The sequence below is a fragment of the Cyanistes caeruleus genome, chromosome 19, assembly GCF_971803275.1.
Source record: "Cyanistes caeruleus chromosome 19, bCyaCae1.hap1.1, whole genome shotgun sequence".
NCBI classification, from domain to species: domain Eukaryota; kingdom Metazoa; phylum Chordata; class Aves; order Passeriformes; family Paridae; genus Cyanistes; species Cyanistes caeruleus.
The window spans coordinates 2,154,771-2,265,578 of NC_141719.1; the positions used below are offsets into that span (position 1 = coordinate 2,154,771).

General features: G+C 42.7%; 3 protein-coding genes and 1 long non-coding RNA gene across 5 annotated transcripts; 3 read left to right on the plus strand and 1 right to left on the minus strand.

Moving 5' to 3' along the window:
- Positions 1-2,745: 2,745 nt before the first annotated feature.
- LOC111944626 (myosin heavy chain, skeletal muscle, adult) lies at positions 2,746-20,292 on the plus strand. Its single transcript, XM_086857377.1, has 39 exons — positions 2,746-2,762; positions 3,502-3,753; positions 3,841-3,984; positions 4,076-4,232; positions 5,883-5,910; positions 6,009-6,123; positions 6,217-6,309; positions 6,439-6,502; positions 6,599-6,697; positions 6,804-6,907; positions 7,007-7,145; positions 7,786-7,904; positions 8,003-8,152; positions 8,720-8,890; positions 9,663-9,972; positions 10,128-10,204; positions 11,069-11,156; positions 11,251-11,368; positions 11,677-11,800; positions 12,425-12,561; positions 12,664-12,919; positions 13,916-14,158; positions 14,265-14,441; positions 14,527-14,672; positions 14,760-14,850; positions 14,939-15,328; positions 15,481-15,607; positions 15,785-15,903; positions 16,362-16,558; positions 16,919-17,102; positions 17,189-17,354; positions 17,528-17,652; positions 17,784-18,092; positions 18,186-18,389; positions 18,646-18,771; positions 18,866-19,036; positions 19,124-19,228; positions 19,371-19,466; positions 20,006-20,292. The coding sequence occupies exons 2-39, from the start codon at positions 3,547-3,549 to the stop codon at positions 20,159-20,161; spliced, it is 5,832 nt and encodes a 1,943-aa protein (XP_086713503.1). The 5' UTR covers positions 2,746-2,762; positions 3,502-3,546; the 3' UTR covers positions 20,162-20,292.
- Positions 20,293-44,943: 24,651 nt separating this feature from the next.
- On the plus strand, positions 44,944-63,840 carry LOC111937210 (myosin heavy chain, skeletal muscle, adult-like). Its single transcript, XM_086857376.1, has 39 exons — positions 44,944-46,834; positions 48,371-48,610; positions 48,698-48,841; positions 48,933-49,089; positions 49,402-49,429; positions 49,528-49,642; positions 49,736-49,828; positions 50,622-50,685; positions 50,819-50,917; positions 51,015-51,118; positions 51,194-51,332; positions 51,982-52,100; positions 52,198-52,347; positions 53,042-53,212; positions 53,902-54,211; positions 54,300-54,382; positions 54,880-54,967; positions 55,061-55,178; positions 55,388-55,511; positions 55,591-55,727; positions 55,829-56,084; positions 57,055-57,297; positions 57,487-57,663; positions 57,749-57,894; positions 57,982-58,072; positions 58,163-58,552; positions 58,792-58,918; positions 59,014-59,132; positions 59,401-59,597; positions 59,930-60,113; positions 60,200-60,365; positions 60,540-60,664; positions 60,819-61,127; positions 61,826-62,029; positions 62,338-62,463; positions 62,558-62,728; positions 62,816-62,920; positions 63,060-63,155; positions 63,552-63,840. Exons 2-39 carry the CDS (start codon positions 48,407-48,409, stop codon positions 63,705-63,707), a joined length of 5,835 nt encoding a protein of 1,944 aa, XP_086713502.1. The 5' UTR covers positions 44,944-46,834; positions 48,371-48,406; the 3' UTR covers positions 63,708-63,840.
- LOC147649785 (uncharacterized) lies at positions 54,705-65,909 on the minus strand. The gene is made up of 3 exons (XR_015278042.1): positions 65,750-65,909; positions 64,792-64,921; positions 54,705-55,938 (listed from the first exon to the last, which is right to left on the minus strand). It is a non-coding gene; the product is annotated as an uncharacterized LOC147649785 (long non-coding RNA).
- An 11,395-nt stretch (positions 65,910-77,304) lies between these two features.
- On the plus strand, positions 77,305-92,829 carry LOC111937212 (myosin heavy chain, skeletal muscle, adult-like). Of its 2 annotated transcripts, XM_086857374.1 has the most exons (38): positions 77,305-77,547; positions 77,633-77,776; positions 77,868-78,024; positions 78,324-78,351; positions 78,450-78,564; positions 78,645-78,737; positions 79,843-79,906; positions 79,999-80,097; positions 80,187-80,290; positions 80,374-80,512; positions 80,762-80,880; positions 80,978-81,127; positions 82,085-82,255; positions 83,221-83,527; positions 83,612-83,697; positions 84,173-84,260; positions 84,354-84,471; positions 84,681-84,804; positions 84,884-85,020; positions 85,122-85,377; positions 85,848-86,090; positions 86,197-86,373; positions 86,459-86,604; positions 86,692-86,782; positions 86,871-87,260; positions 87,376-87,502; positions 87,747-87,865; positions 88,142-88,338; positions 89,127-89,310; positions 89,397-89,562; positions 89,736-89,860; positions 90,133-90,441; positions 90,589-90,792; positions 91,041-91,166; positions 91,261-91,431; positions 91,519-91,623; positions 91,763-91,858; positions 92,178-92,829. In XM_086857374.1, the coding sequence occupies exons 1-38, from the start codon at positions 77,344-77,346 to the stop codon at positions 92,331-92,333; spliced, it is 5,835 nt and encodes a 1,944-aa protein (XP_086713500.1). In that variant the 5' UTR covers positions 77,305-77,343; the 3' UTR covers positions 92,334-92,829. The 2 variants fall into 2 exon arrangements, with proteins under 2 accessions (XP_086713500.1, XP_086713499.1); XM_086857373.1 differs by having other exon boundaries at positions 84,173-84,471.
- Positions 92,830-110,808: the final 17,979 nt, after the last annotated feature.

The window sequence follows — 110,808 nt, forward strand, 5'->3', positions numbered from 1 at the left end:
GACAGGTGGTTTATGTCCTTCCAAAAGGAGTAGTCTGTTAAATTACAGTCAGCCTTTATATATGAAAAAACACACAGAACTTTGAGATACAGTGGATATAATTGACTGGGATTTCCAAAAACTTTCAGCAAGGTATCCCAACAAAGGCTTTATAGATGTGATGAAACCATGGGATAAGAAGTAAGTAAGTAAGTAAGTAAGAAGGATGCTTACCTTCTTACTTCTCTACTGCTCTACCAGGCAGAGATAGAATGAAAGTGAAGAGTTATGTGTGCTGTGTTCAATCTACTGATAAATCATTAAGCTGGATTGTTCAGTTGTTACACCAGTGGGAAGGAATGTCATCCAGTTAAAGAGCTGTCATGAGACTCCATCTGTAGTGCTGTATTCATCTCTGGGACCTCCCAGAAAAAAAGGAAAATACACCGGGTGGAGCAGATGCAGAGAAGAGCCACAAAAAGAGAACCAAGTCCTGGAATGCCTCTGCTATGAAGAAAGGCTTACTTAGTTGTGGCTGCTCTGCGTGGAGGTAAGAAGGCTCTGAGAAGACCATATTGCAGGTTTTCAATATATAAAGGCAGCTCATAAGAGGGAGAAAAGACTTTTTACCTAGGCCTGTGGCCACAGGACAAGGAAAAAAGTTTTAAATTTAAAAGGGTAGATTCTAGTTGGATATAAAAGTGACACTTTTTAAGAAGAGGCCAGTGAGACAGAGCAACAGACTCACCCCAGAATATGGAAATGTCCCATCAATGGAAGTGTCCAAGCTGAGATCGAGTGGGGCTTGGAGCAACCTAATCTATTCAAAGATATTCCTGCCCACAGCAGTGGTGTGGCACTAGATGATTCTTCTAAGGCTCCTTCCAGCCCAAACCATTCTGTGATTTGTCCTCTAAGTTCTGTGCCTGTGGAAGTCAGAGACTGCGCAGACTCAGGACTTCTGATGCCCCCCTGCAGTCACTGTTTTACACAGGTTGTTTCTGAGCTCCTCCTGTTCAGGGCAGAGGGTGTTTCCCTGCACGGGGAGCCCAGGGCTGAGCTCTGATTGTGAACTCCAGAAAGTTGCATGCTCCTCCTTGGAACAAGGTTTCCATGCCCGCATCAGTGCTTGATGTTGGATATCTCCTTGGATCACATTTACTGACCTTGCCCCTCTGCTCTTCACTGGGCTTTACCCACTGAATATAATCTTTTAATAATCAAAATGCCAGTGACCAGGAGAGGAACACATTCAGAACTGACAGTATTTAAAGCAGCTCAAGTGACAGTGCCCTTTTTCCTAGAACTTGACCACTCATTCTCCAGAACTACTGTCAAATTCCCCCTTTCTCAGGGTATTGCCTACAGCAATGCTGCTCCAAAACAGGCAGCACCATGTTGAGAGCTCTTGTTGGATCTGTATGAATTTGTAAGAGTGCAAGATATTTGTGATTTTGGACTGAGGATGTATCGGGTCCCAGACCAAAGCTGTGTGTGTGAATGTGGGTAGAATTGTGTTTGGGCAGAGGGGTTGTGAATTTCTTTGGAGCTGTAAGTAGTGAAGGCCTGACATGGTTGAGAGCATTGCTTGGTATACATCGACTACAGGCAAATAAATATTAGCAACATGAGCCTGAGCTCTTTAAGGCATGTTAGCACTTCATGTTTATGTCAGATGAAAGGAAGTTTCATTTATATGTATATTATTGACTGTATGTCTACTGAGGGTTGAAAGTATTTCATAGTCTAGATAACTTTTGCCTCTTAGGCTCTCTAAACCCTTATAAAATCTTTAATAAATTTTGAGAAACAGAAATAATTTTTATATTAATATTTTTCCTATTAATATTTTTATACATTTCTTCTGTATCAGCTCTGTAGCAGAAGCATCAACTTCTTTGCAACCTAAAATTACTTGCAAAAGCTGTATAATTTTCTATTTTTTTCAGGCCTGAGATATTAAGAATATTTTGTTTGTTTGAAACTATGAAGAATTTTCTGTTATATCACTTATGACTGTCTGTGACAATAGTGAACATTCCTCTAGTATGCACATTCTGAATTTTTTTTATTTCTTCAAAATACCAAGTGAGGATTTATTCACATACATATTCAATTGCTTTTATAGCTAAGGAGTCACATTTCACACTGAAGGCACAAACTGCATGACCAAACTTGAAACTGTATTTGACCTTGCTCCCTGTTGGATTCTTCTCTAGCTGATATTCCTGTCCCACAATACATCTGGTTTCCCCCTTTTTATTATAATATATAATGAATCACTGAAATAGTTTTAATAATAATTTGTCTTTTGTAGAACTGCCTTTTCTAATGATGTGAAGGCAAGCTCTAAGTTCACAGGACCACATGTAAAAGATACATTACATTATTTCCCTTTCACATTTGCAAAAGTACAGAAATGCCAAAGAATCCCATCTGGATCAAAGATTAAGTTACCTGTGAAGACCATAGAAGAAGCAATAAATCATACACCCAAGCTTTTTAAGTGCCTTGACTAGTCCAGATTCCAATATTAATAGCCCTGTCAAACTATTTATAGGAAATGTATCCACAGGAATGGTAAGATGCAAAACATTTCTAAATATATCAGGTCAAATGACAATTATGCCATTAGTTAAGTTTGCCAGGCAATATTTTGCCAAAGATGGTTTGCCAAAATATATTTTGACAGAAGGAAAAGGAAACATCCAAAGCATCTGCATACCAGAGTCTATAAAAGTCTCTTTGGAGTGCTGTGCCCCGTCTTGACAGAAAATTTCAAGGTAAGTGTTTGGCTCCTGTGAACTGCTGGGCAAAACGTATACCTTTTTATTCCATTTAACTTCCTATAAGACTTGGATATCCACTTCTGTCATGGACTGACCCTATGAGCAGTAACTTTATTGCAACTTTGAAGGCAGCATGTTTTCCTTCAACTTATATATAAGATCTGGATATCTGTGCAACACAAAATGAGTTGTTATGTTTTCAAGCAGCAGTGACTTCTGCCACCAAAATCAATAATAAAATTTAACAATTTTTAAGGAACAGGATGAAATCCAAGGGTTTAAGATTTGTGGAAGGGAGAACAGGCAATAGTAACATTTGTAATTGTCATAATACAAGATGAATTATCCATAGCAAGTAATTTTTAGAAAGCCACTGTTTGCTATCAGAAAAATAATTACTTCAGAGACTTTCAGTAGCATTAAATAAAAAAATAAAAAATCAGAGACTCTGTTATGGGAACAGCCAAATTTGCTAGAGTTCACAAAGTTGAAATAATACTGCTAAACGTCACCACATACTGTACACTTAACTGTTGTTCTACATAGTCTCTTAGCTGGATATGTAAGGATTAATTTTAGAGAGCTATATAAGTATTTTCAGCCAAGACTGGGAAGTTTAAATTCAACTTTTGACTTGTTTATACCTACTTTAATATCTGAAAAGATAGAAGTGTAAGAGATCTCCTTTCTTTCACATAAAGATGTTAATTCACTGATACAACGTATCTTATAGCCTGCAGAGGACCCTGCTGACTGTGGCGCCTGAAGAAGTGCAACGATGTCAACTCCAGACGCTGACATGGCCGCCTTTGGCGAGGCGGCTCCTTACCTTCGAAAGTCAGAGAAGGAGAGAATTGAGGCCCAGAACAAACCTTTTGATGCCAAGACCTCTGTCTTTGTGGTACATCCAAAGGAGTCCTATGTGAAAGGGAAAATCGAGAGTAAGGATGCAGGGAAGGTCACTGTCAAGACTGAAGGTGGAGAGGTGAATAAATGCAAAATTTACAAATAAAATTTAATTCCCACTCTGGGTTCTTAGCTGACATACATGCATCTCTCTATTCTGTGGCAGACCCTGACAGTGAAGGAAGATCAAATCTTCTCCATGAACCCTCCCAAGTATGACAAGATCGAGGACATGGCCATGATGACCCACCTCCACGAACCCGCCGTGCTGTACAACCTCAAAGAGCGTTACGCAGCCTGGATGATCTACGTAAGTGGCAGCAGCAGCTTCCTTTGGGCAGCCTCAGCAAGTGCTGGGCCAGGCTCAGGGGAAGCCAACGTGCTGTGTCCCTTCCTCACAGACCTACTCGGGTCTCTTCTGCGTCACTGTCAACCCCTACAAGTGGCTGCCCGTGTACAACCCCGAGGTGGTGTTGGCCTACCGAGGCAAGAAGCGCCAGGAGGCCCCTCCACACATCTTCTCCATCTCTGACAACGCCTATCAGTTCATGCTGACTGGTGAGTTACTTGGTTTTCTCTAAATCACTTGGCTGTGAATATTCAGAAAAGAGAATAAAATTCTTTTTACTGCACAATAGTTCAGTTTAATGTTGCTGTAAAGATGGATGTTCTGTCATCACTGTAAATAGATTTTTTACTGAACATCATCATTTAGATGAAGTTTATAGAAATCAGTGTCAAAATTTCATGTCCAGTGTATTTGGGATGATATGATTTAACACTGAATATACTGTCAGATTTTCCATTAAAGAAATTAGAATATACTTTAAAGTTCTGCTTTTTCTCACATGAAAGGATTGTTCTTTGAATGATTTTCTATGCAGAACTGAAAATCACTAGGATGAATTTCTGTAAATAACACTGTGTGTAAAAGGAAAGTACATTCAATGTTGGAGCCAATGCTTCATATTGTAGGTTTTCAAAAACTCTGGAAGCAGTCTCAGTCAGAAATTGCAGTGAAACCTGATGGGAAAATTGATAACTTCCTTCATCCATCTCAGAAAAAAATTCTACTTTTCCATTCATTAATATAAAGGAAAGAAATACCAAAGAAGGGTAGTGACAACTTTTCTAACATTGTCTAAATACTCAGAATTTTAGTAAAGAGCAGATTGGTCAGAAATATAGATAACAGTATAATAACAAGTATTTTAATTTGTTAAAAGAAATCTTCTTCCCTCTTTTGTCCCCAATTACTGTATTTAATTCTGTAGCACTCAGAGCATTAAGAACATTAATTGTAAGAGAATACAATGAAAACAAACAATATTAAATTGATGTTTGAGTAGTGTGTCTTATCAGGGTAGTACTCATGTAAGTTGTTATATATTTACCCTTGCTGACACCTTCTTAAGACATGCAGAAACTCTTTAAGTACAATCCTAGAGTCCTCCACTAAGAGTTAGTTCCCTAATGCTTTATAATCTTCAGATTTCATAGAGATTTTTCAGTTTTTATAGTGCAAGGATTTTGTCAGTGGAATCACAATGGGAGCATAGGTTAAAAAAGCAATCAGGCAAAATTGTGGAAAGAAAACTCAGGTCAAGGTATAGCAGAAAGAAATATCAAATCTAGTTTTGGAAGTACCAATATTTGAATATTCTAGAGCATGGCAGACTACTCTGGTAAAGGTCACTACATATTTATGATGTTATTCTAATTTTCTTTAGGCAATAATCAATTGACCAAAAACATAAAAACTATTTAGGAGGCCTACTGACTAAGAAGGAGTGGCTGTTACGATGTGATAAAGATTATGAGAAGCACATGCTCCAGTTCAATTCAACTTACTTATAGGCCATTTAATCAGCTTAATAATCATTTAATCAGTTTAATAACTCTACAAAATTGATACTTAGCTGGAATAATTTTCAGAAACAAAATGAACAGTGTGACAGGAATGGAATACCCAGAAAAAGAAGTGCATGTTTCAACATCTCAGGGTCAAGACATCAGCCTCCCAGCTGAATCTAGGAACATTAAATATTGAAAAGGAAATAGGGATGAAGATAGGCAGTATTATTAATGGAAATAGATGCCTATTGCTAGCACACCTTCTAAAAGTCACAGGAACAATTTTATCAATGATATTCATGACTAATAATAATAATAATAATAATAATCGCTTCTTTTCTGCCTTGTTCACAGATCGGGAGAACCAGTCCATCCTGATCACGTACGTACACCCCCTGCGCGGGTCCCTGCGGGGCTGCCCGGTGCCAGGGGACCTCCTGCCTGACCATGCACCCTCTGCTTCTCTCTTGGCTTGGGCAGCGGAGAATCCGGTGCTGGGAAGACTGTGAACACAAAGCGTGTCATCCAGTACTTTGCAACAATTGCAGCCAGTGGGGACAAGAAGAAGGAGGAGCAGACATCAGGCAAAATGCAGGTGAGTTAGTGGACAAATGGTGGGATTAATGCTTTCATCTGTTCCTGCCAGGATGTTTGGAAGGGATAACTAGCAGTAATTATCTCTGAGCAGGGAACGCTTGAGGATCAAATCATCAGCGCCAACCCACTGCTGGAGGCCTTTGGAAACGCCAAGACCGTGAGGAACGACAACTCCTCACGCTTTGTGAGTTCCTGATTTGCATAAAATCTCTGCCCCTCATGGCAACACACATGGTGCCTGAGCAGCTCTTCATGCAAAGGAGATGTCAGCAGAACACATCCAGCCTGATCTGCTGCTGCTTTTGCTTAACAGGGTAAATTCATCAGAATCCACTTTGGGGCCACAGGCAAACTGGCTTCTGCTGACATTGAAACTTGTAAGACATTCTCCTGGACTGCTCCCATCCCTTCCCCAATTCCCATCTCCATGTCCATTCCCACAAGAGCCTAACTCTTTCTACCTGCCTGGGCAGACCTGCTGGAGAAGTCCAGAGTCACTTTCCAGCTCAAGGCGGAAAGGAGCTACCACATCTTTTATCAGATCATGTCCAACAAGAAGCCAGAGCTAATTGGTAGGAAGGAGCATTATGGCTTTTTGGGGCTGATCACTGAGGAACTGTTCCCTCTCTCATCTGATTGGCAAAAGTAACCCGATGCCTTGCCTCTTCCTGCTTTCAGACATGCTCCTCATTACCACCAACCCTTACGATTTCCACTATGTGAGTCAAGGGGAGGTCACTGTCCCCAGCATTGATGACCAGGAGGAGCTCATGGCTACAGATGTGAGTAACACAGCAACGGGGTATCTCCTGGGCATGTCTCAAGGGTGGCATCTCTGATCTGCTAAGGACACTTTTTTGAATTCCTTATTTTGACTGCAGAGTGCCATTGACATCCTGGGTTTCAGTGCTGATGAGAAGACAGCCATCTACAAGCTGACAGGGGCTGTCATGCACTACGGGAACCTGAAGTTCAAGCAGAAGCAACGAGAGGAGCAGGCAGAGCCTGATGGCACTGAAGGTATCAGCAAATTCAGGGGCTGATTTGTGCCAAGCCCTTCTCTGCCTCCAGAGGCCATATGTTAGCTTCCAGAGGCACACTGCAATTGCCTGCATCTCCACATAAAACATTGAGAATCCAAATTTGCCCCCGGTCCCTCTAACTGCAGAGGTGCTTTCCTAGTCATAGGAAGTTCCATTATTCTATCCAATGGTGCCTCCCCAAAAACATGCTGCCTTGAAAGCAGGAACTTCAGTTTCAACACAGGATATCTCTCTCTGTCTCTTGAAAACCTTCAAGAACTAGGACACCCTAATGGGCAATTGTACTTTTGGTGAAAGAACTCCTGCAAGCTGTGCTACCCAGAAATCCGCTTCCCACAGATAGAGAATGTGCCTTGCCTTATGTCTTGCTAGAGGCTGTTGTTGTTCTTCTGGGAAATTTCAGGTTTAAGCTCTTCCTATCCAAGCCACACTTGTTCTTTCCTTCAAAGAAGACCATCAGTAGGGGCCAGAATTTGCATTCCTTCACAGGCCTTCTGTGTGAGATGAGAGAAATGTTCTTCCATTCCTAGAACATGAAGAGCAGAGTTGTTTACATCACCTGGATTCTAGAGATTGTCAATAAATGAATGCTTTTCTCTCTCTTTCCACACCTCTAGTGGCTGACAAGGCTGCCTACCTAACAGGCCTAAACTCAGCTGAATTTCTCAAGGCCTTGTGTTACCCCCGAGTCAAGGTTGGGAATGAATATGTGACCAAAGGTCAAAACGTGACACAGGTAACATCTGTCAGTTGCAAATACACAGCTGGAAGGACAACGTGGGCATTTCTCTTTGTCTCTCAGAGGTAACTGCAGTCCTGTCTCCTCTGCTCTAGGTGAACAATTCAGTGGGTGCCCTGGCAAAGGCAATGTTTGAGAAGATGTTCCTGTGGATGGTTGTTCGTATCAACCAACAGCTGGACACGAAGCAGCCCAGGCAGTACTTCATTGGTGTCCTGGACATTGCTGGCTTTGAGATCTTTGATGTAAGGAGCAAGGATTTGACAGCACAATCAAGTGATGGGCAAGGAGGGGTCATGAGGACTCAGAAGCACACAGAGGACTAAGGCTCACGCAGCTATGGGCCAAAGGGGTGGATGCTCTTGTAAGGGTATTGGTCTGGGCAAGTTCACACAGCGTTTCCTGTGCTGTGAATGCAGTGATGATGCAAGGACTTGTGTGTCAGAACACAGAAACGTCCAGATTCTTGATCTGAGGCCTGAGAAATTGTTGGGTGGGACACTGAGGAAGTTTCTACTGTCTAGGAGGTCAGAGAGCTGACACCATGGAGCTCATGGGCTTACCAAAGACTTGCAGTTGAGTAGCACAGTGAAAAAGAATTGTAACTTTTGGTTTGATTTGCAAAGTAATAATTAAAATGTCCTTCAAGAACAGTGACGGTTAGAGTAGAAGGCCTCCTAAGGAAACACATGCTGGTACAGTAGAGTTGGGATGGGTGTCTCAACTTCAAACAGCCTTAGGAGACTGGCAGGAAATGCCTGTGGGTTTTGGCACACCTTGAGAACCTGTGTACCTTTCCTTGCTTTGGGCAGTTCAACAGCTTTGAGCAGCTGTGCATCAACTTCACCAATGAGAAACTGCAACAGTTCTTCAACCACCACATGTTCGTGCTGGAGCAGGAGGAGTACAAGAAGGAGGGGATTGAATGGGAGTTCATTGACTTTGGCATGGACCTGGCTGCCTGCATTGAGCTCATTGAGAAGGTACCTTTTCCATGCAAGTATAAAATGGCTGTTGGGATTCTGTGAATATTCTGAGGGACAGTCAGCTCAGAAAGAATCCACAGCCAGACATGTAGCATCAGTTAAGGAAAATATTTTGCACTGAATTTTAGTTTAGCCTGGGAAAGAGAAATGGAGAAATGCACATGTGTGTCATCAGTCTGAATCATCAGGTCTTCAAACATAGAAAAGTAGCCTAGACTTCCACCAACAGACTTCTAAAACCAAATCTAATTTGGTCTCCTTTTCTTCCTTCTCCAAAGGCTCAAATCCAAAGTCTACAGAAAAAATTGAGAAATAAATCTCCTGTCACCTGACCTCCATAAACTATGGAGCCCCTTGTTTTCCCCATTATTTTTTTCTTTACCATTGCTCTCCCAGTTCTTCACTAATTCTCATGTGAACTGGACAGTCCTTCCTACCAGTTCCATGAAGGTAGGCTGCAGGGAGGCGAGGGACAACAGAAATAAACCCCTTGATTGGGAACAATTCCTGGTGAACCTAGGCTTTCATCCAGGCTGAGGTGCTGCCAACAGCACAACCAACCTTCGATGATCATAGCACAGGCTTCTTGTCAGTGTCATAGAATGACAGAAGGGTTTGGGTGGGAAGGGACCATAAAGAACATTTTGTTCCAATCCCTGACCATGGTGGGAGGACTCCTTCCTCTAGACCAGGCAGGTGAACGCCCCATCCATAGTAATACTGAACATTTCCATTCTAATCTTTCCTTGTTACTTGTGATTTCTCCCAGCCCATGGGCATCTTCTCCATCCTGGAAGAGGAGTGCATGTTCCCCAAGGCAACTGACACCTCTTTCAAGAACAAGCTCTATGACCAGCACCTGGGCAAGTCCAACAACTTCCAGAAGCCCAAGCCTGGCAAAGGCAAGGCTGAAGCTCACTTCTCCCTGGTGCACTACGCTGGCACAGTGGACTACAACATCACTGGCTGGCTGGAGAAGAACAAGGACCCTCTGAATGAAACTGTCATTGGGCTGTACCAGAAATCATCTGTGAAGACCCTGGCTTTACTTTTTGCTTCTTATGGTGGAGCTGATGCAGGTCAGTTTTATGAAAATTGTATTTTTAATGCGGGACAAACTTTTCTCAGAATTAAAGCAGTAAAGACTAGAAATAAAAAGTGGCTTTGCATTCTTTAGTAACCAATATACATTGTCAATATTATTAAACTTTTTTTTCTTTGTTTTTATTTTCAGACGCTGGTGGTGGTGGTGGCAAGAAGGGAGGCAAGAAGAAGGGTTCTTCTTTCCAGACTGTCTCAGCTCTTTTCAGGGTAATTAAAGTATTTGTTATCTCTTTGAAGATGGAAAGCATTTTCATTCTGAATCGGATAGGTCAGTTTCCATTTTGGATATAACTCTTTCTATCCTTTAAAATCCTTCCTTTTCCATCCTTGCAACTTACAGAATACTCCTTTTGTAATGCCATGTTCTTTTTTAAATATTCCACAAAAATATCTGAAGGATTAAGTTCACCAACTTAGATGGGAGTGACTAACTTATCAGCCAACTTCCTTAAAATCCTCTCTGCTGCATTCAGGTATATTTCCTAGATTTTTTTATGTCTCCAGTCAGATTTTCAGTACTGACTCAAAGTAAAATTTAAAGAAAATAATAGATAAAACATAAAAATCAAAAGAAATTACCTCCAGATTACAGCATTTTAAGGCAGCGACTTGATTTCTATGTGGAAAAAGAGGGAAGGCTAAATTTTCAGTTTTCCATTTCTCAAAGTTTGATACTGAATTACTATTAAAAGGGTAATTTTATATGGACTATAAACATATCCCCTCCATTTAGATACAACTTACTTAGCTGACAAATTAGATGCTAGTCATGCTTGATCAAGAGTATGTCATTTATATAAGATTCCCAACAGTATACCACAAGAATTACCAACTTAAAGGAACACTGTGAGATGATAACCCTGTATTCAAATGAGGAGGTCAAGGAAATGTAATACTAACTATTATTCTATAAAAGAATTTCAAAATCAGATTTTGGGAGCCTTCAGCTTCCAATTTTCCTTTTGGGAGTTCTGCAAGTTGTTTTAGAGAAGAATGATATGCATCTTGAAACACTGTTAAGATTCCAATGCTTACACTTAATAATGAAAACTTCATTTCATGATCTCACAGGAGAATTTGAACAAGCTGATGGCCAACTTGAGAAGCACTCACCCCCATTTTGTACGGTGCATCATCCCAAATGAAACTAAAACACCTGGTAAGGCAAACCAAGGGGAGGAAAGCTTGAGCAGCAGCAGCTCTTCTCCTGAGTGTCAAACAGCAGGGTAGTCACTAATGGTGATCTTTGTCAGGTGCCATGGAGCACGAGTTGGTGCTGCACCAGCTGCGCTGTAACGGCGTGCTGGAAGGGATCAGGATTTGCAGGAAAGGCTTCCCCAGCAGAGTCCTCTATGCTGACTTCAAACAGAGGTGAGAGCTCTGCATCTCTGACCATTCAGACCAAGGTGAAGAGCCTGATCATTATAATATACTTTGAACTTTTTATTTTAAATTAGTACTGATTAATATAGATGTTTCACCATCAGTTTATGATGATGTGGCAGTGCTGAGATCAGGATTGTTTTGTACTTAGAATTACTATTAAAAACATTTCCCATATTCTGTCCTGAGAGGATGAACTGTCTCCAGGCATGAGACTGGTTCAATGCTACAGTCTGAAAAGTTCTGGTAGTGGTTTCAACAATTGTGATTTCTTCATGTTTTGTTTCCTTTTGCAGATACAGAGTACTTAATGCCAGTGCTATCCCAGAGGGACAGTTCATGGACAACAAGAAGGCTTCAGAGAAGCTCCTTGGGTCCATTGATGTTGACCATACCCAGTACAAATTTGGTCACACCAAGGTAAAAGCAAGACCTGTGTTAAAAGTTTGTCAAAAGCAGTAAGAGTGGGCTCTGTCAGGGGCTCAGGCACAGCACAATAACATAACAGAGCTGCCAGACTAGGGGCTGCTATCAGTGACACTCAGTCAAGGCAAGTGAGGATGGTAAGCAGATTCAACCAGGAGTCCACACCATCAGTCAGTAAAGTTTGTTACAATAACAATGGTTGAAGCCATAAAACCTTCGTTTTCAAGATTTGTCAGGGTCAGATGTAGGTAGGCTAAAAAGGCAAGGCCCTAGTCATTAATTCATGGACATACCCATAGCAGTGAGACTGGTCTAACATCAGCCCAGGAATTAAGTTAATAGGTCATGGTAGAGCTCACTGGTGTCCATAACCAGGCACAGGAGTGGTTGAGGCTGTGGCTGAACTGGAAACCAGTATTTATGGCACATAGTTAAGACGAAGACTGAATGCTTAGGGCTGAGATTATGGGAAGTTCTAAGCCCTTAGACAGAGGATTTGGGAGAGGGCCCAAGGTGATACTGATCATGGCCATTACAGTATTTCAGCAATCTGAATGACTCTGTGCTTCTGTTCTGTCCTACATCACAATGACATGGTGCAACATTTCCTTTCTCAAGGTGTTCTTCAAAGCTGGCTTGCTGGGACTCCTGGAGGAGATGAGAGATGACAAGTTGGCAGAAATCATCACTCGCACACAAGCCAGGTGCAGGGGCTTCCTGATGAGAGTGGAGTATAAGAAAATGGTGGAGAGGAGGTAGATATTTCTCATATTTAGTTGATATTCATGGTACTTTACTGATGAAGTTTAAATGAATCACACCAAAGCCATGTAATAACTGCTTGAAATTCATTTCAGGGAGTCCATCTTCTGCATCCAGTACAACGTTCGTTCATTCATGAATGTCAAACACTGGCCATGGATGAAGCTGTTCTTCAAGATCAAGCCCTTGCTGAAGAGTGCAGAGTCTGAGAAGGAAATGGCCAACATGAAGGAAGAGTTTGAGAAAACCAAGGAAGAGCTTGCAAAGTCTGAGGCAAAGCGGAAGGAGTTGGAGGAGAAAATGGTGGCCTTGGTGCAGGAGAAAAATGACCTGCAGCTCCAAGTGCAGGCAGTGAGTATCACTGTTCATTTTTCCCTGGAAAAAGAGTCAGAATGTGTCTTGTCCTGCACAGACACTCACAGGAATTAGCAAGTGGTAGAAAACAGTCTAAATCACACACTGTGAGGCACTCTAATGTTGAGTCAACAGGCACTGGCAAGGGCATAGTGAGATTCCTGGCAGACCCACGTGGCACTCACCATTGTAGTTGTCTGAGGAAAGAGCCATGTAGCACCAGCCACTGTGTATTGAACAGCTGAGAACTTGAAGCTGGAAGGGAAATATCTCAACTCTCAAAGCAGTGCTGTTGTCTAACACAGTAAAGGCAAACCTGAGAAAGACCTGTTTTTCCTACTTACAGCTACACAAGAAAACCTTGATTATTTACAGAAACATGGATACTTCCCATTCAAATTCAAATAGGACAAGGGAGTTTATTAACAGCCAATGAAATGATCAGCTATTTACCACAGAAGATCCTAGACGTGGCCTGGAAAGAAGCCACAGAGGTAGCTGATAGGCCAGAAGTATATTTGCCATGCAGTCAAAAGTGCATGTATCAAAAGTGATACATTTCTTTCTCAAAAAAAGTGCTCAGAAATTGAAAAGCCTCTAAATTATAAATGTTTTAAGGCTTTGTTGAGACAGCTAAGAAGAAAAAGTGAGTAGATACAATTTCTATGAGAGTAAAAACATATTCCAAGCCCTTGCTCATGCTGAAAATAGAAATTCATTTAGAATGTCCTATTCTGCATTAGTGCTTGTGCTATGAGACATTCTCATAGAAAAGTGCCCTGGGAGACAAATTTAGGAGACACAAAAACTTTGGAATAAATATTGATTCCAAATGAATAGGTTTACTAGTAGACACCAGACAAGATAATTCTGTTCCTGGAGTTGAAGGTCAGGTTGAGCTGCTACTTATAAACCCACCTACTCTGAGATAAAAGAGGCAAAAAGCAGGAAATTCAGAATATTGGAACCCATACAATTCTGTCTCCCCACCAGGAAGCAGACAGCTTGGCTGATGCTGAGGAAAGGTGTGACCAGCTCATCAAAACCAAAATACAGCTGGAAGCCAAAATTAAGGAGGCGACTGAAAGGGCTGAAGAAGAAGAGGAAATTAATGCTGAGCTGACAGCCAAGAAGAGGAAACTGGAGGATGAATGTTCAGAACTGAAGAAAGATATTGATGACCTTGAGCTAACACTGGCCAAGGTGGAGAAGGAAAAACATGCCACAGAAAACAAGGTATGAGGTAGAACATGTCCCCTGCACTCCAGAAAATGGGTTGAGTGCTATTACAGAACTTGTATATCTATTTCCTTTATTTATATTTGTTCCCTTCTTTTTAAAGGTGAAAAACCTGACTGAGGAGATGGCAGCCCTGGATGAGACCATCGCCAAGCTGACCAAAGAGAAGAAAGCCCTCCAAGAGGCCCATCAGCAGACCCTGGATGACCTGCAGGTAGAGGAGGACAAAGTCAATACTCTGACCAAAGCCAAGACCAAGCTGGAACAGCAAGTGGATGATGTAAGCACACAGACACAGAGCAGGAACAGGACAGGTATGGAGCCTGAGCTGGCTGGTAGAGCACTGAAGGTCTTGTTGTGTTTAGCTGGAAGGGTCCCTGGAGCAAGAGAAGAAACTGCGCATGGACCTGGAGAGAGCAAAGAGGAAACTGGAAGGAGATCTGAAGCTGGCCCAGGACAGCATCATGGATTTGGAGAATGATAAGCAGCAGCTGGATGAGAAACTGAAGAAGTAAGTGTGGCTCTGGGGCTCCTGAGTACTGGGCTGGACCACATGTCTTTTTCCTTTGAGCTCTAACACGGTTCACTTGGCCCAAAGGAAAGACTTTGAAATCAGCCAGATCCAGAGCAAGATTGAGGATGAACAAGCTCTGGGCATGCAATTTCAGAAGAAAATCAAGGAGCTGCAGGCAAGTCTCTGTTCCTTCCCCTCCCTTGCTCAGGCTCAGCTCAGGCAGGAGGAGGGCATGGGTGTGAAGGGTCCCTCCTGTTCTGCAGGCGCGCATTGAGGAGCTGGAGGAGGAAATTGAGGCAGAGCGAACCTCTCGTGCTAAAGCAGAGAAGCATCGGGCTGACCTGTCCAGGGAGCTGGAGGAGATCAGCGAGCGCCTGGAGGAAGCAGGAGGGGCCACAGCAGCTCAGGTGGAGATGAACAAGAAGCGTGAGGCAGAGTTCCAGAAGATGCGGCGGGACCTGGAAGAGGCCACGCTGCAGCACGAAGCCACGGCTGCCGCCCTGCGCAAGAAGCACGCGGACAGCACCGCTGAGCTGGGGGAGCAGATTGACAACCTGCAACGTGTGAAGCAGAAGCTGGAGAAGGAGAAGAGTGAGCTGAAGATGGAGATTGATGACTTGGCCAGCAACATGGAGTCTGTCTCCAAAGCCAAGGTATGGAACTGCAGGAGAAAATGCTCACAGGGACAAAGTGGGGCACAAAAGCTGCCTCTTCCAGACACATTCCCAGAAACAAAATCCCCACTGTGACAATAAGGCAGAGTGCAGACCATCATGTCTTTTCCCTTCCTGTATTTCCTCTCTAGGCCAACCTGGAGAAGATGTGCCGCACACTGGAAGATCAGCTGAGTGAGCTTAAAACAAAAGATGAGCAGAATCAGCGCATGATCAACGACCTCAATACGCAAAGAGCTCGTCTGCAGACAGAGTCAGGTGAGATATCCTCATCCCCTAAGTTCAATGTCAGGACCTGCATGCCCTGAGCAAGAAAGAGGGTGCAAGGTGGCAGCTGGTATAAGCTCTCCAGGCCATTCCTGGTTATGTGGCTTTACCGGCAGAAGGTGTCATAAGAGGAACAGAATGCATCCTTTTTTCCCTTTCCCTTGCCAGGTGAATATTCCCGCCAGGTGGAGGAGAAAGATGCTCTGATTTCTCAGCTGTCTAGGGGCAAGCAAGGATTTACCCAACAGATTGAGGAACTCAAGAGACATCTAGAGGAAGAAATCAAGGTCTGGAAGTGCCCTAATGTCCACAGCTTCTATCACCCCCAAAAGTATCTGGAAAATCCAGTCTGACATTTGACTGCTTCAGAGTTCTATCCCCAAACAAAAGTAGGGTTGGAGGGAACAGCTCTAATGCACAATCCCCCACTCTTCAACTAGAGAGGAAGGAAGCAGGATGCTTAATGTGCTGGGAGAAGTCATCCACAGGAGATTCTTCCAGGAGATTCTGATAACCCTCTCTAAGACACCATTCAACCACAAATTTACACAAACAGCAGATTATAGTCCCCAGAGGAGCTGTCACTAATGCATTGTGATGCTCCAGAATGTGTCCATGAGGGTCTCCTCAGCTCCAAGCTCTGCATTTGCCCAATTAGACTTTCATTCCGTTTTAACTGTCAAGTTCACAGTCAAGAGACATTTCAAGATAAGTATTCAGGTTACCAAAACCAATGTCCCCACAGGCCAAGAATGCCCTGGCCCACGCCCTGCAGTCCGCTCGCCACGACTGTGACTTGCTCCGGGAACAATATGAGGAGGAGCAGGAGGCCAAGGGGGAGCTGCAGAGAGCCATGTCCAAAGCCAACAGCGAGGTGGCTCAGTGGAGAACCAAATACGAGACAGACGCCATTCAGCGCACGGAGGAGCTCGAGGAGGCCAAGTATGTGGGATGCAGGATGAAAAATGATGGGAGAAGATGGAAACTGGTCAAGGGAAATTGGCATCTCTGAGAGTGGGTTCAGACAAGAGTGAGACAAAGGCAACAATATACTGTCTTTGTTAAAAACGGGGACAGAGAGAGGGAGAAAAAAGTGTAAATTTAAAGAGAAAACAGGCTTTAGAAGTGCTAAGACAAGCATAATCCTCCACAGGTGACTGGATACAGCAAAGAATAGATCCTTTTGTATGTGTGAAAAGTGCTTGGCTCAAAACCCTCAATGTGACAAACTGCCCTCTTATGAGGTTGTAGAACTGACTCCTTTCCAAGCTCTAACGAGGCACTGTGCTTCTCACCTCCCAGGAAGAAGCTGGCCCAACGTCTGCAGGATGCAGAGGAACATGTTGAGGCTGTCAATGCCAAATGTGCCTCCCTGGAAAAGACAAAGCAGAGGCTGCAGAATGAAGTGGAGGACCTGATGATTGATGTGGAGAGATCCAATGCTGCCTGTGCTGCTCTGGATAAGAAGCAGAAGAACTTTGACAAGGTCTTTTGGCCTCCAGCACCAGCACTCCTGGCCAGAGCATGCCCCTGTGATGGCCACAGCCCGACTCACACCCCGTTTCTCTTCAGATCCTGGCAGAATGGAAGCAGAAGTATGAGGAAACACAGGCTGAGCTGGAGGCCTCGCAGAAGGAGTCGCGCTCTCTGAGCACGGAGCTGTTCAAGATGAAGAATGCCTATGAGGAGTCCTTGGACCACCTGGAAACAATGAAGCGGGAGAACAAGAACTTACAGCGTAAGTCCCTGGCCCTCTGCCCCCCTCACTGGCCTTTCTCACCATCAGCCATGACCACCATTGTTCATGAGTCTGTGCCTGCAGATCTGCAGAGGTGCCTGTCACCTTGGTGGGACAGGATCCTTCCCATTCTGCTCTGTGCCTGACCATGCCATTGATCTTTGTTCCCACAGAGGAGATTTCCGACCTCACCGAGCAGATTGCGGAGGGAGGGAAGGCGATTCATGAGCTGGAGAAAGTGAAGAAGCAGATTGAGCAGGAGAAATCTGAACTGCAAGCCTCCCTGGAGGAAGCTGAGGTACATACAAGCCTAATCAATTATGGATGTAGTTGTTTGGAGAGACAGCAGGGAAGCAATCCTACCTTTCACGTGGAAGTGTAAAAAAGATTACTTACAAAGTAAGACACTCTTCATGCTGAATTGTGCAGGCCTCCCTGGAACATGAGGAGGGGAAGATCCTGCGCCTGCAACTTGAGCTCAACCAAGTGAAGTCTGAGATTGACAGGAAGATAGCAGAGAAAGATGAAGAGATTGACCAGCTGAAGAGGAACCACCTCAGAATTGTGGACTCCATGCAGAGCACTCTAGATGCTGAGATCAGGAGCAGGAATGAAGCCCTGAGGCTGAAGAAGAAGATGGAGGGAGACCTGAATGAGATGGAGATTCAGCTGAGCCATGCAAACCGCCAGGCTGCAGAGGCACAGAAGAACCTGAGAAACACGCAGGCAGTGCTGAAGGTTTGTTCAGGAAAGCTACAGAAAGAGAAATTAGTTCTCTGAGATTTTTGCCACAGAACTGATGCCTGGTAATTTCTGTGGTCTCTCTTTCAGGACACTCAGCTGCACCTGGATGATGCTCTCAGGACACAGGATGACCTGAAGGAGCAGGTGGCCATGGTGGAGCGCAGAGCAAACCTGCTGCAGGCTGAAGTTGAGGAGCTCCGGGCAGCCCTGGAGCAGACGGAGCGCTCGAGGAAGCTGGCTGAGCAGGAGCTTCTGGATGCCACTGAACGTGCTCAGCTCCTCCACACCCAGGTCAGGCTCTGCTGGAAATTATTCCCATTCACAAATGATGACAAAGAATTAAATTGTTATTCATCTTGTAAGTGATTGCTGTGTAAACATTTGAAGAAGTGTGCTGCAATATGTCCCCTCCAGCCAGCCCTCAAGATCTGGTTTGCTACAGAAATCTCTTGCACTAAAGACTTTCCTAAACTCTACCTGCATTTTCGGGCCTTGGTATGAGGGAAATTGGCCTGACAGTAGGAATCCTGTTTTTCCTGTTGCACAGAACACCAGCTTGATTAACACCAAGAAGAAGCTGGAAACAGACATTTCCCAGATCCAGAGTGAAATGGAGGATACCATCCAGGAAGCCCGCAATGCTGAGGAGAAGGCCAAGAAGGCCATCACAGATGTGAGTTGGGCACTCCTGGCATTGCCAATGATGAATGTAGTCTCCTCCAGATATGTCCAGCCCCAAAATGGCTTTGACCCTTTGCTCTGATCAGGCGGCCATGATGGCAGAAGAGCTGAAGAAGGAGCAGGACACCAGTGCCCACCTGGAGAGGATGAAGAAGAACCTGGACCAGACAGTGAAGGACCTGCAGCACCGTCTGGAAGAGGCCGAGCAGCTGGCACTGAAGGGAGGGAAGAAACAACTTCAGAAGCTGGAGGCCAGGGTGTGTAGGGCTGGGGTTGTACCTGAGTGAGCGTGTCCTTGCAGAGACATTGTCAGGGAAGCTGCAGGGATGGGTTTGTCCTTGCAGGTGCGGGAGCTGGAAGGGGAGGTTGATGCTGAGCAGAAGCGCAGCGCTGAAGCCGTGAAGGGCGTGCGCAAGTACGAGCGGAGAGTGAAGGAACTGACCTACCAGGTAAGGGAGGAGGGCTCCTGCTCTCACACGGTTTTCTCACACTAAGGCACGTTTTACACACCCCATCCCCAAGGGGAATTGTTAACCTCACGTGATGCAGAATCAAGAATTGACTCTCTTTCCTGTTTGCCAAACACTCTAGTCTGAGGAAGACAGGAAGAATGTCCTGAGGCTGCAGGATCTGGTGGACAAGCTGCAAATGAAAGTGAAATCCTACAAGAGACAAGCTGAGGAGGCTGTAAGTATTGCTTGGAGGATGGGCAAAGGCCACATTCCATTGGGGCACAACACACATTGAACGAAGATGAATACCAGGAGAGGGCTATGAAGGAAACTCCCAAGTCACAATTGTCTTAGGAATGTTCATTAAGGGAAGTGGTGCAGCCTGTTTCACACAGGAGGCCGGAATAAACACACCCAGGGCCCACACCCACTGACTGACAAGTTCCTGAATCTCTGCTTGTGATCAGCAGCAGAAGGCTTCAGGGTCTTCCCAGGCCACTAAGTCACACTGACAATTGGGCAGAAAGAAGTTGGAGAGTAACTCCAGAAATGATAAATCAAAGGGGTGAAATTGCTCCTCACGTGTGACATAGTCCTGGTGAAGCTTGTCCCAGTAGGGTCCTGAAAAGGGGAGGATGAGGAGCTCTGTGTGAGGCTGGTGTGTGAGCACTGGTGGGACGGGGATGGAGAGTTGCAGCCCCATAAGGCTGACTTGCAGCAGGAGTGAAACCCTTGTCCTGTGCTCCTGAGCCCTGACTCCCTTTCCCCACACAGGAGGAGCTGTCCAATGTGAACCTCTCCAAGTTCCGCAAGATCCAGCACGAGCTGGAGGAAGCCGAGGAGCGGGCTGACATTGCAGAGTCACAGGTCAACAAACTCCGAGTGAAGAGCCGGGACATGCACGGCAAGAAGATAGAAGAGGAAGAGTGAGGATGTCACAAGGCAGCGAAGTGACCTGAGGGCTACACAAAATGTGAACCCTTTGTTGCTGTCTTCCAGATTTGATATTTTCAACTATCTCAGGACATAGGGAATAAAGTGTAGATTCAATTGCATTGACACCATGAGCAGTAGTTTTCATTTGTTTTTGTTTTTTTATGAGATCTGTATCACCATTAGGCTTTGGGCATAGTTTTGCTGTATAAAATCTTTGTGTAGCTTTGTGGTAGTACAGCTTTTTATCTTCTAATTTCCAAATGATTATCCCTTCTATCATATTTTGCCAATGAACAAAGAAACTTCTTACTCACATAAATAAGACTTAAAGACTCAGAGTTAAAGAGATAAATCATTTCTGCTCTTGCATGTAGTTGTCAAGCTGTTGTTAGAGTTAAGTCAGAGTGTTGTTTGACAGGAAGAACATATTTTCATTGAAATTATGTCAATTCAAGCACCAAGGACAAAGAATGATACATTGGAAATATACATTAGAATGCTTCCATGACACTTAGGAAACAGTGCTATTAAATAGCATTTAATACATTAATATTTAATACACCAGTACATTTTTATTTATAATATTTAATAAATATTATAAATAAACATTAATATTTAATACACAAGTAAATCAGTACTGTTAAATCACAAATCTGTACAGATAGGAAAACAAAATACAGTGTCACTTGTGAAGAGATTGACTTTGGGCTCACAATCCCATGTCAAGAGTGAGTTCTTCCACATGTTCTGCGTAATTGTGTGAAAATATCAGCTCATTTCTCAGCAGTGATAGTAGAAGAGAAAATAAGAAATAAGGTCAAGGAGACCAATTACACCCAGGCACTTAGGAAGAGAGGTTTCCTAAGATAACCTTGTATATGGGGAAAAGGGCAAGCTTCTGTAAGATGCACCATTTATTGGAAATGTGTATAAAATGCTTTCCCCATCTCAAGAGATAGCCATACAGGTTTGAACTCCACAGGTGGACCTAAAATCTTGGGACATATACCTCCAGAGAGGTACAAATTATACAGACAAGTCCCATTAGAGAGATCAGCTTCAGGATGGAAGCCCAAGGCAATGTTGGGGAGTGAGCAGGAAGGTGAGCACCCCAGCAGCTCTGTGCAAGTCGAGAGGAGGGGTAAACACCAGCAGGGATTTGAAGGAAACTGCCTGTCTGTTCCCCCACAGGTGAAGAGACCCTCAACAGCCCATGGGTGCAATGAGGCAGTGGCCCACTGTCCCACACTTACATCTGTCCCAGGCGTTGGTGATGTGAAGAAAGAATAGACAGCTGTGGTGTAGGGCACAAAGACATCAGCTTGGCTGTGGCCATGCCTTTTGCCTCACCATTTAGGTTGTTGATATCAGGGCAAGGCTCCATCAGCTTTATTCTCAGCTTCAGGCCCCATCAGTCTCCTGTCAGTCCCAGGGAGCTCCCGGGGCAGCAGCTGAGCAGGGTCCCTGCTCCAGGCACCCAGTGCCAGGGGATGGCAGCCTGGAGCCATCGAGGGGACCCTGCTCTGGGCCCTGCTCCACTGCAGACCAGCAACGACATCTCACTGAAACCTGGTGCTTTAAACCTGCTGAAACTGCCTGGCCCATCTCACTGAAACCTGGTGCTTTAAACCTGCTGAAACTGCCTGGCCCATCTCACTGAAACCTGGTGCTTTAAACCTGCTGAAACTGCCTGGCCCATCTCACTGAAACCTGGTGCTTTAAACCTGCTGAAACTGCCTGGCCTACCTGTTAGGAGCAAATCACAGCAGAGGGGTTAAAATCCTGCCGGCTGGGTCGGCCACTTTCATGTGTTTCACTGGGACACAACAAAGAACAGGTGGGATGGGCCAAACAACATCTGGGAATGTTTGCTGGAAGAAAAGCTGACAGAAACAGCCACTGGTCAGTGCACAGGGCCTCATCTTCACTCTGCCCAGAAAGGGAACCACAAAGGTGCTTGGGGGTGTGTGACTAATAAAAGAACAATACACGTGTCAGTGGCCCTGCCGTTTCCACTTCACACCCTGTGGAGCAGCCTGAGGAGAGCTACTGCTGGAGAAGGTTTCAGGTAGGCCTCCTTGTGGCCTTCAGTAGATGAAGGAGTCTTATAAAAAAGAGGGAGAGTGACTTCACATAGGCAGATAGTCATATGAAAAGAGGAGCAAGTTTTTAAACTAAAAGAGGAGAGATTTAGAATATATATTAGAAAGAAATTCTTCCCTGTAAGGGTAGTGAGGCCCTGGCACAAGATGCTCAGAGAAGCTGTGGCTGCACCTGGATCCCTGGAAGTGTCCAAGGCCATGTTGTGTGGGGCTTGGGGCAACCTGGGATAGTGTCCCTGCACATAGCAGGGGGTGAGAAATGGGGTGTTGGAATCCAGCAGGACTGTAGGGTCCCTTTCAACCCAAGCCAATTATGATTCTGTAATTCTATGAAACCAGAGATTTGCCTCAATAGCACTTTCTTGTTTCACACTAAGTATTAATGAGGACATACCTAGACTCCCCATGTAATCACTGCTGATTGCACCATGGCAGAATGTGCAGAAACCAGGTGAGGAAAGGCATGGGAGACACCCACCCCAAAAATGCTGTGTCTGTCCCAAAGGAGATGGTTCCATCTGTGAGTCCCTGTAAAGCTGAGGCTGCAAGGCACAAAAGTGCCCTCCAGCTCCAGTGCCCTGCAGGTACCTCCTTCCTCTTGCTGACAAGGATGAATTCTTTCCTCTCCTCCTGCTTTGGCATGAGGCAGTGAATTGCCCAGTATTTTGAAGATATTAAAAAAAAAAATAAAAAAAAAATAGCTGTATCTTGTCAGAAATCAGTGATGAGTGAAATGGTCTTCATAGCATAAGATGGATAGGAAATAACAATTTTCATGTAAAATATAGTTTAGTTTTCTTTCCATGCTTCATGTCTGAGAGTCCCACATCAGAGTTATGCTAATCTGCCTGCACCATGAAACCTCTCCAATCCTGTGACAGAAAAGGGTAAGTTAAGGGAATCTGCTCCCTGACTCCTTTTTCTCCTTTTTCTGAGTCATTTGCATCCTAATAATAATGTCAAGCTAGCAGCTGTAATTTCCCTTCCCTACACCTCTCTGTCCTTCTCTGACTCTTTTTACCACCTGTTGTCCCTCTGCTTTCTGCACTTTACTCAGATACTTCTAAGCCTTTTTACTTTACTGAGCTGTTCTGTAACTGGAGTCACTCAGCTGCTTAAACGTGTGAAGGAAATGACATTCTGCATGTCACCTAAGTGTTACCTACCATTTGCTGTGGAAATGGGAGATGTGTGTATTGCTCACCTTGCCTTCACCTTCAGTACCATCCCTTTCCCATCACAGGATGCACATTTACCCACCTTTCTACCCTCAGTTGGCTGTTTTAGCACCTCTCCAATTTGATTTAGGCTTATGTGTGAAACAGTCTATTTTACTGCTGGAAAGAGAAGACTTCATGTACATGAAGGTTCATTTTCCACATTTTCTGTGTGGGCATATGGAATGTTTCCTTCCCTTTTAATGTAGTAAGGTTAAATTATGAATACACAAGGCAATACAGATACTAGCTCTTGAAAGCAAGTGCAAGATTAGAAAAGAGGATGGGCATCTGCTGTTGCCTTCTATGAACTGTAGCACAAGCTAATCTTCATCAATAATCTTGGGAGATTTACATTTAGTCCCAGTCACTGCCTTCTACATAAGCAGACCAATTATTGGTTCTAAATGCCTTTCTTCCTAGAGAATGACTCAGTAACTCCCATTAGTAATGGAAATTACTGGTTTATCTCAACAAATCAATCCAAAATTCCATCTCTGTACACAAAGTACACAAAGTCTTTATCAGGAACATTCAAGCGGATTCTCAGAGGACAATTAAGAAAGTAGGACAGCATGTTAAGCTCCATATTTAACAAACATGTTCAGTGGAGGATACAAAAGATGCTCACTATAATTATTTTAATCTGAGCCAGTATTTATCAAATTTAATAAAAAAGTGTGTCCTTACCATCTCCAGGTCCTGTTCACAGCAACGAGTAGTCAAAGTGCAGCAATGAGAAGATTTGCTCTGAAGGATTAGTGTCCTAGCATTTCTGCTAATCATCTGCCAACATTCCTAGAAGATCTCCTTTTACCCAGGGAACAGCAGAATGAGGCTCTGCTCCCTGCATCATATCATACACACCAATGGTTTCCAGGCCATATTAATCTTCCCAAGCATGCTGTTTCAATTTCAATAATCATCTCTGATAGCAGAGATGATGGCAGTATTTGCAAATTGCAGATTACATAACAATATTTTTTTATGTGTTTGTTGTTGTTTTGGGGTTTTTAAATGTAACTTGTCAGTAGACCTAAACACTACATGGAGAAGTATTCTGTTCCACGTGGAATGACAAATGATCTGTTTTTTGTATGGGATGTTGATTGGGCAGAGCCCCCTTGTGAAGTTTTTTGCAGTTTGCTCAAAATCTTAGTATCCTATTTTTCTAAAATACCATAATTAATGGGGAAGCATTAAATAAGTAGATGTAATCTCAAGTTCCAACATTCTTTACAAAGCTCCTCTCAAAATCATCTCAAATGTCTGATTGCTGTTTCCCATGAGAATACCATTAACGTCTGATCAGTTCATCTGTCGGGAAACAACTGTGTTCCCACTCTCTGCAAAACTTTCTTTCTCTTCCTGTTTAATTCTTCCTCAAATTACTAATTTATGGTGATTTCTCCAGAACTGTCAGTACACAGATCTAGCAGTCAATAGCTTGTACTATCTCCTTACTGTCTACTCTGTCCATCCCTGCCACAAGTAGATGTTAACCTACAGGTCCATAAAAGCTGAATGATCTAACTGCAGATTTTTAATATCATAGGCAATGTTTCTGTCTATTTCAACCTCTCCCTTCATGTCTCAAACCTTCAAATATTCAGTTGAAATAATTGCATTAATATATTTATAATATTTATGTATTTTTATCATGTAACACTTTGAAACTTACAGGTTTTGGGCACATGTTGTGCTACCAGACCATCTGTGAATTTTAAGTCAATAAATAACATTTGAACACATGTAATGACTTGGTCCATATGAGACTTGGGACTATCTTCCCATAAACTGCCAGTGAGTTCTGTCTGATGTCTCTGTCATCTTTTTGATCGTGTGGCTAATCTGAAACTTTCTGTAGCAGAGACTTGCTGGTGATTGAACAAAGGGATCAACCTCATACCCACTGGCTGTCTTAGCTACAGGGCAGTTTCTTGGATTTTCTGCTTGGGAAGAATAATATATAATAATATATAATAATATATAATTAATAATATATAATAATATATAATATTTCCCTTCTTTAACTAAATACTATCCCTCCAAAAGGAGTGCTCTGACTTGAGTACTGCCACAGTTGAAGGGATTTAAAGCTTTACTTTATTGCATGCCTATTCCACAAGGTTTCTGAGAATATCTTTGGCTTTCAGATCTTCCCTTCTTTCCATGCAAAGACTTGGGCTCTTGGACTTTCTGCTGACAAAGAATCCTGATGTTTACTTGTCTTCCATGTGGAATTTTGGTCGTTCTCCAGGAGGATGGAATGGATGTTTTAGGAACCCCTCTTTACAAGTAGACTAGCTACTTTATATGACAATCAAAGGCAAAGATTTATGGTCCATGAGCTTGCTTCAAAAACTAGTGTAGATCTATTCTTCCTGCCCTTCAAAGCAATCACTGGGCATAACAGACTGTAACCCTTACTTCAAATATTCATACCTCCTTTGATGAAATTTAAGTGGCTTCCTCACATCTTCAGTCACTTCTGGTTCCATATGTAATGACTTGACTGGTACTTTTCTGGCTTTATCTTGTCTTTTTCAGCTACAGATTTTGCTATTGTGGATTTATTTTAAAAATTGTGTTCTCAGTGTGGACTGAGCTGAAAGCTTTCAGCTGTGTGGACTGCCAGTGATTGGTTTATATTATCTAGTAGAAAATTCTAAGTAGAATTACTTACTAGTTGACAGAATCACAAAATCATGCACTTTACCTAATGTATTTTAAAAAGAGGCAATATATGGAAAGATTTTGAATCTTTTCAGGTGCTCTGCCACGTTAACATTCATTTATGTCAGTACTGACTCTTTCAGAATTTTTACATCACAATGCTTTTTTTCTCTATATACTACAGCTGCAAATTTGCTGAGCACCCTTAGGGTTCAGGTCTCCTTCACAGTATCTTGCTACATTGCATCTTATCAGGAAAGTGACCCCATTCTGCTGACTGCAAACCCAAGTCTGCTGACCATATTCTCTTGTCTGTTGCTCTTCTGATCCACAAATCCTGAAAATGGAATACTGTTCTATGTGAAGTGGGCTATGTCCCAATGATTAGAGCATTGTCATTATGTTATTTGATGGTCACTTTGACTAATGAGCACCCGCAGTTCACTGTTCAGATAGTTCACTGTTTCAGCATGTGCTGTTGGCATTCCTGCACCATACATTTAATCACACATCCTGGAAACTGAAGAGATTTTTAGCTAACATCCTGTCTAACCTAGATCTCAAAAGATTTAGGGAGCAGAAAGGCTCATTGCCCCAGATTGAGACTGCTTCTGAGTGAACAATTCACCCAGCACAGGACATCTAAGAAAAGGTACAGCAGGCCCTTACTTAAGCAATAAATTTAGCTAGAGCTACAGAGAAGAAAATCAGTGTTGTATTTAATAGAAAGTAAGCAGTTGATGTTTCCCTCTTTTTGCAATGTTGAGCTTATAAAAGAAGAGGGCAGGACTTCCTGCTGGTTCAGTGTTCCTATGTTGCTCTTCAAAGTTTGTTTTCTTATTATAAATCTAACCTTTTATCTGGTCTTAGCTGGACTGCAAGACATGCAATAACAACTACTGAAGATATTTTGGCAGTGTCTCAGGTACCCAGTGAATGACAAGCATGTTTGGAAAGCTCCACAGTCTGCCTGGCTTGTAAGTCACAAATGCTACCATTTCTCATCTACTTTAAACCCATTAATTAACCAGTCAGTGTTGACAGGTAGGAAGCTTGTTGGAAAGTACATCAGTCAAGAAAAAAATAGAAGAATCTTTCATAATAAATTGGATCCTGGAAGGTGAAGTGTCCTACTTCTAAGTCTTGTTGAATAAAGTCTGAGTTACTAAGCCAAATTCAGTCATGTTTAGAAACATTTCCCACAAGTATCAGTTCATATAGAGAAGACATCTAAAGAGCATTTGGATTATAAAAGATGCAGATGTAGTTAAGAAGAGCTCCTTTCTACTCAACAGTAATTCTGAGTTACAGAAACAGCTCAAGAAAAAACACTTCAATAAATTCTCAAGCACTTTGTGTTGCTCTAGACATTCTCAAACATTTTGTCACACTTTCTCAGAGTCAGAAGTGAGAAGCTTGATAATGTATTGGCTAGAGGAATATTTCTTGTGTGGATCTGAAGTTGACTCCTATGAAAATAAAGAAGTACTGCCTTCCTCCTATCATTAAGGTTTTTTTGGTTATTTGCCGAGAAGAAATTGAAATACTATTTAGAGAACAGGAAATTGAGTTGAAGGACTTTCATTTTCAGATGTGAAATGAGATGGTCAAAGAAGCAGAGCATAGTAAAATAGAAATTCATCTGTCATTTCTTCTTAGATCCATTATCCTATTATGTTATTAATCTGGAGGTGAAACTAAATATGAGATGTCAAACACAGGTGATGATATGCTGTAAAAATAACTTTTGAATCAATGTACTAAAAATCTGAGCTTTCTCCCTCATTTTTTTGTGCGTTGGTCTGAATGGTTTTTGAAGAAAATTATTCTGTAAAGAATATTTTCCATTAATACCTGATTTATCAGTGCTGTGAGGACTCTCTAATTGGCTGTTTTCAATTTATTAAGAGAATGAGCTAAAAATGTGGCAGATCATTTGGTCTTAGACACTTTTCTCAAGCTTTCTCTCCTTTGACTATGCAAGAAGGTTCTGATAATGACAGAAATTTGAATTTTATATATTGGAAGCTCAAAGACAATCCATCCCCTAACTTCTTCCAGGTACCTCCAGAGAGGAATTTTTGAACCCAAGAATTTGCCAAGTCCTGGGTTCATTAACTTTGAAGGGTGGTTTCTCAGATGAGCTAATGGCTTTAAAATTATTTGGTCTGTTGAACAATATTTCATTCTGCTTTAGTACACAAAGTACAGACAAAGAGGAGGCAATATTTTAATAAGTTCCAAGAATGATATTAAGGAACCAAAAACTGAAGAAACTATAGCCAAGAATATAATTACTGAATGCACAGTAAAATGACCATCAGAGGTTTTTTCAGGCACCAGGAAGGACAGTGTGTATTTATTCTCACTATAGTATTACTTTTCACTCTCAGATGACTTGTCTTATTAACATAAGCCAAATGGGTCACTGGCTGCCTGTCTGAGGGAATGTTTAGCATGGGAGATTCTGTACATGGAGCTAAATCAACAGGGAAATGCAAGGCCAGTTACCTTCCCTCCAATGCACAGAGCTTAAGGTAGGTGCAAAGACTCCTGTTTGACCTCCTGTGGCATCCAGCTGCTTCCTGGCATCCTCAGAAATCTGGCATACTCTGGAAAAGGCACATTTCTGAATGGCTCAGCAACTTACTGCTCTAAAACAAGGCTAAGCTGAAAGGATTTATGTCCAGCCCAGGAGAAGTGGCAGGTGAAATTAGGATTAAATGGTGCATTAGAAAACTCTTCCTGCAGGCTGTCTTCTATTGATGCTCATTCTCTGAGAGCTCTGACCCCACTGTCACCTGCAAACAGTCCTTTGGCTTTTCTACACACACACCTGCTCTTTCACAGGAGATTTTTACAGGTCCACGTGGTTTCTTCCTGCTGCACTCTTCATGCTTGTCCTCAGCCCTTTTTTTACTTTTGCCTTCCCCCAGGTTTTGTTTGTATGCCCTCTGTAAATCAGTATCTGTGCTGAGTAAGAATCTGGTGATAAAAGAGAATAATCTTTCCTAGGTAAGTGTGTCATCTTGTGCCCAAAATCTTTTGGTTCCCAGAGTCTTCTTGACCAGACGTGTCCCTGTGTGGCATGAGAACACATTACATAGGTTTATGTCTCACTTCTGTGTTCAAGACCAAAATGAAGAATTGTCAGATGATGATGGCTTTGGTACTTTGCCAGCTGCTTTGCTCCATTGGTTATGTTCACAGTCCAATTCTGAAACTGTTAGCGTGGCTAATTGTGTGATTATAGAGGTAAATTTGTTAAAAAGAGCAAATGTTAAAGAAGAATTAAGCTACTGGACAATCCAAAAATGCTCAGCTTTGTTTTGCTTCTTGGGGAATGAAATTACACACTTCTGAAGATTTGCCAAAGTCTAGAGACATTCGTGTGATGCACCTGCTCCCATCAAAAATGGTGTTGAATTTCCTATGTGATTTAATAACATGGCATGACTAATGGACTGCTGCTGATCCAGCATGAACTCCTGCTACAGAGCATGAACTGTGCTGTTAAGAACCAGTGTTTGCAGGAAGTCCTTCTCTGGTGCACTCTGATGCATAAACGTTAAATGAATCAGATTGTATTATTCCTTCTCCCAAGGATCTTTTTCTTTTCCTTCATTTCCTCACTGTTTGATCTAGATGGATCATTTTCATTCTTATATCTTATGAATATGCAAAAAAATAGAAAAAATATTTAAGGGTATGCTGCTACACATTATAATGTAGCACTCTGTGTGCAAGGGAACAGGCTGGGACCCTCAGCTGTGGCAGAGAATCTTATGGCCAAAGGAAGAACTGTGTATGGAAAACATGGCAGGGGCTTGGTCTTTTCCTATGGATTGTTGCTGAGATTTACAACAATTTCCATTGCCACAGAATGGACAAAGGTTTGTCCCCCAGCAATGTGGGACCTTGCACAGGGACAAGGACTGCTCTGCCAGGAAACCAGCCTGTTCATGATTACTCTTTTGGTGTATTGATCATTGCAGAATTATTTCCACCATGCTTGGCTCAAAAACAACAATAACAACAACAAAAATCCTAAAAAGATATTTTTGTTACAATGTTGAAATTATCTGACTCCATGCAAGCTTGAAGAACAGTTTAAATACTTACTTATGCAGAGAGTGAAGGGCTGTGATTTGTATGCTGGTCTGCTTCCAGGGCAGGGGTCCCCTACCCTGAAATTCAGTGCTATTATTGAATATCTTGCCAGTCATGATAGCCAGCAATTTATAATTTCAGCTAAAAGACAAGGGATACAACTTTTGTGAGCCTGGGAGTTAGTTAACAAGCACCCTCTCTTGAGGACAGTGTTCTGGAAGGATATCAGTGGTTGTCAAATAAGGAACCAGGAGGCTGTCCTTCCTGCAATCTACAATACCTTCCCAAGGGGTCAGATTGAGCCTTAAACCCTTCAGATAAAAATACAGTTTTAATGTTTATATTCGTCTTTCTGCAGGAAAACCATTAATTGAGCATGGGATATGCAGTCCCTGACAAAAGAGCAAAAGTTAACGTGTCATTTTGCTGAACTCAGCATGTGGCAGCTTGAAATTTCTGAAACAATTTGTTACACTTTTGTGATCCCTCACAGGTGATTTGCATCAATATTCTTCATGTTTTGACTTTCTTGTTGGGGAAAAAAAGTTTAACAGATAAATGGTGTTGTGTTCCAGTGATCAAAAAAAATGCCTACATTCTTTTAACTTTAGCATTCTAGATGCTGGAACAGAATGCAGCCTCAGCAGATATGCTGATGATACAGAACTGGGAGGTGTGGTTGATACACAACAAATCTGTACTGTTTTTCAGAGGGATCTTGACAAACTGGAGAAACAGGTTGGCATAAGTTCAGTAAATGAAAATGGGCATTTCCATACCTGAGGAGCAATAACTCCATGTGCCAGCACAGGCTTGGGGGTGACTGACTGGAAAGCAGAAAAAGACCTGGGAGACACAAGGCCAACAGCATCCTGGGTTTCACAACGAAAAGTGTTCAGAGGTTTTGCATAGGATTATAGAAACAAGAAGTTCAACCCAGTAAATGATTATTGGGCTCTAGGGATAATATTTGGTAGTTGGATACCAGTCTGGTGTTCAGCAGAGTGACTGAAAGTGATTGGAGCCATCCCACAGTCTTTCATAACACCATAACAGAAAGGACAGAATGTGAATCCTTTAATTTACATGCTGCTCTTGTGAATTCCCTAAAGATTGCATTTAAAGTGTAGAAAAGTTTGAAGTCCGTGTCTATTTGCTGAAGGGCAAATAGATTCTATAATTAGCCATAATCCATACTCTTTGCTTTGGATGATGTCACAGGAGATATGGAATGGATGACATATATGTATTTTAGAGCAATCACAACATGTTTTAAAAAAGTGTTTATTTCTTTCATAATAAATTATCATCTTACAGTGCTTTGCACAAACTTCTGATATTGTGGAATTTTTTTAATAGAAAAAAATCTGCAAATGTTTAAAAAATATCAGTTGGCTTTTCTGTTATTAATGGTACATTTGGGCAACACAAAATTCCCACACATTGCGCTGTGCAGAACTTCACTACACACCCTGTAACTTACAGAGGATTATCGGGATCAAAGTGGAATATTAATAGAGGTGAAATGGAAAATTAATTTCTCCTCACTTTGTGATTTGTTGCCATACATGGAGGACAGGCATCACTTTGCAGTGACACACTATTCCTGGAGTCAGGCTGCCTGTCAGCTGGTAAGTGCTGATGTAAAGGTAACTGATCTTGGGAAAAACATGGATCCATAATAGGCATAACTATACACCTCTGAGAGAAAGCTTAAAATAGAGGCATCTGATATCTTGTTTTTATTGCAGAGACTTCCAAGTCCATAATAATCTTGATGTGAAAGAGTGACAGGTATTTCTTAGAACATAAGAGCTCCATTCCCTTTCCTGTCATCAGAGATGGATGAACACATCCCTATTCCACAGAAACAATTTTTCTTGAGCAACTTTATTTCCTTACGAGTAATTAGTGTAAGTGCTTTACCCTGCATAATCTAATGCCCAAAAAACACATTATCTGATTTGTGACATGTAATTTTAGGCTTGATAGTAGCAATTTTTTCACTGTGGGGAATGTTTACCATTTGCACATGCTGCTGGGCCCTTTCAAAATAAAGAGGAATTATGAATAAATATTATTTAAGCAGTGATAAGTAGAGGTTTTAAATCTTTAAAGGCAAATATATAATTTCAAAAGAAAGAGCAAAGATGAATCTCTGGGAAATGTCTGAAGAAAAGATCTACCAGCTTTGGGTGTATTCTGTGGTTTTCCACCCAATTTAATTTCCATTGGCCAGTCCCTCGATGACTGTCTCTTTGGGCCATGGGTGCCATGGGAAACAGATCAATTTGCCAACTCTCTGTTTTTTCCTGGCTTTGCAGGAGGGGCAGACAGGTTGTGTCTGGTGCCTTTTCACACCACAGTGCTTGTGAGCAGGAGCACCCAAAGAAACAGCTGAAAACATCAAAGACAGGGGAAGAAGAGGTACTGGTGGTGACTGGGAGGACAGAAAGTATTTAGGACACTCCTGAGAGAGTATGTGTTCGCTGGGCACTGCAGGGTGAGATATTTTACAAGCAGGTGACTCTTGTAAATACAGATTGAGTGTGACCTTCATGCAAGCAACTGTGAAGCATAGAGCAGTGAGATCATGGCCCTTCTCATGAGGCCAGCCTGACTCCTCAAGTGCCATATCCTATGCAGAAACACTGTAAAGTTGGGTGGCTTGGAAAACAATTCCAGTCAGTTACTGTCAAAAGGATTCATTTGAGAAGAAAGAAATATTTCTTTCTTAACAAGGTGGTCATTAGCGTTAGTACTGAGCAGTAAATGCTTTCTCCCACTGCTTCTTTCCCTCTATTGTCTACTGCTTTTTGTTTTCTCCTGCCTCCTGGTCCATACTGCACATGTCTCTCTCCCTGTGTCTCTTGTTCCACTCTATCAAAATTATTGAAATGTTCATGGGAATGGATGAACTCCTTTATGATGAGAGAATTGAAAGGATTGGCTTGAATGAGAATGGATTACACTTGCTAAGTGATTGAAAGATAGGGGATGAAACGAATACAAGATGTGTTTATTTATATAACACCAGAGAAAAAGGAGGAAAAAAAAACAAGGAGAAAAAAAAAGAAGGAAAATATTAAGGACAAAATGAATTAATGCAAAGAGTCTATTTGCTAATTCATTTTGAGAATTAGAGGTGCATTTCTGTTCCATAAACACCAGTATATCCATATTTTGAGAATTTTAGAGGTAAACAAATTTTATAGAAATGAAGATCTGGAAGATGCCATAAAATTCTGGTCACTGCAGTGGTGAGCACCATATCAGAAATTTTTCTTCATCCCATTTTTGGTTTTCACTATAACTTGGCAATCATTTGTGACCTGATGAGATTACAGAATTGACTGTAAATTAGGTTGATTGTTACAGGCAGACTGGGGACGTGTCTGTTTCTGTGTTCCTATCCTTCTCATTTCCAAATGACAGCAGTCTTGCTTTTAATGTAAGGCTCAATCTTCTATTTTCTTCCAGATGGTCTTCCAGTAGTTCCAATGTTCTGCTCAAGAGGTTTTAGCTTTGTCATGGATAGCAAATGAATGACAGGGATATTTATCAAGCTTCTACATCCAGACAGATGTGTAAAGCACAGACTATAGTCTTAGATAGATAAATGATATACCAAAGTGCCCACTCATGAATAGCACTCTGCAAATCACAAAAATCATTTAACAAAAGCCTTCAGGACATGTCAAACATTTCTCACCATTAGGGAGAGAATTGTCTGGGGGAGAGCCATGTGCCTTGTAAATACTGAATTTACAAGGGGTGGGAATTTTGCACTGGCTATTGTGACTTTATATCTATTGTTCTAAAACGACTGATGGTATGGCCTCTTTCCAGAGTTACTGCTCATCATTATATTACATCACATCATTTGTTTTTAACTTTGCTTCTCTTTGTCTGTGTTATTAGCAGGAGAATAGTTCTCCCTGTGCTCTCTGGCACCCACCTGCCTTCTCTTCTGGATGAGCTGCTCACTCAGCAGCTCCAGTATAACTGGAGGTTATACAATACCAGGCTAAGAAAGGGTTCATTCATGCCACATTGTACTCCTGACACTAGGAGGGGAATCACATTCTTCCTGCTCATGCCACTCTGTTGGCTTGCATTAGAAGATCCCTGAATGTTCTGCATAAAACAAAATCCAAACCTCCTTGTTATCCAGATAATCCATAGTGTCTACTAGATGCCATGCCATAGGCTCTTCCCAAACAATCCAAGAAGCCATTGCATGTGTGGATTGTTTCCTGGGCATGTTAACAAGTTTTTTGCCAGGGCTGCTCTGTCAGGACTGCCACATGGACATCTCAGCTGAGGGCATGAGGGAACTGCTGCTCTGGCAAGAACTGCATGGATCCCAGCACCTTCCTCTGAGCTAAATGCAAGTCACCATCAACAGCCCTGTTTCCCTACAACTTTGAGGAGACCCACACCAGCTGGTTGTTCATGCCAGGGGACCAGAAATTTTCTCTGAGTGGGAAAACTGTCAGATTGACACAGGGTCAGTGATTCTTTCATAGTTTGGAGAGGGTGAGTTACTTCAGCTGCACCGGATGACTTCTAAGACTCCTCTCTGGCCCATTTTTCCCTTCCTTCTATCCCTGTCTCTCAGGAGATGACAATGCTGTTCTGACCCAGGGCTGAATGAGCCATGCTGACTGTGGTAGACAGGATCCAGTATACATAAACAGTGTGCAGGGAAATGTGGGTGCACGTTCATTTTTCCATTAATTTACATTTCAGTTTCCTGAATTCAAAAGACCCCCACATTTTAGCATAATTTATGATGTCCTGAATTGTATAAATCCTTGTGTTCTTATTATAGGAACAGATTATATACTCTGTGCAGCTGACAGAGACAAATGCCACACTTACTCCCTGGAGAATTCTAATCTCCCCCTCAGATTTTAAGATGTCAGTGAAAAACAATCTCCCTGTTTCTGAAACCCAACCCCAAGGAGCAGTGATACTACCATCCATAAAAATAACTGGTATGGGATCCTTAGGGATGGATCACTGACAGAATTGTTCAGGCCAAGACAGTGCAGATGTCCACATCATAAATCTGAAAAGGTTATGGTTCATGTGTGGCAGAAAATAGAGGAGCCCAAAGAGTGACTCCCCTATGAGAACAGTGCCTCCCCATCTTTTGGAGACTATTTAGTGTCACCTATTCCTCAAAACACTTGTAATTAATCAGAACAGCTCATCACCATCAATTCAGTGGCTACTGGAGGTTTCCATTCATTCAAAAATCTGCCAGACAAATCCATGGGAGGAAAACCAGGTGTAGACTCCTGATCCCACACAGAACAAAGACAGGAGGACTGGGATGTGTCTGAGCCAGGAGCACTTGAAGAATGGGGTAATGTTAAGGAAAAGCCTCAGCACATCTGCCTGTCTTACCAGTCCTGTGCTTTTCGGCATCAGACATTATCGAGGCTGAGCCACTGCCAGGACAACGCTCTGGGATGGCCTTTGCCTGTCACAAGAAGCCAACAGGTAGGGACATCCCCCTTGCCAAGAGGCCATGGAGAGCCTGGAGCCCAGGTTCTGCTGCTCTGCACTCAGGACAGCCCCCTGTTTGCACAAGCACTGCCAGACACAGCCACTGCTTGTGGCTCTGGGCAGAGCACACGCCTGGCAAAGCTCTCTGTGTGTTCCTGGAGCGCACGGAAAGCTGCTGGAGCCAGGCCCAGCTGGGGCCTCTTCTTGCCTGGGCAAAGCAGCTCGTGCCGTGCCCAGTGATACTGGCTCCAGGCTGATGTGGGTTTCAAACTTGGCAAGTCAAGTTTGCAAAGTGCATGAGACAGAGCCTGGGGAGGCAATGTGCTGTAGGATGGATTTGTAAGGATCAGAAGCACCTAAAAGCAAGTGGGTGGCTCACTAGTGCCCCTTGGGTGCTGGCCAAGGCCCAAGAGCTTTAAGTTGAACTCTTCCAAGCTCCTCCCTCAAGGGAGTTTCTTTGCTCCTCTGTGGTTTCACAAACTCTCCTTTTGCCCTTGAGTAAGTAATTTCTGAATGTGTAATGTTGGGATAGCACAGAATATTTTAGCAGAGGTGCCACCAGATCTTTATACAGAGGCACCAGAGCTCCCTAACAGTTTCCAAAGTACAACACTGGTACACTCCACGTCACTCTGCCTGTTTGGGAAACCCACAGAACACGTGATTTTTGCTAATGCTCTCAGCTCTTATTTTCAGTCACTCTTTGCTGCTGTGCTCTCATCTTACCTCTGAACTAATGGGGGATTGTTTTATTTACTGCAGTATTCCACAGCCCATGTGGATCAAATATTAAGTTACCATCTCAGTTGTCAAGACAGCAACAAACAATCCAGATTTTCATGTTATAATGCAGATTTTCCAGCAGTAACAGCTAACTTGGTATACCTGTGACTGGCTTTGAATAAAAGGGATTTAATGAGTAGTACAGACTTGTCCCACAAGGCTTGTGGTGTTCCCTATTTCTCAGAAGAGTTATTGCAAGACTCTGCCAATTTAAAAAGTGACATCATACCTCCTGTTGCTCTTTCTCCCTAGGATTTCCTATTAGTTTCTTTAATTAGTGTTTTTTGCTAGCTTTGAGCTGCTTGAATATTGATGCCCAAGATATGTTTTAAGGCTGAAGGACCAGCAAGTTGCTAGTCCAGTAAAAAGCACAGGTATTATCTTCTATGCTCCCTCCCCAGTGCCTTTTTCATCCTTCTACATAGCAGATCAGGAAAGATACCTTGACCTCAGCAGGTCAGGACTACACCTACAACAAACCTCCAGCACCTGTAGTCCAGACAACCAAGTGATCCAGCAATGGGCAGCACTGCCACTCACACCCACATGCTGGGGGATCTCTCTGGGGCCCCTGTATCCACCTGCAGAGAGTTTGCAAACTCTGCTTTTCTTCAATGTGACTTGTCTCCCTCAGGAAAGCAGCAGCTGGTTAAAGCCAGGACCCTGATAACTCTGGCAGTTATAGAAGCCCTGTGCTCATGGATGTGAAGGGAGGGGTCAGCACATGACATGGGGAAAAATATATTTCTTCTTGAATCCTGACATCCCTGCTGACTTTTTCTTGCCATCCTCATGAGGTAAGTCTGTGGTTTGTAGCTCTGGCCTGCAATCCATATGCCCTACTGGTGGCTTCATCAAAAACTTTATCATTCTGTGGGTGATTTTAATTTGCTTAAGGTAACAAGCAGCCAGCAGCTGTCAGGAAAGGCTCCAGCAGGCAACCCAGTGCCCTCCTGAGAGATTTCTGATGCATCTGCTTTCATACTGTGGCTTCTTTTAAAGGCTTCTTTTTATTAATACTTAAAAGAAATAGTGACATATGTAAAGACAGGTTTTTGCTTTCTTCTTGTTAGAGCTTGAATTCCCACCTGAGAAAGACTTTGGGCTTGCTTGCCACCATGAATAATCCCTGCCTTGTCTAGGTGGGACTACAGTAGCTCAAGAACACTTTGGGCATAGCTATCCACAGAGTCTGTTTTGTCATCCCCTGGCTCCACCTTCCATTAGATAGGTAAAAGGGTCACTGGCACAAAACACCAGGACCCTCCATGTTCAGAGGCACAGGATTACTACCACAGCTATGAGCAGAAGAAATCTGAATGCAAGGGTAACAAAAAGGAAATCTGAATGAGCTGGGAATTACGACTCCCTGGATGTGTACAAAAGATTGCATTTGCAATAGTTGAGAACAGTCTGAATCCATCTGAATCACCAAAACTGGTCTTTGGAAGGAGAAAAACTCAGTTAACTGCAATAAACTTTATCTGACAAGCCCTATTCAGGGTTCCAGACAGATTAAATCTCTGTCACTTGAGTCCCTTAATTATTGTCAAGTTTGCCAAAGGTACAATCTGTGACTCACTCATCGGGCTTTGAGGGAGATTTTGAAAGATTAAAAGTTGTGAGCCACAGGGGTGTTGCTCTCATTAACAACTGCGGTCCAGCTACTAATTAGCTGCTGATTGAACGGTTGAGACAGTTCAGAGAATTTTCAAAAAGGTTACAACCACCCAGTTGTCCAGCCCATCCTCAGCTTCCAAATAAGGCACCTGCAAGACATCCTGTGAAAACACATAGCCTCAGGATGCTCAGGAAGGTATTTCATGTCATATGTTATTTCCATCTCTATCTCCTCATCCACACACTGAAGTCAAGTTTCTAATTTGTGAGCTGAATGGTACCAGGATAAAAACATGGATGGAGACTTCAGGATGGTGTCCTAATGGGATACAAATTATTAATGTTGAGATGCCTCCGCTTTCCCACTTGATTCAGCTGCTTTGCTGTAATTCCTGCTCCTGAATTCACAGCCAATCACAGAACATGGGGGAGGGCAAGCCATGGTTAAGAGCTGGCAAAGGGTGAGGCAGCTGCCCAGTCTCCATCTCAAGAAGGATCTATTTTCAACACAATGAAATCCTCCCTCTTCCATGGGAATGTTAGCATTGCAGATCCTTTCCCCTTCCTTGCTACTGTGCAGGACAGCCTGTAGTTGGACTCTATCCTCAATCTGCCTCTTCCCTTTTGACTCCAGCTGGAGTGCAGTCCAGCCCTGAAGAGATGGAAGCATTGGCAGAAAGTTAAGAGAGACACAATGGATTTTAGTTCCTTTTTTTCATCAAGGTGTTGTTGCTTCTTTCAGCAGGTCCTTCCTTTGCCAAGGACAGATATCGCTGTTGCTCCTCCAAACCTTTCCAGAGTAACACTGCAGCTACACTAGTAAATTAAACATGTCCAGGAACTTAGGCCAATTGGCATGGAGCTGTTTATGCTTATAGAAGTAAACTATTTCTGTATCAAGCATGGTGAGGCTGGATGCAGACTGTATTGGGAAGGGTCCCAGAAAATGCCAGCTGTCCAGTTATGCCTTTAAATATGTTTAGGATCTCTGTTGCTGGCACAGGCCAAAAGTGCCTATGATTTATCAGTATAAGTGACTGGCTTCTCCTGTGTGCAATGTTCCCTGGCACGAGGCAATGTTCTAGGAAAAGCAGCATGAAATGGACTTTTCTCCAGTGTATTTCACTGTCTGTGAACTTAGAGCAGATAGCCAATAGGATTGAGGACTTTGGATTCTTTATAAGAAGCTTATAGGCCAACATGGCAGTAAATTTAATTAATCATCAATGGGAGAAGGAATCAGCTTTGTGAAAGAAGATAAAGCAACTACAAAGGATGAACACCTCAGATTCATCAGGGTAAGCCCCTGTGAGAGGGCAAGAGTCTGAACAAGAGTCTGGACATGAGTCTGGACATGAGTCTTTAAATTTTGGTTTCTTACAGAAAAAGAATACTAGAGAATATGCTGCTTGGAAACTTTCTATGATTTCACCATGCCAAGTTGTAGGACAAGGGGTAACGGATTTAAACTGAAAGAGAAGAGTTAGATATAGATACTAGAGAGAAATTCCTCATGGTAAGGCTCTGGCACAAGTTGCCCAGAGAAGCTGTGGATGCCCCTGGATCCCTGGAAGTATTCAAGGCCAGGTTGGACAGGGCTTGGAGCAACATGGGATAGTGGAAGGTGTCTCTGCCCATGGCTCTTTCAGGCTCTTTCCAGCTGAATCCTTTCTATAATTGATTCTCTGATTTCACTGCAGGAAATTAAAGAAGTGCTGTCAGTATTGGTAGTCTCAATGACACAAAAACCTTGGTTATCCACTGATTTTCTCTGAATATTCTTCTCATGTTTATCTCCATCTTTGACCCTATAAACATGGTCCAAATTACTTTTTCTTTCCCACTTTGCCCTGAAACTTGAATGTAACTTTCAGTTTATTTGCCTTGATAATATTCATTGAGGTTACTTCCTGAAATTCCAAGCCTTTGAACAAGGTGCCGAGATGGAAAAAAATCCCCAAACCAATACACCAGAGATTACTTAACAGTTTTTCAGGTTATTGTTTCCCTATGTTTTAGTTTAAGTTTTTCAGCTAAATTGCTCTGTAATATTTCTTGCTTTTTGCCTCCATTGTGTGTTTTTCTAGTTCAAAGCAGTACTGACAATGCTGATTAAGTCCCTGCAAAGTTTTTGCTTACATATATATATATATATATATCTATCTATATATCTATATATATATATATATCTGTATCTTCTCTTGGAAGACTTATGCAACTCTCTGCTAATATTGGTTGTATCATCTGCCAAACCTCTGACATGCATCTGAGTCATTCATGGCACCATGCTATATTGGAATGATTTTATCAATACATTTTCAAGCAAGATGTGTAAATACCCTACATTTTTCATCTAGATTATCTTCCTTTTCACTTTTTGCTTTTTAAGTCAAAAGGTCAAAAACTGACTTTTTTCAGTTGGCCTGTAGCTCTTTCTCCCAGTGAACAAGGTGTTTTACAGCAGTGTACTAAAATATCAGCTAAAGAATTGTCCCTTTTGTATATTCTTTTTTAAGTGAAGGTAGAAGACAACAGTAGAATTAAAAAATAAATACTTTAACGTATTCATTTTTATTTTTACAGCATACCAAATTTAATGTCAGCAAGGGACTTCCTCTGGAACAGAAAATATCCTGTGAGATGTCACCAGGAGCTGTCAGCTGGGATTTGTTAAAACAAGATGACCAGATTTGCAAGGACTAATTTTGTTGTTTTGTCCACCAAAACAACGAAGACATTTCAAGTCTTTTCAAACTGAAAGGTTTTCTAGTAGTTTGCAATGCAATTATGTGTTGGTTAGAAGCACTCAGAGTACTGCATTTTCCCTCTGTTATGTTTAGAGTGAACAGATATTTATGCTGCCTGCCCATACCTTTTGTCTTCCTGCTCTGTTGAAGCTTATAGGGAACTGATGCTGACTTTAGGATCTCTCAGTTACACAGTGTCAAAGATAAATCTGAACACATGAATCCAGCTTTTCATTCCAGCTATTTAATTATGCTCTTTGTTCTGATATTGAAACCATCATTATTTAAATCTCATTCCATAATGAAATACTTCTAGTTACAGCTCATTGGAGTTTAATCAGCCCTTGGGTTCATCAGGTAGTTGAATGTTTCCTGCAAGACACGAGACTGAAGTCCTCCCAAGCTATTAGTTAAGCTGTCTCTAAATTATCACCTGCTTTTGAAAGAAATAGAACTTCCCATTCCTGGCAAGATGCTGGCATTGCAGGAGCATGTTTACAGCACTGCCTACTGAGATGGCACGGTTTCTGTCATATGATACATCTTTGGGAACTATGACTCTCCTTGCTACTCAGGTGGACAGAGCATGCTGTCACCAGAACACCACTAAGATACTTCTAATTCTCCAGTGAACTCTGAATTTTCCGAATTAACTCAAATGTAAGACCACATTCTTCAATACACATAGTGCTGCCCCAACTATACTTGTCAAAAGTTATCTGCTGTTGAATAGGACCAGAGCTAGAGCAGGAATAAATATACTGAAGAATTTCAGTTTTATTAACATATTCTGTTGAGATCATCTCCACTCCCTTGGATCCTGGATCTTGTGAAGCAAATACTGCAGCACTGCAAACTTTTGCTGTGCTAGTTCAGCATGGTATTATTTCCCTCTGTGCTTGTACACGGAAAGAGACTTGAGAGGGAGAAGAAAAAGGGTTCAGGTATATATCACCCTACAAACGGTGGGGAAAGAGTAGCAGATATTAATATCAGAAAGAACACGTAAGAAGAAAATTAATTTCTCCAGCCATTGCCTGCTGAGTTTCCATTAAGTCCTGGCAGCAATGGGAGTCAGTGTCTTCTTTTCTCAGCTGTCGCTGTAACCTAAAAAGAGCCCTGAAAGGCTCCGTGGAAGGTGACATTGAGAAGACAGGTCAGTGCTGCACTGGATGTGTGGCTTATGGAAAAGGCAGAAGAACAGTGTCTTTTATGACATATATTTTATCATATTTTAAAGGAGCTCAGTACAAAAATATTTTCCTCAGCTTCCCTGGCAGAGCACAGATAATTGTATTCTTCCCTCTGTACCCTGAAAAGTACCTGAATTTGTCATTATGCCTGAGTGCATATAAACTTCATCAGGGTTATATTGTTACTACTCTCTCTAAATTGATTTTATTCAATGTGTAGAAATTGTGTGAGGCTCCATAAACTAAACAATTTTGATTTTTTTTGCATTCTTTGGACAATATAAAACAATCACATCAAGAAAAACTGCCTAAAATTTGAATTTGAGAACACAATTCCGTAAAAAGATAATAAAAATAGTCAGAATATTTGAAAGGACAGAAAACCACTGTAACTATTTGTAATGATAGAGGGTGTCACTTGTGTTTAGGACTGTGAAATATACTGGCAAACAGTATGTTGCTCATGTACAGCAAATTTGTAAAGCAGTAAGAATTAGAGGTGAATATCCATATATTACATTTAGGTATTGTAGAACTGTTGCATACCATAGTTATGGATGTTACATTGAAGTGTACACAATACTGCATTTTTTCCTGAAGTAAAATTGGGAATTGAACATATCTTTTGTTCACCTTTACTGCAATAAATTCAAAAATTCCTTCACAATTTTTTTCACAAGGAATATATATGGGTCTATTCTGCTATATAGCTGTGGAAAGCTATATGGCAGAATAACATATAACATAGCAACATAACACAGAGTGACAGTTGTGTCCTCATGGGAACACTGACCAAACACACTTGGCCTTTGAGTAAATAAACATTGAATGATTTGCAGCTAGCTAAAATGTCATCTGATTACTGAGAGGACATAAGGGAGCAAGGAAGGAATTCTTTCTCACAGCCTGACGCATGTGTAAGAAGCTACCTTAGGTCCCAGCCTGACAGCACTGCATAAGAGAGGCTTGCTACATGCCACTGAGAGCAGGACTTAACAGAAAGGCAACAGCAGCTACTCAGAGAAGACCTCAGGGATACTGGTCAGAGCCTCATTGAACCCAACCTCCAGTAGTGCCACATCTGTTACTTCTCTGGGAAACCCACCCCTGTATCTCTCCACATTCATCATAAAATATTTCTGCCTTATATCTATTTGAAATCTGCATTTTTTCAGCTTAAAAATAGTGTTCCTTGCCCTTTAAATTCCTTGCTTTGTCTTTCTTACAAGCCCCCTTTAAGCACTGAAAGGCCTCAAGCAGGTGTCCTTGAACCTTTCTCATCTCCAGGCTGAACAGCCCCAACAACTGGACATGGCATTTATGCTGTGGTTTAGTGAGGGTGGTGGTGTTTGGTCAAAGGTTGGATTCTGTGATCTTGGAAGCCTTTTCCAACCATAAAGATTCTATAATTCCGTGAAGTAGCTCATCTTTTTTTCATAGGAGGTGTGTTCCAGTTCTTAGCCATCCTTTGGAACCACTCCATCTGGTCCAGGACTTGTGATGATAATTTCCTGCATCAAGTGGTAGAGGCAGGGCTGATGGGGAATGTGAAGCTCAAGGTCAGCTTTGACTGCAGTGACCACGAAATGGTGGAGTTAGAGATCCTTGGGGCAGCGAGGAGGGGACACAACAAGCTCACCTGGACTCCAGGGGAGCAGACTTTGGACTTTCCAGGGATAACTCAGGAGGGATGCATCCCAGCAAAGAGGAAGTCAGTCGAAAATGCCAGGAGGTGTGCATGGATGAACAAGGAGCTCCTGGATGAACTCAAATGCAAAAAGAAAGCCTACAGAGGGTGGGAGCAGGAACAGATAGCCTGGGAGGAATAGAGAATTGTTCAAGCAGCCAAGGAGCAAAGAAAATCTAAGGCTGTAATAGAATTAAACTTGGCCAGGGACATCCAAATCAACAAGAAAAGCTTCTGTAGGAATGTTGGTGGCAAAAGGAAGATAGGAAAAATTTGGGCCCTCTCTGGAAGAAATAAGGTTACTTCATTACTGAGATCTAAAGAAAGCTGAAGTACTCAGTGAGGTTTTTGCCTCTGTGTTAACCAGCAAGTGCTCAAGCCACATCATCCAAGTTGCAGAATGCAAAGCCAGGAACTAGGAGAGTGAAGAACCACCCACTGTAGGAGAAGATCAGGTTTGAGACCATTTAAGGAACTTAGAGGTCCATGGGACCTGATGAGATCCATCCACAAGTCCTGAGGGAACTGGCAGAGGAAATGGCTAAGCCTCTATCCATGATACTTAAGAAGTCGTGGCTGTCTGGTGAAGTTGCCACTGTAAAAGGGATTAAACATAACCAGAGGTGTTCAATATCTCTTTAGCCAACAGGAGCAGGGGTTTCAGTGGCATCCTCAGCAAGCTTGCTGATGACACCAAACTACATGGTGCAGGTGCCATGCTGGAAGGAAGGGATGCCACCCAGAGGGACCTGGAGAGGTAAAAGAGATGGGCCCATGTGAACTCAGAAAGTCCAGTATGGTGAAGATTAAAGTCCTGCACATATTACTGGGTAATCCCAAGCACAAGGTACAGGTTGGGTGGAGAATGGAGGAGAAGGACTTTGGGTTGTTACTGGATGAGAAGCCCAGCATGTCCCAGCCATGTGTCCTGGAAGCTGGGTTGATCCCCCAGTGTGGGCAGCAGGGGAGGGAGGGTTTCTTCTGCCTCACTCAGGTGAGACCCACCTGGAACACTGTACTCAGCTCTGAGGCCCCCAAAATAGGAACAACGTGGACCTGATGGAGTTAATCCAGATGATGCTATGAAGATAATTTGAGAGCATCCTCTACTCTGGAGACAGGCTGAGACAGCTGGACATGTTCAGCCTGGTGAAGAGAAGACTCCAAGAAGACCTTCTAGCAACCTTCCAGTGCCTAAAAGGGGTTGGAAGTGAGCTGGAGAGGGACTTTTGACAAGAACAAGAGGGAATGACATCCCACTGACAGGGAGCAGGTTTAAATTGGATATTAGGAAGACATTCTTCCCTAGGAGGGTGCAGAGTTCCTGGTAGTTTGCCCAGAGCAAACTCTGAAAGTGTTCAAGACCAGACTGTATGGAGCTTAGAGCAGCCTGGGATAGTGGAAGGTGTCCCTGGGAAGGGCTGAATTGGTCTCTGTTTTTTCCTGGTTGGTGAATTTGGCAGCGGAAGCACGTAGATGGGAGACAGGCTTTCAGCTGAGTCCGTGGTTTATTTATCTTAGCATAAATGGAAACAAGGATCAACTAAGGACTGCAAGTCCTTTTCTGAGATTGTCTTTTGGATGTCTGAGCTGAACTTTGTGTTGGTGAATGGTTTTCAAATTCTGCAGGAGCAGAAATTTCTGCAGGAATTTAAATGTAGACTCTGTAATGATCCATAATCATTCCCTGTTGAAAGTGGCATGAATAATCAAATGGCATACATTTCTACAAGCCCAAATATTTACCTCAAGGATTTGTTTTATTTATTGTGCAGATTGACACTGCACACACTTGGAAAAAAAGACATAGGAAACAACTGAGGTCCTGTCCTGAACTGGCAATATGGGTACTTTCTGATTAATTAAAACATCACCAAGAAAAGAAAGAAACATCTGTTGTTGAGCTGCACTGATCCACATAGCAGAAATCACAACACCTCTTACAATACTCACCTTAGCAAAAATTCATGCACAGGGTTATAATAACCCTTCTTGGAGAATCTCCCCTTCTTTTGCAATTTCAAGTGTACAGATTGGTATATCTGCACTAATGTATGTATGCTCTTCTTCATATATCAAAAGTGACCTCACATCTCTCTCTGAGACCCACCCCAGTAGTGCAGCTGCACCCCAGCCTCTTATTTCTGTGACAAAATATTTGTCCCTTATACTATCTTGCCCAGTCTGTGACTCTCAGGCACCAGCATTATCACACTATCACAGAGATTGTTCCTCTGCTTTCAGAATCCTACCAGCACATCCGCCAAATTCTTTTCATAATACTTACTTCCCTCTGAGTGGCTTGCCTAATGTATTCCTCTTAGGCATTTCTTGTAGGATTCACACCAACACAAGGGAAAGATAAAAGCTGACATTCCCATTGTACAGCTGGGATAGCTGCAGCACAGACATACCAAGCAATCCATCCCAGGTCGTGCGGTGAGTCGGTGGGAAAGCCAGCAATAGAATCCATAAGTCCTGAATCCAAGTTCTTTAAGTGCTTTGACTAGTCCAGATTCCCTCCTTAACACCCTTGTCACATTATTTATAGGAGATGTATTCATATAGCCACTAAGACATCAAAATTTTCTAATTATATCTAGTCATGTCAAATGACAATTATGCCCTTAGTTCAGTTTGCCAGACAATGCTTAGCCAAAGAGGGTTTGCCAAAATATTTTTGACCGAAGAAAGAGTAGGCATCTGTAGCATCTGCAGGCGAGATCGTATAAAACGTCCCTGCAACACGTCTGCCCTGGCTCCACAGAAAGCTCCAAGGTAAGAGGATGGGGTCTGCAGGCTGGCAGGAAGGGGATGGCAGCCTAATGTGCCACCACATTCCTGCTGCCTCCGGTGCTCCTGCCCAGGAGGGGACTCCATTACAAATCTGTTTTCAAGGCACCTGCATATTTTCACTCTTGATTTCTGTGCAGCAGCAATTTGGGAACTGCTATTTGTGTTTTACATTACTGACCAGCTGCCAGCCCACAAGCCACACATCTGGTGTCACGAGAGGTAAGAAGCTGATTTACTGATTCTTAGGGGCAGAGACAGAGCCTTTTGGATGGGGTGTGTGTATGGCTGGGTGAATGGTCACTGTTTCACTGTATATTCTCAAGTCCATTGTAGTCACAGTATAAGGTGGTGGGGTGCCAAAGGCTGGTAAGTTTTCAAGTGAGTGATTGAATCATGGAATAGTCCAAGTTGTAAGGAATCTCATAAGGTCATCTGGTCCATTCTTTAAGGAGCTGTGTTTGAAGTCTCTGACTGTTCATGGCAGGCCAGAACATCCCAATGGGGACATTATTTGCTTCTGCTAAACTCACCTAACAGAGAGTGATGGGACTGCCTTCCCATTGTTGCTGTTGTATGTGTAATTGAACTAAGACAGTAGGAAAGCTGCAAAATTCAGCATTTTGTCTCAGAATATATAAAGTAATGTGATATTTTGTCCAAAATTTTCCATGGAATCATTAAAGCAGTAAGAGTAGAAAGAGCTGTAATATAAGAAACCAAGCTCTGATTGTCACCTCTGTAAAAGGCAATGCTGCCCTTTGTTCTCTGCTCTGCTTGTTCTCTACCTCACAAGAAATGGGAGATGCAGCCCTCCTCCTCTGGAAGCCGCTACCTTTTCCTCTAGACGCAAAATGTTACATGTTATATATTCTCATTTTAGTACAAATAAACACAAGATTAAATGTTGTGTAAATATCAGCTGCCTAAATGTTGTGTAAATATCAGGTACTTATCTCTGTACAGAAAGAGATATTTAAATATTTTCCTAAGTTGCCCACTTAGGGGTTTGGTTTTGGTTTTTTTCCCCCTTGAGGCAGGGGGAAAAATAAAATATTTCAGGGAAATTAATACAGGCTTTAAAATTCCTTATTTTTAAATACTTCATTTGAGCTTTAAAGCTTTGAACTTTGTTTTTCTCTAAAATCCTCCTAATTTTTAAAAAACAAAGTACTAGGAAAGGAGCTATCTCAGCGTGGTTTGAACAGTATTAATCTTCTTTTAACAGTCATGTTGCAATTTATGTCTGGATTCAAGCTGTTAATAAAATTAGAGAAAATTGTATTATTGATACAATTATAAAAAAGTTTTAAATACTGAAACTGAGCCTTTAAGAAGCTTGAGTTTTCAGTATGCAATTCAGACGGTGGAGTATGAGCATTCTGAGCTTTGTGACAAACTATCCATTGTGAGGAAAGAGCATTATAATAATTCCAAATTAATTTTAAGAGTGCCTAAGCAGTTGAAAGGATTTTTGAGGTTCTTAATTCTACAATACAGTGCCTGAAGAGATGAACTCATGTCTATAGATTATTTAAATGTGATTTCAGTATAAGCCAAATAACCCCCCAATATATAGTGTTGGGATAAATATGACGTTTTTCATAAATCTTGAATTGTACCAATCAATTCAAAAATTTTCTATTCCTTCCAAAAAGCAACAAGCAGTAATAATATTGTTTCTTTTCCACAATTTTTCTTCTCCTAACAAGTGCTAACTTTTTGGCAAATTTGAGCAACCTATCTGCTCTTCCACAGAGTTCTCTGCTGACAAGCCCTCCATAAGGTGCAGCCATGTCTTCGGATTCTGAGATGGCCATCTTTGGGGAGGCCGCTCCTTACCTCCGAAAGTCAGAGAAGGAGAGAATTGCGGCCCAGAACAAACCTTTTGATGCCAAGTCATCTGTCTTTGTGGTTCATGCAAAGGAATCCTTTGTGAAAGGGACAGTCACAAGCAGAGAATCAGGCAAAGTCACTGTCAAGACTGAAGGGGGAGAGGTGAGTCAAAAACAAGGATGAAGGACAACATTTGATCCCCACTCTGGATTCTTAGCTGACATGTGTATCCTTCCTGCACTCTGACAGACCCTGACTGTGAAGGATGACCAGATCTTCTCCATGAACCCTCCCAAGTATGACAAGATCGAGGACATGGCCATGATGACCCACCTCCACGAACCCGCCGTGCTGTACAACCTCAAAGAGCGTTACGCAGCCTGGATGATCTACGTAAGTGGCAGCAGCAGCTTCCTTTGGGCAGCCTCAGCAAGTGCTGGGCCAGGCTCAGGGGAAGCCAACATGCTGTGTCCCTTCCTCACAGACCTACTCGGGTCTCTTCTGCGTCACTGTCAACCCCTACAAGTGGCTGCCGGTGTACAACCCCGAGGTGGTGTTGGCCTACCGAGGCAAGAAGCGCCAGGAGGCTCCTCCACACATCTTCTCCATCTCTGACAACGCCTATCAGTTCATGCTGACTGGTGAGTGCCTCTGATTGCCTCAGAGGCATTGGCCATTGAAATCTCTGAAGGGATTCTCTGTCTCAGCAAAGTGAAGAGACTTTTTCAAAGCTTTCGTGGTTCTGACACACACATCTGTTGTGAGGTTTACTATCTTCATAGCATTGTTTCTACTGTTTTAAATGGAAGACACCTCTGCACTCAGTGACGTGCTTTGGGAGGTTTGCTTGTTTAAGTCAAGCTGACATCAAGCAAAACATTCAGCTTACCATTCAGCTGTGTTTCATTCCTTCTCTGTTGTTTTTTAAGTACTGTATTTCTGTCTCTTCACAGATCGGGAGAACCAGTCCATCCTGATCACGTACGTACACCCCCTGCGCGGGTCCCTGCGGGGCTGCCCGGTGCCAGGGGACCTCCTGCCTGACCACGCACCCTCTGCTTCTCTCTTGGCTTGGGCAGCGGAGAATCCGGTGCTGGGAAGACTGTGAACACAAAGCGTGTCATCCAGTACTTTGCAACAATTGCAGCCAGTGGGGACAAGAAGAAGGAGGAGCAGACATCAGGCAAAATGCAGGTGAGTTAGTGGACAAATGGTGGGAGCAATGCTTTCATCTGTTCCTGTCAGGATGTTTGGAAGGGATAACTAGCAGTAATTATCTCTGAGCAGGGAACGCTTGAGGATCAAATCATCAGCGCCAACCCACTGCTGGAGGCCTTTGGAAACGCCAAGACCGTGAGGAACGACAACTCCTCACGCTTTGTGAGTTGCTTAAGAAAACAATGTCTATAACATAGTAAACAGGACTTTAGGACTTTATGTTAGTTATTTTTTCCATTGTTCAGCCATCATAATTTCAAGAGTAAAACCAACTTTTCTTACTATGCCTTTGCCACTTATTCTAAAGATCATTCTTCAGATTTCAAAACAGAAAAAATTAATTTTATTGTACTTTAAAATGTAATTAAAAATACCAGGTCAAATGGTCTTCTTCCTAGAAAATATTGTAATGTTAAAAAATAAGTCTGTTTATTTTTACTTACATTTCTTGTCATTTTCTGAGAGGCAGACAGAGTTACAGGAAAAAAGGGAATGAGGCTAGGAGAGATGGGAAAGAAGGAAAGAAAGAGGTGGGAATATATATTTTCTAACTGAATAATATATCTGCTGTTTTTCAGATTTAGTTAATCAGAAGTGAAATTGTTTATTAGATCATAATTCAGATTTGAGTAGTGAACTACTTAAATTGCTATTTATGTATCTTTAAGGTAACTTCTGTGTGCAGGATATAGTAAGAATAATTTGTCTAATGAATTTCACACAGTCCTTCACGTTTATACACTCAGCACACATAAAATACAGCTGTGCCACTGCAGATTATTTTCATGGTCAAAAATGAAAAAGACAACTTTATGTTAGTGGAGGAAATACATTTGATTTTAAAAAAATGTCTCTTAAGTAGGAATATTGTGCCCAGTGGAATAAATGGCAATAGTCTTCATTTCAGATATACTTTTTATGTTGTAAATCTTAAAACACTTTTATTCCTTTAAAGGGCAAATTTATCAGAATCCATTTTGGTGCCACAGGAAAACTGGCTTCTGCTGATATTGAAACATGTAAGACACTTTTCTGAGCAGTTCACAATCCATCCAGTCCCCCATCTATCCACACAACATATTTTCGCCCCACCATCAATACTATCTTTCCTGTTTTCTTCCAGTCTTCTCTTTACTTTTTTTTTCCCTCCAGATCTGCTGGAGAAGTCCAGAGTCACTTTCCAGCTCAAAGCGGAAAGGAGCTACCACATCTTTTATCAGATCATGTCCAACAAGAAGCCAGAGCTAATTGGTAGGAAGAATTATTAACTTGGAGGAAGACTGCTGAATTCAGCTCTCATTATTGCTTGACTAAACTAAGCCTACATGACCCATCCTCTTATTTTCAGACATGCTCCTCATCACCACCAACCCATATGACTACCAGTTTGTGAGTCAAGGCGAGATCACTGTCGCCAGCATTAATGACCAGGAGGAGCTGATGGCCACAGACGTAAGTAGCGATTCAGAGTATTGTAACTACTGTCATCTCCCAGGCAAAGCTTTTATTTTACTGTTCCTATTACAGAGTGCCATTGACATCCTGGGTTTCAGTGCTGATGAGAAAACAGCCATCTACAAGCTGACAGGGGCTGTCATGCACTACGGGAACCTGAAGTTCAAGCAGAAACAACGAGAGGAGCAGGCAGAGCCTGATGGCACTGAAGGTACCAGCAAAATCTTTGTCAGACCTGTTAGAAATAGAATAATAGGCAATAATTACATATTTGGAAGATGGAGTAGAAGTGTGTTTAGGTGAGATGGTACATAGCTATGAAACCACCACACTCTTTCTTCAATTACTGCTCATCATTATCTGCATTACCAACTATATGTCCAACTATTATCAAATATATATCCAAAAACCTCTTCTGAGCTAACACTCTGAATTAGCATAACTTGCTCAGTGTGCTTAGACCCACTGAGAAAGAAAAGATATTTTTAAAAAAAAAAAATTGTTTCTGTTTGATAGTTAAAGAAAATAACTGTATTATTATTAGTTATAGAACTTCTACATCATAAATCACTTTTTAGGGCAAAATTACTCATGAATTCCAGGATTAATTTTTAATAAATACATTGTTTCTAGATGTTTCTGTGAAGATTTTTAAAGACACATAGCCTTTAAGTATACTGCTCTGTAAAACATTTAATGCAAAGATGATTTAATTTGAATAATTATTCTCTGAGGTCCAGTAAGCAAAATCTGATCACAAGAACATTAAATATTTGAGCTGTTTTGGAAAGGGTTCATCACTCAAAGTGCTGCATGTCTTGCTAGCCTAAATTTTTCTATCTTCTTATCTTTGTACTTAGTTGCTGACAAGGCTGCCTACCTGATGGGTCTGAACTCAGCAGATCTGCTCAAGGCCCTCTGCTACCCCCGCGTCAAGGTGGGGAATGAATACGTGACCAAGGGCCAAACTGTGCAGCAGGTAACAACAACCAGCTGGTGACTGGGAACCTGACTTGAATCAGGTACTGTTTGCTCTGGATATTGTATTTCTTCTGCTCCAATCTTCTTTGGTTTAGGTGTACAATTCAGTGGGTGCCCTGGCAAAGGCTGTCTATGAGAAGATGTTCCTGTGGATGGTTGTTCGCATCAATGAACAGCTGGACACGAAGCAGCCCAGGCAGTACTTCATTGGTGTCCTGGACATAGCTGGCTTTGAGATCTTTGATGTAAGGATTTCAGGTTTGAGGGTTGTTCTTGAAGGGAAGGATATATCAGAGGACTTGCAATTAACATTCCTCTGTAGGTTTAATATGCTAGTCCTTTGTGATTTTATGCAGAAAAAACCCCAGTCATTTTCTTTTATAGCAGAAAACAAAATCCTCAAAAGCTCCATCAGTACAAGCACAGAGTCATGTTATTTGTGCAGAAGCAGCATATAGAATTTTATATGTTATACTATTACAACTATTTGAGCTTAATGTTAAGAATTAAATAACTCAAATAAATTTATAAAAGAGCTTCTGGAGCAGAACTAGGAGATGCATTGGCAAATATATAATGAGTTAGAGATGTTCAAATTGTTGAAAGAACCAATGAATGCATAGTTATGTGTTTAATCAGAGATATCAAGGGTTTTCAATTTTTAGACAAGAGCATCCACTCACCTTTTTTTGCTGAATAAAATATGCCAAAGTATTTTATTAATTTTAGGAGATTTGCTAAAAAAAATCTGCTACAAAAAAAAACCCCTCATTTTCATTATGTAGATATTTCTGGAGCTGCATATAGGTTCTGTTATGGTGTGGTCCTGACAATACAGCTGTTTTTTAACTGGGGAAATTTATGAAGAGTGGAGGAGATTGATGAAGAAGTGGGCAAATGGATGAGGGTTGGTTGTTGTGTATTTTTTCCACTGAGCAGTTCAACAGCCTGGAGCAGCTGTGCATCAACTTCACCAATGAGAAACTGCAACAGTTCTTCAACCACCACATGTTCGTGCTGGAGCAGGAGGAGTACAAGAAGGAGGGGATTGAATGGACATTCATTGACTTTGGCATGGACCTGGCTGCCTGCATTGAGCTCATTGAGAAGGTGAGATTTTAATTCAAGATGTCTTCCATTTTCAAGAACCCATTGCTTTAAATTTCCCATGGTTAGATTCTTGTATTTGGATTTAATTGTAAAAACACATATTGACCTGTACAATCGCTAATTATGCATTAGAGATGTTACAAAGTCCACAGAAAACTACAGAAGTCATTCCCACACATTCTGTACTTAGAAGGTATCTCCTTTTGCTTGGCTAAAGGATATTAACTTGAAAAACAAAGGGCATTCCGTATATTAAAATGAAAACATTTCCTTAGGGTTCTAGAATAAAGTTACCTGAAAAACACATTTTTTCTGTATAGTTCACAGCAAAGTAAGAACATTGCCTGACCTCTGAGAGGAAGAAATGGAGATACCTTGTAGCTCCATATAGTTTAGAGCACTGATTTTTAATTCAAAAACAAGTAAATATGAAACGGACAGTTCTGTAAAAAATACTTTTAAATATATTCATTGTCCTCGTAAACTTTAACATGGTCTTTGGGATAGAAAACTTTCCTGAATCAAAGCCAAAGTGTAAATCAAGCAGGTTTAAATTCACATTTTAGAAATAAATCTACATGGCAAAGCTTGTTTTTCAGCTTTCTGTCTTTTAGTACATTCCCTTTGAGACCAAGACGTAATCATATATTCTACAGGCATTCTCTCTTGTTTATTGAACTATCTTCCAGCCCATGGGCATCTTCTCCATCCTGGAAGAGGAGTGCATGTTCCCCAAGGCAACTGACACCTCTTTCAAGAACAAGCTCTATGACCAGCACCTGGGCAAGTCCAGCAACTTCCAGAAGCCCAAGCCTGCCAAAGGCAAGGCTGAAGCTCACTTCTCCCTGGTGCACTATGCTGGCACAGTGGACTACAACATCACTGGCTGGCTGGAGAAGAACAAGGACCCTCTGAATGAAACTGTCATTGGGCTGTACCAGAAATCATCTGTGAAGACCCTGGCTTTACTTTTTGCTTCTTATGGTGGAGCAGAAGCAGGTAATTTTTCTAAATTTTCTGTTTCAATATTTGGGATATGTAAAGATGCAGCAAAAAAAAAATATACTGGTTTTTTTTTTTTTTTAAGAGGCCAGTGGTGGTGGTGGTGGTGGCAAGAAGGGAGGCAAGAAGAAGGGTTCTTCTTTCCAGACTGTCTCAGCTCTTTTCCGGGTAAAGTATGGATTAATTTTCTATGAAGTGATATGAACATAGTGTCAAAACTGAGATAAATACACTTAGATTTGAATTTTGGCATTGGTTTTCTAAAGAAGCAATACTAAGTATGAAGCTTTTCATAGTGATTTTCTGTTCAAATTTAGGATTCAGTCTTCATTTGACTCTCTAAATTTCTTACAAAAGTTCACTCACATTTTTTGTGTAAAATATTTTTCAGAATCTGTCATGTAATATAAATATTTATCCCCAAAAGGCTTGTGTTAAAATATTTATAGAGTACTGTTTTACTTCCTCCAAAATAAGGTGAAGAATTTGATTTTTTTTTTATTGAGAACACTTTTTAATAAAAAATATATAGGTTTGATTAAATTTAAACTTTGAATTTTAAAGCTTCTTTCTCCTAAGATTTATTATATTAGTTCCTTGCCATCTATGTACAAAGTATGCACAAGTAATTTCTTTCATCTAAGCTATTATGTATGGCCCCTCAGGAGAACCTCAACAAGCTGATGACCAATCTGCGGAGCACTCACCCCCATTTTGTGCGCTGTATCATCCCCAATGAGACTAAAACACCTGGTAAGCTGCTCAGGCAGGAAGATCCTTGCTCTGATCCATCCATTCCCCTCTGCACTGCAATCTGTGCCATTCATTTGTGCTCTGCATTGCCAGGTGCCATGGAGCACGAGCTGGTGCTGCACCAGCTGCGCTGTAACGGCGTGCTGGAAGGGATCAGGATTTGCAGGAAAGGCTTCCCCAGCAGAGTCCTCTATGCTGACTTCAAACAGAGGTGAGAGCTATGAAATGAAGAGGTAAGTCAGGTGTCCTCACCAACTGCTCTCCATCAGACAGCTGAGTTTGTCATGGTCTCTGAGTATGGAGGGATGAAATTCCAGCTTCCTCAGTCTGATTCTGCTGCAAACACTGCTCATGGTTTCAGTAAATGGAACAATCTTATAAGTGGACATTGTCTTCCTCCTATTTTCTCTGATTCCACAGATACAAGGTGCTTAATGCCAGTGCCATCCCCGAGGGACAGTTCATTGACAGCAAGAAGGCTTCTGAGAAGCTCCTTGGCTCAATTGATGTGGACCACACCCAGTACAAATTTGGACACACCAAGGTACAAATTCCCCCATTCACTACATCCCTGGGCTTTGCTCTACCTGACAGTGATGTGCTGCAACATTCCCTTTCTCAAGGTGTTCTTCAAAGCTGGGCTGCTGGGACTCCTGGAGGAGATGAGGGATGAGAAGCTGGCACAGCTCATCACCCGCACCCAGGCCAGGTGCAGGGGTTTCCTGGCGAGGGTGGAGTACCAGAGAATGGTGGAGCGCAGGTACACCTTTGTCTTCTTCAGTTCAAGTAATTTTGCTCTTGGGAAAGTGTTGATACTTGCCAGACTGAGAGTACTCATTGTACTTTTCAATTGTGCCTCAGGGAGTCCATCTTCTGCATCCAGTACAACATTCGTGCATTCATGAATGTCAAACACTGGCCATGGATGAAGCTGTTCTTCAAGATCAAGCCCTTGCTGAAGAGTGCAGAGTCTGAGAAGGAAATGGCCAACATGAAGGAAGAGTTTGAGAAAACCAAGGAGGAGCTTGCAAAGTCTGAGGCAAAGCGGAAGGAGCTGGAGGAGAAAATGGTGAAACTTGTGCAGGAGAAAAATGACCTGCAGCTCCAAGTACAGGCTGTGAGTAACATTTTCCTATGCTTTTATGAATTAATAAGATCTAACTCTTCTTTCCTAATACAGGTCTCTAAAATTACATACTAAGGTTTCTAAAATACTTTAAGCCAAATACCATGTACCTAAAGGTAAAATTAAGGTCATATTCTTTCTCCACTCAATCTTCCTATTGTGAGCTGGAGTTTAAAAGGTATGAGTTTTTAGTCTTCATACCTACATGTTTCCATATGGGTTCATAAAGCCATATGAGAGACATTACGTGAGACATAAAGCTTTACTGTAGTCACAGCAGTGTATCTAGTGGAGCAGAGACTTGTTTGATTGACCTACTGCTCTTCCTTAACTCAGTTGTCAAAATGAAGAACTGATTACCATTTCTCATAGCAGATCTCACCTCACCTCCCATACCTACTACTCCCAGAAGACACAGATGCCCATTACAACTTACAACATAAGCACCATCTCCATATGTCTGTCTCCAATGTCTTTTTGCCTTCCAAAACCATAAAAAACACTTTGGCATTGCTCTTGAGTTAAAACGTCTGTTTCAAGGAAAGAATCTTATTCTATTGTTCACTAACAGTATTGGCTGAGTATAAAGCTACTAATGGAAGTTTCAAATATTTCCTCAGTGGTAGAGTTAATTACATTTCTCAACACTTCCACATAAATTTGAATTTAGTGTATAATAATATAGAACCACTTTCTAAAGGAGAAAAAGAAAATATTAATTAAATCTAAGTGACTTTCTGATATACTCAAAATAAACAGGGTGAAATGAAATTCAGCTAAACAGAGCTCTATTAATGATGTAAAAGGTCCAACAAGAAAAAAATAAACTAAAAACTTATTCAAGATTCGTAGTTTCTAAGGTAATTAGACATACTTTTTTCCCCAAAAGTAATTGTGAAAATCTTACCAATCATATTGGTTCCTTCACTATTAAATAATATTTTCTGTATTTTCTCACCAGGAAGCTGATGCTTTGGCTGATGCTGAGGAAAGGTGTGACCAGCTCATCAAAACCAAAATACAGCTGGAAGCCAAAGTCAAGGAGGTGACTGAAAGGGCTGAGGAAGAAGAAGAAATTAATGCTGAGCTGACAGCCAAGAAGAGGAAACTGGAGGATGAATGTTCAGAGCTGAAGAAAGATATTGATGACCTTGAGCTAACACTGGCCAAGGTGGAGAAGGAAAAACACGCCACAGAAAACAAGGTACACACATTGGCAGTCACATAAGGGTCAGGACATTACAGAGTCTCAGAGTAAAAGGCAACTTAACAAAAGACATCCTGGCTTTGGAAAATCTTGAGTTGGGGTTCTTTGAACATCCAAGAGATAAATGAAACACAAAACCAGAGAACAGATTTTCTTCCAGATTTTAAAACATGCTTATATTTGTAGGTGAAAAACCTGACTGAGGAGATGGCAGCCCTGGATGAGACCATCGCCAAGCTGACCAAAGAGAAGAAAGCCCTCCAAGAGGCCCATCAGCAGACCCTGGATGATCTGCAGGCAGAGGAGGACAAAGTCAATACTCTGACCAAAGCCAAGATCAAGCTGGAACAGCAAGTGGATGATGTAAGCACACAGACACAGAGCAGGAACAGGACAGGTATGGAGCCTGAGCTGGCTGGTAGAGCACTGAAGGTCTTGTTGTGTTCAGCTGGAAGGGTCCCTGGAGCAAGAGAAGAAACTGCGCATGGACCTGGAGAGAGCAAAGAGGAAACTGGAAGGAGACCTGAAGCTGGCCCAGGACAGCATCATGGATTTGGAGAATGATAAGCAGCAGCTGGATGAGAAACTGAAGAAGTAAGTGTGGCTCTGGGGCTCCTGAGTACTGGGCTGGACCACTTGTCTTCTTCCTTTGAGCTCTAACACGGTTCACTTGGTCCAAAGGAAAGACTTTGAAATCAGCCAGATCCAAAGCAAGATTGAGGATGAACAAGCCTTGGGCATGCAACTTCAGAAGAAAATCAAGGAGCTGCAGGCAAGTCTCTGTTCCTTCCCCTCTCTTGCTCAGGCTCAGCTCAGGCAGGAGGAGGGCACGGGTGTGTGAAGGGTCCCTCCTGTTCTGCAGGCGCGCATTGAGGAGCTGGAGGAGGAAATTGAGGCAGAGCGAACCTCTCGCGCTAAAGCAGAGAAGCATCGGGCTGACCTGTCCAGAGAGCTGGAGGAGATCAGCGAGCGCCTGGAGGAAGCAGGAGGGGCCACAGCAGCTCAGGTGGAGATGAACAAGAAGCGTGAGGCAGAGTTCCAGAAGATGCGGCGGGACCTGGAAGAGGCCACGCTGCAGCACGAAGCCACGGCTGCCGCCCTGCGCAAGAAGCACGCGGACAGCACCGCTGAGCTGGGGGAGCAGATCGACAACCTGCAACGTGTGAAGCAGAAGCTGGAGAAGGAGAAGAGTGAGATGAAGATGGAGATTGATGACTTGGCCAGCAACATGGAATCTGTCTCCAAAGCCAAGGTTTGGAAAAATATGAAAACAACATGAAAATAAATAACGTTGAAATATATCCTTTAAAATAATGACCAGTTCAACTTCTAACTCCCTGTCTCTTTAGGGAACTTATTTCTAACCTTCTAACTCTAAGGAGCAGACAATAACTTTCAAGTCTGTTCACGTTTTTCTGGCTAGAATCCTACTGTTTAGAACAAGAAGGCATCTAGATATAAATCTCCTTTCATTCTTTGTGATCTCCACAGGCCAACCTGGAGAAGATGTGCCGCACACTGGAAGATCAGCTCAGTGAGCTTAAGACCAAGGAAGAAGAACATCAGCGCATGATCAATGACCTCAATACTCAAAGAGCTCGTCTGCAGACAGAAGCAGGTGAGTGAGACTCTCATATGTTTTGGCATGTCTCCTAAACCATTTGTTTAGATCATAAATGACAATTAGATTGTATTATTTGTGTGCTTCCCCAGGTGAATATTCACGCCAGGTAGATGAGAAAGATGCTCTGATTTCTCAACTGTCAAGAGGCAAACAGGCTTTCACTCAACAGATTGAGGAACTCAAGAGGCATCTAGAGGAAGAAATTAAGGTTATTCTTATTTTCTTACCACTGGCCCCTGAGAACACTTGTAGCTTCTCACTGCCTTGCAAGGACAGGATCAGTTTAGCACAAGCCATCCTAGGGGAAGGCTTTTTTTATGCTACAAGTTTGATTAATGGATTTTGTCCTCCAGGCTTACATCTATCCTTCATTGCAAACACTCTTCCAGCAGTCATGTTTGTAGTGTGAAATAATTCATTGGAAGAGATTTCCTGGGATATTACCATTCCTTGACCCTTCCCCACTCTCTGTCTAGGCCAAGAATGCCCTGGCCCACGCCCTGCAGTCCGCTCGCCACGACTGTGACTTGCTCCGGGAACAATATGAGGAGGAGCAGGAGGCCAAGGGGGAGCTGCAGAGAGCCCTGTCCAAGGCCAACAGCGAGGTGGCTCAGTGGAGAACCAAATACGAGACAGACGCCATTCAGCGCACGGAGGAGCTCGAGGAGGCCAAGTACGTGGGGAAGCAGGATGAAAAATGATGGGAGAAGATGGAAACTGGTCAAAGGAAATTGGAGATGAAGGCAACAATATACTGTCTTTGTTAAAAAAAGAGAGCTAGGGAGGGAGAGAAAAAGTGTAGATTGAAAGGGAAAACAGGCTTTAGAAATGCTAAGACAAGCGTAATCCTCCACAGGTGACTGGACACAGCAAAGAATAGATCCTTTTCTATGTGAGAAAAGTGCTTGGCTCAAAACCCTCAATGTGACAAACTGCCCTCTTATGAGGTTGTAGAACTGACTCCTTTCCAAGCTGTAACGTGGCACTGTGCTTCTATCCTCCCAGGAAGAAGCTGGCCCAGCGTCTGCAGGATGCAGAGGAACATGTTGAGGCTGTCAACGCCAAATGTGCCTCCCTGGAAAAGACAAAGCAGAGGCTGCAGAATGAAGTGGAGGACCTGATGATTGATGTGGAGAGATCCAATGCTGCCTGTGCTGCTCTGGATAAGAAGCAGAAGAACTTTGACAAGGTCTTTTGGCCTCCAGCACCAGCACTCCTGGCCAGAGCATGCCCCTGTGGTGGCCACAGCCCGACTCACACCCCGTTTCTCTTCAGATCCTGGCAGAATGGAAGCAGAAGTATGAGGAAACACAGGCTGAGCTGGAGGCCTCGCAGAAGGAGTCGCGCTCTCTGAGCACGGAGCTGTTCAAGATGAAGAATGCCTATGAGGAGTCCTTGGACCACCTGGAAACAATGAAGCGGGAGAACAAGAACTTGCAGCGTAAGTCCCTGGCCCTCTGCTCCCCTCACTGGCCTTTCTCAAAAACTCCTCCATCTGCCACACTTAAGGGCTCTGGGATTTCAGGTTAAGAACATGCCTGGCCCCTTGGTGCAATAGAGCCTTTTTCCATTCAGCTCTCTGCCTGACCATGCTGCTTTTCACCCTTCCTTGCAGAGGAGATTTCCGACCTCACCGAGCAGATTGCGGAGCAAGGAAAGGCAATTCATGAGCTGGAGAAAGTGAAGAAGCAGATTGAGCAGGAAAAATCTGAAATCCAGGCTGCTCTGGAGGAAGCTGAGGTACATGACCATAATCACTGGAATCTGCAGTAAATAAATGAGGAAATAGGGCTGAAAAGGCTTGGATTCTCCTCTGTACTGCCTGGGGAGTGCAGACAGCTGAGATTTCTGGAAATATTTTTGATTTTATCAATGTTTGCATCCACTCTTCCAGGCCTCCCTGGAACATGAGGAGGGGAAGATCCTGCGCCTGCAGCTTGAGCTCAACCAAGTGAAGTCTGAGATTGACAGGAAGATAGCAGAGAAAGATGAGGAGATTGACCAGATGAAGAGGAACCACCTCAGAATTGTGGACTCCATGCAGAGCACTCTGGATGCTGAGATCAGGAGCAGGAATGAAGCCCTGAGGCTGAAGAAGAAGATGGAGGGAGACCTGAATGAGATGGAGATCCAGCTGAGCCATGCCAACCGTGTGGCTGCAGAGGCACAGAAGAACCTGAGAAATACACAGGGAGTGCTCAAGGTACGTTACACTAAAAATAAGAGCTTATGGGTTTACTTTGTCCAATACTAGCTTTGCTGCAGTCCTCTTGATACATTCCAGTCCCTCAATAACTCTCATTAATTTAAGAGTCCTGAACTGCATGCAATACTCAGTTTGAGGCCACACAAAAACTTAATAAACAAGAATTCAGCTCCAGCTCTGCCTAGGCTTTCATAATCATATCCCCTCACATCCTGGCAGCATCTCCATAGTCTTCTGAGGACATTTGGTACTTGTTCTACCTCCTTTGCATTTCCATCTTACACTTCAGTTTGTCCTGGAGGTCCTTGCTCAGCTATGCTGATCTCCTGCCTCTCTTGTCTGATTGCTTACACATGTGAATTGAGAGCTCTTGTGCACTAGAAAAAACATTCTGATCTCTTTTTATTTCTTTATTCTTGAGGAGAGATTCTCAAGGGGGTTCCATCCAAAAATTCCTTGAACATCTCTAAGTCCACTCTCCTAAAATTAAGGGACTTGGCCTTACTCTTCAGCTGTCCCAGATGCCCATGAATCAATCTCCTAGTGGCTTTTCTAATGCATTGTGCATTAAGTGACAATAAGTCCACATGAAAATTTATACTTATATATATTATAATGCCATCATAACTATAGGACTGGTGGCTATTGTGCTACAGTGCTATGTCATCTTATAATTTCTCTTTATTCTATTAAAGGACACCCAGATACACTTGGATGATGCTCTCAGGACACAGGATGACCTGAAGGAGCAGGTGGCCATGGTGGAGCGCAGAGCAAACCTGCTGCAGGCTGAAATTGAGGAGCTCCGGGCAGCCCTGGAGCAGACGGAGAGGTCGAGGAAAGTGGCTGAGCAGGAGCTTCTGGATGCAAGTGAGAGAGTTCAGCTCCTCCACACCCAGGTTAGATTCAAAATCTCATGGGCCTTTTTCTTCCTTTGCAGATTTTATTCTGTGTAAATTCCTAAATCAACTCCTGTAATAAAATACTTTATCGGAACCAGAATTATTGCACTGGTAGAAAGAAATGGATTATGGCAAAATGAGTACGACTGCATTAGCAATCAGAAGAGCGGCTTCAAAGTACAATAATTCTCTGCTATCTAGCTGTGTATGACCTGACAAGATATGTCAGGAAGATGCTGAAGTGAATTTCTTAAAAAAATTGTTCCCTTTTGGGAATAACTGCACAAAACGGTACTATTCAACAGAACACCAGCCTGATCAACACCAAGAAGAAGCTGGAAACGGACATTGCCCAGATCCAGAGTGAAATGGAGGATACCATCCAGGAAGCCCGCAATGCTGAGGAGAAGGCCAAGAAGGCCATCACAGATGTGAGTTGGGCACTCCTGGCATTGCCAATGATGAATGTAGTCTCCTCCAGATATGTCCAGCCCCAAAATGGCTTTGACCCTTTGCTCTGATCAGGCGGCCATGATGGCAGAAGAGCTGAAGAAGGAGCAGGACACCAGTGCCCACCTGGAGAGGATGAAGAAGAACCTGGACCAGACAGTGAAGGACCTGCAGCTTCGTCTGGATGAGGCTGAGCAGCTGGCACTGAAGGGAGGGAAGAAGCAGATCCAGAAGCTGGAGGCCAGGGTGTGTAGGGCTGGGGTTGTGCCTGAGTGAGCGTGTCCTTGCAGAGACATTGTCAGGGAAGCTGCAGGGATGGGTTTGTCCTTGCAGGTGCGGGAGCTGGAAGGGGAGGTTGATGCTGAGCAGAAGCGCAGCGCTGAAGCCGTGAAGGGCGTGCGCAAGTACGAGCGGAGAGTGAAGGAACTGACCTACCAGGTAAGGCAGGAGGGCTCCTTGGGCTGATGCACCCTTATTTGATCAAACAAAAGATGTTCTCATAGACTCCAGGGATAAATGCTATATTGTGGTGTGCAGAAAGCAATAATTTACTCTTCCCACTTTGCCAACACTCTAGTCTGAGGAAGACAGGAAGAATATTCTCAGGCTGCAGGATCTGGTGGACAAGCTACAAATGAAAGTGAAATCCTACAAGAGACAAGCTGAAGAAGCTGTGAGTATTGCTTGGGGAAATAAAAAAGCATTTCTTCCTGTGGGTGTCACACACGTGTCCCAGAGAGGAATATCAGAAATTTTGAAAATCATCAGCTGAGGAGGGGGATTTTGTAATCCTGGTATACCCACACCCCCACATCCCCTACCCGGCACCTGAGCACCAAACAAGTGGGGGAATAAGTACAGAAATGACAAATCAAAGGGGTGACACAGTCCTGGTGAAGCTTGTCCCAGTAGGGTCCTGAAAAGGGGAGGATGAGGAGCTCTGTGTGAGGCTGGTGTGTGAGCACTGGTGGGAGGGAGATGGAGAGTTGCAGCCCCATAAGGCTGACTTGCAGCAGGAGTGAAACCCTTGTCCTGTGCTCCTGAGCCCTGACTCCCTTTCCCCACACAGGAGGAGCTGTCCAATGTGAACCTCTCCAAGTTCCGCAAGATCCAGCACGAGCTGGAGGAAGCCGAGGAGCGGGCTGACATTGCAGAGTCACAGGTCAACAAGCTCCGAGCCAAGAGCCGGGAGATTCATGGCAAAAAAATAGGAGAGGAAGAGTGAGGATGTCACAAGGCAGCAAAGTGACCTGAGGGCTGCACAAAATGTGAACCCTCTGTCACTTCCTTCTTCAAGTGTTCATAACCATGTTGATATGTAGAGAATAAAGACCTTAGATTTCTTCGCATTCACAACAGAATCAGTAATTTTGGTCATTACAATCCTGCAGTTACATAAATTTGGGGTATTTTCAAATTAAATATTTATTTCACTTCAACACTTGCATAACAGTAGAGGTTTACTTATCCCATCTTTAGTACTTCTCCACTGTGTGTTGTTCCACTAATTTCCATACTTAGAGAGAATGAGGTCGATGGCAAGACAAGCATGTTTTCTGTCCTGGTATAAAAAAGTTTTTGCCTTGTGAGTCATGTTTCTACATGGGTACAATACTCAGAGGTTCTCATTGATGTTCCCATTATCACTTGGGCAAGTGGTATTTAGAGGTAAATTGCCCCAAGGGAAAACATCTGTAGTTCCAAAAGCATCTGTATGTCTCTGAGACCTTATGGAGGAACTTAGGCAAGAACTGATGTGCTGCCTTAGAAGAAGGCAAGTGAAGGCCAGTAACTCTAGAGAGTGGCTTGTTACTGAAAAAATGTAAAGGTCATACAGCCTTGTTAATAACTTTATGATTATAGTGTTAACAATCAGTTTCAAAGGAAAACAATTTATTATTTGGATAAGAGGATATTGGAGTGCCTTACTTCCTCTGCAAGGCAGAATAGCCAATATTAATACAAGATATTCCTGTTGTAAATGAAATTTGACTTAATGTACAGCTTGGTAGAAGTGTGAACAAGAGGATAAACCCCAAGCAGTGTAACATGTAGAGCCACCAGAAAAAGCTGGGAACAGCTGCACTACTGTATAGTGTTTCCAGTACTGAAATATATGAGCTTTTGTGCTAAGGAAGAATTAAGAGTAATATACAAATACAAAAAGCTAAAAAAGATGGTTTTCATCCTGCAAAATAAGTCTTCAAGTGGATATAATACTGGGAACATTACAACTTGAAAGAAATCATAAAATCTAACACCTTACAGAGGTAAAAATCCATAGATAATAATGACAAACTGTGTCCTACCTGTCTGACTCTTGTAGCACTGGACAAGTGGAATGTAGATACCAACTGTGTTTGGGCTGGACAGAGAAGAGACAAGACATCTACACAAGGTGCACTGGTCTGAAGTCCTAAACAAATAGCAGGCTGTTTCCTGCAAGGCAAGAAGCAGTCCTTAAAATAGGGAACCACCATATATATATATATAAAAAATAATAGTACTGGACCCAGGCACATCACATAACAGCCATGGGAAGATTCTGCATGCAGATACCCTTTTACTATTGTAAGGGAAACTTGGCTCCATCACACTACAGGAACATTTGTGGGTTCCTCAAGGTTGCTGGCTAGGTCTACACCTCTTTATTTACAGGGAGTGCTTCACAGGAGCTGTGAAACTACTGGGGAATGGAGTTGTAGGAAAGGAGATGGTGAGAAAACAGAGGGAAGGAAACCCTTTGCACTGACCACAATCAGTGTGTTTGCAGCAACAGTGCTCAGGATTGGGAGGAGGTCCTCCTCCTCCCAAACACACTGAGGTTTACACCCAAGGAATCCTCCTATGTTACAGCTAAATATGGAAGTAGTTTTCTAGGCAGCAGTGAAATATATTTAAGGAAAAGATGACACCCTGTGTTGACTCTTGTGTCACTGTAAGTGATGCTCTTCAGAGACATCATCTCTATGTGTGAAGCTGTGAAAACTTCATCAGTGCCAGTGATATCTGAGCAACAAAGAAGGGAAATTACTCCTTTTCCCTTCCCACAATATTCTCCTAAGATATAGGTGGTATTCTTTCTTTCCAGACAAATCCTTACCTGCCACACCTTGAAAGAAAGAGGAGAATTTTGTTTGTTCTAAGGAACATATATCTTTAAACAAACAAACCCACAAACAACCCCAAAAACGTAATTCAAAAATCTGTGTATTGCAACTGTGGCTTAGTAAAAACATGGAGAAGTATTTCCAGCTCCACCTGTACCTCTTTAAACCTGATGACAGACTAGTAAATTCCACAGCAACTTTGGGGACCGTATTTCAATGCCAAAACTCCCTGTTCCCTTTGGAAAATATTACAATCACCCTCCAAAATGAAAAAGCTGCTCTGGCTGTGGAAGAATCAGGATGCACTGGAAGCACCTGAAACTGTTGGGGCTCCTCTCTCACCTGTAAGAAATTATGGCCTGAGGGTTTGTTCCTAAATGCTCAACTGATGAAAGGTAACATTGCAAGTTCCTGAAGAGACAACACCTGGGGCCAGAATTCCAACTGCACAGGTGGGAGAGGGAGAGAAATCACACACCTGGCACTGTGCTGACCTGGCCTTGCCATTGGCCATCCTGGAAAGCATGGCTGGAGACTTTTTGGAATCAGAGGGGCATATTAAAGGGGTGAGTAAGGAAAACCAATTTCTCCTCACTTCTGATTTGCTGCTTTGCCTGGAGGACAGGAGTCATTTTGCATCAACACACTATTTCTGGAGTCAGGCTGCTTGTGATCTGAAATGTGCTGATGCACAGGTAACTGATCTTGAAGGAGCATGGGCCCATAACTGGCTGAAAGAAACAACTCTCAGAGAAGGTTTAAAATAGATGCAGCTGATGAGCTCCACTAGAGCTGCTGCCCCATGTGGCCTGTGGAGTTCTCTGACCTTCAACAGCTTGGGCATGGACAACTGTGTCTCCTGGGCACAAAAGCATCAGCATTTTAAGTGGCATGAAGACATTATGTGTGGGTCATACCTCATCATCCTTTCTTTTTCTTTTCTCAGTACAAGCTGATATTTTTTTCTTTCTAATACTAAACTTTGAACACTGATTTCTGTAATTTCTACTTCACTTTCCAACACCTCAGACATTTCTAGGTATTAATCTTCTTCCTGTTGGCTTCTCAGTCTTTCCACCCTACTCATCTTCATGTAACTGAAGCTCCAGTGTGTGGTGAAAAAAAGTATCCTCTGTATCACTCTCATATTATTTAGAACACTGCTCAGATGTCATCCTCTCATGTTTGCTGTAGTGGTAGAAGGAGAATGATTAGCTAACTTGATGGACTTTGAAGGACTGTTTATCCTGACATTCCAGGTCACAGTTTTTACGTTCCTCTGCTCAGTGAAATGACACCTTCCCCTTAACTGCAGACAATCTGCCACTGCAGCTTTTCAGGAAGCCACTAGGAGTCCACACTGAAAAAGGATGGCATCACCTTTACAAACATGTAACTCACAACAGTCCAGCCCAGGAAAAGTAACCACTTTGATTTCCATTAACTGAAACAAGATCACAAGAATAGCAACCACTAAGACTAGAGGAACAGAGCTTGAAGAGAGAAAAGCCACTAATTCATACAAATTAACAAACAAAGAAATCCAGCCTCGCCCCCACCTCTCCCCCCCAAAATATCCCCACCCAAACAACTGCCCTCCGAATTTCACCAGCAGTGTTATCCTGGAGCTTATGCTCTGCTTCCATGGATTTTAGCTCTCATCTCATAGCCTGTACAGTGAACAGGCTAAACTGTTCTTCATCCCAGAGGATGCATTGAAGCCTGTCATTATATATGAAAATTGGCAACTTCCTTCGAGGTCAGTTCAGTTCAGTTCATGTTTCTTACTATTTTTTTGTCATTCTCTGCACCAGCATGGACTAGGGACGCCTAATAAAAAAACCATGTTTCTTTGCTGGGCAACTGATCATGCCAGCCAGAGTATGGCACACAAATAGCCTGCAAGAAATACACTTTACTTTAGTCTGATCTGATTCTTACTGGTTTTTATATGCAAAGTATGTTCTTACCATTGCAATGGTCCAGTACTCAGCTACGTCTCAGCAGAAGGGTAGGGATGAGAAGTTTTGCTCTAGCAGATCGGAGCATCAGCATTTGTTTCCAGCATGTGCTAACATTCCTGGGAGCTCTCATTTTACACAGAGGCAGCAGAAATGCTGCTGCAGCAGAGTGTGAATGTTCCCTGCCAGACAGTTAAGCAGGGTCCACAGGGTGCACTGGTGCCTCTAGCACACCCTGTTCATATGACAGCATGGCTGACGACTGCACTAACAAGCTGCAGATCCCATGGGGAAGGTTTTTAAATAAAATATCTGGTGTATCAGATAACTCAAAGTAGTATAAAACTGAAATGGAAGTAGTGGTAGGTTTGTCTGTGTTATCTGTGAGTTTTTTAAAAAGGTCAGGAAAAAAAGGAGAAACCAGTGAATTCATGGAAGAAAAGTCCATGAAGGGCCATGAGGCTCCTGCAGCTCCTCCTCACAATGTGGGGGCTGTGGGGAGCAAGGTGGGGGGAAGATTTATCATCTTCCTTCAGGACACATCCACACCAAACACCTTAATCCTTCCACCACACAAGACATCAGCCCCTCACTCATACATGTGTGGGTGGTCCTCCCTCTGGCAAGGCAAAACATCTGCTCACCATCAAAACAAAATTACTGTCCACCAGTCCCTGACAACCTTTAAGATTAATCACATTCTACTTTTTGGACTTTTCTCAGAACTGGGAATTATATTTAGGAAGTCCAAGGCTCAGGCACATGTAGTAAAAGCCCTCTAGCAAAAATATAAATAAACTTTCATGATTTCTTCTGCCTGCCTGTAGGCAAAAAGCTGAAGTTCACCTATATCTCCTATTCTATCTGGACCCCATTCTGGCTCAAATTTATAACAGACTGACTAAATGATCGAGAATGGTGAGGAGTTCTCAGAGAGGCTAGAGAAGATTCTCCCACCAGTCAATCCAGCCCTGAATGCCTCTGTGAATCATGAGGTTCTAGTGTTCTGCCTACTGAAACTCATTCTGGAGTGGCTGCTATGGAGTTCTCATGTAGCCATTACAGAGAACAGACCATAGTTCAACATTTGGTGGGACCAGATGACAAGCTGGAGAGATTGAGGGGAGAAATTCTGTTCTACTGGGACCATACCTGCTCAGTTCCCCTTCAGGAGGGGTTCCCAGACCTGCCTTCATATACCATGCACACACCATGTATGGGCTAGAGTAAGGACTGGGAATGACAAAGTCTGGGGAAGGAATGACTGTCCAGAGGGCTGTGACCTTCAGCAAGACCTGTAACAGAGTCCACACTACAAGGAAAAGTGGAAGAAAGGCAGTTTGTCAAAAGCAGGCCAAGACAGATTAACCTGTCATCTTCTTCAGATAAGACTGTCCAGGCAAAGGAGCTGTGGCATTCCTGATCCAGCTGGGTCAGAACAGCCAGGATCTAGAAGAAATCCTGCAGGAAATCTGCTGTTAGGGTGGAAAACAGGCAGGCAATGAGCACTGGGAGATAGGGAAAGGAGCTCTTCCCACCAGACAGACAATCTGCCAGCTGGTGCCCTTCAGCTAGCAGGGCTGCAGGGGCCTTTGCTGCTCAAAATATTCTGGCAGTGTCTGAGACAACAAGGGAATGACAAACATATTTAGCAAGTTCCTCTGGCTGACCTGGCTGGGAAGGCAGCAGCCTCCCAATTTCTTTTCTGTATTAGCCACACGTGTTATTTGCTCAGTGCTGACAGGGAGCAAGCTTGATGGGAAGCAAATACACCAAAATAAAAAGGGAGATAAACCACCAGAATGATGGGTTTGTGATCAGTGTCCAGCTCAGTATGTCCTCAGAGAAATATTGGTAAAATCCTTTGCACGGGGGAGCCAAATTTGTTTATTTGGGACATTTCCAAGTCCATATGACGAAAACAGGCTGTCAAAGGGCAAACCACAGGAAAATGTCCTTTCCTGAGTGAAATGAAGATGTGTTGCACACCCTCAGGTGGCAGTGCAGGTAGCAGGAGAGGTGGGAGGGCATTTAGTTCAAGGTATGTCAGTGCTGACATTGCTGCCACACAGCCTCAGACACCATCGAGGCTGAGCCACTGCCAGGACAATGCTCTGGGCTGGCACTTAGGTCCTGACATGTCTGTCCCACCTAAAAGCAAGTGGGTGGCTCATTAGTGCCCTTTGGGTGCTGGCCAAGGCTGGAGGGAGGAGGAGCTCTGGAGGAAGAACATTAAGCTGGCACATTTTGGAGAGGGAAGAAGCTGAATGGCTGGGACTGATGGCAGGCCTGAAACACCATCAGCTGCCTTTGGGGTTTTTGAGGACTCAGCAAAGTGATTACATATCAGAAAAAGGAGCAAATAGGGTGGCAGAAATGTGTGGCAGCTGGGCAGACGTAGTGACCCTGAAGCACATTGTCTCAGGTCTGGAGCAGAGCAAAGGTTTTCTGTATTGGGTGAGTTGAAGCCTGAGAATATCTTGCCCCTACAGAAGACTTGGCTGAGATTGTACAGGGTATTTCTGTGTCATCAGGGTCTTATCCCATGCCAGTACTCTGTTAGCTAGTGAACTCAGCATTATCTTGCCTCTTAGTGAAGCCTTACAGCACTCCTGTGACTTCCACTGATGCTCTGAACTCTATCTCAGGCATTCTTTCTAACAAGCTCTCATCCCACCTCAGAATTTACATATAATAAATAGCATTTACCCCATTGTCACACAGTGGCAATGGATATGGATCAAACCTCAAGTTATCATCTCTCATTTTAGCCTTTTCAGGTGTAGTGATATTTCCATTACGTGACCTCCAAGGCACTGTGGATCTGATCAGATCTCAACTTCCAAGGGTGGCTGAAGACTTTCTTGTATACACTGGCCCATAACAATCCCTGTAGAGACAGAGCCTTCTTAAATGTTGAGAACCACTGGGGTTTCTGGGGGCTTTAGAACTATCAAGATGATGGATATAACCCTATGTCTACATCTCAGTCAAATCTCTCTGTTGTTTATCATGCTGAAACTGTAGAATTGTGTTTTTCTTTTTTCTTCAATTTTGCTGTGGAATACATTTGGTTTTGCACCAAAGTGACATGCATGATCCTCTGGTGTACAACTACTTGATGCCACATAATGGACAAATTGATAGTATAAAAATTAGATTTAAATGTAAAACATATCAAAGACATTGTCAGTGACTCAGAAGATCTCTAAGCAGCACATCAGAGAGGCTGTGGAAGCATTCTCAGTAGGATCACTACATGCACGTTGTGTTTACATATTCTAACTGGGAACCCTCTCTTTGCAAGTGTAAGAGGAAGGAGCTACAAAGATCTTGATATAGATATTCTTATGTTCATTTATTAAAGAACCTCCCCTGTCCAGCCATCCAGGAGCCACTCCCACAGTTACTATCCCACCGCCTGAGCTGGGACCAAGGCCCCTTCACAACTGCACCCTCACACTCTCAGTCACACCAGGTTTCCTCACCAGCTGCAGCCCAGGTTTCCCATCATTGAGTCTCAGATGTCCAGGTCCTTAAAATAATGTAGTCATAGTGCAATAACTATCTTGAGCTAGTGCCTCCAAGGAGGGACCCCAAAAAAAGGAACCACTGGGTTCTTATCCCTACCCAGTCTAAGGGTGGTAAAATCTGGAGCCATCACCTCCTGCCATGTCTCTGAGTGTCCCTCACCTGGCTGGGCCACAGGTCCCCTGGTTCCTGGTTGTGCAAAGGGTCTGCAGTTCACAGTCTCTGGCCTTGGGCTTGAGCTCCTGCTCATCCAGAACTCAACCTGCAGCTCCTCTCCAGCAGCACCCCAAGAAACACACCCCAAATGTATCCCCCCACACATCCCTACAATACACACAACCATGAGGACTCAAATGTGCCAAGGGGAGTTCCACAGGGCCGGAGACAAGCATTCCTGGGACATTTCCACAACTCAGTCTGCTCTAAAATGTGGCCTCTTGTTTTCAGACTCTTCTGAATAACCACAGAATGCAGCTGAGGAGCAGTGGGATCACAGGTTGTGGCAGAAAGTGAGGCAGGTGCTGGAGTGGCTCTAGATGGCAACTGGCTCTAGGTGGCCCTGCTCATGGAGAGGAGTGGGACCAGGTTTTGTCATTCTGTGGTCTTATTCTCATCAAGAGCCTGTCTTCAGGATGCCTGAATTCCATTTCCTGCATGGAGAACATCACACTCCAGTGTGATTTCCCAAGTGCTTTTCCCAATTCCATTGATTTTCCCAAGCTGCATTTCTGTACAGAGAAGACTGTTTCCATACACATCCTTCATTCTGTTCAGTCTTGTTCAGCTGGGCTGTGTTTTGCTTCCAGCATTGATGGAATCCAGCCCTGCAGAGATATTTGGATACAGGAATGGCATAAAAATAACGTTAGGCAGGAACCACTTATTTTTCTTTTTGCTACAAAATTTTTGTCATTCATTACATATTTTCCATAAGGAAGGACTATTTAGGCACCCTTTTCCTAGCTGCATTTGATAGACATGGTAAGTCAGTGCTGCTCCAGCACTATCCCACTGTACTCAATTTAATAATTCAAGTGTGGAAACAGGAAGAAGTAGTAGTAATTACCTTTCAGTACAGTAACAGTGCAGAGTCCTCTTAAACATTTAATTTAACTCCTCCACTTAACAGAACTGTAAGATGAAACATTGCTCAGATTAATGCATCAGTTTTAAGTGAAAATATCAGACCTTTTTTTTTTCCTTTTCCCAGTAGGTTTAGAAAAACCCCTAAATACTTGTCATGTCAGTGGGAGGTGTCACAAATTAACCTGACTTGACATTTCAACCTCACTGAGCTGCTTAAAGCTGGCAGTGGCAGATGTTTGTAAAGACTGAAACTTGAGCTGAACCCAAAGAAATACTTCCTCAAGATGAGGTGTGCTGAAATGGCAAATTTGGTCTGCATGCAGTAGGACATCTCATTTTTCTCCAACACCTCCCTTCCAAGACTCAATGAAATGAAGAGCAGAGAGAAGAACAGAGAGAACAAAATCACCTTTTTCCACTCAGTAGACTGTCACAGTTTTTTAGCAATATCTGAGTTTATCCAATGGAGAGTATGCTGGTTTTGGCTGAGGTTGAGGTAATTTTCTTCAGAGTGGCTGGTATGGGGCTGTGTGTTGGGTTTGTGCTGAACTCAGGGTTGATGATACAGACTTGCTGTGCAGGGCTCACACAGAGCCAAGGACTTTTCTGCTTTTTGCTTGCCCACCTTGAAATCAGGAGTGCCATTTGCTCTCCTGCAGCCTCCAGCCACTTCTGCTAACCACCATGATAGATTAAAGATTATCAAGAGTGAGCCATCTCCCTCAGTACTTTGTGAGTGTATCCCTTCAAGGACTGTGGACTTCTGTGTGTCCAGCTTGCTGAAGTACTCCTTGACCTGTTCCTCTTCCATCAAGGCTATGACTGCCTTGTTCCAGACTTTCTTCCTGTTCTCTGTGCCCTAGGTTTCCCGAAGGTCTTACTACTACAATTAGGTACCTCAAACCTTTCCATGTCATGTGCTAGCAGGGCTCTAACCCAATTCAGCATTGGCCTCACATTTTCCTTCTCCTTGAGTGTGGAGAACAGAAAGTTCTGGGGAGATCTCATAATAGACTTCCAGTACTTAAAGGGAGCTTATAGAAAAGAGGGAGAATGACTTTTTTGCACAGGCAGATAGTGAGTGGACAAGGGGTAATAGTTCTTGGTAAAAGAGGACAGTTTTAGATTAGATATTAGGAAAAAATTCTTTACTCGGTGTGTGGTGAGGCACTGGCACAAGTTGCCCAGAGAAACTGTGAATGCTACAGGGATGAAAGTATTCAAGGCCAGGTTGGACAGGGCTCTGAGCAACCACATCTAATGCATGGAATCCTTTCCCATGGCTGGGGGGTTGGAACAAGATGACCTTCAGGGTTCCTTCCAGCCCAAACATTCTATGACTATAGGATTCAATCCCATTTAGACTTTGACTTTCCTAACCTCGTCCCTGGTTGCTAAGACAGTGTCTCTTAGGTTCCTCTCAGGTTACTTGTCCTTGCTTCCAGTGTCTGTATTCTGCCTTTTTGTGTCTTGAGTCTTGCCAGAAACCCCTTTTTCATCCCTTCAGTCCTCCCAGAATATTTACCTGGATTATTGCTGTATCCTGACTATGCACCTCAATAAAGGCAAACAGTAAAATTACCCATCATTTTGTATAGTTTCACATGTCTGAGTCCAACATGTTTGATCTCTGACAGCTAAGGATTAAATACTTCTGGCCTTGAAAAAAGCATGTCTAGATATCTCAAGAACGACAAAGAAATTATTCTTGGTGGAATAAGTAAACTGAGGATAGCTGTGAGAAAAGTTTGTGATACTTACATTGGAGAAAAATAATATTGATGAGCATAAAGTTATATATTTAGGAAAAGCAGCCCTAACTATCAAATATAGTGATGGGCACTGTTCAGCTCTCTGTTGGTGAGGTATTAACACTGCATGGTGTCAGATCTTGGGAGAAGGAAGGTAGCACTAGAAATTATGGGGGATAATGTCACAGCTAATTAGAATTAAATAATGATTTCTATATGTGAGTTAAGATAGGTTAGTACTATTTGCTGTGTTATTTAGAAAGGTATTGTTCACCTTTTTCCTATTTTGGGAAGAAATATGGATTTACAAGGAAATAAGCACCACCAAAATAAAGAATTTTTCAATTAATTAATTTAAACTGTAAATATCATTGCCAGAGAGCTCTTTGGATGCCAAAAACCAAAACTGGTCTTCAATTGATTGCATCAAAGGAACAACAATCTAGCAGACTTTTGAACCCACTCATGGATCCTGCTATGAAGATCTAAACTCAGGATTTCCAGAATATCAGATGATATGCAGATGAATTCTGTTTTATATTTATATCCAGAGGTGGAATACAACTTAAAGAGCACTTAGAATGGTTAAAGGTGTCTATTCTCCCTGATATATTGCACTATATTATGTTACAACTGACAGAAGTGAAACAGAGTAATACGTAATAATCTGACTAAGGTAAGCAACGCAGACAACAGTGAAATCCACATATCATATCCAAGATCTGTAAGAAGAGAGCTCTGTGAAAGGATGACTGTCATCAGACATATGATGTCCTCAGAAAAAGCTGAAGTATGCATCCAAATGTCACTGTGCTTGTCCAGGGAATGGCTGTCCCTTGCTCCCTTAGCTCAGATTCATGGAGCATCCATGGCCTTACAGTTATTAGTGGTTACCCTCATTCCTCTAGTCATCATTAGCTGTATTTCCCTCCTTAGGAATCGTCTCATATTATTTATAGGCGATTTATTCACATAGCAAGGAAGGGACCAAAATTTTCTAATTATATCTAGTAACATCACTTTCCAGTTTTCAATACATTCAGTTTGCCAGACAATGCTTTGCCAAAAACAAGGTTGGCCAAAAATACTTTGCCCAAAGACAGAGGAGGCATCTTCAGCATGCACTGACCAGACCCTATAAAAGAGTCCTTGAATCTGGGCTGCTCTGTCTGCGGAGGAAGCTTCATGGTAAGTGCACGTCTGTGGTTGGCAGAAAGGAACAGTGTCCCTGCAGTCCTACTTCAGCCCTGCTGTCCTGATGTATGTCCATGTACCTGGAAGGATTTGATATCTGTACCATAAAGCATGTTGGTATTTCCACTTTGCGACCTGGAATTCTGCGCAGCAATAATGAGACCTCTGCTGTTTCTGCTTTACAGCACCGATCACCTCCCAGCCTGCAAGGAATCTTCTCATAGCATAAGAGGTAAGAGCCACATTTGCTCCCATTTAAGGGACAGAAAAAGCTGAAAGATTTCTGTAGAACAGATTTCTTCATGGTGACAAATTATTGTAAAATTCTGTAGGGAGTTGCTGTGTGCCCATGTGTTCCTGGCCACCGCTCTGCTATGACAAATAAAGCATGCTGATGGTTGGACAGGCTGCTCACAGCCAGCAAGATTTCCTAAGTGGCTGTGCTTGAAGACAGTAGCCACTATGTAATGCCAGGAAATGCTTCTTGGGGATTCCTTCTGTTTAATTATGGAACAGTGAGGTAAATGATCTGTTCTGGCAGGAAGTCCAGACAGACAGAGCTAGCCAACAGAACAGAATGTTGCAAAACCTTATAGACTTGTAATTATTGCTGCATATGAAACTGGCAGTTTCATATAAATGTTATAAAAATGCTTTCCAAATGATATTTCAGGGTTATAATCTGCATGTAGGCCTCCTACTAGTAAACTTGATAAAAATGCAAAAATAGCTGTCCAACTAAGCAAACAACTAAAAGGGGGAGGTACTGCTCCTATTCCTCTGGAAGAGGACTGGATAAAATGGAGGCTCTGCATGCTACTAGAAGTAGCTGCAAATGTTTGTTAACATTTTGGTTATTTACCTAACTAAAAGTTATGACATGACATCTTTTCAAACTGCCTGTTTGTCTAACTTACTTGGAATTCAGATCCTTTCTATTACTGCCCACATGGTATTTCTTTGGAAATCCAGTACTGCATTCAGATATCTGGATTTGATTTATAAATTCTTCTGCTGAGGTTTCTAGCTTTGCCTATAGTTATTTCCACAAACAATTAACAATTAATAAGAAGAAACAGTTGGTTGTCCAGTATTTTAACCTGATGAATTATGTGTCCTTACATGCCAGTTGCTCACATACTACTTAAGTCATTTGAGATGGGAAGCAAACAACTCTAGTGAATGATTCAGAGCATCAGCAAAAGACATTATGCTGTAGAAAGTCCTCAGAACATGTTCTGGACCATTAGCAACCAAAATGATCCATGGAATGCATCCTCAGGAACTTTAGATGACAACAGAGACTTGCAATTATGCTACAGAGCAATGTTACCCCGGAGAAGATCCTCATATGACTTCATCCTGAAGCTGCTAAGAACCTCACAAATTATAGAAAAGGCAGTGTAAAATCCTGCAAGAGAGAAAGAATAGTCCCATGCAGTGTAGGTTGTACTTCATTTTGGAAAACAACTTTGCAGAAAAAGGTCATGAATTCTGGTGCAAGTGTCACAGTGTGACTTTGGGGGAAGGAAGGTCAGCAGCACATTGCCAGTCACTCTGAACAGCATGGTCAGCAGGTAAAGACAAGTGTTTCTTTCCCTGCATTCAGGAACCATATCTAGAGCAAAATGTTCAGTTTGGTGCTTTCTGCTGACCAGACAGTGACATTATGGAATGAATCCAGTGGAGATCTATAAAGATAAGTAGGAGAAAATTATGTATGAGAAGAGGCTGCAATGGTGAGGTTTGTCTACACTGGGAATGAAATTAAAAAGGGGTTATCTTATTGTTAACTTCAACAAAAAGGAGATGGTTATATCATGGAAAGGGTCAGACTCTTCTCAAACGAGCAGAGTGAAAGCCTGAGGGATAAATAAAGCCAGTTTCAGCCACAGAAATTTTGATTAGGTTATAAACAGGGGGAAAATCACCATCAGGATCATCAGACATTAAACTGGAATGCAGAGGGACTGAGAAATGTCTGTTCTTGGATACAATAAAAACTTCAGTAGAAAAAGCTGTGGGAACCTGCATCCAACATTTGCCCTTATTGCACAGGCAGGTGAACCAGAGAACTACTCAAGATTCTTCAAAGTCACACTTTTCATTGCACTGTTAGGATCTATCAATAAAGTGTGTGATAACAAAAAGTACTGACTCATTTGGGTAACAAATCTTCTCTTTGACAGTGTTCTCTGCTCTGGCAAGCATCACCATAGAGCGCAGCCATGTCGTCAGACGCTGAGATGGCCATCTTTGGGGAGGCCGCTCCTTACCTCCGAAAATCGGAAAAGGAGAGAATTGAGGCCCAGAACAAACCTTTTGATGCCAAGTCATCTGTCTTTGTGGTTCATGCAAAGGAATCCTTTGTGAAAGGGACAGTCACAAGCAGGGAATCAGGAAAAGTCACTGTCAAGACTGAAGGGGGAGAGGTGAGTCAAAAACAAGGCTGAAGGACATTTTCTTCCCTCACTGAGTTCTTAGCTGATATATGAGGATCTTTTATTTCCTTGGTAGACCCTGACAGTGAAGGAAGATCAAATCTTCTCCATGAACCCTCCCAAGTATGACAAGATCGAGGACATGGCCATGATGACCCACCTCCATGAACCCGCCGTGCTGTACAACCTCAAAGAGCGTTACGCAGCCTGGATGATCTACGTAAGTGGCAGCAGCAGCTTCCTTTGGGCAGCCTCAGCAAGTGCTGGGCCAGGCTCAGGGGAAGCCAACGTGCTGTGTCCCTTCCTCACAGACCTACTCGGGTCTCTTCTGCGTCACTGTCAACCCCTACAAGTGGCTGCCGGTGTACAACCCCGAGGTGGTGTTGGCCTACCGAGGCAAGAAGCGCCAGGAGGCCCCTCCACACATCTTCTCCATCTCTGACAACGCCTATCAGTTCATGCTGACTGGTGAGTGCCTTGGCATTGGACCATTGAAATCTCTGAAGGGATTCTCTGTCTCAGCAAAGTGAAGAGACTTTTTCAAAGCTTTCTTGGTTCTGACACACACATCTGTTGTGAGGTTTACTATCTTCATAGCATTGTTTCTACTGTTTTAAATGAAAGACACCTCTGCACTCAGTGATGTGCTTGACAGGTTTGCTTGTTGAAGTCAAGCTGACATCAAGCAAAACATTCAGCTTACCATTCAGCTGTGTTTCATTCCTTCTCTGTTGTTTTTTAAGTACTGTATTTCTGTCTCTTCACAGATCGGGAGAACCAGTCCATCCTGATCACGTACGTACACCCCCTGCGCGGGTCCCTGCGGGGCTGCCCGGTGCCAGGGGACCTCCTGCCTGACCACGCACCCTCTGCTTCTCTCTTGGCTTGGGCAGCGGAGAATCCGGTGCTGGGAAGACTGTGAACACAAAGCGTGTCATCCAGTACTTTGCAACAATTGCAGCCAGTGGGGACAAGAAGAAGGAGGAGAAGTCATCAGGCAAAATGCAGGTGAGTGAGGAAGAACAGCCTGAATGGCCTTCATTGCCCTGTCAGCTAAAGACAGTGACTGAATTCTTATGTCTCTGCAGGGGACGCTTGAGGATCAAATCATCAGCGCCAACCCACTGCTGGAGGCCTTTGGAAACGCCAAGACCGTGAGGAACGACAACTCCTCACGCTTTGTGAGTTTTTTATTAAAGAAGTTGTCATTTAAATGGGAAAAAGGATGTCAGAACATGCTGTCACTTCTGAAGTGTCAAAGTCAGATGAATTTATTCATTAAACTACTATTTTCTATTTTATGTATTTTTGCCAGTTAAAGTAGACTATCTAATTATAGGAAGTACAATACTGTATACAAAGGGGGCTAATTTAAATATGTTTTAATATCTATATATAATTACATATCTATCTATCCATCTATCTCTATATATATATGCAAATATTCTTAGTTTCTATCATATGTACTAAAGACACAATTTTGTGGAAATCAATGTAATATAGAAGAAAGGAAAGATGGAGCATACAAGATAGAAATTGCCAGATGGAAATTTTGCTGGCCTTCATCTGACCAGAAAAAATATGAATCTGTGGGTTTTAGGCACAAAATGGAGAAGGTGTATTTATGTGACTGTTCAGACCTTGATATAAGTTGTCTAGAAAGGGGTAGAGACAGGGTTCCTTCAATACATACTACCAGAAAACAAATTACTCTATGGCATGTTCTTTTGATCGTTTTAATGCAAAAAGCCATTCATAAGTTCTATGAGATTAACTGTGACTTTCCTCAAAAAATCACAATACCAATCCACAGTCTCAGCCTAAAGCTCCTTGTTTTGGGTGTGTTGCTTCTATCTCTACAACTCAGACAGGAAAAGCTGACTTCTGCTTTCCACAAGACCAATAATCCTTGTTTAACTTTTATGCCACCAAAATCTGCCTTCACAACATGCTTTCTGATTAGTAAATGGCTTTCACTATATCCAGGTGTTTGAATTGCAACATAAATGACCCAATAAAATGCTTTGTTAGTGGGCTTCTCATTCATGTGCATTCATGGTTATCCATTAAATAATGGTGGATAATAAAGATCAGATTCATCTACTAGTATTGGCAGTATAGAGAACTTCCTGAATTTGTTTTTTTCCTGTTTTGCTTTGTTAAATTAAAAATAAAAGTGAAACAACTTCTACATTTGAAGTCTATCCTCTGTGGAAAATATAAGGTCATATGATTACAGTCATGGGGAAATTTCAAAATGTCTTTTTTTTCTTTCCCCTCTAAAAGGGCAAATTCATCAGAATCCACTTTGGGGCCACAGGCAAGCTGGCTTCTGCTGACATTGAAACTTGTAAGAGACCACCTGACCTGACCCCATTCCTTCCTCCCTTTCCATCTCAGTATTCTTTCTCAGGTCTAACTCTGTCCTACCATCCTTGCCAGATCTTCTGGAGAAGTCCAGAGTCACTTTCCAGCTCAAAGCGGAAAGGAGCTACCACATCTTTTATCAGATCATGTCCAACAAGAAGCCAGAGCTAATTGGTAGGAAGTATTATTGTTTCATAAATTCTGAATGTGTTTAATATTTATCTTCATTCTCACACCCAGATACATCCTATTCCTCTTTACAGACATGCTCCTCATCACTACCAACCCCTATGACTACCAATTTGTGAGTCAAGGCGAGATCACTGTCGCCAGCATTAATGACCAGGAGGAGCTGATGGCTACAGATGTGAGTGTCACAGAGCATATTGGTGTGGTGAAACTTCCTTGTAGTGATCCAGAGGTGGTTTATTTGACTGATTCTGTTACCAGAGTGCCATTGAAATCCTGGGTTTCACTGCTGATGAGAGAACAGCCATCTACAAGCTGACAGGGGCTGTCATGCACTACGGGAACCTGAAGTTCAAGCAGAAGCAGCGTGAGGAGCAGGCAGAGCCTGATGGCACTGAAGGTATTAGAATCTTATAGAACTCCTAAGAACAGAAACAGTTACATAGCTGGAAGTTGGCAATCATGTATTTTTCTTCCGTTTACTTTCACAAATACATAAATCTCAGCTTCCAGAGTATTCATGCTTCTAAATTTCCCTTCAAGATATCACAAAATTTCAGTGCTGAGACCAACAGCTGCATCTTAGAGGATATAATCTTTCAATTATCACTTCTCTTCTGTTACTTCCTCCCTCTCTCCTTGTACTTAGTTGCTGACAAGGCTGCCTACCTGATGGGTCTGAACTCAGCAGATCTGCTCAAGGCCCTCTGCTACCCCCGCGTCAAGGTGGGGAATGAATACGTGACCAAGGGCCAAACTGTGCAGCAGGTAACAACAACCAGCTGGTGACTGGGAACCTGACTTGAATCAGGTACTGTTTGCTCTGGATATTGTATTTCTTCTGCTTCAATCTTCTTTGGTTTAGGTGTACAATTCAGTGGGTGCCCTGGCAAAGGCTGTCTATGAGAAGATGTTCCTGTGGATGGTTGTTCGCATCAATGAACAGCTGGACACGAAGCAGCCCAGGCAGTACTTCATTGGTGTCCTGGACATTGCTGGCTTTGAGATCTTTGATGTAAGAAGCACAGAAATCAGTCAAATCTTGTTAAAGCCATTAGGTGTCAAGAGATATTGGGTATTTATGGTGGTTTGGTTTTGGGTTTTTTTCTTAAACATTGCACTCACTTGTAATTTCAAATTAGTAGTGAATTTTTCGAAAAATATTTCTTTGTTACTTTCTGGAAGTATTTTCCTCCATTCTATATGTCAGTGCCTTTTCCTCAGGCCAATCCATGAGCTTCAATGGATCTTTATATATGTATTTTTTTTATATGACTCACAAGGAAGAAGCATCTGCCTTTTACATAATTAGCACAAATATCACAGTTTTTCAATAATTTGAACTTAATATTAAAAATAGTCCAAAGACAAATAGCATATAAATATCCAAGATACAATATTACAGTGTAGGAAGAGAAAGGTAGACTTAAGTCTCACAAAGAAGTTAACCAAGGTTTTGGAAAACAAGACCAATATATATATACTTTTTTTCTTAATAGCCAAAGGGTGATTCCAACAGGAAGAGTACATTGGCTGTTCTAATTCAGACTGAGAAGTTCTATAGATATTTATGGAGTGTATCCGAGTCCAATCCAGAGCTACCAAACACTGAGGATGTTTAATGTTTTTATAAGGACAATGGGAAAATTTACATAAATTAAGAGAGTGATGTAAATTTTGCCTTAATAAGACTAACAAAAAAATAGGAAATTAAATTTAAAAATAAATCTTTTTTTCAGCATAACTAAACTAGCAAAGGGTAAAAAATAAGCCAAAAAAATCCCACATGATAAAAAAACCCAAAAAAACTCCTTAAAAATAGTTAATTGGATGTTTTAATATTAAAAACATTTTTGTCTTGATTGGACATCCTGCCTAGGATTCTGAGATGGGATTTTGGGTATGAAGGGGAAAGCTATACAGGCAGCTCTTTATCTTGAAAATGAGTAAATCTTGTCTTTGCACTGAGCAGTTCAACAGCCTGGAGCAGCTGTGCATCAACTTCACCAATGAGAAACTGCAACAGTTCTTCAACCACCACATGTTCGTGCTGGAGCAGGAGGAGTACAAGAAGGAGGGGATTGAATGGGAGTTCATTGACTTTGGCATGGACCTGGCTGCCTGCATTGAGCTCATTGAGAAGGTGTGTTGATTACATTTAAGATTTTGTTATGAGTTTCATGACAGGATTTCAGAATTTTTCTTTAGGCTTACTTTTTCTTACACTAATGTTTTACAAACTGACCCATTATTATTCATTTATGTTCCTGGCTATTCAGAAAGTGCCATTTCAGTATTGTATTTATATGAAAGTAAGTTCTAAAAACCTTAGTGATCAGGCTACAAATGAAGTGCTTCTTGGTTATCCATTAACTACACTGCTATTCATTTTAAAAAAAAATTAAATGTAGTTTTTCTTCTATGTCAAAAAAAGCATCAACGTAATCACACGTAATTTCATGAAAAGTATTTTCTGGAAGTGAGTTTCTTGGTCTATAAAAATGAAAGATCTCTTTTCAGGAATCCAGACACAATTTCAATATTATTATTTCAATATTAACACTAGGATTTCTGAAAAATAATTTCTAACAAAAATAATAGGTGTATATAGAAAAAAAAGTACTTGATGAACAACAATTAATAAAAGCACTATGAGCAGAAACTGTTTTGTGTAACATCCTCTTGTACAGGAATGGAAAGACATCTTCAAAAAATAAGGTTTCAGCAAGTAGCTGAAAGATCTATTGATCTGTTACACTAAGGTCAAGTTTAGAAAGACACCTTCAACTGTACAAATTACTTTGTGAAAGTGATAATGTAAAAATCAGATCATCTTTCAACTCATCAGTTTCAAAAGTATTTAGAAAATTTTGTGTGATTAATGTCACAGTATCAGTCATTAAATGCATTAGTTTCAGATGCAAATTTGTATTTTGTCTAAAGTGCGAATGCAAAAGTTGACAAAGATTTCATCCATTTTTGATCCAGAAATTCAACCAATTTCTCATTTTCCTGTAACCAATTTCTCATTTTCCTGTACCTTACTGCAGTCCCCTTCTGATGGCAGACCTGTATTTTATCACTGCTATTTTTTGCTGCTTCTCCCAGCCCATGGGCATCTTCTCCATCCTGGAAGAGGAGTGCATGTTCCCCAAGGCAACTGACACCTCTTTCAAGAACAAGCTCTATGACCAGCACTTGGGCAAGTCCAACAACTTCCAGAAGCCCAAGCCTGGCAAAGGCAAGGCTGAAGCTCACTTCTCCCTGGTGCACTACGCTGGCACAGTGGACTACAACATCACTGGCTGGCTGGAGAAGAACAAGGACCCTCTGAATGAAACTGTCATTGGGCTGTACCAGAAATCATCTGTGAAGACCCTGGCTTTACTCTTTGCCTCTGCTGGAGGAGAGGCAGGTCAGTTCTCTGAAATGTCCTCTCTTTGATGCATGGTGGTTGGTCCCCAAAGCAACCAATATTTCATTATCTTTACTTTATCAGAGGCTAGTGGTGGTGGTGGTGGCGGTGGCAAGAAAGGTGCCAAGAAGAAGGGTTCTTCCTTCCAGACCGTCTCAGCTCTTTTCCGGGTATGTAAACACCTTTTCTTTTCACATAAGCAGAGAATTATTCTGCACTTTTAGCTGGCTCAGACACAGGAAAAAAAGGCAAAGAAGAAACTCAACAATCAACCAACCAACCAACCAACCAAAAAATATTCTAAATTTATCTTCTCTTTAGACCACCATTGCAAACAAAAATCTTATGGAATGAAAAATGACATTGTAAAAACCTAAACTTACATTTAATATAGACATAAATTTTGTCATAAAATGTGCCCACTTTCTACCCTTCATTGAGCTGATGGCGTGTTTTTCTTATCCTACAAGATGATGTTTAATGCTGAGAATCAGGAGGAACAGAGCAACTAATTGAAGCATTCTCAGCTGGCAATTTTCAGCCCAGTCTATCTCCATTTATGGGTCTTTCATATTAAATTCAAAGAATACAAAGGGTTATTTTTCCACCTTACTTACAAATGCACACTGAATCACAATCCCTCAGGAGAACCTCAACAAGCTGATGACCAATCTGCGGAGCACTCACCCCCATTTTGTGCGCTGTATCATCCCCAATGAGACTAAAACACCTGGTAAGCTGCTCAGGCAGGAAGATCCTTGCTCTGATCCATCCATTCCCCTCTGCACTGCAATCTGTGCCATTCATTTGTGCTCTGCATTGCCAGGTGCCATGGAGCACGAGCTGGTGCTGCACCAGCTGCGCTGTAACGGCGTGCTGGAAGGGATCAGGATTTGCAGGAAAGGCTTCCCCAGCAGAGTCCTCTATGCTGACTTCAAACAGAGGTGAGAGCTATGAAATGAAGAGGTAAGTCAGGTGTCCTCACCAACTGCTCTCCATCAGACAGCTGAGTTTGTCATGGTCTCTGAGTATGGAGGGATGAAATTCCAGCTTCCTCAGTCTGATTCTGCTGCAAACACTGCTCTTGGTTTCAGTAAATGGAACAATCTTATAAGTGGATATTTTCTTCCTCCTATTTTCTCTGATTCCACAGATACAAGGTGCTTAATGCCAGTGCCATCCCCGAGGGACAGTTCATTGACAGCAAGAAGGCTTCTGAGAAGCTCCTTGGCTCAATCGATGTGGACCACACCCAGTACAAATTTGGACACACCAAGGTACAAATTCCCCCATTCACTGCATCCCTGGGCTTTGCTCGACCTGACAGTGATGTGCTACAACATTCCCTTTCTCAAGGTGTTCTTCAAAGCTGGGCTGATAGGGCTCCTGGAGGAGATGAGGGATGAGAAGCTGGCCCAGCTCATCACCCGCACCCAGGCCATGTGTAGGGGCTTCCTGGCGAGGGTGGCATACCAGAGAATGGTGGAGCGCAGGTACACCTTTGTCTTCTTCAGTTCAAGTAATTTTTCTCTTGGGAAAGTGCTGACACTCGCCAGACTGAGAATACTCATTGTACTTTTTAATTATGCCTCAGGGAGTCCATCTTCTGCATCCAGTACAACATTCGTGCATTCATGAATGTCAAACACTGGCCATGGATGAAGCTGTTCTTCAAGATCAAGCCCTTGCTGAAGAGTGCAGAGTCTGAGAAGGAGATGGCCAACATGAAACAAGAGTTTGAGAAAACCAAGGAAGACCTTGCAAAGTCTGAGGCAAAGCGGAAAGAGCTGGAGGAAAAAATGGTTTCTCTACTGAAGGAGAAAAATGACCTGCAGCTCCAAGTGCAGGCTGTGAGTATCACCATTTATTTCCCAGTCAGAAAAGCACCTGCTCATTCTTAACGCTCTGTCTCAGGCAGAAGGCCAGGTGTCCATTATATTAAATATGAAACTTAGCAAGTAGTGTCTTAGAGGAGCGTGGTGAACTCTTGGATAGATAGTAAAAGAAACACAGTGCTTCAAGTGGGTGAAGGAGTTCCTGCTTTTTTGAGGAACATGCCATCTATAGATTTCCACAATACAGTTTTACCTAAACCCCCTACTCCATTAATTATCACAAGTATAAATACTGAGAGATATTTTTTAAAGAATAAAAAACAACAACAACAAAACTTGAGCATTTATAACTGAGAACTTGCATACCTATTTCCCAGGCAGAAAACATGACAACATTTTAAAGCTCTTTGAGTGGATAGGCTAAAAGATAAAGAGGAGAAACTTTCAAATATTATAATCAAACAGAATCTTTGTCTCTCCACCAGGAAGCAGACAGCTTGGCTGATGCTGAGGAAAGGTGTGACCAGCTCATCAAAACCAAAATACAGCTGGAAGCCAAAATTAAGGAAGTGACTGAAAGAGCAGAGGATGAAGAGGAAATTAATGCTGAGCTGACAGCCAAGAAGAGGAAACTGGAGGATGAATGTTCAGAGCTGAAGAAAGATATTGATGACCTTGAGCTAACACTGGCCAAGGTAGAGAAGGAAAAACACGCCACAGAAAACAAGGTATGAGGTAGAACCTGTTATTTGCACTCCAGAAAATGGGTTGAGTGCTATTACAAAACTACTATATCTATTTCCTTGATTTATATTTGTTTCCTTCTTCCTAAAGGTGAAAAACCTGACTGAAGAGATGGCAGGCCTGGATGAGACCATCGCCAAGCTGACCAAAGAGAAGAAAGCCCTCCAAGAGGCCCATCAGCAGACCCTGGATGACCTGCAGGCAGAGGAGGACAAAGTCAATACTCTGACCAAAGCCAAAATCAAGCTGGAACAGCAAGTGGATGATGTAAGCACACAGACACAGAGCAGGAACAGGACAGGTATGGAGCCTGAGCTGGCTGGTAGAGCACTGAAGGTCTTGTTGTGTTCAGCTGGAAGGGTCCCTGGAGCAAGAGAAGAAACTGCGCATGGACCTGGAGAGAGCAAAGAGGAAACTGGAAGGAGACCTGAAGCTGGCCCAGGACAGCATCATGGATTTGGAGAATGACAAGCAGCAGCTGGATGAGAAACTGAAGAAGTAAGTGTGGCTCTGGGGCTCCTGAGTGCTGGACTGCACCACTTGTCTTTTTCCTTTGAGCTCTAACACGGTTCACTTGGCCCAAAGGAAAGACTTTGAAATCAGCCAGATCCAGAGCAAAACTGAGGATGAACAAGCCCTGGGCATGCAACTTCAGAAGAAGATCAAGGAGCTGCAGGCAAGTCTGTGTTCCTTCCCCTCTCTTGCTCAGGCTCAGCTCAGGCAGGAGGAGGGCACGGGTGTGAAGGGTCCCTCCTGTTCTGCAGGCGCGCATTGAGGAGCTGGAGGAGGAAATTGAGGCAGAGCGAACCTCTCGAGCTAAAGCAGAGAAGCATCGGGCTGACCTGTCCAGGGAGCTTGAGGAGATCAGTGAGCGCCTGGAGGAAGCAGGAGGGGCCACAGCAGCTCAGATTGATATGAACAAGAAGCGTGAGGCAGAGTTCCAGAAGATGCGGCGGGACCTGGAAGAGGCCACGCTGCAGCACGAAGCCACGGCTGCCGCCCTGCGCAAGAAGCACGCGGACAGCACCGCTGAGCTGGGGGAGCAGATCGACAACCTGCAACGTGTGAAGCAGAAGCTGGAGAAGGAGAAGAGTGAGATGAAGATGGAGATTGATGACTTGGCCAGCAACATGGAGTCTGTCTCCAAAGCCAAGGTACACAAATATTTTATTGGCTCTTTGACCCAATGGAATACAATGCAGTTCTTGTACCTGGCCTTCTTTAGAGTGTGGATGGTTAACTCATCACTTTCCCTATGCTGAAACACAGGCCAACCTGGAGAAGATGTGCCGCACACTGGAAGATCAGCTCAGTGAGCTTAAGACCAAGGAAGAAGAGCATCTGCGCATGATCAACGACCTCAATGCTCAAAGAGCTCGTCTGCAGACAGAGTCAGGTGAGACACCAACATCTACATGTACGGATCAATAATGTCTCAGAGTTATTGCAAAAATTACTCCAATGGGCACAATGGTCTGTTCAACACACTTTGGGTCATATCTACTGAGAAATGCTTGAAATGGAATTATGAGTTTCACCATGGACTGTGAACCATCTTTTTTAGAGATTTACATCTCCAAATGTTTGCAGTGTCACCATCAATGGCATCAAAACCATTTTGTATCTGCGTATTTTCTCAGGTGAATATTCACGCCAGGTGGACGAAAAGGATGCTTTGGTTTCTCAGCTGTCAAGAGGCAAACAGGCTTTCACCCAACAGATTGAGGAACTCAAGAGGCATCTGGAGGAAGAGATAAAGGTGATTCCTTCTCCCAGAGGTGCTCCAGACACTTATGTCACTATTGAAGCACCCTGATGAGACAAGGAAAAAAATCTCATGTAATTTGGTGCATGTCATCTCATTCTAAATTTTACCTACAGTTTATCCACTATTCTTTTTTTCAGTCCCAGCTTCTTTCCTCATTGAGTGCATGGTTGTCTATTTCCATATAAGCATAATCCAGTGTCCAATTAATATTCAGACAGATTTCCTGGGATATTTCAGTTCCATGACACAATACCCTTGTTTCTGCAGGCCAAGAGCGCCCTGGCCCACGCCCTGCAGTCCGCTCGCCACGACTGTGACTTGCTCCGGGAACAATATGAGGAGGAGCAGGAGGCCAAGGGGGAGCTGCAGAGAGCCCTGTCCAAGGCCAACAGCGAGGTGGCTCAGTGGAGAACCAAATACGAGACAGACGCCATTCAGCGCACGGAGGAGCTCGAGGAGGCCAAGTACGTGGGGAAAGTGAGGAAAGCTAGCAGAGATTAAGAACAGAAATAATTGGAAATCACTGTGACATTGTCAGGAGGAAGTCAGTATTCTGCTTGGGGTGGGGGCATGTCATTCCGATTGGGAATGGCTTTAAAGAACGACAATGGACTCTCAAAGGAGTCACAACAGGAGAATTCCTAGTTTATTGCTTCAGCTCTGTCTTATAGACAGATACGTGGAAAGTACAGAAAGGAAACTCTTATTGGTTAACAAAGTGCTACATCACCATCATTGGTTAGGGGCACTCTGCCCCCCTTGACTGTCTCCTGCAAGGAGAAACAAGAAGCTGCAAAACAACACCTGCAAGGCTGTTTAGTATCTCTGAGAATTGTTTTAATTCCTTCTCATGAATTTCCCAGGCTAGCTTTCAGTCAGGCCTGAGAGCTATGTGGCCTGTAATAACTACAGGCACTCTGGTTCAGATTTAGCATCCATAGGGGCAAAAGGAGAATAGCAAATAAATTCAGTAATTCATGGGGTCTGGGAGAAAAAATCACAGGCAAATGTAGAAGACAGAGACTGGCAGAGAGACACAACATAATATGTAGAAAAATGGAAGAGGAACGTGAACCAGAGACTGTGAAATGGCTAACCATGGTCTTGAGAAAAGCATCACAAAATTGAATTGCTTGCTGACGGTGAGCTGCATTTACCAATGAACTTGTAAGACATCCTGTTACGAAAAGCTAATCGAACACATACGACAACTTCTCCTTTTCTCTTAAAACATGAGATATGTTTAACACAGGAAGAAGCTGGCCCAGCGTCTGCAGGATGCAGAGGAACATGTTGAGGCTGTCAACGCCAAATGTGCCTCCCTGGAAAAGACAAAGCAGAGGCTGCAGAATGAAGTGGAGGACCTGATGATTGATGTGGAGAGATCCAATGCTGCCTGTGCTGCTCTGGATAAGAAGCAGAAGAACTTTGACAAGGTCTTTTGGCCTCCAGCACCAGCACTCTTGGCCAGAGCATGCCCCTGTGATGGCCACAGCCCGACTCACACCCCGTTTCTCTTCAGATCCTGGCAGAATGGAAGCAGAAGTATGAGGAAACACAGGCTGAGCTGGAGGCCTCGCAGAAGGAGTCGCGCTCTCTGAGCACGGAGCTGTTCAAGATGAAGAATGCCTATGAGGAGTCCTTGGACCACCTGGAAACAATGAAGCGGGAGAACAAGAACTTGCAGCGTAAGTCCCTGGCCCTCTGCTCCCCTCACTGGCCTTTCTCACCATCAGCCATGACCACCATTGTTCATGGGTCTGTGCCTGCAGATCTGCAGAGGTGCCTGTCACCTTGGTGGGACAGGATCCTTCCCATTCTGCTCTGTGCCTGACCATGCCATTGATCTTTGTTCCCGCAGAGGAGATTTCCGACCTCACCGAGCAGATTGCGGAGGGAGGGAAGGCGATTCATGAGCTGGAGAAAGTGAAGAAGCAGATTGAGCAGGAGAAATCTGAACTGCAAGCCTCCCTAGAGGAAGCTGAGGTAAAGCCCTCTGCTGTTAATTGACTAGTTACAACACAGTTCAGAGACTTCAAATAACATTTATGTAACTCTATTCATTGAGAATTGATTGGAGGCATAGGAAACAGGGTTTCTTCACACCACTAAAATCATTGAATCCACAGGTATACTTTTTTTCTCCGTTATAGTAAGCTCAGACCACTGGTTATACATTATTCATTAAGTTAACAATTCATGTAGAGTTGTTGACATTGTAACTTTCTTTTAATTTACTGCATTTTACATTTTTCCAGGCCTCCCTTGAACATGAGGAGGGGAAGATCCTGCGCCTGCAGCTTGAGCTCAACCAAGTGAAGTCTGAGATCGACAGGAAGATAGCAGAGAAAGATGAGGAGATTGACCAGATGAAGAGGAACCACCTCAGAATTGTGGACTCCATGCAGAGCACTCTGGATGCTGAGATCAGGAGCAGGAATGAAGCCCTGAGGCTGAAGAAGAAGATGGAGGGAGACCTGAATGAGATGGAGATCCAGCTGAGCCATGCCAATCGCATGGCTGCAGAGGCACAGAAGAACCTGAGAAACACCCAGGCAGTGCTGAAGGTATTGCATTACAGACCAGGTGTTCACTGGTTTCTTAAGCGGCTACAAATATTTCTCTTTTACACTTATATCTTTTCTATATTAATATGAAAATGGAAAATAAGTAAATAGAATATGCCTCCCAATTTGTTGTATCTCTCTTTCCAGGACACCCAGATCCATCTGGATGATGCTCTCAGGACACAGGATGACCTGAAGGAGCAGGTGGCCATGGTGGAGCGCAGAGCAAACCTGCTGCAGGCTGAAGTTGAGGAGCTCCGGGCAGCCCTGGAGCAGACGGAGAGGTCGAGGAAAATGGCTGAGCAGGAGCTTCTGGATGCAAGTGAGAGAGTTCAGCTCCTCCACACTCAGGTAAATTCTAGAATTGAAGACATGTAACACCTACAGCATTTAGAGAATTGAAATTACCAATAGATCTGTTATCCTTTTTACTTGTAATATAACAATTAGTCTTCAGCAGTCTCTCATTGCCATTTTTCAATTATTTGTATTCTTCATATAAAACTGTAACAAAAACACAAATAAAAATAGGTAATTTGATTTTTCTAAAACTGGTATGAAGCAACTGGACAAAAATATATGCTTTTTTCCTTCAACAGAACACCAGCTTGATTAACACCAAGAAGAAGCTGGAAACAGACATTTCCCAAATCCAGAGTGAAATGGAGGATACCATCCAGGAAGCCCGCAATGCTGAGGAGAAGGCCAAGAAGGCCATCACAGATGTGAGTTGGGCACTCCTGGCATTGCCAATGATGAATGTAGTCTCCTCCAGATATGTCCAGCCCCAAAATGGCTTTGACCCTTTGCTCTGATCAGGCGGCCATGATGGCAGAAGAGCTGAAGAAGGAGCAGGACACCAGTGCCCACCTGGAGAGGATGAAGAAGAACCTGGACCAGACAGTGAAGGACCTGCAGCTTCGTCTGGAAGAGGCCGAGCAGCTGGCACTGAAGGGAGGGAAGAAGCAGATCCAGAAGCTGGAGGCCAGGGTGTGTAGGGCTGGGGTTGTGCCTGAGTGAGCGTGTCCTTGCAGAGACATTGTCAGGGAAGCTGCAGGGATGGGTTTGTCCTTGCAGGTGCGGGAGCTGGAAGGGGAGGTTGATGCTGAGCAGAAGCGCAGCGCTGAAGCTGTGAAGGGCGTGCGCAAGTACGAGCGGAGGGTGAAGGAACTGACCTACCAGGTAAGGCAGGAGGGCTCCTTGGACTGATGCACCCTTATATGATCAAACAAAAGATGTTCTCATATACTCCAGGGATAAATGCTATATTGTGGTGTGCAGAAAGCAATAATTTACTCTTCCCACTTTGCCAACACTACAGTCTGAGGAAGACAGGAAGAATATTCTCAGGCTGCAGGATCTGGTGGACAAGCTGCAAATGAAAGTGAAATCCTACAAGAGACAAGCTGAGGAAGCTGTGAGTATTGCTTGGGGAAATAAAAAAGCATTTCTTCCTGTGGGTGTCACACAGGTGTCCCAGAGAGGAATATCAGAAATTTTGAAAATCACCAGCTGAGGAGGGGGACAGAAATGACAAATCAAAGGGGTGACACAGTCCTGGTGAAGCTTGTCCCAGTAGGGTCCTGAAAATGGGAGGATGAGGAGCTCTGTGTGAGGCTGGTGTGTGAGCACTGGTGGGAGGGGGATGGAGAGTTGCAGCCCCATAAGGCTGACTTGCAGCAGGAGTGAAACCCTTGTCCTGTGCTCCTGAGCCCTGACTCCCTTTCCCCACACAGGAGGAGCTGTCCAATGTGAACCTCTCCAAGTTCCGCAAGATCCAGCACGAGCTGGAGGAAGCCGAGGAGCGGGCTGACATTGCAGAGTCACAGGTCAACAAGCTCCGAGTGAAGAGCCGGGAGTTTCACAGCAAGAAAATAGCAGAGGAAGAATGAGGATGTCACAAGGCAGCAAAGTGACCTGAGGGCTACACAAAATGTGAACCCTCTATCCCTCCCTCCTGCAACAAGAGTTTATAAATTTGTCAGTGTCTAAGGGCTAAAGACCGTAGATTTCTTTGCATAAAAAGCAGTAGTTATATTTTAGTTGTGCTGTTATTTAAGTGTTGATTGTGTTCCAACAATTAATATTCAGGAGTAAACTCCTGTATTTTCTGGAGTAAGATTCTGAAACTCCAGTACTCCAGCTACAGTAAGAGTAATAGGCATGAGAACACACAAATTTTTTCACACTGTACCACAGTGTTTCCCAGCAATGGAATTTGTGATTTAAAGTTAGAATAAATAAATATTAAATAAATAATGTCCTTTAGGAAGAGAAATTGTAAACCTATGTTTTACAAGTTTACAAGCATACATGTCAAAAGGAACTGTTTTTATTTTCCAATGCTGGAATTGAGAGCAACTCTGTTAACATGACACCATATAGAAATCTCCAAGTCTGACACCCTGAGGATATAGAGAAGCTCTAAACATGGTGTTTCCACACTGAGAAACAGTGTTTCCCATTTTCCTTTCACAGAAAAGCATGAGCTTTTTTGTATTAGGGAACTGAAAACTGAACCTGTTTTCCTTTTCATTCCACATGGGGTAACACTGCAGAATATAATGCCTGAGCAGGACAAAAATGAGGAAAAGCTGGCCAAGAGGAAGAGGCAGCAAAGACATTTCCCAGCCCCAGCCATTCTCATCAGTCCAGAAGGGCTGTGCAGCCTCAGGAGGTGCTGAATCTGGAGAACACAGAGGTTTTCCTGAACCAGAGCAGAGGTTGTGCCCAGTGGGACATCACAATGACACTCACACTGGAGCTTCCTTAGTCTGGAATAGGTGTTTAGAGGCAAGCTGCACAGCAAGCAGCAGTGCAGCTTCCCAAACCATTCACTAGACCCTGGCACATCAGGTACTGCTGAGGGAACCGTCTACAAACAGATGTGGGAATGGTAAATGAGACTTAGCTTTGACTAAGAGACACTTACTGGTCCCTTAAGGTTCCTGGCTATCTCTACACCTCTACATTTACAGGGAGTACTTCAAAGAGCTGTGAAATGGCTGGGGAAGGGAGCTGGAGATACTGCACAGCCTTTTGCACTGACCACAGCAGTGTGTTAGTAGCAACCAGTGTTCAGGACTGGGAGGTCCTCCTCCCAAACACACTGAGGTTTACACCCGTAGAATCCTTCCATGTTACGACTAAATATGGAAGTAGTTTGCTAGGCAGCAGCTAAATGTATTTAAGGAAAAGATGACACCCTGTGTTGACTCTTGTGTCACTGTAAGTGATGCTCTTCAGAGACATCATCTCTATGTGTGAAGCTGTGAAAACTTCATCAGTGCCAGTGATATCTGGGCAACAAGGAAAAGAAACCTTGGTATCTTTTTAAACTTGCTGACAGACTAGTAAATATCACAACAACTTTGGGGACCGTATTTCAATGCCAAAACTCTCTGTTCCCTTTAGAAAATATCACAATCACCCTCCAAAATGAACAAACTGCTCTGGCTGTGGAACAATCAGGATGCACTGGAAGCACCTGAAACTGTTGGGGCTCTCTTACCTGTAAGAAATTATGGCCTGAGGGTTTGTTCCTAAATGCTCAACTGATGAAAGGTAACATTGCAAGTTCCTGAAGAGACAACACCTGGGGCCAGAATTCCAACTGCACAGGTGGGAGAGGGAGAGAAATCACACACCTGGCACTGTGCTGACCTGGCCTTGCCATTGGCCATCCTGGAAAGCATGGCTGGAGACTTTTTGGAATCAGAGGGGCATATTAAAGGGGTGAGTAAGGAAAACCAATTTCTCCTCACTTCTGATTTGCTGCTTTGCCTGGAGGACAGGAGTCATTTTGCATCAACACACTATTTCTGGAGTCAGGCTGCTTGTGATCTGAAATGTGCTGATGCACAGGTAACTGATCTTGAAGGAGCATGGGCCCATAACTGGCTGAAAGAAACAACTCTCAGAGAAGGTTTAAAATAGATGCAGCTGATGAGCTCCACTAGAGCTGCTGCCCCATGTGGCCTGTGGAGTTCTCTGACCTTCAACAGCTTGGGCATGGACAACTGTGTCTCCTGGGCACAAAAGCATCAGCACTTTACGTGACACGAAGACATGGAGAAAGTATTTCTGACTTGAAGGCACAGGTTTCTCACAGAGGATTCTTGCCAACAATTCAGCTTTCCAGCTCTCCAAGCACTAATTGTCTGTGCCCTCAGCCCACAGCAACACTGCCTTGACCAGAAAGGGCTTTCTTCCCCACTGGCAGAAAATATGGGGGCCAGGGATTGAGGGGCAGAAAGGGAGAGAGAAGCAAAGGAGGTAGACGGAGCAGGAGAGGGAGAGCAGAGGACAAGTAGATTCAGTACATACTGTAAGAAAGAAATGGAGAAAGAGAGTGAAACACAGAAAATGACAGAGCAAAAAGAGGGAGGAAGATACTGAGAAAGATGAGAAAGAAAGCAATATTGAGAAAAAGATACTGAGATGGGGAGCAACAAAATTCATGAAGAGGAGGGGAGAAAGAGACAGAAAATAGAGTTTGAATGAAGGAAGAGAAAGGGAGAGGAAGAGAGAAAACAATTCATCATCATTTGGGTGTTGGTACGTGACACTGGACTTAACTCTGATGCTTTTGATCACTGCTCTTGTGAACCCCCTGTACCCCAACCATATCATTCCAAATACCCTACAATGGGTACCTTGCTAAGAAGACTAAGAGAGTGCCTTGAGAAACAAATCTGTTCTCTGAATCTCTGCTGTGTCCTGGTACTGCAGGAGGGGCAGGCAGCTTGTGTGGTGCCTCCTCACATCCCAAGGCCTTGTGAGCAGTGATGTTAAAAGAAAAGGCTGAAAATACTGAAGTGTGGCAGCTCGGGAAAGCAAAAGTGCTCGTGGGGACTGGGAAGGATGAAGAGAATGTGAGACACTCATTGGAGAGAGGAGAGAATGGGTTCACAATGTGGGCTTGGCATGACACCTGACTAGTTTGCAAGCTGGTAATACCTCTAGACACAGAGTCTAAAAGTGATGGTGTTCATGGCAGACAGTTATGTCTGTGCACAGAGTATTAGAACTTAAGCTAGCCAGGAAGTTTTCTCATCCTTAAATGCTCTTGGAAACGTCCAGAATTTCCTCCTCTTTTGGTATTCTAAAGCACTTTTTAATGCTTGTCCCATCCTGGATGATACCTGTCTTGGCTAGCCAAAAATCTGTCCTTAATGAAGAATGGAATATGTCCATGCCTCCACATTGAATACAGAACTACTGAAATCAAACAAGGAGATGCTTAGAATTAACACAGAGAAAAACCTGGTTTTCCTAGGAGTGATTTGAGATTGTGAATAAGCCCTTGTGGGAGTGAGGGGAAAACAGGCATGAAAAACATAATATAGCATAACCTACAATAGTTCTGTGTGTAACTGCCTGAACCTTACTCTCTAGCAGGAGGTGTTAAAACTGGTTTTTAGGTCATAAGTTACATGTGACAATTCTTAAGAAGAGTACAGCCACATCTCAGACAAGAATAATATGTATATTTCTTCAAATCATGACATTCAAAAGCAAGGTTATCAAAAACAGATGCCTTTATGGCACCTATGGTACACTATTTTAGTAACCCTGATTTCCTTTTGATCCAGATCTACCTTCGACCCCTTCTATCACCTGCTGCCTTTCTTCTTCACTGTTCCACCCAGACACCACCCAGCCTGCTCACCCCACACACCTGTTCTGTAACAGGAGCTCCTCAGCTGCTTTGCTGAGTGATGGAAAGGGCACCCTGAAGGTCATGTCCTCATCCAGGACCCAATCTCCAGATCTTTTCTCTGGATGCTTCCTGGAAAGACAGGAGGAGCCTAAGAAACTGTGCAACTTTGATACTCACTCAGCACCTGCCCAGGTGTTATATTTTTACCTTCTGCTCCACTTCACAGTTAAGTGATGCTGAGATATCTTTGAAGTTGCAGTTTCTCTCTTCCTTCTCTCTCTTCTGAAATACAGAAATGTGAAATATTATATATGTGATAGATTATACTATACCATTAAGCTATACCATAAATGCATTGAAAAAATTAATCTTGAAGCAGTCTCAAGAGAGTACAATTAGGAGACAGAAGCATCTTCACAGTCCCTCCATCCTTTTGATGCATGGGACAGGGCAGTCTTCACAAGTAAGTTCTAGCCCCAGAAATACTAGCTTACTTTTGCCATGGCTAAAATTTCCCTGTACCTATTCTGTATCTCTCCCCCTGAATATTTTTAAGATTCTGGGGGTTCTGTTCATTAACCTGTTTAACTCAAAAAACAATTAACCCTTCCAGTCTTACCTCATATGGAATTCTTGAGCTGCATAGCACTACGACACCACTTTGGGCATGACACTTCCTGCAGGGAAGCATGCATTTCACCAAATCCATGCACTTCATTAGTCAACAGGAGAAAGGGATGTAAGATCGAGGGAAGTGTGTCCTACCATCTCCAGAGCCCAGTGCCCAGCTGCATCTTAATAGTGGGAAGTGTTGGGATGAGAAGCCTTGCTCTGAATGATCAGTGTTTCAGCAATTCTGTTTCTTTGGTGCTAACATTCCTGGCAGCTCTCGTTTTACACAGAGGGCAGCAGAAATGCTGCTGCAGCAGGAGCTGAGCATTCCCTGTCAGAGGGCTCATCAGGCGTCCACAGAGCACACTGATGCCTCCAGCATGCCCTGTCATACAGAGAGGATGGCTGACAACAGCACAGGCAAGCTGAAAATCCCATGGGGAATGTTTTTCAAATAGTGTTGCACTGAATAATCCACAGATTTATAAGATCTGACCACAGTTTTTCCCTTCTTTTCTTTCTTTTTTTTTTTGTTCTCTTTCTGGAGATCTCGATAGTGTTCATTACTTGTGAATCACAGTTTAGTCTTTTGTCTGACAAGATTCACATCTGGCACAGCTGTGTGTAAAGAAGAAAAAATACTGTTCATAGCAGGGGAATACCATTGTTTCTGTGATAAGATTAGCAATGGCAGCCTGAAGGCATAATTGTTCTATTGGTGACCATTCAGAGGCATGCTGTGATAGCAACAGTGCTGCACCAAGAATAATTTTATCAATGTGATTAAGATAAAAACGATTTTTAAATGAAAGTTGTTTTGAAGCTAGCTCTAGGTTACCAAAAATCCCATGGGAGTTACTTGTGAGTTTTTTGGTTGCAATGAAGATTTGAAGAGCATCTAAAAAGCCAACAGATGATCAGGGTATAAAAAGAGCACAGACCTGTGAAGAAAAACTGATTTTTCACTAGAGAGCAATTAAGAATGTCCCTGCTTTTTTTTTTTTTTTATATATACAATAGGTCTTGGAATAAATAGAAGAGTTGCAATGCACTAAGAATAAAGGGTACTCATTCAGTATTGCTAAATTAATTAAAATCTAAAGAAACTGGATTCCTTTCTGGTGTGTATAAACAGTGCTCAAATCAATGCCAGGGAAATGGAAATTGCAAACAAAATACCAGGCTTTAAGAGGGACTCAGGAATGAATCTGAGAATATATCCCAGCACTTGCAATTTATGCATCAAAAAATGCTGCTAAATAAGGAAGAAAAAACACTGCAAGTACCAACACAGCTTTTGTAGAGTAAAACCAAAGTGTGTGCAACAAGGTGCCATCATCAATGCTGGGTACTTCAGTGCTCAGGCTGAGCAGGAGGCTCTCTGCAGGAGCAAAGAAATTCAGTGGCAGCAGCAGAAGCTTCCTGCCAGCTCTCTGGTTGAGGCCAGAACCACTCCAGTGCAGAGCTGTGCTCAATTATATCTACAAATATATCTAAAAGGTCATCAAGGAAAATGGAGGTTGCCATTGATGGTAGCTAATTTCTCTATTTAGAGGACAATGATTTGTCCACAACACTGTTACTTTCATCCCAGGCCTAAGATCCTTCCTAGGACAATAGGATTCAGTGTAGGCAGTTCATTTGTGAAGGAAGTTTGAAGTGGAAGAGACATGAGAGACCATGAGATGACCTCTTTTTTAGCATAGTTACTTTTAACTTTGCCTGTTCCTTTATTCAGTTCAGGCACACTATCAGAAATATCTGTCTTTCTCTACACAGGAGGGAAGAAGTTAGAGATAAGAATTTGCTTAACCAATATTGGTACCAAACCCCTTTGCAGACATTATTGGAAATAGTCAAAATATTGGGTGTTCAACAGCTTCAAATATCTTCAATTTTACTAACATTATCAGTTATTCTATCCTGATGAGCCCATGGGAATGATTGGCAGGAATGGGTTCCCAGCAGAACAACCTCAGAAAGGATGTAGGTAAGTAGGCAAAAGAGAAAGAAACTGAAGAAAAAACAAAGACAGTTACAAACTGTGGGAGAAGTAAGAAGTCAAAATTAACTGCACCTTAATAAAGAACTTCAAAAAGAAAACAGATAAATAAAACAAGAATGGTGAATAAGACTCTCTATAAAATTAAATGTGACAAATTAATGAGAGCAGTACAGTCTCTGGGCTGAATAGCAGCATAGGTATGCAGTGCCTTTCTGACTTTCTGACCAAAACCAGGCACAGTGCAGCCACGACACAAACATGTTATGCAATTTCTGCAACCAGACAACATTATCTCAAAAGATTTGGGGAAGAAAATCCCTTGGGATACCCATATAGGCTCTGATTTCTGACTCACAGATGTGGGAATGGAGCAAGGTCAAAGAGGATCAATTACTTCTCTCAATTGAGGAAATGTACAATGCCACAGCATTTTTGGGATCAAACACAAGTTGTCAATACACATCAAGAATGAACTCTGTCTCCAAATGGTAGGAAGGGGTCCACCATCAGGAATCTATACACTGAAGTCAAGTCCAACACAAGGCAAGGAATATGTAACCCCAACTCGTTTTCTACTTTTCATTATCCAGCCATTTAGCCCTTGCTGAATGATGTGGAAGAGTTTTATCCATATGAGTGACAGCAGCTGATCCATCATGCAGAACAGTTAAGCTGCAGCACACTTCTGCCTGAGAAAGGCAAACCCAGAACAATGGAAAATCTGGAGACAACCGCAAAAAAATTACTGTCATCAGAGAACTGGAGCTGCTGAAGCCCAGACATACAAACACTTCTGGAAAAAAAATCATGGGCTGCAGGTTTCTGCAGGTTTCAACAAGATGTAACTCAGGAGCTTGGGAAGACAGCATTTTGCACCAAAAAATTAAAAGCCAAAACCCAAAAAAATACCAACACCATAAATATTGCTTTGTACAAGGGCAGTAGGTAATCAAACACAGGTTACCTGAAAAAGTGGGAACATCCTCTACTTCCTTCAGATATCCAACCCCTCTCAGATCTGCCTTTTTATAAGTCATGAGGAGCACACCATGTGGCCCGAGGAAAATAGGATCCAGGGACAGGTCTTGGGCACATGGAATGTCTATTCCCAGGTACCAGCAGGTTCCTCTCATGAGCACCTGCACTGACTCTACTGGGACCTCCTCCTGAACTGCCCAAGGGGAAAGAGTGCCCTCCTTATCTGTGTGAGTGCTCAGTGTGTTCACCTGGTCTGACATGTGTACATTTATGTTACACATAGGTGTATATGTCTATACATAGGTGTTGCATACATTTTCTCCATGTGCCTGAGCCTTCTGGGAATTCTTGCTCAGCCTCAATACTTGGTTGGACATGGAAGTGGATCTGTGGCAATCTTGTCTCTGTCACAGTGCCAGACTCAGCCTTGTTACCTGACAAGAAAGTTTCAGGAGCAAATCCTGCAGGAAATCTGCTGTTAGGGTGGAAAACAGGCAGGCACTGAGCACTGGGAGATAGGGAAAGGAGCTCTTCCCACCAGACAGACAATCTGCCAGCTGGTGCCCTTCAGCTAGCAGGGCTGCAGGGGCCTTTGCTGCTTAAAATATTCTGGCAGTGTCTGAGACAACAAGGGAATGACAAACATATTTAGCAAGTTCCTCTGGCTGACCTGGCTGGGAAGGCAGCAGCCTCCCAATTTCTTTTCTGTATTAGCCACACGTGTTATTTGCTCAGTGCTGACAGGGAGCAAGCTTGATGGGAAGCAAAGAGATCAAAATAAAAGGGAGAGAAAACACCAGAATATGGGTTTGTGATGAAAGTGTCTAGCCCAATATGGCCTCAGAGAATTATCAGTAGAAGCCTTCTGCCACAGGCAAACCAGGCTTGTTTATTTGGGACATTTCCTGACAGAAGAAATGGCAGAGCATTTGATTCAAGGCAATAGAAAATGCAGGTGTGTGAGAACCCCTGTTCATTTCCACAGAGACACAAACTCTCACTCATACACACACTCTTCTGCACAGTTATATAGCCTAAAAATGATGCCCTCATCATCTGCAATTTGACCACTGCAATTCAAGGAACACATTTCCAGCATTTTCTTCCCTGAGTCTTACAGCCAAACCATTAATTTCCCTTTTCCTTTCTGAGATGACAAAGCTGTACGATTATCAGCAGGCAGCCTGTGCCATGTCCTTGCTCTGAACTCCTGGCTCTGTGCATACCTCCCTGCTCACACACTGCCTGTGCTGGAAGCACCCTGAATGCTTTCCATAATGTGGAAGCCAGTCTTCCTTGTGATGCAGATGAGTAGATGCCATGCCACAACCTGTTCCCAAGCAAGCCAAGTAGCCATTGCATAAGTGGATTGTTTCCTGGACATGTTCACTGCCTTTTCCCCTGGCAGGATTTGCTGCATGGACATCTCGGGTGAGGACATGAGGGAGCTGCTGCTTTGGTGAGAGCAAACTGCATGAAGCCCAGCACCTTTCCTCTAGCTAAATTGAAGTCACTGATAACCACAGCCCAATGTTGTCCAGTCTCTGTGGTACGCTGTCAGGTTCCAAATAACACAACTCCCTTTTCTGCAGTACTTCTGTGACCAGGGAGCACATGCTGTTTTCTCTGGCACTGGTGTATCATTCCTGGCTGAACAGAAGGAGGATGGAACTCATTTGAGCATGAAATAGGTTGCTAAGTGAAATGTTCCATGACATTCAGATATGCAGTCTACAACTATCCTCTGGCTCTTTTTTCTGAGTTAGTACCTCTGGAGACTCCTGATATTGAAGTCAGAGAACAGAGATGATGCTGCAAACACTTCTCATGAGCCAAACACACGATGATCCTGGCTCCCTGTGGAAATCTGATGCCACACAGGATAGCTCCCTCCTGTTGTATTACACAGGTAGGAATTAGTCCAGCTGGATACAAGGACCCTTCTTCTGCAATTCCATAGCCATACTTCTATTGCCAAAGGAGGAAATAATTTCAACTCCAAATGCAAAAATAGAAGTGGAGAAAATGCTTTTCTCTGGAGCAATTTTACCACCTATTAAGAGAAAAAAAAAATTATACCATGACACACAGGAACCTCTTTTCTTATCAGAGAGAGCTATGAATGCTGTTTCAAATACTTAGGTGAGAATTGGGATGACAAAACAGAAAAAAAAAGGGAGGGAATATGGCCACAGTCAACAGTGTCCATAGTTCTCTGAGGAAAAACTAATCCACCTACACAGTCACACAGAGATTCACTCCCTGGAGGGCTTCAGACTCTGCACAGCAACAGCAAGGCAAATACAGATCAGAAACCTTAGAATACCGTAAATGGTGTGGGACAAGCATATGTGGGTATAGTTGTGAGGAGAACTATCACTTTAAATAAAATTCTAACATGTAAAACAAATGTATAAATCCCTGAGTCCTTATATTTGGCCCAGATCATATTCCCTTTGCAGCTGGTAGAGTCAAATGCTTCAGAGACCTCCCCCTCAAATTTTACAATGTCAGCGAAAAATTAGATTCTTTCTTCTGAAACCTGACCCCTGAGGGCACTGATATCAATAGTCTTAAAAATAGGCCCATCAGCTGGGGTCATCAGAGATGTGTTTGTATTGGAATTGCTAAGCCAAGAGATTTTCATACCAAATCAAGCTCCAGTGGGTTTCCCCAGCATAGGAGAGCTCATTTTGAGAACCTCACAGGCTTTCTGTACACTGCAGAGAGACAGCTTTTTCAACTCTTCAACACTAACATGAATCAGAATGAGGGATATTTTCAAGCACTCTGCAAGGACCCTCCTACTGAAAACAGCATTCAGAGTCATCTGACACAGGCATCTGAAATGCCAGCTCTTGAAAATGCTCTGTCAATCTTGGGCCCTTCAAGCTGAAGAGGAGGCAGCCAGCAGATGTAAGAAAAGGTCTTTAAAATCTAGAAAGGACAAGGAAAGGGAGTGGATAGATTGCTGAACTTCCCTGTACCAGAAGTAGGGGAATCAGGTGAAGTCAGCTGCTGGCCAAACACAGAGGGGACAAGGTACTTCAAAGCAGCCACTGTTATCTACTCAGATCATCACCACTTCAGTGGCCACTGAAGGTTTTCATTCAGTGAAATTCAAAGATCTGCCACACAAAGGCAGGGCTGCAGAACAAGGTGCAGACTCTTGATCCCACATATAACAAAGACATCAAGACTGGCATGTGCCTGAGCCAGGAGCACTTGAGGAATGGGGAAAGCCTCAGCACATCTGCCTGTTCCATACTTCCCATTCTGTCCAGCCTCAGCCACCATCGAGCCACTGCCAGGACAATGTTCTGGGCTGGCTTTTGTGTCATGACGTGTCTGTCACAAGAAGCCAACAGGCAGCAGGGCAGGGATGTCCCCCTTGCCAAGAGGCCATGGAGAGCCTGGAGCCCAGGTGCTGCTGCTCTGCAGCCAGGACAGCCCCCTGTCTGCACCAGACACAGCCACTGCTTGTGGCTCTGGGCAGAGCACACACCTGGGGGAAAAAGCTCCTTCCATCCATCCCATGGCACTTGAGCCACAGCCTCAGATGCTCTGGGCTCAGGTGCCAAGGTGTGACCACAGCATGGCTGGGCCTGCTCAGCACTGAGCAAATCCCACTCGTGGGCTGCTGTGGGCAGTGGGACACACCAGCAGGGCTTTCAGCAAAGCTGCTGAAGTTTATCATAGATCCTGGGTTTTTCTTCAGTGCCTGCCCCATAACCTCAGTGTTAATGCTGTCTGATGAGACAGAAGCTTAGTGAGCCATGCTGTTATTACACGTCTGTACCACAGTCTGCAGTCAGGCCTGAAGCAGATGTGTGCTGCTTCTTCCCCACGTGGAAGAGCCTTGCCCTGCTGCTTAGCCTGCTCTCTGGCTGGGATCATGAAATCATTCAGAGTAGATGAGTAAAGGTCACCGAATCCAACACCATATTCAAAGCAAGCCAAATTACTTCAGGTTGCAGAGGATTTGTCCAGCCACACCCTGAATGCCTCTAAACATGGAACCTCTCTGGACAGCCTGCTCCTGACTTTGATCACTGTCATGGTAAAAACAATTTTCCTTATCTCTAATGAATTTCCCACAGTCCAGCTTTCTCCACTGTATCAGATAGCTGTAGATAGTAAGATCTCCCTTTAGCCTCTTCTTCAGCAGGTTGAATAAACACACTTCCTTTAGCTTCTCCTTACATATCATGTGCTCCAACCCCCTGACCTTCTTGGTGGCCCAAAGACTACAAAACAGTCTTCAGAAACCAAATTCTCACCCAGAGTTATTTATGACAATGTCTTATGTTCTTGGTGGTTTTACAGTGCTTTTTTTTAAACAGTCCTTTAGTCCAAACACTCTTTCTTTCCACTGGAAAACTGTTTTTCATGTATCTTTTTACACTGACAGGTTTGGTATTGACTACCCTCCACAGACCAGCTGTTTTTTGCTACTTCATTAGTCAGTGGTTTCTAGATGACTTTTTTCATGCACCAATTCAAGCTTAAGCCTCTTTTTGTGCACAGATGGTTGCCCAGACAGGCTTTTAACCCATTTGTGTCAGGCCCTCATGGCCATTATAGAGTGGGAAGACAACACTCTCATCAGCATGGCAAGGACATGCCTTCCCAGAGCCTGGGGCCCCTCAGTGATGGTGAGAGTGTGGGGCTGGGTGACAGGAATCACATGTGATGTGACCCACTCGATATTGCAATCACTCTGTTGTGTTTGCCTTGTGTCTTCATCTCCCTGCTGTGTCACTGTGCTGAACCAAAATCACATGCAACATCAAGCATCTTCAAGTAAGTAAATTATAGTAAAAAAATAACCCTCGACATGTGGAATATCTAAAAGGCCCAAACCTGGTCCCTGTCATAATTTCCTAGGAAGTGCTCAGCTATGGATTTGTTGTGGGAGGCGGGTTTTTATCTCACAGGAGATAAAAAGGAATTAGGCTCTGGCATGACTTACTTTTACAGAAGAGCTAATGACGTTGCTGAATCTGTTTGGAAGGTAAATCCCTCTGAAAACTTGTGTAGCAGGGAAGAGTGAGAAAGAACCAATAAGAACCAGATGAAAGCCAAGAATTCCAAAGCACTGTATTCCAAAGAATGCCATGACAAATGCTTATCACATCACTCATTTTATCCGAGTTTATCTTCAGCAGACCATAAAGCAGCTGAGAGAGGTCATAGCCCCTTTTGTGACTGTATTCAGACTGGCAAATCTAAATAATTTCATCCTGCTCCCACTTCCCAACCTTGCTTGCAGGAGAAGTAGGCAAGGCAGTTAAGTAAATTGTCCAATTGTCCTAGCACACCTAGTTAGATAGTTATTTTTGTCTTGGAGGAAGACGTGCTCTTTCCAATTAGCCCGCAAAGAAGGATTTTCACAGTAACTCAAGATGAAATCATGGCTTGAAGTGAGAAGGTGTGAACAAGCTGCAGATTTGCAGGCGGATGGGAATGGGCAGGGAGGAGGAGATGGACAATGCAGGAGTTTTTTTGTGGATCTCAATAAGAAAGGTCCGACAAAATCTGGTTTAATAAAACAGACAGTAGAATAAGATAGTGTTGTGAATGGTATTCTCCACTTTAGTGCTCCCTCTAGAACCATGTCCCCTTCCCCCTCTCCCTCCCCTGCAGCACACACGAGAGGGGAATTAGAGTCACAAAAGGAAAAGATCAGAGATTGAGATAAGGACAATTTCCTGGAAATAGCAATGAGATAAGAAATCGAACAGGAACAGCAATGATACTAATGACAGAGACGACAAGAAAGGATACAATTCACACAGAAAACAACCCCTGGCAATAGCGGATGGCTCCCTCAGCCACCTTTACTGGAAGGGACCCCCTCTCCTCAGGAGAAACTCCCTTCCCCTGCCCCCAGCAATGATGTGAGGTGGTACAGAATAACCAGATTCTGAGAAATATCTTCAGATTCTGGGAACCCCAGCTCCAGATGGGCCCAGGGTGGGTTTTCTCATGGTGCACCACACAGATTCCATTTGTGAAGAGATTTCCTGTTTTCAAGTCATTCCTGCTACTGCAATTATCCTTAAAAAACATGATTCTATGCATAAAGGATAGAATATGATGATAGCACATCAGAGCTTTTTTTGCACTTTTAGATACAGGCAAGACTGCACATGCTGCAAAATCATCACAGAGAGGGAGATGCTTGCAGGGCTGTGTGTGCCCTGCAGCTAAGAGATTTGTGATCCATTTCCCTAAGGTGGTGCAGGATGGGCTGCACAGCTCAATGCAGGCCTGGGCACATTGAGGTTAACTGTGATGCAAATCATTGACTTCTCCATGTACAGTGGTCCCCTGGTCAGGATTGAGACATTCTACCCCTTGAAACACACAAAATTTACCTTTCTCATAGATATTTTAAGTTAAAGCTTATATTAATAACATATGGAATTCAAAAGTCCACCATGCAAGGACAAACTGAGTAGGTATCACCAACTCCTTGAATACATTTGTCTTACACAAAGCTCCAAACACAAATGGCCTCTAACAAGGGTCACATTTCCACTCATGACCCCAAATCAAATCCCTGGAACAGATCTAAGATGAAAATTTCACTGAAAATTAGTTGTAGCTGAGGACTATGAAAATCAACAAATTCACAGGTCTTTGCAGCATAAATCATTTTTGTAATGTGATAAAATCAACTCCATTATACCCCTAAGACTAATATTAACTTGAAGAATAGTGTGTAAGAGCACAAAAAAATACAGAAAGAGCACATCCAGCTCTGGGAAGCAGCCAGTGAACCAGGACATCCAAAAAAAGGCATGGCAAAGATATATCCCAAGTATCCCTAGCAAAATTCATCAGTGCATAGGATGGGTGGTCATATCTCCACAAGCTGCAGAAGGCCTCATCCAGCCTACAACATCCATTGTTCCAGTTTCTAATTCCAGCATCCTTAGATCTCTCAAGAAGTGTAAAATGTCCATCAACATTTCCCACCTTTTGCTGTACACTCATTATCTGGTTTTGTGGTATATTACTCAAGTGTTTGAATTAATTTGCCAAACTGTTATTCAGTGGTGGCAAAATCCTCATGGAAACTTATTTCGTCTACACTGAATGACAGTAAGATCATTGTAAGTCCTCTGCAGAAAAAATAATACCTGCTTAAGCTTTCTGTGATGAAATTATCATTTTAGTGAACAGGAAAAGGGTTTGATCTAAGTGAGTGTTTTGTTTCTTTTAATCCTCTGTTCCATCTTGTCAAATAAGAAGGAGCAGGAGAAGGTGCTCCAGGCACTGAACAGAGACTTCCCTGCAGCCTGTGCAGAGGATCATTGTAGACCACCCTAGAGAAGATACCCACGTGCAGCCCAAGGACTCAGCACTGGAGAAGGCAGAAACTTCCTGGAGGAACTGCAGTCCATGGAGACCCCATGTTGGAGTAAGGGAAAAGTAGGAAGAGGAAGAAGCAACAGAGAGAAACTGTTACGGAATCTCTTTTACTTCCCATTCCCTACCTAACTGGCCTGCTCAGAGATGGAGGCAAAAGAATCAGGAATGAAGAAGTGAAGCTGAGTCTGGGAAGTCTTGGGGAAAAGGTGTTTTAATTTTTGTTTCAAAAACTGTGTTTATTTTAATTGGCAAAAATTAAATAAGTTTTCCTCCAGAGTGGAGTTTGTTTTGCAGGTGACAGTAACTGGTAAACAGCCTCCCTGTCTTCATCTTGAGCCATGAGTATTTCCATCCTACTGTCTCCTTATCTCCTGCCAAGGAGGGGACTCTGAGGTCGATTTCCTGTCATGGTGACCTTTCTCTGTGGTGTGCTGCGAGTAAGGGCAAGAGGCACAAACTGAAATATTGGAAATCTCATTTAAATATAAGAAAAAATAATTTAACAATGAGAGTATTCAAGTGCTGGAACAGATAGATGAGTTAGGCAAAACCTGGGACAAATTTCATATTCCTACTTCATGCAACACCATAACCTGTAGTTGCAACTGCAAGAAAATTTAAGTTAGGGATGTCTTGCCTAAGGATTGCCATAATTTCAGTTATGATTTGACTGTTTAATCATTTTATTACTACATGATGAAAACCACTTACATAAGACTTTTATAAAACAGAACATGATCAACCAAAAATTAACCATAAATATGGTATATATATTGTATAAAATACAAACCATGTAGTTTTTCCAATCTGTGAATTTCAATCCTTTAGATCAAAGCTGAATTAAACAACATTAGAAACAATGCAAAGTCCTGACTGGATGAAAAGCAGTTTATTATAATTTATATATTCTTCTCACTTTGAAATGGAATGAATTTTCAGTTGTTTTATTTTTTCCTCTACCTCCAGGGGTTATTTTTTCTAATTTTTGGAACATAAGGAGAAAAAATAGAGGAGAAAGTTTTTTATTTTGTAATTAATTTGTCTTTTTTCTCTATCTAGCTTTTTAAAAAATATTAAGAAACACTCAGAAGTTACAGATCACCCAGTGAAGTGAAGAAAAATTTGTGTTGGAAGAAATTGCTTCTATGATTAAGTAGATAAGGGAACGGAGAAAAAGGAGTGAAGCTCAGTCAGGTTTTCAATGTTGTATCCTCCAGAAATCTTTTTCAGAAGAATCTGTTGGACAGAAGGACTATGAGGTTTGTTAAAGGCTGAGATCAAGGGATGGTGATAAACTGCTTGGTGTTGCCATCAGATTGAAGGAAATTGCTATTTTCCCTTTATTCAAGATTGATGGGAACTTTAGAGTGAAGAGGTAGGCTACTAAATTGTTCGGCACGCATGGCCTACAACAATTTAAGTGTGGCAAAGAGCCTGGGGAGTGGTTACAAGCTGTAACTTCTTGACAGACCATCAAGAAAGTGAGGAAGACAAACTTTTGGTAGTGTTAATAAAGCACAAAGAGCAGCTTGGAAACTTCAAGCTTCATGCTGTTTTTCAGTAAGTGGAGAGAATACCATGGCAACAAATCTTTGAGGGATGTAAAATGATTTCACTACTTGAAAACATGACTAGGGACCCATAGCAATCCCATATCACCAACTCTTCTATGGTCTTATGAAGTTATTGTTCTTTTTCTACTGCAGACAGATGAATTTGTGAGTAAAAACCTGCAAAGCATCAGGCAGAAGCTGGCAAAGGAGAAAGATGAGTCGAAGACTGAGGTCAATAACTTGTGCAGTAGAGTGAAATTCATCTCTACAATCACAGGAGAAGTAGAACCTTCACTTCTCTGTATTTATGAATCTTTTTTCCTTTCACAAGTGAAAAACCTTTATGCAGTCCTTTCCAAAATTTGAAAACAGCAGAAAATAGCTTAAGCACAAGTTGATGCTATCTCATCCTAGTTAAAAAAAATTCTGTAAAAGGTCTGAAATATAATGGGCTCATGAGATGTCACAAAGATGGAAAAAAGTTCAGAAAATTCACAGAACATGAAGAAGCAAGGCAATCTACAAGAACTCAGAGCCCTAGAATGACTTTTGGACCTGATGTTGTACTCACTGCAGAAAAAAAATACATATGAGGTGCTATTTCCTAAACAAGGCAGATGAAAATAGGGCTGTAGAAAGTGGTCCTTTATTGTCAGGCTTCTAGGTTAGGAAGGAACAGAAAAACAAGTCATCTGTTATTCCTTCTTGAATCTGTTGCCTTCCCAGATGATTCCCATCTCTCTAGGAGATGAAACAAAACCCTAGGAGGTGAAACAAAATGCAAGATGTCAAACTGACAGAGAGGATGATATACTACAAGTGTGATCTTTGAACCAGTGCACTGGTATCCATGTCATCTTCTTTAATTGACATGTGCAGAGAGCCCAGGAGGGAAAGTGAATTATGAAGCATCATTTTGCAGCTGCAAATTGACACCTAAATATAGTAATAAACTGCAAAAGGGGATTGGATGGGAGCTTTCTTATGGCTACATGGATCTCAGCTGGAAAGCTTTAAGTTTCCACACAACTCAGAAGTCATGTCAGCAGTAAGAGTTAAGTTTATCAAAAAACTGCAAATTCATCCTGGAGTTAATTTCATGTGACACATAAAGAACAGTCAAGTCTATTCTTTGTTAAGGTATTATGTAATGCATTAGAAAAAGAGGGGGAAAATATTTCTTTCTCTCTCTTCATCCTCTTTTGTATGCCAGTGGATGATGTTTTCTTCAGTGACAATTCTACAAATACACAATATTTTTCAAACAGGAATTATCTCTACATTTATTTTTCAGAAAGACATTGGCAATCTCTTGAAAGGATATGTGACTTCAGATGTTTCAGTCATACATGCAGTGTTATAAGCACACAAATAGTCTTTAAAGAAATGAGTTGAGAAGACTGGTCATCCCCTCCAACCCTTCTTATATTGCTTCAACTTCCTGAAGTTTGAGAGAAAATGTGGGTCTTCAGAATATGGTGGAGAAGGACACCACATCCCTGCTGCATGGAAGAACTTTAAACAGAAGATCCTAACTCTTTGCAAAGGAAATGCAAAGCTTCCCAGAAATTCTCTGTATTTCAGTAGCATTTGTGTTTGTGCTTGGGAAGGCTGGAGGAGGACAGCTTGGGATCTAAATCCCATTCTTGCATTTGGTAACCACAGCCACTGTCCAAGGCTTCTAAAATAGTGAGTTAAAACTGCCAATAAACCTAAATGATGAAAGATGTAAAATGCATCCTTAGGAATTCCTGCTAGTGTGACCTCAGTGAAATTTCTGCTGGACATACATCAGAGCAAACTAGCATAGCCAGTTCTAGAGAATGGCAAAATAATACCTTTAAAATTGAATTTCAAATCACAGCTAATCATTAATACTTCAGAAGAAGATAAAAGATGTAATTCAATACATGAATTAAGGGGGATAATCTGTCTTATCTGATCTTTTGAAAGTACCCACCAAAAAGCTAAGGAGCTGTAAATAGGTGCAGTAACACAGGCATGATATGGTCACCCAGTCTTGGAATTAGGCTACACTATATTATTCTTTATTTCCAGAATATTTCAAAATAGGTTTCCTCCAAAGTTCTTGTAATAGTAATCCTTCTCATTACTGCTGAGTCCTGAGACATACAAATCTTATATGTCAAACAGCAATTAACAGGAGAAGACAAGCC

Excerpts from the sequence above, each read along its gene's own strand:
- LOC111944626 (XM_086857377.1), top strand. The coding sequence starts at position 3,547 with ATGTCAACTCCAGACGCTGACATGGCCGCCTTTGGCGAGGCGGCTCCT. Across the intron at positions 11,157-11,250 it reads AAATGAAACTAAAACACCTG|GTGCCATGGAGCACGAGTTG; the intron begins GTAAGGCAAACC and ends GATCTTTGTCAG. Across the intron at positions 12,562-12,663 it reads AAGAAAATGGTGGAGAGGAG|GGAGTCCATCTTCTGCATCC; the intron begins GTAGATATTTCT and ends AATTCATTTCAG.
- LOC111937212 (XM_086857373.1), top strand. The coding sequence starts at position 77,344 with ATGTCGTCAGACGCTGAGATGGCCATCTTTGGGGAGGCCGCTCCTTAC. Across the intron at positions 78,565-78,644 it reads AGTCATCAGGCAAAATGCAG|GGGACGCTTGAGGATCAAAT; the intron begins GTGAGTGAGGAA and ends ATGTCTCTGCAG. Across the intron at positions 80,513-80,761 it reads AGAGCCTGATGGCACTGAAG|TTGCTGACAAGGCTGCCTAC; the intron begins GTATTAGAATCT and ends CCTTGTACTTAG.
- LOC111937210 (XM_086857376.1), top strand. The coding sequence starts at position 48,407 with ATGTCTTCGGATTCTGAGATGGCCATCTTTGGGGAGGCCGCTCCTTAC. Across the intron at positions 54,212-54,299 it reads TTATGGTGGAGCAGAAGCAG|AGGCCAGTGGTGGTGGTGGT; the intron begins GTAATTTTTCTA and ends TTTTTTTTTAAG. Across the intron at positions 56,085-57,054 it reads TGCAGCTCCAAGTACAGGCT|GAAGCTGATGCTTTGGCTGA; the intron begins GTGAGTAACATT and ends TTTTCTCACCAG.